Raw genomic sequence first — 144,179 nt, 5'->3', positions numbered from 1 at the left:
CCTTAAAAAATCGACACTGGTCCAAGCCTGGAACCAATGTCGCAATTGTGCAATGAAGTAACCCCTATACTGAATATATACAAAACTAAGGTTAAAAATTTGGTGACAGGGCAATGAGGTGGGTAAAAGTGAAATGTGCAAAGAATGTGAAAATTAAAAGAATGCAAAAAAGAAGAAATAAACCAGAGTTCAATAGGATTCATAGAATTCCTAGGGTTTCAGATAACTACAATCTGGTTGATTTAGAAGCATGATTATGGTATTGGTGTGTCTCTGGGAATGGATCGTGGTCCGTAGTCCAGAAATGGTAATCAGTATTGAGTGTACTAGGCTATTCTGTGAAATTTCAATGTCCTATCTGTTAAGACAAGGAAGAGAGCCCTCTTCCAAGTTACAGTTTGGTCATAGAAATTGGCGATCACAACAGCAGAAATTCCAGGTTTAAGACAGGCAGTTCAGAAACAGCAGGGTCATGTGCAGAGTACTTATCCAAGATGGACATGTAACTCCTCGTCCTCATTCAGGCCAATGGGGTTCTTGGAATCGAGGTGAATGATGTAACGTGATTCAAGGATTCGCAATTGTTTAACTCTGTCACCGCCTCTGAGATTTGGTGGTACTCTGTCAATTCCAAAAAATGAGAAACAATTAACATCATTGTTGTGATACCGCAACCAATGGCGCGCAGTGGCATAGCTCATATCACCATTCTTGATTGCCCTCATATGTTCAAGGATGCGCTTTTTGATGGGGAAGATCGTACTTCCTACCTAAAACTTCCCGCATGGGCATATAATGACATAGACACAAAAATCAGTATTGCAATTCATGAATTTACCAATGAGTTCAGTTTTCCTCGTCGGCACAGGGTATGACTTTACATTTTTGCTTGTCCCACACGCCTTGAACTTTCCACACTTGAAGAAGCCCTTCTGTTCCTTCAGCCATGTTAGTTTCTTGGGGGCCCCCAAATAGCTTCTGGCTAACATATCTTTGAGAGAGCGTGCCTTTCTGTAGGTAACTTGTGGTTGTGTGCTGACTGAGCTCCCTATCACAAGATCGTTTTTCACAATGTGCCAGTGTTTCTTTAGGGTCTCACGGACTTTGTGTGCTTCCACATTGTATGTGGTTATCATCCTGACATTGTTAGTAGATCTGGTCTCTTTTGTTTTCTTAACAAGGCTTTCTGCTCTGTCTCTAGATTTAGCTTTTTCTGTGGCTGCTTTCAGTACCTTGTCATGGTACCCTCTGGCCCTGAATCTTTTGGTCATGGATGTATGTTCTCTCTCAAAGGCTTTCTGGGAACTGCAGTTACGCTTAGCTCTAAGCAACTCCCCGTACGGGATGCTGTTCTTAAGACTGACAGGATGATGGCTGCTAGCGTGTAAAACGCTGTTCCCAGATGTGGGCTTCCTGTATAGGCTGGTGTGTAACTTTCCCGTCCTTAACCTTGACTGTTATATCCAAAAAATCAATTTCCCCCTGATCTTGCTTGTTGGTGAATCTGAGATTTATGTTGTTCCTATTCAATGAGTAGAGGAACCTATCTAGGTCTTTTTTCGGGCCCCCCCAGATCATGAAGATGTCATCTATGTAACGGGTATAGAAGGCAATGTGGTGTGTGAGATTTTCATTCTCATCTGTCCAAAGCATTTGCTCCTCCCACCACCCCATTAGTATACACGCGTAACTAGGCGCAAAGCAACTTCCCATCGCAGTGCCCACCTCCTGTTTGAACCACCTGTCATCAAATAGAAAATAGTTGTTTAGCAGACAAAATTCCAACATTTCAGTAGCATCTCAGTTTGTTGAAGAAAGAAAATGGATCTGTCCCTAAAGAAGTGTTTGCAGGCATTTATACCATCATAGTGTCTGATGCATGTGTAAAGGGAAACTATGTCTATAGTGACAAGCCAGAACTTCTCTTCCCATGTGATTCCCTCTATTTTATTGATGAAGTCTGTACTGTCTCTGCAGTAGGAGGGAGGGTTGAGAACATAAGGGAAAAGGAAAGTGTCCAAAAAGGTGGAGGTGTTTTCTAGGAGACTGCCATTGGCAGACACAATAGGTCTGCCGGATGGATTGCTGCCATCTTTGTGCACCTTGGGCAACATGTAAAAACAAGGGGCGACTGGGTGCTTGTTGTATAGAAATCTGTATTCTGCCTCGGCCAGTAGACCACCCTCCTTCCACACCCTTAACCTCTCACAATAGCTGGTTATGCTCGAGAAATATTCCTCCTTGTTGGACTTCCTGTAATTCCCAGAAAGTCCCAACTGTTTATTTGCCTCATCCTTGTACATGTTAATGTCCCAGAGGACCACATTACCCCCCTTGTCGGATGGCTTTATGATGAAGCTTGGATCTGCATTTAGCGTGCCCACGGCCTCCCTTTGTTCAGGTGTTAGGTTGTGAACATGCTTGTTAGTGCTGCCCTTCCACACATACATCAGGTCTCTGATTACAACTTCGTGGAAGGTGTCTAAACTGTCATGTGGTCTGAAGTTTGTGGTGTCACTACCTACAAGTGTCAACCCCATGCGTTCAAGCATTTCAGAATCATTCAGACCCTCAATATCCTCACCACATAATTCCATTGCACATGCCAGACTCTCCACATCCTGTATCGCTAGCACCTTTGATGCATGTGTGCTCCAACCTGCTTCATTTGCCCTTTGGTCTAAGGCACACTTTTTCTTTTGCATAAACATTTTCATGAGTTTTAGTTTACGTACAAAAAGGAAAACATCAATTCTGGTCCGGCTGTAATCGAAATTGGCCATATATATACATACCATATATATAAGATCAAGCCTCAAACCACAATTGATTTGAGAATTCTGTAAAACATTAGATGAATGAAACCCGATTTATATAGCGCTACTTAGCCCAATGGGCGTCAAGGCGCCTAAACCAAATGCTTGTAGTATCCCCAAAGTAAGCTTACTGGTAGGCCTTGATAAAACACCACATTTTTATCGCCTTCTAAAAAGGGCCAGCGAGGGTTGAGTCTTGATCTCAGTGGGGAGGGAATTCCATAGTCGGGGGCCCACAATAGAGAAGGCCCTTCCTCCCCATCTGACCCTATTGATGCGGGGAATACAAAGAAGATTCATATTGGAGGAGCGGAGGCTCCTGCTTGGGATATAGCAAGTTAGGAGGGAGCCTATGGCATCAGAACATCCTGCCGATAGGGCTCCAAAGACCAGACATAGTATTTTAAACGAGATCCTAAACTGGATCGGAAGCCAATGGAGGCTCTTCCTGGCTAGTGTGGCAGAAAAAGAATTGGGGACATCCAGAAGAAATCTTGCGGCCGCATTCTGCACAGTCTGAAGGCGTTGAATAAGGCCCTTATTGATATCTGCATACAATGCTTTGCAGTAATCCAGCCAGGAGGACACCAGCGCGACCAGATTCGATGAGTTGATGCATTTGTAGTAACTTGGTAAACCATCAATCGGTTGACTGTTTCACTTTAAGAGAGAAAATGTCACTTTAAATTTTTGGAATCCGTTCTGTGTGCATTTAATGAAATAAATGGTGACTACTAACTGTTTTGAGAAAGACCCCAGAGACAGTTGAAACGTGTTAACCAATAGCCACAATAAAGCCTACCTTGTAAAGCGAGTCAGAGCGTGCTGAGGCCTGTTGCTGAAGCGAAAAGCGGGCAAGTTGAGATATATATATGCAAAAAAGAAGAAGCAGAGACCTCTAGTTAGTTCCAAAGTTTAGGTGAAGAGCAGCTCCTATGTAGAGCACCCTACAACACCAGCAACACTCTAAATTTGTTCACCTCAAATGTCTGCTTTTCTATCAAAGTTTTTAAGCATAGGATTAGCACAGTGCTATCCACGCCAAGATCAAAAGGGACAAAGGGCCACATGCATCAATGTTTGCATTTGCGATTCCTAAATTGCGATTTTTAAGACGTCGCAATTTAGAAATCGCAAATGCTTATGCATGTAGGAATCAAAATAAATTGTGCTTCCTACACATTCCTTAAATGCGACTCGTAAATTATGAATCACAATTAAGAATTACTTCCCATGAATTCCTATGGGCCTAGAGGCCCATGGGAATCAAAGGGAATGGCATGCGCAATTTGCTAGTACTAAATAGGTACTCACAAATTGCGCATGCAATTTCAAGGGTGCCAAAAGGACACCCTGATGCACCCCTGAAATTGCATTGTTATCACATGTTGCACACACACATGCCCCATGGGCATGTAAGTGTGCAACATGGAACTTTGAAAATTTCAGTTTTGTGCATTTTTCAAAGTTCTCGCAAATTACCATCAACTTGCAATTGATGGTAATTTGTGTTTCTGTATTGCAAAATTGCAATTTTTTTTGTTAATGCATTGCATTAGGGAATCACAGATTACATAAATTGCAATTTGGGATGATGCATCCCAAATGCAAAAATACCGGTTGAAAGGGGCAGATTCTGAGAATCTGCCCCTTTGCGACCGGTATTTTCAATGATGCATGTGGCCCGAAGTATTTTGCCTTTTCTATAGCAAAGTCTTTGAGCATAGGATTAGAAAGAATGCAGGGGTATATCATCAAGCCCCGGAGATAAAAGTATTGCTGCTTTAGCGTCCATTTTCAGACGGAAAGCGGCGATAATTTTATTGCCTAATCAGCAAGGTCACGCTATCGCGTGAATCCTTGCATTATCGCCCTTTCCCCCAACGCCCATCTTTGCACCTCTAATAAGATGCAAAATGGGCGTTCCTGCCCTGACATAACTGGAGAAATGTCGCAAAGCTAAGTAAGTAGAGATTTTAGGTGCACAGACAAAATATCGACTCCAAAATATCGAATGGGCAAAATATCGAGTTAAAAATATCGACAATAATAAAATATCGATAACAAAAATATCGTTGGTCAAAATATCGAATAAAATAATAATAAAAAAAAATCGAATACAAAAATATCGACTTAAAAAAATTGACAAGACAAAATATCAATAAATAGTCAAAGTAAAAAATATTGATAATATGTAGAAAAAAGGTTAAAAAAATAAATAAATTATTAATAGTAATATAAATTGTAGTTAATGTTTAGGAGCGGGATGTTGGGTTAATAGGGGATAAGGGTGGGGAGTAATTTAATAATAATTAATTAATATATGTTTGTAAATATTTTTAATTAATAATTAATTGGTAATTAATATTAATTAGTTAATTAATTAATATAATTTTGTACATATTTTAATTAGTAATTAATTGGTAATTAAATAATATTAATTCGTTAATTACATTAATTAGAGTAATTTATTTATATATATAATTTTTAGTTATTGTTAATTAATTAATTGGGAAACAATAATATTAATTAATAAATTAAATTAATTACAGCTAATGTGCTAATATATTTACTTTATTGTTATTGTTAATTAATAATTAATTGGTAATTAAATAATGTTAATTAATTTTGGGTAAAGGAGTATTTTTAGGGTTCAGGGTCAGTTTTGGGTTTTTGGGTAAAGGGGTATTTTTAGGGTTCAGGGTCAGTTTTGGTTTTTTGGGTAAAGGGGTATTTTTAGGGTTCAGGGTCAGTTTTCAGTTTTTGGGTAAAGGGGTATTTTTAGGGTTCAGGGTCAGTTTTCAGTTTTTGGGTAAAGGGGTATTTTTAGGGTTCAGGGTCAGTTTTCAGTTTTTGGGTAAAGGGGTATTTTTAGGGTTCAGGGTCAGTTTTCAGTTTTTGGGTAAAGGGGTATTTTTAGGGTTAAGGGTCAGTTTTCAGTTCTTGGGTAAAGGGGTATTTTTTGGGTTCAGGGTCAGTTTTCAGTTTTTGGGTAAAGGGGTATTTTTAGGGTTCAGGGTCAGTTTGGGGTTTTTGGGTAAAGGGGTATTTTTAGGGTTCAGTGTCAGTTTTCCCTACTGTTGCACCCACTGGAGTGGGAATAGTAATTTTAACCCCTACGCTATCCAATGCTTTCCCTACGCTTGCACTCTTTGGAGTGGGAATAGTATTTTTTACACTTCTGGTATCGTACGGTAATATAATAGTATCTTATTTAATTATAGTATGTTACTATATATATATGTTTTAACAAATAAGATTGTAAAAAATTATTTTTATTATTTTCATTTATTATTTAATTATTATAAGTTAATTTAAGTATTTTTAAGTATATTTTAGTAATTAAATTTGAATATTAATTTAATTTAACACTGTTTTTAATAAAGTCAATATTTTTTACAACTATATTATTGTAAACGATATTTTGTACTCGATATTTTTATACTTACCTGTTTGTAGATACAAACTCGATATTTTGACTGTCGATATTTTGTCCACGATATTTTTGCAAGTCGATATTTTGTCCCTCGATATTATTTCAGTGATCCGAGATTTTATACCTAACTCCACATATATGTTCATTGATGGTGTGCGTATATATATATTTATAGCTATATTCACTGAAAAAACAAAGGTTACAGCATTGTTATAGTTAGGAATTAGCATTTAAAAAACCTTTGATATTAACTGAAAAAACCAAAGGTTACAGGGACTTTATAGTTTGGGTCAGGTTTCACTTGTACAAAACCAGTGAAATTCAGCAGTTAAAGTTAGCTGAGCTAACGATAACTCACGCCCCGCAATGCACTGCTTATGACCTCCCATATTACATCATTCATGACATGGTCAGTGACATCACTGATGGCATCACTGATGACATCATTACATCACTCATGGCATGATCAGTGACATCACTGATGACATCTCAATGACAGCACTGATGACATCATCCACAACATTACTAACGCACCTACTCACACCCCCATAGAACCTTTCATACACCCACTCCCACACAACTATTCACAAACCCAATTATGGACACATACCAGTACTTACACACCCTCTCACTGATTCATAGATCTACACACAAAACCACTCACTCACCCATGCAGCCACTCATACACCCACTCACTCACTAATACAGTCACTGACATGCCCACTCATACACCTATACAGCCATTCACACACTGAGTCAGCCACCCATAGAGCTAGTCACTCACCCATAGAGTCAATCACACAGCCACATACTTACCCATACAGTTAGACACACACTAACTTACTTATTCATACAGATACTAACACATAATCACTCACCTATACAGTCACTAAACAGGCACTTACTCACCCATACAGCCATTCACATTCGCTCACTCACCCATACAGTCACTCATATACCCCAAACTGCTGCTTGAGGGAAGAAGTCAACTATAGTCCTGAGGCCCTCAGTAAGCCAGGGGACCTCATCCCCCCACCAGCGGTGCACCTGGAAGCGCATTTGCAGAGTGGTGGAGAAAGGGGATGCAGCCTCTGACCACCTCTCAGCAATCCCACTGTGTGGGGCTTAGTGGAGGTAACAGGAGGTCTTGTTGGCCCCTAAGGATCATTAGCAGCCAAGGGCACTTCATCCCCCCATCAGCAGCACACCAGGAGGCGCGTTTGCAGAGTGGTGCAGAAAGGGGATGGGCCCTCTGTAGAGTTTCTAGGTTTTTTTTTCTTATAGCTTTGAGGCAGGTAGGCCGTGTGGCCCCTCTTCCCTGGACCATTTTGGGCCTCGGGGACCCCATCCTCAGGGCTAGAGCCTTTTTAAATTTTTTTTATAAAAAAACAAACAAAAAGAGAAGTTAGCCGTGCGCCCCCCCTCCAAGACCACTTCACTCCATGGACCTCATCTCCTGGGGCATGCCCCTTTATTATTTGTATTCATTTATTTAAATATTTATTTTTGGCCCCAGGGACCCCATCCCCCAGGGCCTGCCCATTTAAAGTGGGGGCCTCTATGGCACCCACTCATCAGTGAGACCGCAGGGGTAGACCAAAGGCCCTCATGGTCCCGGCTGGCTCCCCATCTTCTGCAGGAGCCGGCTTTTCTTTTTACACACAAGGAGCTGCTGACATGCAGCTCCCTGTCTGTGAAAAGCAAAGTGCTCAACTTTCGCCAAGCGAGAGCAGAATGCTCTTGCTTTCTGAAACCGAAGCACTTGTTTGCTATGGCATGGCGGGATCGTTCCTTAGCAAACTGCAGAGTCCTGGGGTGGGTACTCCAGGGCATTGCTGGAGCCAGGGCCCGTAGATGGGCGGGAGGAGCGCAGCCCTCCGCCTTACTTGAGTAGGGGCCTGTCCCAGGGAGGTGGCGGTCCCTGGGGCCCAAAATGGTTCCGTGATGCCCCCCACATTAAAATGTTAAAGCCCCAGGGATGTAATGGTCCCTGGGGCCGGGGAGGGGGGGTCCGTGAGGCCCCCATATTAAAATGTTAAAGACCAGCGGAAGTGGATGTCCCTGGGCAGGGGGGTCCTTAATTCCCCACCATTAGATTAGCCCCCGGAGGGTTGCAGTCCCCGGGGATGTGGGGGAGGCCATAAGGGTTTGCGGGTCCACCACAGCCACAGTTGTATATCTCAGAAATCTTTACATTTCTCAGGAACTATGGAACGGATTTACACCATTTAACAAAAATATATTTTATATATATATAGATGTATGTATTGATTATATACCCACTTGGGCAATACCCTGGATGGCGATTGAGGCTGGAGAAAATGTTTCTTCATTGTATACAAACACGTGGCGAATTTTCTTAATTTTCATTTATAATAATAATAATAAAACATTTATTAAGCGCATGGCTGCACAACTGTGTATCCCCGCGCTGATTGCTGAAAAATCTCAACCGAGAATCAAATAAAAGGAGAAGCGAGTGGGAGAATTATTGAGGGAAGAGGTGGGTTTTCAAGTTAGCTCTGAAAAGAGTTTCAGAGGGTTCCATTCTTAAATGAATCGGAAGAGCATTCCAATGTTTCACTCCAAGATAACGAAAGGAGCGGCCACCGATTTTTGCTCTGTGGATGCGGGGGAGTTTGAAAAGGGACATTCCTTTATCATGTTCTGTAAATCAGAGAACTTGGGCTGTATTATTTGTCGTTTATCTTTATTTATAATGCAGTCACCAACACTTTGCAGTCGCAACATTGTAGCTCTGTTAGTATGTTTTTGATCTCTATTACCACGTGGTATGGGAATAATATGTGTGTATCACTTTAAAAGTTTGGCGGGTTTACCTGTACTCCACCCGTGAGCAAGAGGTAGGCTTACCTCGAAACGCGTAGGGGCTGTTTGTTTTGCCAAATAAATCTTAGCACTGAATATTGAACTTGGGCCTTGACTCTGGTGTTTCATGATACGGATAATACGCCAGGAACGTGATAATAGATGTATGTATGTATGTATGTATATGTTCAGAAAGGTTCCACCAGTGCTGCCGGACTGCCCGATACTCGACGGGTGCTCCGTTCGTGAGGGTGGGCTCATTGTTAAATCTCACATAATGATTTGCCTATAACTTTGGAGCCGTTTGACAAATCTTCATGAATTTTCACAAAAAAGTGCCTTGGTGATTCATGTTGCGCATGTAATGTTTTGGGGTGATCCATTAAGCATGGGCCGAGAAAAAGGTGGGGCAAGAAAAAGTGTGATCCCCGTGTTAATTCCCACAGACTCTTTTGACATGCCTGCAGCCTGAACAGCTGAATAGAATTACACCAAATATGGCAGAAGGGTAAATTTTGTTTCACAGATCACCCTTCAGTTATTTGGTCTAAATATTTTCAGTAGTTGTTGAGACATTTAAGGAAATTCAAATTTGTATATCTACAATCACGGCTAATTTGCGACGATTTTGCGATAAATCACGAATGCACGCACCAACAGTAATGCCATGATTAGCTAGCAGCAACCTGAGCATTGAGTTGCGGCCGCCATTGTAGATCATCAAAACAGTCCCTGGTCTTTAGATGAAATTACATAAAGTGGCATAAGGGGTCAGGTTGGATGTGACCTGACCTCATGACTGGATTATAGGGGGGTTTGAGGGACCCCTGATGTGTATGATATGTCGAGAACAGTTTTTTTCCCACTCACGATATTTGCAAATTCTTGATGATGTTAGTATTCTCCCCATGTAACGTCACAATAAATTTGTGAATATACATTGCGACAAATTCACGAATATCACTGAAAAAATAAACAAGCATTTGCAATGCAATAGGTCTTACATTAGGGCAATTTTTAGTTTTTGGCATTGCAAATGATAATGTTTGTTAGATTTTGTTTTGTCAAAAATTATTCCAGCAGTACCATAACTAATAAAATTAAATCCATAAAACAATTAAAGAGTGCAGTACCACAGGCTGTTATCAGGAGTAGTTGTAAAGGAACCTGTAATAGCAACTTAAGGTACTGCTATATATACAAATCCTCTGCACATGTTTAAATGTGAATACATAAAGTTACATAAAATATCACAATGATGCTTGTCTTTATATTTTCAGATGTCTTTAATTCGAGATCTTTAAGCCTTCTTAGCCAGCACGTGTTTCGCCGATGTTACAGGGGATTACCCTGCGACTTCTTCAGGGCTGAGTTAAGCCATCCGGCAGACTGATGATTTGCACGGCGAACACGCCACGGCCTGGAGATCAGAAGGGTTCTACAGAATACTGCCGGCTGGGGCAGCTCTTTTAAAAAGAAAACTCCCTTAAATTTGGAAGCAAATTTAGCTTTCTGGACACAAGACTAACTGGTCCACCTCTCCAGGAACAGACCTTACAGGAACTGCACCCGTAATGCAATTATAAAAAAAAAGATTGCAGCTGAGTCTACCTTTCCATTTGTTTTCATTAGAAGTATGCTCAATTGCAATCTTTCTTTATATAATTACATTTAGGATGAAATATCTTATGTGGGTAATAGAGGTCTGTTTACAACTCTACAGGGACACCTAGTAACAGCCTGTGGTATTGTACCCTTTCCTTCCTTTGTGAATTTCTTTAATTACTTATGTTACTGGGGTATATTTTGACAAAAAAATCCAATAAACATTCTTATTTGCAAAACAAATAGGCACTAAACTGCCTTTAAAAATGCTTTAAGTGGCTTGAAATGTATCTGTGCAACTCTACAACTAGGAAGAAAAAACAGAAAACAAGAATGGTACCTATTAAATAATTTTAACATATAATGCAAACTGCCATTTATACTGTAAGGGCTGGTGGATTATTTTACAAAACTCCTGTAACCTCTCTTCAGGAGCCAAATGGGTCTAGGCATCTGCCAAATATCTGCAAGTCGCTGTCAAGGTTATCAAATCGATCTACACTGCTGGTGGTGTTTGATTATATATTTTTTGCTTTGTAGATACCCATGACGAAGGGAATTTATATTCCCGAAATGCATTGGGTGATGCCAATAAAGTTGTGACATGCGAAAACGTTCACTCCTCTTGTGCTTGAGTTATCATTTGCAGTATGACAGATGAATGAGTAAAATAAATCGACAGAGAAAACGTGAAAAGTTGACAGAGAACATGAATTATAATAAGGAGTACAAAGAAGAAAAAATGGCATATTTGATTTATTGAATTCATATAGTCCAGAATTTGGCTGTGCAGCCGGAATGGTTCCAAAAATGTGGTTCCTACGTGTTGAGTTTTCACTGCAAGCGCATTGGGACAGGGCGCGGACCGTGCTTGCACGCCTACATAAGCTTAAGCTGTTAAACACAATGAACATTATGATGACGAGGAAAAAGAAAAGGTGTGCATCCCACCATTCTATGATGTTTTACCAAATCGCTCTTACCTGAAAGATGGTTCAATCTTACCTGTAAGGCGCTTGGTAGGTTTTGCAGAGACGCTATGAGCCAAACTCCCAGAACCCCTAAAAATAACCTGAGCTCTGAATTAACTCTTGGGCTATTAAATAGAAATCTAGGGAGGAGGGCCGGAATCGGACACTGATGAGTTCCTGTTGTCGACCGGCGAGGCGACAAGGATGTTTCTTTTAGTTTGTGAATAATCTAAGTCCCTTTTAACTAACAGTGTTCTTAAACATACTAGTGAAGTAATTATTATCAGACTCTTACCTGCAAACCTACAGGAGTGATCCTAGCGTCCTGGTCTTCGTCGTGTGATGAGTTCTGTCCCTCAGTAAGGTTGTGAAGAGCGTTGAAGTTGCGTGAAGTCACCTGATGTTTTTCTGTATTCATAAACAAATTTTCAATATTAGTCTTTTTTCTAGTGTTCAAAAGATACCCACTCTCGTAGCTCTTTTTAACTACTTTTCAACATTCTTTGCCTTCCTAATCACTTACTTCAAATAACTGCTCAGTTGTCTTTTCTTCATCACACGAGGATCCTTAAAAGAATTGTAAAATTGCACCAAAAAATATAAAACTATCACTAATTCTTATTAATAATACACAATAGTCTAGAACACAATTCTGAATGATTCTCTACGACCTTTTCTTAAAACAAATGTCCTTTAAAAGTTTTCTTAGCATTCCAAAGGATTTCCAAAAATTGTTCTCAGTTTCGATTAATGAGTCTTCATCTGTCTTGCCCAGGGCGCCTTTTGAACAGAAGAATAAAGATTTTACTTAGCTTTCTCATTTTCTCTTTCCAGGAGCTGCGAAGAAGCGGAGAAACGCGCTGGTCAAAGAAGATTCAGGAGTCCAGGTAAGTCTCTGGAATACCGCTACCGAGGTTCCAAAGTTCCGAAAGCTAAGCGCCTTTCAGAAGCTCGGGTGTGGCTTTTATACTTCAGCCACACCCGAACCGCGCCCAGGCAATGATTGATGTCGCTCACGTTCATACGCGAGGCGACGTCTTTACCGTAGATGCTCTTTAGTTTATGCGCGTGTGAGGTATGTTAATAATTTGTTTCTTGGAGTGTACAGTTCGTCATGATAACTCTCTATTCTAATAAAAGGTACTCCAATCAAAACCGGTAACAGCCGGACAAACCCTGTTGGAATTGTGCCTACCTTTGTGAGGGTGTTGAGTTGTGTCATTATATGGTTTAGCACAAACATCTCCGTCTTCAGTTGGCAGGTAGAGGCTATATGCACCTAGTAATCATCCAATCTCCATGTCCTATTCCTAAGCAGGGGTGGGGGGTAGTGTTAAGGATTTGGGGGGAGTTGAGTCTGCAACTCACATTAGGAGATACTTGAGTAGAGCTTTTTTTAACAGAAAGTAATCTGTGTTCATGTATTGTAGTTCACCATTAGTTTAAAGTGAGCTATGTATATCTACCTCTCATGTGAGGTGTGTATCTATATTTCATGGGTCAGCAGTTTGTAGGAAAGGGTCCCATGTGCCGTGGAACATTGGTAAATGACTTTGATATCTCGTATGTGGTCAATCCGTGGAACTCGCTGTACCATTCTCAGGGTGTGGGGATGTTCAGGGTGCCAGTACTCAGATTATGGTCAACATAAAATGCATCGACATCCAACATACAATGGCGCCAATGCACAGTGGCTTCACCTGTATCCGTAGTATCATGAAGTAGTAGCCAATTCTACAAATGGGCTGAGACTGGTCTTTTGCAGGGTATTCCAAACTGCTTCCCAGTACAGCTGTAGTAGGTTGCTACATCAGAGTATAAGGGCATTGCCACATCCTAAGGTATTACACCTCCAAAAGCAGTCTTCCGGAATCAGGAGTGCTTTTGTCAGTCGATATGGTAACAGCAACAGTTATGTAGTATTTTAAAATGTGTGATTTTGTGTCCAGATTCCCTCCAATTGTAATTGGCGGTTTCCAGACGATATGTACAATTCTCATAATTGAAGTGAGTGTCTTTGCATGTTTGCCAGTACTCCCGTGTTACAAGTCTTAGGGAGGCTGAATATAGGGCATCAGCAAGCATCTGATATTGGTTAGAGAGCATTCCTCCGCTTTCCCCCAGGTCATGAAGTATGTATTGTTGATGTGGTACGTGACCAAGGCCCTATTACGAGTTCTGGGGTCTAATGGACCACCGAACCCATGGTGGCAGTCCGCAGGCCATGCCAGACTAGGTGTCCACAAGCCACATTATGATTTGACAGCCCATGCCCTGCAGGAACTGCCTTTGACGCCCCTATTACAGTAACTTTCTCAAAGGCACCACAGTGGGACTGCCAAAGAACTGCTACCAAAGTAAAAATAAGTTGTGCTCTAGCACGCAGTCTTTAATGGCTTTGGCAGTCTAGTAGCAGGGCGGCAGCATATCGGCCCCACTACAAGACCACCAAAGTCATAATAAGGCCCCAAGTCTTCTTTGTAGACAATGTAGTAGTTGCCTATACCTCTGTGTAGTATATAGGGTATATTTGCAGAAGAAATTGTGACACGAAAGAGTTAATTAGTTCAGGCAGTGTTGATGAGTGACAGTGCATGCAGAAAATCCATGTAGCACACTTAGATAGCAGATGATCTTGTGGCACTTGTTTTTGCCATTTTTAATAGGTGCAACTACCTTCCAAGATGCTCTTTTTACTTTACCAGACCGAGGCATGTGGATAGTGAGAGACATACCGTTGAGGTCGCACTGACCCTGAACGAGCCTGAGAGTAGTCTGAAGGCCCTGTGAAGATAATTGATTGGTAACAGTGAGAGCAAGAGGGGAGTGTCCCGGGTTAGCGACAATACTGGTGCAGGAAGGGAACACGATGTTGTGTAAGCCAGCTTTTAGTGTATAAAAGGAGGGGTGCAGATTCCTCAGGGAAGCTCACAGATGACATCATGCAGATCTGCTGTTGTGCCCACAGCCACTGCCTCTGTTGCACCATTCCCAAAGAGAGAGGTCGAGAGGTTGGATCTAGCTTCCCGATGCTAGGTGCTAAAGTTAAGTTATGCAGGGTGAAAGGCCACAGACACCACACCGACCACTACAGACACTGCACCCACCACCACAGACACATCCGCCATGACCACACCCAGCATCTCCACAGCACACACACCCACAAAACAGAAAAACCCACTGTCATCCATACAACACACACACCAACAAAGCAAGATTCACCCAAATGTTCACAACATACACCAGACCCACAGACACCTGCACCCGCAACAGACACATGCACAACAGACACTTCCACTCTCTCTACCTCCCATCCCCAACTCCCTCCCGACTCACCTAACCAATTTCCATGTGATAATCTTATGTTTCCCCTTGCCATGACCACTGCCTCACACAAACCTACCCCTCTGAAACACACACCTACCTGTTCCACCCCCACCCCTTCCACATCCCAATTCCCCCCTCAAAAGACAGGAGCCACCCCTACTATACCACAAGGTACTCCTAAAAAATCCAAAGACCCCCTCCCAAAACCAAGACTACAACTCCCAAACCCACACCCTCCCCTCCCAAACTCAAGCCCAACCGCTCCCTAACCCAAGAAGCATCTTTGAGGTACCTGCTCTGCCCTCTAAAATGTCCCTTCCCATGGTAGTTCCTCTCGCAGTTCAATTGGAGGCAAGCTGAGTGCCATGGCACACCTGTGCACAGAACTTTGTGGACACCATTTGGAGTGGTATTTTCCTTGTTTAAAACTAGTTGAGAGACTTATCTCATTGTGAATAAATCACACTTTTTCTTTTCACCAAGTTTGTCCTACATTAATTTTCCTTTGCATTTGTTCGATTCCTCTCAATGTTTCAATGTAAAATGTGTAGTACATATTGTTCTTTAGCTTAATGGCAGCAACTATGACATCATTTGTAAATGTCTACTATGTTAAGTATATACACTGGTTCACATTGTATGTGATGGTCATTTGAATTTGGATGCAGTCATTCAACATAGTAGTGGACACTTGCAACAACCAGTAGATGATGAGACAATATTTAAGGATATTTTACTACAGGTGTGTTTTTTTCACCTTGATTACTGATAAGTATGTGCACATATGCATTGCACCTTGTAATATATTGTGGACAATTAAATTGTATACAATACAAGGCTTGCACTACACAAGGGGAATTCTTACATGGATGATTATGTAGAGTGTTTCAAGTTTCAGACTGCCATTGATTTTCCAGGTAATCTATGAGGTGAGGGTTACATCTTGTCTAGTGCAATTTCTACATGATGTTGCATTGCACTTATCGCAATGATGTATGTTGCATATGCTTTAATTGTGAAAATATTCGGACTTATTTACACACATCTGTATGGTGAGTTTTGATTTTTGATTTGATAGCCTTTTTATGCAGGTGTCCTTTTTTTGGAATGCACCAAATTTATGAACACGATGTTGTTAGACAGGTGTGCTACTTTAAATTTGTGTCACAGTAAATAATCAACTGTTCGCCTTATGATATGGAATAAAACTCTTGGTGAAATATATCTTGGCTGTTACACTTTTTAGTCTAAATGTACTGTATTTATTACTGCGAGATAAACATTGTGCATGCTGAAAAAATAGTTTTCTAAACAATAAGTGTAGACTTGATACATATCGTTTAAAAGAAAAGGTCCAGGACCATCTTCTCGAAAACAACGGCCAAGATTCATTGCTCCTGGAGTGATCGACAGCAGGGATTAGCTCCGATGATGGTAACCCAAACTATTTTAATTTAAACAAATCCAAGCTCCAGCACACCCTTTAGGTTTTGTCAGCAGTAAAGGAAAGGGGAAGATGGGGTGACTTCAACTTGAGTTATTGATGGTGATGTTGCAGAAAAGGGCATATAAGAAACTATAGCATGTGTTTCACATCAAATGTTAATTTTGGTTCGCCTTTTAGTTCTGTGTCATAATTCTCTTTCCTCCATCGTGCAAGTGGTCTGTATAGATAAATAGTAGTGCCACATTAACCTAATCATGTGTTGTTTATGTCCATACACATTAACAAATGGTTACTAGTTAGCAACTGCTGACAACTGGGTACTCTGTAACCTTTTGTTTGATGTTTGAGAAAGGAACATCAGAAACTGAGATGAAGCCACAAAATGTGTTCAATTCTTTACAGGCATGAAATGCAGCACAAACTAATACACATAACTCAATGGGCACCAATGACCCGTTTCACAGAACCATTTATGGACCACTCCTAGGTTTATGAACAAAATGGAGGTGCTAATGCTTGCAATGTATCCGCAAAAGGATACCTGGAAGACATACATGATTTTATCACTGCACAATTGAATGTCACAACTGTGTAAAGTTGTGCATAGTAAACCCCTTGCAATGTGTGAGGAATGGCGAAACAAGAGATGGTTTGCCTCGAGAATTTGTGAACACCCACTAACTTGTAATTTCCTAATATTCACAATCATGATTCACACACTTTGAGGAGATTGATTTTAGTGAAGTGGTGGATTACGCCCTTTCTAGGAAATGAAGGGGAACAGAACAACAACAAACTTTACTGGGGAGAAGAGGAAGGTGATTCTTGAGAGGGAAAATATTTCCCAAAACTCATATATCTACGGACACACATACATATGAATGTATATTCGATTTTTTTAAATCAAACTGCATCAATTTACTACTTCTAAAAGTGTATAAAAACTACTTCTTTAGCTCACCTACTTTACATGACTGCAAGAGGACTAAAATACCAATCACATTATCAAGCGTCCCACCTTCTATAGCTATTGGACTTGTCCAAAGTGGAAAATGAAACAGGGGAGAGGATGTAGACTTGGCTAGAGCAGTCGACCTCGAAGCTGGGGAACCGGGTTCAGGTTTTGGCAACGACACTCAAAATCCAGGGATTGTGGGCAAATCACTTAATCTCCCGATGCCTAACAAAAATGAATGTGTCTATCTATAAACTAAACTGGTGCTCATGTACAGTGTTCTGATACCCAATATCTTCGGGTCTTTTTGCTCTAAATAAAACAAAAAAAATGGTGGGGCATATTATAAAGGGGGGCGATAGGCAATTTTAGCCGCTTTAGCGGCCGTTTTTGGCCGCTAATCGGTAATAATACTATTGCCCTATTAGCAAGCTGTCGCTAACAGCAGTTAGCGACAGCTTGTAGGCCATAGCAAGCGGTTTGGGACCTGCTTTGCATATCAGCGATATTTATCGCTAATGACATGCAAAGTGGGCATACCCAACCTGTTAGCGACTGAAAGCAGTCGCTAACATCGCTATCGCCTATTAGCAACACAGGCGTAGCGATGGAAATATTCGCGCTAAGCACGAATATCTCCTAAAACTAACACCTGCTCAGACCAGTTCTTAGCCATTATATCCAATGGGAGGTGGATATAATGGCTAAGACCCTGTTAGTGATAATGCATGAATATCGCTGTATTCTCAGCGATATTCACGGATTGTGCCGCTATCGCCGGGAATTTTATCGCTTTTGAGATAAACATTGCTAATAGCACGTTATCTCAGCGATAAAATCCTGTGATGCGCGGCGATAAAAAAAGTGCCGCTAACCCTACTTAGCTATAAATATCGCTATTTGTTGATAATATACCCCGGTGTTCCTTAGAACATCTCTGTTGGAGACACTACTGTGGGAGTACCATGGTACGTGGCAAAGGATAAGCCCATTAACATGGCACGTTCCCCATCTCAAGAGTGATCCCTAGAGTTTGGTTCACAGAGAGGTAGCCAAATGGTACTCACCTCTTTACTAGTGCCATTTGCGCAATTTTGGAATCTAGCGTTTGCACTTGGGCTCATCAGGGAAGCTTTCTGTGCATTGTGCCTAGCCTCAGTCTCAAAATTGGATGTTCTAATCAACAAGAGGGTTGTTAAACCCAATGAAAACATGACAAGCCAAATGTGTTACCTCAGAGATATGCAGATAAATTCATGTATGCTACAGGGGTTCTCCTGCCATTTCAAAGGCAGCAGCTAAAAGGCAGTGTACTCCATTTGAAAAACTACTTTAGAAGGTCTACTGCCAGAAACATCTACTCTTTACAATTTATCAATTACTGCATGGAGGTGGGGTGATTGGGAGAGCCAGGCACCAAGCCAAGTACCAAGTGGAAAAGAAATAGTGATAGACATGACAGAGGACCAATGAAAGTCAAGTGGGACACAATAATGTGGTACTCCAAAAAGGGTACAACCCAGGATCATTGCTTAGAAACGATTAGCAAAATCCTCCGTGGATGGTACTTCACTTTTACAAACAATGAATAAGGATAGATCAGACAGATGCTGCAGGGGATGTGGGAGCAAGCACATGATATTACATATAATTTGGAGCTATTACAAGCTCATGGGTTTTGGGGTGAAGTGCTGAAGACTATAGAGGATGTGCTTATGATACAAATTCCTTGGGATAAAGGGAATATTCTCTTGGGCTAGTTTCTTTAGGCCAATTAGGTCTTAAGCAATAGCGTAGTGATTTTCTGAAAATCATACTATTAGCAGCAAAACAGACTATCTTGTTGAACTGGGCCCTGACATTCATCCTACATCTTCATGACTAATACCATAGGCTGTGGTAGGTTCTAGGTCTGGAAATCAAATCATGCATTCCATCAACTGTGAAGAAAGAGGTTTTGCAATACTGGGGGTTACCTAAAGTACTTTGCAATGAACTGTATTGAAGTAGCATGCCCAAGAACCTTGATAGCCCTAGGGATCATTCCCAGTAAAAACAATATTCACTCAACTCACATTCAGCAAATTGCGTTCATTTCAATTTATATGTGTGCGTCCCCTAAAGGAATAAATGGCGCTAACTAGTGATTTGTGCTCCAAAATGGGTGACCAAGGGCAACAGGAGCACCAATACTTTAACTTCAGCTTGGCTTCTTCGATGAAATTGTAGAGTATATGGTGAGCCCTGGAACCAACATTTTTTACCCCGGATCCAGAACCAGAAGACCAGACTGCTTGTGCATAACAATGTTCACAAGACATGCCAGTGTACACTTGGCGCGAGCATAAAACACGGGTAATACAACATTGAGGATACAACACTGGTCTTTTGGAGGGAGGCTCACGAAAGGTTATTTTTTTTTGTTTTGAAAACTCAACAAGCATATTTTGAGTTACAAAATAGCAGTCAGTAAGTTTTTATCTTTTTTAAAATAACATGTTTGGCAAGTTTGATGTGTGCATGATTTCTGTATTGCTTCCATGTAAGTGTGTTATTCGCCAAGTATGATACAAAAAATGTGCATCATATATCGTCTATAAATACTTCTCATTTTATCGTCCACATACTTCTTCAGGGCAAACTAGCTCCAGAACTCAAAAAATATATTTAGCAAGACGCTATAATGGAAATTAAGGCAGTTATGCTTTAATCTCCTTTTCACTCTCTCGCTGACACAAATGGCTAATTGCTATTTTGTCCCAAGGGCCTATCAAGTCAAAGGGAGTGTGCTCTCATTTTGGAAAAAAAGAACAAAAGATGTTCTGTGCAGAGTTGAATATATTACATGTAACTAGGGAAAACAATTGCCTCTGGCACGGACACGCAGCACTTACACTGATTCTACAGCACTCATGTCTAAAACATCAAGTATAAAATATATCTGATAGAAAAACATCAAGAAAGACTAAAAGCATGTGTTGGGATTTCTGTGAAATGTATGCTTGTTATACACAAACTACACAAGCATTACAAATTCGAAAGTTGTAGTTATAGCTTAAATTTAGAATGTACACACCACCTTTAAATTACTATAGCTTTATTTATTTATTCTATACAAAACAAACTTTAATTACACAAAAATTATTAATTCTAAAGATATTCTTATTTCTCAAATTTGTAACTTACACAACACCTTTGAATTATTAGAACTCCCAGACCTCCATACACACTGGCCTTGGTCATGCATGATGTGAGGGTGGCTCCAGAGCCTTCCCTGTGGCTACTCCTGGGAAACATCACTTACAACGCATTTATTACAACGCACTACCATTACAACGCAACCATTACAACGCAAACCATTACAACGCATTGCGCTGGGGGGCGCTCTAGGATAGGGAATATATTTAATTTACTATCCAACACCTTCCCTACTATCCACGGGGACTGGAGTTGGAATAGTAAATTAAATAATTCACTATCCAGCGCTTAAAAGCACTATGCGTTGTAATGGTATGCGATGTAAAAACCGCGTTGTAACAGCAGGCGTTGTAATAGCCTGCGTTGTAACGACACCAATCCCTACTCCTGCATCCAGCCCATTAGGGTATTAACCCTCTCCAAGTCACTTTGACTCTGGGCACCCCTCCACAAGGCCTTTTTTTAAGAGGAGGGGGCACGTGGCACACCTCCTCAACCAACTTCAGGCCCAAGGTCCCCATCTCCCGGGGCCAAAAGATATTTGTAATAGGAGGGCATGTGCCTCCATTCCCTGAGTCACAATGGCCCGATGGACTCCAATCCTTGGGCCTTTATGGGAGGGGGCCACACAGGAACATGGATGTTCACAACAACTGCGTTGTTCACACATTCCATTACAACGCGGTCGTTACAACGACTGCGCTGTTTCTACGCGATCCATTACATCGCAAGTCGTTTCAACGACTTGCTTAGGGGGCATACTAGAATTAGGCATTTCATGCTCGATTCGCAGAAGTAGTCTGAGACAAAATAATAACTTTACGACTTTCGGTATTCACAGAAGGCATTTAGTAGTACTAAAGTTAGGATTTTGTCTCAGTTAATCTGTAGTGTAGTTCCTATATTCCCAATAGGCTGTGCATATTGGAATAATATATCCTATAGATTAGACGTAGGACTGAGGTCAACTAGGTCTCTATCGAATATATTAAACTTAATAGTGAGTACCAGCAGGCTCAGAGGTCACTAGAAACCTTCTCGAATTCACAAGAAGGGATTAGTTTCTGACAACCGCATAAACATGACAACTTTGTTTCCCAAGAATAAGAAATATATCTCTAGAGTTGTGGAAACAATAGGTAAGTATTTCACTGAGTCACTCGTGCATGCTTAATTTCTACAGAGGTGCAGAGAACAGGCGTTTTCAATAAAAAGGTTTTATTGAACAGTCTTCTTTCTCATGCAAGAAAAGTGAACTGCTACAATCGTAATGCAGACTGCAAAGTATAATGCGTACAGCGAGAACAATATTACAAAATAATACTGTAAGAGCATTGGATGGTTTCTAAGCCATATAAAAATACATACATAAATAACAATGACTAAAAATACTCAACTGGTGCTTCTAAAATACGCCTACCCCAATTAACCTAACCTAAGTCTAGCACGCTGGAAGAACTAAGTATTGTGTAGCATAGTTTTAGTTTTCTTTGCCAAGAATCCATCCAAGATTTCTCTAGGTTCTAATCAGCTCCATACCTTAGTTAGAATGAAGGAGGTCTGGTATCTCAGTCTAGGGACTCGATTTCCCAACACCCCGCAAGGGGAGCTTGGAAACACTGGAACTAGAGTCTCGCCGAGAGAAATGCAACCTCTCAATCAGTGAGTCAGCTGGAGGGTTGGCTTCCTTCGGCACTTGCTGTAGTGAGCTGCGTCGGGCAAGCAGATAGTCGAACGCTCTGAACCACCGTGTCTTGTTAGAGTAAGTGAAGGCATATTTATACCTTGAAGGTGTCTAGTTTGATGTAAAGTCAGGCATAACAACGTCAGGAAGGAACCCCTAGGGAATAGTAGTTCTTTGTAAAGTACATGAGTTCTTGGACAAATCAATATTCAAGCAAGAGAAGGTCCCTGACTGCTTAAGCCGATTTTCCAAGAAATTGTTGTGACGTTTGGTACGGGTGGAAGTAGCCATGCTTGTATTTGGTCTGCATGGGCTATGTCTAAATAAGGGATTTATTTCTATGCCTATATTTGGGCAATGTGAATTGTACCTATATAACAGCATGAATCGGGAAAATTCACTCGGACCCTAAAACACCACACAACAAATCTTAAATTAAACTTAAGACAAACTTAAGTTTAACTGAGACAAAATCCTAACTTTATGACTAAGATATTGTCTTAGTTAACTTAAGTTTGTCTTACGTTTTACTTAAGCCCAAAACTTAAGTGTAACTGAGACAAAATCCTAACTTAAGTACTCCTAAATGCCTTCTGTGAATACAGAAAGTCGTAAAGTTAGGATTTCGTCTCAGATTACTTTTGTGAATCGGGCCCAGTATAATTTATTATTCCAACACCAGCTTGTGCAACAGTAGGGAAGGTGCTGGAATAGTAAATTATACTATTCCTTAGGTTAGCACGCCCCCTGCAGCACGTTGTTGAAACAATTTGCGATGTAATGGATCGCTTGGAAATAACCGGTCTTTGTAACAACCGTGTTGTAATGGAAGAGTGTTGTGGAAACTGCGTTGTACATGCTGTTTCCCGCCACACAGTCACCCTTCACAAGCAAATAGTGGCCCTGGGGACCCCATCTCCTGGGGTCATTACTTAATTATAGGGGACGGGTGTGCACAACCCCTCCCTGATCCTTATTAGGCCCCAGGGACCCCATCCACAGGAGCCAAATTCTACTAGTAGCAGGAGGCGTACCCTCCGTGAGCCTTATTAGACCCCCAAACCAACCCCCATTCCTTTAGGTTTAATTGCATTATTAACAGGAAGGGACATTCAGTGCCCCTCCCCAAGCCTTCTTGGGTCCCATCCCCTGGGACCAGAGGTGGATGGCCCAGTGCTCACCTTTGCACACACACTAAGCCACTCCCCAGGACAGAGTGATTGAGCCAGCCACCGGGGATGGAGACCCCAAGGTTCAAGAGGCTTGGGGAGGGGGATAAACATTCCCTTTTAAGTTTACTATGACCCTATGGGGATTCGGCCCCTGTAGCCTTTTAAGGCCCGTGGAGTCCCCGTCTCCCCTTTTTTTATTTAATTCAGCCCGGTAGATGGGGCCCCAAGGCCTATTAAGACTTGTGAAGGTTTGACCACTCCCCTGTTATTAAGGTATTTTGGCACCAGGGATGGGGTCCCCAAGGCTTAAAAAGGCTCACTGAGATGCAGCAGCCATCCACCAGAATATCTACCTTGGTGTTTACGCTGATGATAAAATGAAGTAACATGTTAACACGGAAAGGTAACAAAAGACATGAGCTCAGCAGTAAACTCTTTAAGAATTTCAATACACTTTTGTCTGCAGCAGACACCGTAGTCTACTGAGCTACTTTCCTGATTTAAGAGAACCTTTGACAGGCGTGTTACACAAAATGTCCTTGCAGCAAGTTCATTCATGACATGAAATACATCTTTTTGACGTATAAATACTACTACCAATTTCCATCTATGTATGCCCCTTCCCGCGAAATATGTTTCCTAATTTTGTATATGTTCAAGGCAAGCTTAACTTTTCTAAGGTTATTTGCTGTTTATAGTTCATTGTAGAGAAGTGGGTGTTTAATTCAGTCTGGCTAATGGACTTTGAGTAATGCTTGCAACTGACTCTTCTTTCTAACATTCTTTGCCTGTGAATGAGATGGGATTCTAATTGGTAATTGAATGTGCAGTGGAATTTGGTTTTAATTAACATTTTCTGTGATTCATTTTATTTTTAGTTTTATGTTTTTATAAGCATAAAAACATAAAAAAAGACTCTCGAGACTTGCAAGGAATTAGAGCATGTTCCTAGGGAAAAAATTAATAATGTAATTGCTGCACAGAGTCCGCTAGGAAACTCTGAATAATTTAGGCCTCATCTACCTTCTTTTAGAATGTGGGCAAACACAACCCAAAGTGTCACCACCTAAAGCCGAATAAAGTATTATTATTAATATTTCAATAAAACAAATTACATTTGTTATTAAAAAAGTATTTTTAATGAAATGCAAGAGAGACTAGGCAGTCCCAGCAACACACTTTTCCGAGTATCCAGCTTAGATCTAAAACGCAAAGTAAAACCTGAACTCAGAGGCAAGAAACAAGCATTAGCAAAGCCAATGAGTCTAACCTGAAAATGTTAAATCATGCAAATGCAGGCATGCGCACATATCCAAGGACTAGTTGTACCATCTGACTCTTTTGGACCTCCTATGGGTGTGCCTTGTGTTTTTACTTCATAATCTTCCGGTGTTGGATGTCACAAGCATGAGAAGAGAAGTAAATAAAAATAGAAACACCACAAACTGGGATAAAATAAAAACAGGTCAGACATGAGGCATAAAAGAGGCAGATTGCTCAGAGACATGTCGAAAATAGTCTGCGCATGAGTATGCACATTGAAGCAAGAACTTTCGTTTTTGCTGTTACCAATCTGTTTGAGGACTCTTGATTTTACCATACCCGTCTCCAGTTTAGTACTGAAAGAGTGTGTTTAGATCAGGACTTTTTTTAGATTCTTATTGGGCGCATGAATGGAGCAAAGTTACAATATATTGATGTGAACGGGTTGAAGTAGGGGTATATGAAACGTGTATAATTTGCGTTTGCAGAATTACGCAAAATTTACTGAGAATTACAAAAAATCACACATTATTACTAGGGGATGCGAATTTCACGTCATCTTTTCCGTAAGTAAGTGACATTTTGGAAACATTACGTAAAAATATACTGTAGTTATGCAAAACAAAAAGTGCGATGTGGTGCTGTATTTTAGTGCGATATGCGTTTGTGTTTTCCCATGCATTCGCTGTAAAATTTTACAGAGAATGGCGCATTCATTGTAAATTATTCAGAGGAACTGCACATAATTATGGTAATTTGGGGTTTTTTGCGTACAAGTAATATGAAATTGCCAAAATTACGCTAATTATGACATTCTAACGTAATGGGGGCCCAGGCTTATAAACACCTGAAATGCAAATCTGTCATTTAGCACAATTTTTGATACGAGAATGAATTACATGCAAAAAGCACGAAAAGTCACTTGCTTCTAGTTGTTCTTATTGTCCTCCCGCTCCCACAACAACTCTTTTACTGTGACCAGCGATGTCATTGTGCAACTGGCATACTGGAGAAGCGTGGCTCAATGGTTAAAGCAGCAGACTCTGATGCAGAGGTCTGGCCTGGGACCAGGGTACAATTCCCGCCTCGGTGGCTCTTGGACTCAATCTCCCCGGACCTGATAATTCTCACCTCAGTGCCTAGTCTAATCATGGGTCCCTCTCTGTGACTCTGGGCAATAGCTAGCTTAATCTCTGCAACGGCCCCAGCAGCGCTTGAATGCCTGGCTTCACCTTGGGGGTGCCCAGGAGTGGACATCTCACAGGAAAGCCAGGAAGGGTTCCACAGCTGTATGAATACAGCGCTACGAGACCTCTCAGTAGAAGGGGCTATATAAATACAAACACATTTACATACTTGCATGAATTTCACATAACAAGTGTAACACGAAGTTCTCAAAATTGGATGAATTGCTCAGGTGTATCTTAAATTTCACTTGTCGGTAAGAAGAGGGATGTGTGAGAATCTATCTTTTTCCAGCGTAGGTGAAAAAATCTCACAAGAGATCTGATAACCGAAGGAAGTGAGTTGATCAGTGCTATCCTCAAGAAAACCGTGAAAAAACCTTTAGCTGCCAAGTGAGCGATATAAGATATTGTTTGTAACAAGATGGTAGGCATGGTCTCAGTATTATTGTGCATATCCATCCAGAATCTTTTAGTCTTTCACCATATTGAACAATATGGGGAAGATATGGAAGTTGATATCCATGATATAGAATAGGATCTTCCTATTGTGATGGTAGCTTACATATCTTATCATGGTAAACTGAGACAATGGTTTCCCTTAAGGAGAAGTTGCGTTCTTTGAGAGGAAGATGAGAAATTAAGCTGCAGAAAGGTATTTGCTTTGCGAGGGTGCATGAAAGTGCTTTTTACTCCATTTCAAGTTTTTAGATTTAATTACCCTTATTAAATATTTGTACCTCCCCCGTCCACCACAGCAGATTGTTTGCTTATTGAGTGGAGGGAGGCTTTCTTTTTAAAACGCTCCCTGCTTTACTCGACAGCCATTTCGCCTCCTTTTCTCCTCTGTCCATGGCAGCAGATTCTCTGCTGATTGAGTGGAGGGAGGTCTTTGGTTTGGCATGGCCTGCACTCACTTCCGCCGGGCCATTCACAAGCCGCCATCTTGGAAATGAGACGCTCTAGTCTCCTTCCAGTGAGTTCGGCTTCGAGCTACAAATAGAGAGAATGGCGCTAACGCGCAGTGTACGTGCAAAGCGGGTACACCAGCGACGCGCCAAAGGCAAGCCGTCTGCGCTTGTCCGCACCTGGATCACACCCAGCACCCGTCCCCTCGGTCCTTTTGCCCAAAACTCAGTCGGTATCATTAGGTACTCGTGTGATTCTCTACTGGCACTGAGATCATATAATAAAGGCTCTCCTGATACTAAACTTATCACTCCTGCCCAGACCCCCTCTCCCCTTTCCTGACCCGTTCATACTGGGTGCCCCAGACCTAAGACGCCAAATAACCCAGTAGACACTGGGGCAACTGTCCAGCTAAATAGGAAATGCTTTGGTCCAACACTTTCAAACATCTACTGCATGCTACTGAACACTAGGTCCCTAGTGAAACATCATCTAGATTTTTCCGACTTAGTGCAAGTACAGTGCGGAAACATGGCATTTGTAACCGAAACGTGGACAGATCTTAGCTCTGGTCCAGAAACTGTTCATCGGCTGAACAGACGATTAAAAAAAGGAGGGGGGTTGGCGGTATTTTACCGTAATCATTTTAAAACTACTTTTGAGCCACTTACCACCCCTGGTTTCCAGCCCTTAGCCTTTTCGGTGCAGCCGCTGGACCCGCAGTCTGTTAAGGAACTGCTAATCTATCGCTCATCAAGAACTGGTGTGGCTTTGGCGACAAGCTCATCATGATAATGGAATCCTCTATCACCAACAGCACATTTTTGGGTTTTAGGTGATTTCAATTTTCATCTGGAAAGTGAAACAGACCCAAATTCCGTAAAATTGATTGATGCTATGAACGTGATTGGACTATCCCTAATTACCAGAGACTCGATGCACAGGGCTGGACACATGTTAGATGGGATCTTTTCCAACTATCCTGCTATTACCCTACTCCCTTCTCTCCCTATCACCTGGTCCAATCATTAGGCAGTTCACTGGCAGATACAGACTGAGAAAACTACCATGCACAGAAATACTATCTAACAAACCCCAAGAAGAGGCTGGCACAAAATTCAGCTGGCGGAACTGAGAGACACCATTATCCCTGGACTCTGGGAACCAGCCGATAAACTAGAGCAGAGTATCAAAATGTTTTCACTTTGGCTAAACTCAGTCTGGACATAGTAGCATCAATCAATTAAAAAATCATAGCCAATAATGTATCCCAGCCCTGGTATAATGAAAATCTTAGGATATCACGGCAGGATTGCCGGAGACACGAACAAACATGGAGAAAGAAATATGAGGTGGAGAAGAAAAATATCTATAAAACTATACTAGCTAAACATAAAGAACATATCCTAGCAGCTAAAACCTCATACTACTCTGAACATATAAAAGCAGCCTGCGATTTAAACAAAACCCTTTTCTTAGTTTAAAAAAAATGTATAGTACCAGCTAACCCTAACCATGCAATAATAAATCAAACTTTCTGTGATGTGCTGGCAAAGAAAAGGTGGCTAACATTTTTTATAGGTGTGAGTAAAAATCCTAGGCCATCAAAGAACTAAGTGAACAATGAAGCCAAATCAGTGGTCAAAGGAATAATGGAAATAGCAACTTATATAAAAAACATATTTTTAATCAGTATATTAAAAATCATATAGTAAATGACCAAAAATCAGACTATATGATGAGAATAAAAGTTCATCCAACACAAACAAACATTATACAAATAAATGTATTACATAAAAATCATATTGTGTACAATTCAAATTACATTCAAAAATCACAATTAATGACTGGAGTACTAAAGAAACTTAAAAACTCGACGTGCGTTTCGGCAGTGAACCGCCTTCCTCAGGAGTCACAGATTAAGTCCTGGAAATACATTTATAAGAAAAATATGTTAGACTACTATATATACATATATATATTTATGCAAACTCACTAACAATATTAAAATACAATGCAAACGGCATTTGGAGAGGCTAACAATATTAGATTCTAGGCTCGAAAATCCTTAGTACCTAACTGGTCAGGGCTACTGATTCGTTCACTTATCGACAAAAAATTGACAGATGATATCTTGCGATTGTGCAGTACTTAACTTAGAAAGAGAAATGTCATTCAAAAACACCCTGTCCATATAAACAAGACTGATGCAGTTTATATGAGTTAACGTATATATATTTATAAAATATAAAACATTGCGTCTTGACATATATGTTGATAAAGACTGTAATGATACTTTTTAAATATGAAACATTGCGTCTTAAAATACATGTTGAAAAAACTGTAATGAAACATGGTACAGAATACATGGCAATACACTTACATCAGAAGACACTCTATCCGTGCAGTACAATAATAGAACATTTTTTATAATCTTTCAGCAAAGAGGGTAGCGGGTGAACAGGATGGGTGTGCCTTAACGGCCTCTTTAGGTAAAACCAGATTCTCCACCTTTAAGGCCCCTTCAGAAGAGCAACTCACAAAGTTATTCCCACTAATCAAATTTGGCACACCTCAAGACCCCTGTCCTCCTACAATAATAATTATGATCCCTGCACAAGTGGCATAATATCTGGGCCAAATTCTGAACAACAGATTTGCAGGGGGAACCTTCCCTACTTACTGGAAACTTGCCTCTATCCTGCCCCTGTTAAAAAAAGACCATCTGTCTCTGGATCTGAATACATACTGCCCAATTTCAAGGCATCCTGTTGCTGCCAAGCTGGCGGAGAAAGTAATGAATCTACAACTCCCTGAGTATCTAGAGGAAAACGCTTTCCTGGACGATACACAACAAGGGTTCAGAAAAAAATATATTACTGGGTCTCCTCTGGTGGTAGCTACGGAGGATATTCAGGAACTGCTGGACAGGAGAGGGACAGTGGCCCTAATTTTGTTGGATCTCTCTGCAGCGTTTGATAAGGTCAGCCACAACATCTTGGCTGACCATATGCAAAGTCTGGGTATGGAGGATACAGCACTAGTTATCCTTCAATCCTTATTGGCTAATAGACAACAATGTGACAATAGGTAACTTTTCATCTAGGCCTTTCTCCCTGCCTTGTGGAGTCCTCCAGGGATCAGCACTGAGCCCAACACTATTTAACCTTTATGTTACACCACTCGAGACAATTATTAAAAATGCTGGTTTTGTCTAACTGTCTTACGCCGATGACAACCAAATCATGGTGTCAGCAGCAAAACCTAAAAAAAATAACTCTGATATGGCATCTAGATAATGCATGAGCAATGTGAGCAAGTGGATGAACCACAATTGCCTTAAATCAAATGCTGCTAAAACTGAGGTCGACCTCTTTGGCTACAACCCCTCATTTTGGACGCCTGATTGGTGCCCACCTGAGTTGGACTCACTTCCTAAACCCTCAAACAAAGTAAAAAATGTAGGCTTCCTAGTAGATAAATACCTGAAGTTCAAGGACCAAGTAAATACAATGACATCTGTCTCATTTTGCTCCTTAAGGCTCATAAAAAAGATCGAAACGTTTTTGCCTCCCGAACTTCTGAAAGCTGTAACCATTGCACTGGTAAGTGCAAGGATCGATTACTGCAATAGTCTCTATCTTAATCTCACATCAGGTCTCTTGAAGAGGCTTCAGGCGTTGCAGAATGCTGCTGCCCGTTTCCTTTTTAAAATTCCTAAATAGGAATCGGCTGGAGGAACCATCAGGAAACTATACTGGCTGCCGGTCAGACATCGATGTAGGTTCAAGGTTCTTTGTCTGGCTTATAAATCATTGCACAGACTGGGACTAGCCCACTTCAACGAGAAACTCAAATGGTACATTCCCGTGTGGACGCTTCGCTGAGGCTCTGCCATGAACCTGACTGTTCCCTCATTTCGGAGGACCAACTGGGGCGGGAAGAGCTTTTTCAGGACAACAGCTTTGCTCTGGAACAGCCTTCCACTACCATTAAAAGCTGCTCCCTCTTTACTTATGTCCCGAAAGGTCTTAAAGACCTGGCTTTTCTTGCTGAATTAGAAGGCACCTGATCATCTGCTTGAATCGCTTTTGACATCTGATGTAGCTGTATTCGTTTTCTATAGCGCCAAGACGCCCAATGGCAGGAGTTTGCACTTTATAAATTACATTCATTCAAATGCATAGTGTATCATTCCAGGGTGGTATGATTTCAGTAAAACAATTAATAGATTTGTTTTAAAAGAGCCCAGTTTGAGACTATGGGATTTTTTCCCATAGTCTCAATAATAAGGTTTATGAGATGGTTATCATGGTTCGGTGTTTGTCAATAAGTACTATAACCGTGCAGACATTGCCTGCCCGCAATGCCTCTTGGTTGAAGCAGAGTTGCGTCACATGGTATGGAGCTGCCTGCGTCTGGGAGTATACTGGAAATCTGTGGTGCTTTCCCTAAGTTGCTACAGGGGTCGCAGTGCCCCCTCATGTTGGGAAACTGGTATCCTACATATTTATAGCAGAACTATGGATCAAAAAGTGACCTCCCTTTTCATCGCCCTGGGGCTGATAGTTGTTAAACGCCTAATCATCAAAAGATGGCAATCCCCTGAGCCTTCTGTAGTTCTAGAGTGGCAACGCTCATTGCGGGTCTGGGCCACAGCATAAAAGTGTTGTGCTGCGAAGAGAGGACGCTCTAGGGCTGAGTAAAATACCAATTGCCACACACTGGGACACGATAATGTTCGAGCTCCAGGACACAGATGGGACCCCTGATACTGGGCCAGAGATTACACGAGATTAATAGTAAATTTAACAGTTGGAGGGGTGGAGCGGTGGTCTCCCGTGACTGCCAGAACAGGCACAAATTATGAGTATGTATATGGCTGACCAGGCACAACTTCGACAAATCTTGCAGGCTGGGAAGTGAAAACACACTAATGTGCACTTGTCGTCACTCCTCTTTTAATGGGATTCAGGGAGAGAGGTGGTCCGAGCTGTGGGCGCTACCTTGTTAGTTGGAACTCACACTCCCTCTTATGTTTTTGTCCCCAACATTATTATCTGCCTCTCGTGTTATCAACTCTCACTGCGGTATGTCTACTGCCGTTCATTTGGCGAACTACGCTATCCAACTGACACCCATTTATAATACATCAGAAAATTGTATGAAACACGCATTGGGAAGCATTTGAATGTGTAAAGAGGGCAAGAGACGTTCTTTAATACTGTGAAATTACTGCATGCATGTAAAATGAATGTATTGTTCACATTATGCAGGTAGCATACGCCATACTGCAGATATTTTCGTTGTTCTCTTGTTGTAAAACTCAATAAAAGAGATTCAAACAAAAAAGTCAGGGTTCGGAGTTCGCGCTATTGAGGGTATTTTTATTTTATTTTATTTTATGCGATTTTATATAGTGAAAACTTTAACCGAAGGTGTCAGAGCGCTTTACATAAGAACCAGTTGCAAAACATAAGGATTTAGGATTACATGCGTTACATAAAAGAAACAAACAGAAAAAATTGCAAATGTACAAGATGTAAAGTCACACAAGGAAGAGATACAAACAGAAAGAAAAATTGCAAATGTACAAATAGTAAAGTCACTCAAGGAAGAGATACAAATGGATATACTCTAAGAGTCACATAGGAATGGTAGAGAGTTCAAAGTGTAGAAAAAGAGAGCGGCATGCTAGTGTCAATGCCCGGATGGCTGGCGCAAGTCGCCTATTAGTTTCCATTCTGAATAGTTTCCAAAAAAGAGACGGGCGCTGGGAGCAGGAATCACAAGAACAGAGTTTATTTCTCATGAGGAGAGCCTGTCATTTCAGACACGAAACAAGGTGCCATCGGGAGGTGCTCTAACAAGTGAGCTGAGACTCCGTCTTTTATACCTTACAAAACACTTGGCATTACAAGCAGGACATTGTGAAACAAAGAAAAGATAACCCCATAATCCTCGTGTCAATCCTACCCCACATGTGTTCACAATAGGGACCCTTGACCTGCTGATAAGAGAGGGGGCAATGACGCAGCTGAATGTTCCGCTGATTATTAGGATGTGTGCGCCTGATCGTAGCCCAGGGGGTGGGGAGACCAGGATCAATAGTGGGTCCTTTGAAGAGGAGTGACTTCATACAATAAAGTGCAGTAAATGGTATCCTCTGGCTTAGGCGATGGCCTCGGACACGTGTGGTCAGTCGGACTCGGGGGAAGGGGTCATCAAAGGAGTGACATTCATGCCGCGCGGGCAATCGAGCGCGGAGGGAGTGCTTGTCAATAGAGGGGCACTCATGGAGGGAAAGGAGGTGTTGGTCAGGCGCGGCCGTGACTCCCAAGGACAGGGTCTTGCAGAAGAAGGTTTATGACTTGCCCGTGTGAGGGAGAAGGGGAAGGGGGAGCCAGGGTGTGCACAGAGACAAAGTCGCACAGAGAGAGAGAGAGGTCTTATGACCCGTACATGAGAGAACAGGGGCAGTCAGATACAGCGGGGGGGGGGGCTATGTCAGCTGAGGCGAAGGATGCTTCTTCAAGAGGGAAATGGGGGGGGGTTTGCGTGGGTCAAGCAGAAGGGCTGCCTTTCGGGGCAGGGTCGCGCAAAGGGAGAGGGTTTCATGGTTTATGCACGAGAGAGAGTTCGAATACACGCAGAAGGGAAGCCGGTGATTCTAATCTTAGGCGGGCAAAAGGCCAGGGTGCCTAAAATGGCTGTCATGTACACAGGAGTACAGGCCTTTGCTGGCAGTGGGATGTAGTTAATGCTTTGCGGTATTCATGGTATGCGCAGGGAGAGGAGTGGGAAAAAGGGAAATGAATGCTGTTTATGTACATCAAGTTCTTCAATTTCCACAGTCGCCCCTTTTTACATTACAGCGTTCATTTTCGTAATCGATGATGGTACATATAAACAGGTGCCGTCAAAGAATTAGCATTTGTCAATACTAACATATGGCAAATAATCATGGACAGTTGAGGTGTTTGGCAGAATGCGGCACATAGGAGATTGCATTTCGTCGAGTTCCTATCATTTTCAAAGCACTACATAGCATAAATGTTTCTGACTTAAAAATTTGACCAATGAACATTTCGACCAAGCAGTTGAGGGCGGAATTCAGTTCAATATACAAGATCTCTTCGTCACAGTGTCTTTTAGCAGTGAGCCATCACTGGTAGGCTCTAGTCCGTGTACTTTCGTTGGCGCTGTTGAGCACCGGCGGTGGAGCTATAGGTCCAGCTCGGGTCTATCCTTACGCGTTGCAGGGTGCGGTCAGTCCTCTGCTGTTAGACCACAGTCCTGTTTCCTAAACAATCCGTTTAGCGGCGCCTTATGCTCGGCACCCATATTTCTGTGGCAACACCCTATTCCCAGTTGAATGCAGTTCTTCCTTTTGGCCTTCCTTTTGGCAATAAGTCACGTGGGAAAGAGGGTGTGTGTAGTTCAAATAGTCGATAGGAGAGAGAGTGGAGTTGGGTCAGAGTTCCTGGGACACACAAAAGGGACCAAGGGAGCAAAGGATAACAAGCAGGCAGGCCCATTAATCGGGCCCAAAGAAGGGGGACGGAGACTCCAGGCACACGTGGGTTAGCAGACGGAGGGCTTCAGGGCAGCCCATCAAGCTTCATTTTCCACGTTCGAAATTGCTGTCTCGTCCCGTATCTTGTTGCTCTGCGGCTCCACCTTTGGTCGAGGTCACACGTGTCTCAAGATCTGCAGCTAGGCTGTACGCCACGTCCGACCCTTCTCCTCCGGTGATCGTGAATCTTTGAATAGGTACAAAACAAGCTTTTAGAGAACTGGCAGACGAAGACATTTATGCATGTGAATTCCTCCCTTAATTCTACGCGTTTGGGAGATACGTTCATCGGTCACAGTCAGAGGCCTATTACCAAGTAGTGCATATGTCGGCATTCCTACTGAGTCCATGCCAAGTTTTATTCATCGTCCCATTTATAATTCAAGTGAGGACAAAATAATATTCCCATCACTGTGCATTTCATCATGTTCAACATTTTCGGAACATTTCCCCTCAAGGCTGGCTAACCTTTTCGAACAGGGCGGGGGCGCTATCATCGAGAGTCAGGTAAAACAAATCTTTCTCGAGGGACGACAGTTACTCATGGTCATCATGTTTATACCTGGGACAGCAGCTGGGGTCTATCAATGGGGCGGGGATGCTTCGGGCGCTCGCGCTTGGGTGCAAAGGGAGTGGGGCAATCTGGGCATTGGGGGTCAAGCTGGACGTTGGCGTTCGTCTCTGATGAACAGAAAAATAAGGTGCCATTGACATACAGTTCCCCTATAAAGGTGGGATTGGGGGACCTTAGTCGTCTTACCTGTCCTTTCTTTCTCAGCCAATTCGAGTTCATTTATTTTGCAGAAAGGAGAGGTAGTAATATGGCGAGGTACAATCATTTTAGTTTTGGTCAATTTCGCTGAACACCTTCGTGTTCAATAATTACCCAATCAGGTTGGTGCCTGTGAGGCACGATTTTACCATAAGAAGGAAGATGGAATAAGGAGACTCTCATAGAGTGAGAGTTGTCCGCAATCTAAACGAGCCATTTGGTACACGCATGACATGTAGTGAGAGAGAGAGAGAGAGAGAGAGAGAGAGAGAGAGAGAGAGAGAGAGAGAAAGGGGAGAGAGAGAGAGAGAGAGAGAGGGGGGGAGAGAGTGAGGGAGAGGGATAGAGAAAGGGAGAGACGTGTACAAAAATAGGTAATTTGGTGCGTTCACAACACAGAACAGTAGGGGGTCAGGTAACGGAGAGACGTAAACAAAGAAAGAACACAAACCCCTACAGTACACACACACACACAATCAGACGAAGGAAGACAGTACATGTATTACATACACAAGACATTCACAAAAAAGAAACATAAAACAATAGTTGGCCAACGAGATCTATATATTTTTATATCCTACTTATCTTTTACTATCCTATTTACCCACGTGCTTAGCTCTGTCTACCTTTCCCTCCCTTTTCCCTCCTTTGCCCTTTCGTTTGTTATCTCTTCGAACGTTCTTATTTGCCGATACTTACACCTCGATCAGTCGATCAGAAATTAACCTGGTTGCGCTATTTACCCATGGTTGGATCTTAAACCATTTTTCAGTTCCTTCCTTTGGTGGGAAGTACTCCGGGCTGAGGCAACGGCAAGTATTGATCGGGAGAACAGTCGGACAGCTTGGCTAGATCTATAAGAGTATGAGAAGGGGGAAGCAGTACATTTTGAACATCAGCAACATTTCTAATTCCCCAGATTGGTGCAGTCTTGGTAACCCTTACCCGTGCACTTCTCTTTCGTCCTTTCCCTACCTAGTCAAATGTCTAGTTACATTCTCTAACGGGTTATTTCGAGCCAATTTTTCGTCATACAGTACCCGTCAAGTCTCTATGTCAGTCCATCCTCCCAGTCGCTATGTTCTGAGGAGATACAGTCATGTCAAGTCTACGTCTTTTTAAGAACTTATTGTCATAAGGACCATGCTCATATTCCCTTCTTCCCTTTCTCATCGGCGGTTCGGTCATCGTCCTCCCATACTTCAGCCAAGGTTCCGACGTGACCTGCAGAAGGGAGGAGAAGAAGGGGGGGGGGGGGGGGGGTGCAGCATTCAAAACACATCAGCGCGCATAAATCCGGAAATGTTTTTACCTACCACATACTCGACCTATCTCCACGTAGTGCATTTCTTTACCATCTCGGCGTTTAAGCCCAGAGGGACCAGTAAGGTCAGATAGATAATTATTGACGATCTGCGTATCTACATGAGTTACTTGGTCGCAACCCCTTTTGTTGGGTGTAAGGGTGGCGGTCAGGTGGCATTTCTGTGATGTCGTTTTAAGTGCGTCTAAAACATTTTTCCAGCTGCCTGTGACGCATAATGTAGCTTGCTATTTTTACCTTCAGCTTTCATCATACTTATTCTTCGCTCACAGTAGAAAAAGACCCAAAACTCATTAATGCAACCGCTACAACTATGCTTTCTTTTTCAAAATACTTTTAATAAAAAAAGTGTTGATGTATAAATACAGGCCTACAACCCAGTGGACCGGCCACGGAGCATATTGGAACTGTACATAGGAAGAACAAAGTTGGTGGCAGTTCATTGCATAAAGTGCGGCAGTGCAATAAAATCGTATAAAACTTTACTACAGAGCAAGCATGATGCATGTCAAGGATTCAGTCGTATTAAATTAATTCATTATCCAGATGCTCGTTTACTGTCTAAATTACGCCAATTCATTGTTCCCATTCATAATTAGTACCCACCGTAAATCAGTTCATTGTCCAAACACATGATCAATATCGGTATTGCTTTTCTTCTATAAGCACATAATCACTATCCATCTTATCGACTTTCATTGTCCAAAAATGCATACATATCTCAGAGCATCAATATTCGAGCAATCCGGGTGAACAGGAAGTTCGAAAGTTCCGTTTCGTGTATCGGCGCCATTTTGGGCGAGGTCAGGCAGGTTCCGGTATAGTCAGAATGTCTCCAATGACTCATGGTTGGACCAGAACCTTCCGTTGGTAGTTCAAAATGTTTTTCGCAATGTGGTAACAGTCTAACAAATGGACCATCAGTCAAAGAGTGGGGAGGGCAACAACAAGTTTCCTACCGGGTCATTCTGGTGTTCCACCGGAACTGAACAAGTCTGTACTTTGGCTGTGTTTTAGCCATTTCCAAACTGAGGCTGGCGCCGGCAGGAGTGTGTCGATGTCGCGGGTCCCAATGAGGGGGGACGGGGGCACCCATGCAGAGGGGTCGGGGGCCCCCCGGCTCTGATAGAATCTTCAAGGTCGAGGAGAGACAGCATGGGGCATGTGCCCGCCCCGGGCAAAAGACCGCTTTTCGATGTGGACCCTCTTTAAGTAAGAGCGTTGGGGTGTCGCTGGAAGCCTCCACCTGGAGGGAGGTGGGGGAGGCTCGTTCGCGCCACCTCCCCCTTCCAGCGACCCCTCGCCGATCCTCGGCTCCGCCGTTTCGATATTGGCCGTGCCGGCTATTGAAGATGGGGGGGGGGGTCGGTGGCTGAGGCAAGACAGCCCCCCCCTCTTTCCGGCACGTGGCGGGACTACCTCCAACTCTCCAGGAATTTGACATGTGGCGGGACTACCTGTAACTATCCCGGCGTCGGCATGTGGCGGGACTACCTGCAATTGTCCAGGCGTCGACATGTGGCGGGACTACCTGTAAGCGCCCAGGCGTCGACATGTGGCGGGACTACATGTAAGCGCCGCCGTTCTTGTTTTTGGCTTCGGCCTTCTTCGCGGGCCGGACCAGGCGAGAGACAGAGGGGGGGGGGTGATCGGTGGCTGAGGCAAGACAGCCCCCCCCCGTGGCCTGCAGGGCAGCAGAAGAGGAGAGAAGGAGAGGCCATCACCGTTTTCTGGGCCGTCCGCCCCACAGCCTCCCCTTCCGACTGCGTCCAGGCGAGCCCCGCATGCCTCGAGGCCTCGCCTACCGGATGGGCGTATCCGCGGACCTGTGGCACTTCGGGAGTTTCCGGAATGGGGGTAGGTACCTATTGATTTGTATCTATTTCATGTGACCGTTATTTGGGCGTGGTGGGCAATGAGGCAGACATGTTTAGGGCAGGAATAGGCAACGGAACCTAGTTACCTCGTGGCTTGCCTTGGTGTCAAGCTTGTCTTCCCTCGCCATTTTTATGTTTCTTATTACGGGTTATTTCTAACGTTTCTTATTTTATTTTTAGCGAAGTTGATAACTCCTCAGTGGCCTACTGATTTCGCTCAACTCCTTTTCTTGTATTTTTATGCCATAACCTATTATAAGCTATAGCGACTAGTCCACACTTAATGAATAGGTCCTTATTAGGTGTGCCCTCCAGTGGAGCTGGATGGTTCAACTCTAATAAGCGGTCCGGGCTAAACAGGCTACCAACCAATGGGGAGAAGATAGGCATGACGGATTACAACGGGGACAAAAGTCTGCATTACCTATCTTATCACGGCGGGCAAAGACTAGGCAGAATATCTCTATTCTCCATTGTTTGGCGGCGGTGAATACCTCAAAAGAACCAATACCGAACACTTAATGTACGGTCAATCAAAACAATCAGTGGGGAGAATAAGTGGGCCCGAAAAGTTTGCGTTACCCACTCTTTCTCTACCTGCAAAGAGAGACCTTGTTCCTCCCTGTTTGCAGACAAAGAATCTCCAGACAATAATCCACGAACGGCAGTTCGGGAAACAGTGGGGGAGGAAGATAGGCACGACGGATTACAATGGGGACAAAAGTCTGCGTTACCTATCCTTCACTGCTTGCAAAGAGAGAGCCTGTTGTTTTCTCCGTTTGCAGACAGTGAATCTCCAGAGGTTTCAACAAAGCGTAATACTAGTATTATCCAAAACAATCATTTCACAATTTGTCGCATTTACGCGACCTTACCCGGACCGGACCGTGTGGGCAGTTCTTCGCCTTCCTCCTTCCAGCGCCCGATCGTTCTCTTACTCCGTGATTTTACCGCAGCAGTCCTGTGGGATTCCAGTCAGGACAGTAGGTCACTCGAGAGAGGTCCGTTCGGAATTGGTGAAGTTCATTCAATTGGCAGCCGGACGAGGGCCCTCTCAAGGCAGGTATACTCCGATCATTTAGATGTTCACCTCATCGTCTGGATCTCTCTCATTGGACCCTATGTCACTGATGGACCCCGCGTTGGGACGCCAATTGTAGAAAAAGAGAGCGGCATGCTAGTGTCAATGCCCGGATGGCTGGCGCAAGTCGCCTATTAGTTTCCATTCTGAATAGTTACCAAAAAAGAGACGGGCGCTGGGAGCAGGAATCACAAGAACAGAGTTTATTTCTCATGAGGAGAGCCTGTCATTTCAGACACGAAACAAGGTGCCATCGGGAGGTGCTCTAACAAGTGAGCTGAGACTCCGTCTTTTATACCTTACAAAACACTTGGCATTACAAGCAGGACATTGTGAAACAAAGAAAAGATAACCCCATAATCCTCGTGTCAATCCTACCCCACATGTGTTCACAATAGGGACCCTTGACCTGCTGATAAGAGAGGGGGCAATGACGCAGCTGAATGTTCCGCTGATTATTAGGATGTGTGCGCCTGATCGTAGCCCAGGGGGTGGGGAGACCAGGATCAATAGTGGGTCCTTTGAAGAGGAGTGACTTCATACAATAAAGTGCAGTAAATGGTATCCTCTGGCTTAGGCGATGGCCTCGGACACGTGTGGTCAGTCGGACTCGGGGGAAGGGGTCATCAAAGGAGTGGCATTCATGCTGCGTGGGCAATCGAGCGCGGAGGGAGTGCTTGTCAATAGAGGGGCACTCATGGAGGGAAAGGAGGTGTTGGTCAGGGGCGGCCGTGACTCCCAAGGACAGGGTCTTGCAGAAGAAGGTTTATGACTTGCCCGTGTGAGGGAGAAGGGGAAGGGGGAGCCAGGGTGTGCACAGAGACAAAGTCGCACAGAGAGAGAGAGAGGTCTTATGACCCGTACATGAGAGAACAGGGGCAGTCAGATACAGATGGGGGGGGGGGGTATGTCAGCTGAGGCGAAGGATGCTTCTTCAAGAGGGAAATGGGGGGGGTTTGCGTGGGTCAAGCAGAAGGGCTGCCTTTCGGGGCAGGGTCGCGCAAAGGGAGAGGGTTTCATGGTTTATGCACGAGAGAGAGTTCGAATACACGCAGAAGGGAAGCCGGTGATTCTAATCTTAGGCGGGCAAAAGGCCAGGGTGCCTAAAATGGCTGTCATGTACACAGGAGTACAGGCCTTTGCTGGCAGTGGGATGTAGTTAATGCTTTGCGGTATTCATGGTACGCGCAGGGAGAGGAGTGGGAAAAAGGGAAATGAATGCTGTTTATGTACATCAAGTTCTTCAATTTCCACAAAAGGTCTACTGCATAAACTAGTGATTAGAGGTATCTCTATATACATAAGGAAGGGATACGAGTGGATATACTCTAAGAGTCACATAGGAATGGTAGAGAGTACAAAGGTCTACTGCATATACTAGTGATTAGAGTTATCTCTATATACATAAGAAAGGGATATGAATGGATATACTCTAAGATTCACATAGGAATGGTAGAGAGTACAAAGGTCTACTGCATATACTAGTGATTAGAGTTATCTCTATATACATAAGGAAGGGATACGAATGGATATACTCTAAGAGTCACATAGGAATGGTAGAGAATACAAAGGTCTACTGCATATACCAGTGATTAGAGTTATCTCTATATACATAAGGAAAGGATAAGAATGGATATGCTCTAAGAGTCACATAGGAATGGTAGAGAGCACAAAGGTCTACTGCATATACTAGTGATTAGAGTTATCTCTATATACATAGGGAAGGGATACGAATGGATATACTCTAAGAGTCACATAGGAATGGTAGAGCGTACAAAGGTCTACTGCATATACTTTGCATCTTGGAGTCTGATTTTATTTGAGCTCTTAGGTTTGGTGATCATTAGAAGGAGATTCAGTATGGGGCATCTCCAATGTACAGACGTGGGATATAACCCAGTAGAGAGAGGAAATGTAGTAGTCAGTTGTCACAATAATGCAAAAGGTGAGTATCAGTTTTTCCTCACATTTTGTGGACAGTGCATTGTGATATAAAATCTCTAGTTATGTGCAAATTCACATTTAGGTGCAAAAATACAATCAATTGTAGGTGCAAAATCACGTTTAGGTGCAAAATCACATTTAGGTCCCCAAGCACCCTAAACGCAACATGGACAGGAGTATGAAGACATTTATGAGTGCAAAAGCACATGTAGGTGTAGAAGCTACTTTTAGGGGAACCAACAGAGTAAGGTAAAAAGCACCCTTTCAGTATAGTTAGTAGGATTGTGGTGTCGCTTTTAGGCGCAAAATTTCTCACTACAGGGAGAAAATGCAGTAGTAAGATGTAAGTTAATGTGTAAAATGTGTGTATCAGTATGAAAACACATTTTTAACAGCATATTGAAGTGCAAAACCACTCTCAGTACAACATTAACATTAGCGTGGAAAACGTTTAGGGGCAAAAATCTGTCTTTTGTTCAAAATCATATATAAGCCTGAAAAATCACCTTTGGTGCAAAACAGGCACTTTGCGATATCACATTTACCTACATTATCATCCTTGTGAAAACATCACCTGAAGTGTGAAAACACTTGCATTAGAAATGCTCAAATGTATGTACAAAATCATGTTTTTAGGTAAGAATGCACACTTAGACACAGAGTGTGGTGAAAAATCGCCTTTGTCTCATATCAGGAGTGTGGTATCACATTTATGGGCACATTAACTTTACACAGAGATGAAATGCTATAGTAAGATGTCACCATATATGTAAAAGGTGTACATCAGTATTGCATTAGAGTGCACAATACTCTCATTACACCATTGGTATGTCTGGAAAACATATAGGAGCACAAATCACATCGTGTCAAATTCTTTTTAGGGCGGTAATACCACCTTGGGTGCAAAGTAAGAACACTGTAGTGTTACATTATGAAGCAAAGCCTGTATTTAAGTGCAAAATCACCTCTGGGCGCAACTTGACTCAGGGAGTGAAAAATATTGAATGACCAAAAATAACATTTATATGTAAAATGTAATTCAGGTGAAAAATCACCCATGATTCGATACCAGCAGGAGTGTGTAAATATCTTTATGTGAAAAACTCAAGTTGCAAAGTTAATAGGAGGGTGTTATCACATTTAGGTGCAGAATCGGTCTGTGCAGAGAGAAATTATGCTAGTAAATTGTGAGATCAAGATTGAAAGATGAGCATCAGTTTGGCAGTATATGCGGTAGACAGTACATTGAGGTATAAAATGAAACTTATTGCGAAATCACAATAAAATGCAAATTCACACGTTTAGGAGTACACATCGCAAGTAGATAACATATTTAGGTGCAAAATCCCGTTTGGATGCAAAATCGCCTTTGGTGTACCATCAGGACTGCGAGCATGCTTAATAGCACATGTGCTTCCATTTCAGTGCATGATCATGGCTTCACTTAACTGCTGATGCACTGCAATCGAAAAGACTTTGGAGATAAATGGATTAACACACCTTAGAGCCAATAGCCAAAGTTGAGACTAAATATCTCCTCTTGCACGATCCAAAATATGAATGGCACTCTTTTTCAAGGCAATATGTAATGGTTAGGCTGACATTCTTCTGGCGTCTGATTCCAACTGTGAATGACATTTTCTTCAAGAAATGACTACATTTGGCTGATCCAAAGCCCCTCTCTAATTATTTGGTGTTAAAGACACATGAGCTCTTAAAGAAGTATGTGGGCAGTCAATTTTTTTAAAATATCCCTTTGAGCGAGTGGCATGATTGCCAAAGGTTCCACATCGCCCACTCTAGTTTGCAAATTAAACAAAGACACATTCTAAAACCATTTGTACCCAACATCAACCAAATATCCGGGGAACTAATAATATTTTGCCTCATGTGAGTCCGTCCAGGCCTTGCCTTTATTTTCTACAAGCTTTGCATAATTCGCGTGCTTTTCATGTTGACGTTTCAGTAAGCATTCCTATTTTTGGCTAAGCAGTTCTGTCGGTCTTTGACTTAAGTGTTTACTTTTGGCAAGGGGAAAGGCGTTTGTGTTTGATTCACTATCAAGTGCTTCTGACTGCATTCCACTACAACGGCCAGAGTGGTCAGTAGTGAGAGAGCGAAATTTGAATATAAAGTATATCGTAGCCATATTTAGACGTATATGTTATAAACGTAGGAATGAAATACATATCGTAATGTGAAGTTGATGACTATAACATAAAGTCAATTAAAATGAGATCATGGTATAGGAAATGTATAACTGTATTCACTTTAGAATGTATTAGATTAGAAGGCCGTATACGTAGTGGGCTAATGTAGAAGTGCTTACGAACAGTAGAACGTGCAGAGTAGAATTCATGTACGTGTGTAACTTTAAATGCAGAAACGGCAAGAGAAATGTAACATGAAGAAATGTGTAAGGAGCATACACATAACGATGTAACCAATGAGAATATAAAGTTATGTTCCATGTATAGGGTTTATATTCTAGGTATGAAATTATATTCTGTGTGAACTTTATATTCTATGTAAAATTGTATTCGTTTAGAAGAAACGTAATTGCTAAAAGCGTTCACATATAAATGTATGTTAAAGGTTATACTGTGTAGAAGAAGTTTGTAGGAATGCTAGAAGAGTTTAGGTCATTTGTGATTATAACCTGACTAACCGAGGGTTCGCAAGAGTGTGGTCCAATGTATGTAATTTAATGGGCTCACAGGAGTCGTGAATAGTCTTCACATGAAGGTGCGAGCCGAAGAGTCTAGCATTTGTTAGATTTAAGGTGACAAATGTCGAACGAAGTTTATTGCCTAAACATGAGAGGAGGCGATTGGAATCTGAGCTTTGTTTTTGAATGACCATTCACAGGATCTAGTAAGGTCAGAGAAAGAGTTGTAATGTTAAGGTCTTGTTTAAGGTTATCTGATTTTGGATGAAAGTGTCAACTAAAAGTCGCCAACGAGAAGATGAAGATGACATCTAAGGAGAAGGGTCAACCTAACGGACGACGCGAAAAGATGAAGCAATGGAAAGAGCCAGAAACTGACATCATCGGGGAAAGTCCGTGGTGGGCGTCAAGGGGCGTTCCACCCACACTGTGATTGTGTATTTTAGGGACAGCACCCCGGGGATAAGATAGCGAAGGCGAAGCGAAGAGCTCAGAGAGAGAACAGCGAGAGGCAAGTTAGAAGGGTAGATGCCTTGAGCAGATGCGCTGAGATAGATCAGAGCGCAAGGGAGCAGTAGGCCGAGGACCCTTAGAGAGCGGATGGGTAGGCAGAGAGGGTACTGCTTCTTAAACTTAAGTTACCTTTAGAGGTTAAAAGAGTTTGAACTTCTTTGGAAGTCAAACTGCTGACACCTTTTTAGGGAAGAAACTTGCGAAGTAGGGATGTCACCTAGTATAGAGTAGGGACAGATTTAACTTGATTATTTTCTCTTTCTGTAGATGACGCAAGGGAACCACTCTACATCGAAGCTTTAATTGCTGAGTTTGGAATTGATTTTGTATTCTTTGTATACTTTGAGATTTATCCTGAGAGGATTGTAATTTGCATTCAAATTTGACTTTTATATAAAAATACTTAAACTTTATCAGTTGTAAGTGGTTCTTCAGAGTGGCGTCATTTAATGGGGCGGAACTAAACCTGTGTGGGGGTGGTCTTTTACTCAATGACAGATACGAGCGGTCCAAAAATTACGAATGAGATAAACTATTAAATTGATTATAAATTGATACCAAAATCTCATTCCCCGCAGTTGGTAGCAGAGGATGGTTATCTTCTTGAGGAAGACGACCTAGGCCAGGTTTAGTTTACCCCAAGGTCCCTAGTCATCGACGACCAGAAGAAGAATCCCTGCCGAAGAAGGTGCTGACGGTGCGTCGAGAGAAAAGCAGCAGAATCGGTCGAGAGTGAGTATAAGGGTCATGCGTTGTAAGATTGCGGTGTTTTATGTTGTTCCTGTGTTGTAATGTCAAGCGGAGTTGAATGCCTGTAGTGTGATTGAGGGAAGGTTGTGAGCGCGCGCAACCGGATAAAATCTTATGTCCAGAGGGCTTAAGTGGTTCGGGTGTATCGAACACCCAGAGTAATTTGTCTACCATTTAATGGGGGTCATGAGGTACCATTGATCGCCCACAGACCGATGATAGGGGGAGCGTTTGAGTGAGTGTATGAGTAAACGCATGCTGGTCGTACGTTTACTGTGTGTAAGTAACCTATCAGTTTAGGTGAACGTCTGACCGTACGAGGAAAGACGTCTCGCCAGTTGAGGTGGCAATTACAGTTAGACTGTGGCCGTACAGTCAGAGAAAAGTGATCGCTTGGACGGAAGTAGTCATTTTTCGGCGTATGAATGAAACGCATGTGAGATCGCGAGACGAGTTGAGAAACAAAGGAAATTGCTGCAGAGAGAATAAGTGACGTCAGCGTAGAGTCGCGCTGAGATTGGTCAGTTGGCGTAGAACAGCGTTGGGATAGGCTGACTAGCGAAGAGTCGCACCGAGATTGGTGGTTGTCATCAGGACGTAAATAAGGAAGAGAATTAATAAGAGAAAAATCGTAGATCATCAAAAATGAAGTGCTTTAAGGGTTTAAGAAAGATCTTTAGGAAGAATAGAAGAAACTTATATGCCGGAGAAGAAGCTCCACCAGAAGGCACACCAGCGTATCATATGGCAGTAAATGTAGGTTTACACTCAATATTATGGATTTCCGAGTGGAATAGGCTAACAGAAGGGGAAAAGGAATTGACGTTTCCGAGATTCGGAACGTTTAAGCTAGACGTGTTGAACCAATTGAAAGCGGTAATGCTTGCAACAAGACCTCTACCGAGGCCAACACAATTCGAAGCTCTTAGTGCATGGTTTAAAGCAGCACACGCAAAAGGCGTAAAGAGGCGTCAAGAAAGAGTGAGACGATCAGTAAAGGCATTACAGGATGCTAAATGGGATGAGGAAGCTAAGAAGTGGAGAGTGCAAAAGATAGAAGCAGACAAACTGTTCACCATGATAGAAGCTACGGGAGAAAAGAAACCCCTAGAAGAGGAAGACGAGGATAGCGAAACGGAAGAAGAGCTGTTAGAGAGGTTGTTAACAGAGAGACCGCCTCCGTATAGCGGTGAATCCGCAAGTCCCATATTACAGCAAGGGGACGGAGCTAGATGGGGAGAATATAAATCGATCCCAGTAACAGAGTGGGATTCCAACAAGAGTGAGGAAATACCCCAAACTAGCTCCGAACAGAGAGTAGTGGGAAGATTCGTGGTCCAGAAGGTGCCAGAGACGCAATGTGCAAGGTCGTACCAAATGCCAGACGCTTTACAAGTACCTGTTACCATAGGCCCTATAGTGTCAATCTACAACCCAGAAGGGGTCCAGCAGGAGGAACAGGCACGATGGGACAGGGAAAGGGCAGAGATGGAGAATAGGAATACCACGATGGATCCTCAAAGACAGAGATTAGCACCAGTAAGTCGGAGTACCCCATTAGATTCCGCAACGGGTCCCTGGATAGAACAAGGGGGTCAAAGAGGATCGATGGATTTGAGGGGACCAAAACCGAAATCCTATAAGGAATTAAGGGAATATCTGAAAGAATGGGATACTGCTGAGGAGGCTAGGAATAAAAGTTTAGAAACAGGAGCTGAATGGAGAGACCAGGATAACAAGGTCCTCTCTCATTGTGGAGCTGGCGAAAGTAGCCCAGAGTGGGAGAGAGGGAGTCAAGGAAGCAGAAGAGATAATTGTCCTACCATTAGTGGCAATAGGCAAATGTGCGATGACAGGAGTGCAGGGTGTGGCGAAGTGCCCCGCGTCACCTTCAATGAGGGAGAACGGAGGACGCAGGAATATCGGAACACTTTCAGATGCACACACCATACTCCGGATGAAAATGTTCAACATTGGAATCACGGAAACATGGAGAGTCGCGAACCGTCTCGACATGCATCCGGTGATAGTGGACGAAGTCATGAGAATTTAGGGAGCCGCGAAACGTCTCGCCATACATCCGGTGATCACGAAAGAGATCGCGGGAGCATGGAGAGCCATGAAGGACCTTATCGTCTGTTAAGTGATACCAGACAGCAAGCGAGTTACAGTGGTTTAGAACAGCACGGAGGATCTTATCTTGTGTCTGGAGAAACCGAATCGAAAAGACGGAATGTAGGATTAAAGGATGGAGTATTGTTCCACCACACCCCAAGGGAAGACGGAAAGGCTTGGGATTTAGAGAGGTGGGAACAAAGAGATGGAAGAAAGATTCCTCATAACTCACCTGTGCTCAGGCGTTGGGCGCATAGTGGAGGAGAGAGAGATGCAAGAGAACAACCTAGGACTGATGTACTGAAAACCGAAATAAAAGCAAGACGCATTGATGTAATGAGTTTAAAATCAGACTTAGATGAAATAATTGACGGCACAGTGACAATCGAGAGGTTAGAGCTGTACGCTCCAGATGAGATACTGTTTTTATCCAAGGATGTTACTCGAAAGGCAAGAGCAGCTCATGAAAAGTTATCTGAACTGGCTGATAAGTACATGATAGACATATCACGAACTAAGGCTTTGCAGGCCAATCATAGGCTGAATTGCACGGACCTAGACTTAGATGAGCGCAGAACGATTGGACTGAGAGTACACATAAGGGAATTGGTCATGTGTATTAGAATTTGGAGAGATCTGGATAGATGGGAGGAAAGATGGTCCAAGAAGGGATCTGTCAGACGGAGTACACTTGTGAAGTCTCAGGATACAGACCTAATGCGAATGGAAGCTTTCCCTTTGCGAGAGATCGCGAACGGAAACTACGTGCATGTACCATGGAGTAGGGGGGATTTAGCGGCATTCACTAATTCCTTCCCGAAACTTAGAGAAAATCCCGTTGAGTGGTACAAGCAGGTAGAGAGATTCGTGAAGATCTCTAAGGTACTGTGGATTGATTTGAACACATTGTTCGATATCGTAGTACCCGGAGACTTGTGGACGGCATGCAAACTTAGTATTGAATGGCCCACTTGTGAGCCTCAGAGAGATACCCAGACAGGTGGTCCATCAGACAGAGTCATGGAAAAATACGAAAGGGTAATAACATGGCTGAAAGAGAAAGTGCCGGTGCAAGACATAGACTGGGTTAAGATAGATCGAACAACTCAGGAGCCTAAAGAGACAGTTCACGAGTTCTATGAGAGGTTACTGAAAGCATTCAAACAGTATAGTGGGTTGGACGTAATGGATCCTAAGGACATAGGGCAGTTTGTGTCAAAGTTTGTTCTCGGATTGAGACCAGACATAAGCCTAATGATTCAACAGCACTTGATCTGTTGGCAGAACAAACCTTTAGACGAAATTCTGAGGTATGCTAGATACTGTAGCGATGAGATAGACTCAAAGGCGAAGAAGCTCAAGGAAAAGTTAATGTTAGTACAGATGCAAGCAGCTGGAAAGGGTGGACAGCGACAGCAGGGAACAGGAGCGCAGGCAAAGAAACAGAATAATCAGAGCAGAGAAGAGGAAGAAAGACCGAGACCGAGAATGGATATCGCAACACTGAAAAGGACAACCAGGTGTCATCAGTGTAACGAGGTGGGACATTGGAGACGCGAGTGTCCGTACAATATTGAGACAGGGGAATTAGAACAGGAGGAGGAAGAGGTACAGAATAACGTGGTTAAGGGAGCAACAGTCCCGAAGGGAAAGTTTATCAAAGGGGGGACTCAAACTCCTCGAGCCCCGTTTCCTCAACCACCTCGAATTGCAAATGGAGGGAAAACCTACAGACAAATGCCATTGTTCGTAGGAGGAGAAGAATGCTACTACGTTGATCCTCTTACAGGGCAACGAGTGAATAGGGAAGAAGATTGCACTTTAGGAGCAGCCCTGGAAGTAGATCAGAGAGGACCATATGTAGAAGCTGAAGTAGCTGGATGTCCTACAACCTTTTTGGTGGATACGGGAGCCACTCGATCCACGTTGAGATCAGCGGTAGTCCCAGGTCTGCCGATATCAGGAGAAATGATCCAGGTGGTAGGAGTCGCAAACAAGAGGATGACGAATCCTCTGACAGAACCAGTGTCAGTAAAGATAGGGAATTACAGTGACGAACATCAGTTCGTGATCTGTGATTCTAGTCCGGTGTGTTTGCTAGGAAGAGATCTGTTGTGTAAACTGAATTGCACAATACATTGCACACCTGAAGGAGTAGAAGTACAGACCAACGATGAAGATGCCGATTTCAAAGTTGTGAACTCGCAGGAATGTGTGGAACTATATCCTACCTTAACAGTGGAGGAGCTTCCACAAGATTTGAGGGAGAAAGTGTCAGCTGAGGTGTGGGACTTTACTGGAGAAGAAATAGGCTTGATCAAAGGAGTAGAACCAGTAAAGATCTTGGTAAGACTTAATGCTGAGTACCCAAGAACACCACAATACAAGTTGACACCAGAGACGATTGCAGGAATAAAGCCTGTGATCGAATCCATGATTAAACAGGGAATACTGAAGGAGATCGTAGGTAGTCCATGTAACTCACCGATCATGGGTCTACAGAAACCTAGTGGAAAATACAGAATAGTGCAGGATCTTCGGAAGATTAATAATATTGTTGTCTCATGTTGTCCAGTGGTACCGAATCCATCAGTGATATTATTTCAGATACCGTTCCAAGCTGAATGGTTCACCGTGATAGATTTGTGTCAGGCTTTCTTTTCGATTCCTTTAGATGAAGAGAGCCAGTATCTTTTCGCTTTTAAGCTGGAAGATCGCGTTTTAACATGGTGTCGTATCCCTCAGGGGTATACAGAAAGCCCATCGATTTTTAACCAGCTTTTAAAGAGAAATCTTGAAAGTCTAGTACTGCCCAAGAACTCAGTTCTAGTCCAGTACATAGACGACCTCCTAGTTGCGTCAGAGACAGAGGAAGCTTGCAGAGAGGACACCATAACCTTGTTAAATCACTTGGCCGAGAACGGGCACAAGGTGTCACCAAGTAAATTGCAATATTGTAAGACTGAGGTGCAATACTTGGGCCACAGGATTGAAAAGGGGAAACGGAAGGTGTCTCCAGACAGAATAGAGGCGATCATGAAAATGAATGCGCCTACCACACAAAGAGAGGTCAGGATGTTTCTAGGCATGGTCGGTTATTGTCGACAGTGGATAGCCAATTTCTCACTGAAGGCAAAGCCGTTATTACAACTGACGCACAAAGGAGTGAGTGATCCGGTACCATGGGACAAAGACTGTTTGATGGCATTTTTGCAGCTGAGGGAGGACTTATGTCGTGCCCCGGCTTTAGGAATGCCTGACTATACAAAACCATTTTTGCTTTACTGCTGCGAAAGAGAGGGATGCGCTTTAGCAGTTTTAGCTCAGATCCACGGAGATGCGCGTAGGCCAGTGGCGTACTTTTCGGCTACATTAGATCCAGTAGCCGCAGCGTTGCCCGGATGTCTCAAATCCGTAGCTGCAACGGGTGTCAGCATTGAAAGATCTGAAAGCGTGGTGATGGGACATCAGTTAGTGGTGTACGTACCGCATTCTGTAGAATTGTTAATGACCAGGACTAAGACTCAGCATCTGACGAATAGCAGGCTCACACGCTACGAGCAAGTCATACTGGCTGCCGAGAATGTGACCCTAAAAAGATGCTCTGTCTTGAATCCTGCAACTTTGATGCCACTTCCGAATGAAGTGGAAGATGAAAATTGTACAGATCATGACTGCCTCGATGTGACTGAACTATGCACCAAACCGAGACCCGATATCGTAGATGAGCCATTGACTGACCCTGATGAAATATTCTTTGTTGATGGTTCATGCGTAAGAGACGATATCGGTCAGCTGAGAGCAGCTTATGCAGTTTGCACGATTACCAGAGTTATAGAAGCCGCTTGCCTGGAAGGAGTACACTCCGCACAGGTAGCTGAAATTGTGGCTTTGACTCGTGCTTGCTTAGCAGGCGACAAACTTCGAGTCACCATATACACCGATAGCCAGTATGGTTTCGGGGTAGTTCAGGATTATGGGCAGTTATGGTCTCAAAGAGGTTACATGACCTCCTCGGGTTCTCCCATTAGGAATGGAGAATTCGTGAGATTACTGTTAGATGCATTGCAAGGTCCGTCAGCCATAGCCGTTGTCAAATGTGCCGCGCACACGAAGAACGTAGACTTTGTGTCGCAGGGCAATCGCTATGCTGATGAAGTAGCGCGTTACTGCGCAGAGCAAGGATATTCTCACACTAATGTGAAAGTGGGGGGAGTACAGGAAAGAACTGAATTGACCATGTTGTTAGACACAGTGGATACGTGGGATGAATTAAGGAGTGTTCAGGAGAATGCACCAGATGTTGAGAAAAAGGGCTGGGAAACAGCGGGTTGTGAGAAAAGCGAGATGAATTTTTGGGTTTCTGCCGATGGGAGAGCAGTTTTACCAAATGAGCTTGTTAGTCCAATGGCAAGGAAATTGCATGGATCAGCACACATAGGTAGAGATGCCATGGTGAGAGTATTCAGACAAACGTGGTTTAATCCTAAGTTTAGAGTAGCGGCAGAAGCAGTATGTCAGCGATGTGCGATCTGTCAGCAACTAAACGTGGGAAAGAGAACACCAGTTACATTGAGTCATATAGGAAGGTCTGGGGGGCCTTTCAATAGAATGCAGCTTGATTTTATAGAAATGCCTCCATGCAACAGACTCAGATACGTTTTAGTGATTGTCTGCATATTTTCTAGATGGGTTGAGGCTTACCCTACACGTAGATGCGATACACTTACAGTAGCGAAACTGTTACTTAGAGAGTTAATACCGAGGTTTGGGGTGCCATCCTCTTTGGAATCGGACAGAGGAACTCATTTCAACAGCGAAATAGTGAAGATGTTGTGCTCAGCTTTGAATATTGATCAAAAGTTACACTGCAGCTATCGACCAGAAGCTTCAGGGATTGTAGAACAAATCAACAGTACAATCAAGTCCAGACTGGCTAAAGTTTGTTCATCGACATCCCTGAGTTGGCCAGACGCACTTCCAGTGGTTCTTATGAGCATACGTAGCACACCTGATAGGAAAACAGGCCTCTCTCCACATGAAGTGCTAATGGGGAGAGCTATGAGATTGCCATCGGTTCCGACTGCAGCGCTAGTGAACATCACAGACGACTTGATCTTGGACTACTGCAAGGGACTATCTGATGCCATTAATTCTGTGTCCCTCCAGGTCCAGGCTGCAGAGGTTCCATCAGCACAAGACCTGTGCCATGACCTGAGTCCTGGAGACTGGGTCCTGGTGAAAAAGCATGTCAGGAAGAACTGCTTAGACGTGCGCTGGAGAGGACCATTTCAAGTCATACTTGTCACGAACACAGCGGTGAAGTGTGGAGGCCTGCCAAACTGGATACATGCCTCACACACCCGAAGAGTGCCAACACCTCTAGAAGAAACAGCTCCTCTCTCGGATGAGAATCCAGCGGAAAACGGAGAAGCCACAGAGGGGGAATGCCAAGCTGTGGAGGTGATCGAAGAGGCTGAAACTGTGTTAGAACAAATTGACGAAGGTCAAGACACTAGCGAGACCGAAGTCGCCTCAGGAGAAGAAAGTAACTGGGAAACTGAATCGGATACCGAACAAGCTGAGAGTGACCAAGAGACTGGTCCAAGGACAAGGAGCAGAAGAACAAGGAGTGAAGAAGCCAGTTGGCCGGAGAGAAAGAAAAGGCCAAGCTCGGAAGAAAAGCAAGAAAGAACTCTTGTCCCGATCGCTGAAGAATCGGATCAGGAGGAAGAAACGACTGACTCAGGAACTGAGAGTCCACGAAGGTCGAGAAGGGTACGTGTGCCCTGCAGAAGGTACGCCACCCCAGAGTGGACTTATCTAGCAGGTGTCTTGGGGACAGAAATCTGGGAGAGTGAAGAGTGTGAAAGTAATCGATCTCGATCCATTTGTGGCAGTGGAGATATGGATGTTGACGCCTGGACTCGAGACTGAGGGGTTACTGACTTTCACACTTCCCATACCTCCATACTTGAGTCGGATTAAGGATTTAGTGTTGAACAGATTACAATTTCCAACCTTTGGTCATCAAATATCAGAGGAAGAAGACAAGATCATTCGTTTTGAATTATTGGAACTTGTTGCAAGAGCTGCAGGTCCAAGAATAATTGTTGATGCATAAAAGACTTTTGTATATAAGCTACAAAGAAGAAGATAACTTAGCGCCGAGTGGAAAGAAGAATAAAATTAGGGTTTACATTTAGAGGACGGAGAAGGGTTAGGGTTGTCTGTTGTTAAAAATAAAGAGACACTGTTGCGAAAAAGAGACTTGGTTGATAAAAAGAACTTTACAAACCGAGAAGAAAACAAGGCAAGCTAAGGACTGAACTGATAAACTTTTCGCAAGGGAAGGAGTCACGCTGTTTTGACAACATGGAGAACGGCAACCCAAACCGAAAAGCCAAATGTATAGTAGGTACACTTATAGCGATAGTGATATTTCTCATAATTACAGTAGTGACTATATCATACATAGTAGGACATGAAAACGATACAGAAATAGCAAATGTAAAATTTGTAACGACTTTGAAACCTGCTCTTGTGGGACAGAAGGAGGAGAGCAATGTTATACGTGAAAAGGCGTTACTAGCAGATGAAACTCGTAGATTACACGTAGATGAGTCACAGGGAAACTTTAGGTCAAAAGCATATGCTAAACTATTATATGAATATATCGATGCCATGGAGGCCAAAGATTGCTACGTTTGTATGCAATTGCCGGCTTCTGTAGATGAGGGCATTCGATATCATCATCTCCCATTGACTTATGGGATAACATGTAGCTTACTGCTTAGTATATTTTATGGTAGAGAAGGATTCGAGTACTACTTTTCAAATTATGATTCGGTACTGCCAGAAGTTCCGAATTATAAGCAAATGAATAAGTGGGACTATTACAAAAAGGAGGATAGACTAGCCAAATTCTTTCTTCCTTGGGATACGTTAGATACATCATATGCACGCAGAAATAATCTGACTTGCAAAGTGTCAGAGGTAGAAAAGAAGTTTATAGGACAAGTAGATGATCGATACAGAAGGCAGAAAATTTTAAAAATGTCAGGACAGTGGAAAACTGATTGGACCGAAGAAGAGAAGGCACATAAAAAGAAAGGTAGCAATGGTCCAATAGCACTGGATAGAACGCAGAAAGGAAAGTTATGTTTAACTCGAAGCAAGACATATTATGAGAGTGAATTCGTAGGTGAAGTTAGTTGCGAGCACTCTTTTAAATTAGAGTACTACACGAAAGATTTTATGAAAGGAATGCAAGCTATTCCTAATGTATATTTTGTGTGTGGGAGAAATGCCTATGTAAAACTGCCTGACAATTGGTATGGTTCGTGTTACTTGGCAATTGTCTTCCCCAAAATATATCATGCAAAGGATTTAGCGATAATAGAAAGAAAGGCTTCGACAAGAATGAAAAGGGAAGTAGGAGAAGCAGAAGTAGTAGGAGACGTATTTGGAGCGATGTTTCCTATGTTGGGTTTAGTACTTAACGATGTTAAGATCAGGAGACTAGCTACAGTCGTAGATAGATTATCTGCAAGTACTGCAAGATCATTAATGCTAATAGAAGGTGAGATGCAATCGATCAGAGCAATGGTTCTTCAGAATCGACTTGCTCTTGATGTGATATTAGCAAAAGAAGGCGGAGTTTGCAAGGCTTTGAAGGTTCAGGAATGTTGTACTTATATTCCTGATAATTCAAAACCACTAGAGAAGGTTATAAGAAACATTACACAGATTCATCAAGAAATCGAAGATTTGACAAAAATAAATGTTTGGGAAAAAGTAGGTAATGGAGTAGGAAAAGTTGGGAGTTGGTTTGCTAATCTTGGCAAGAATATTATATGGTATATAGTAAAACCTGTATTAATAGTATTAATTTGCATAATCTCATTGTTAGGATTTGTGAAACTATATAAATGGTATAGGACGAACAGGTTACAAAGATCGATGAAAGAACAAGAAAGGAAACTAGCTGTTTTACGAGATCAACAGTATAAAAGTTTGAGAGCACTTGAAATGATGAAAAGAGGAAATGATGTAACTAGTTCTGTATAAAAGGTTGTATTCAAATTGCTTTTAGTGATGACTCCTAAAAGTCATCAAAGGGGGGAACTGAGAGAGCGAAATTTGAATATAAAGTATATCGTAGCCATATTTAGACGTATATGTTATAAACGTAGGAATGAAATACATATCGTAATGTGAAGTTGATGACTATAACATAAAGTCAATTAAAATGAGATCATGGTATAGGAAATGTATAACTGTATTCACTTTAGAATGTATTAGATTAGAAGGCCGTATACGTAGTGGGCTAATGTAGAAGTGCTTACGAACAGTAGAACGTGCAGAGTAGAATTCATGTACGTGTGTAACTTTAAATGCAGAAACGGCAAGAGAAATGTAACATGAAGAAATGTGTAAGGAGCATACACATAACGATGTAACCAATGAGAATATAAAGTTATGTTCCATGTATAGGGTTTATATTCTAGGTATGAAATTATATTCTGTGTGAACTTTATATTCTATGTAAAATTGTATTCGTTTAGAAGAAACGTAATTGCTAAAAGCGTTCACATATAAATGTATGTTAAAGGTTATACTGTGTAGAAGAAGTTTGTAGGAATGCTAGAAGAGTTTAGGTCATTTGTGATTATAACCTGACTAACCGAGGGTTCGCAAGAGTGTGGTCCAATGTATGTAATTTAATGGGCTCACAGGAGTCGTGAATAGTCTTCACATGAAGGTGCGAGCCGAAGAGTCTAGCATTTGTTAGATTTAAGGTGACAAATGTCGAACGAAGTTTATTGCCTAAACATGAGAGGAGGCGATTGGAATCTGAGCTTTGTTTTTGAATGACCATTCACAGGATCTAGTAAGGTCAGAGAAAGAGTTGTAATGTTAAGGTCTTGTTTAAGGTTATCTGATTTTGGATGAAAGTGTCAACTAAAAGTCGCCAACGAGAAGATGAAGATGACATCTAAGGAGAAGGGTCAACCTAACGGACGACGCGAAAAGATGAAGCAATGGAAAGAGCCAGAAACTGACATCATCGGGGAAAGTCCGTGGTGGGCGTCAAGGGGCGTTCCACCCACACTGTGATTGTGTATTTTAGGGACAGCACCCCGGGGATAAGATAGCGAAGGCGAAGCGAAGAGCTCAGAGAGAGAACAGCGAGAGGCAAGTTAGAAGGGTAGATGCCTTGAGCAGATGCGCTGAGATAGATCAGAGCGCAAGGGAGCAGTAGGCCGAGGACCCTTAGAGAGCGGATGGGTAGGCAGAGAGGGTACTGCTTCTTAAACTTAAGTTACCTTTAGAGGTTAAAAGAGTTTGAACTTCTTTGGAAGTCAAACTGCTGACACCTTTTTAGGGAAGAAACTTGCGAAGTAGGGATGTCACCTAGTATAGAGTAGGGACAGATTTAACTTGATTATTTTCTCTTTCTGTAGATGACGCAAGGGAACCACTCTACATCGAAGCTTTAATTGCTGAGTTTGGAATTGATTTTGTATTCTTTGTATACTTTGAGATTTATCCTGAGAGGATTGTAATTTGCATTCAAATTTGACTTTTATATAAAAATACTTAAACTTTATCAGTTGTAAGTGGTTCTTCAGAGTGGCGTCATTTAATGGGGCGGAACTAAACCTGTGTGGGGGTGGTCTTTTACTCAATGACAGATACGAGCGGTCCAAAAATTACGAATGAGATAAACTATTAAATTGATTATAAATTGATACCAAAATCTCATTCCCCGCAGTAGCAAGACTAGCGAGAGAAGGGAAACTAGAATAGAGAATGCAGAATATTCAGTACATGTAATTACTACGTCATATATCAAATTGATACGTTTGCGACACTTTCACACGAGACATTTTAAAAAGGTGTTCATGAAAACCAACAGAACCGTGCACACAGTAAAAGTCAAAGAAAAAACATCCACTCTATTGCACAGTACTATCTTCTGTGCAAAACATATAGGAACCAGAACCTTGGTAGCGGCTCCTCGAGGGAGTGCTGTGGGGCCGTGGGCGGGGGAGGGGCAGGGTGGGGGTGGTAAACTACAGCATACGGCCGAAAGGAGGTAAGTAAAGAAATAAATTAACAAAACTTATTACATTGCGCACGCTGCAACGCCAAATGGCGATAAAGCGTGCGCAATGTAATTCATTTTATTTATATATTTATTTACTTAACTCCATTCGGCCATATGCCATAGTTTACTACCCCCACACTCCCCCTCCCCTGCAAAACTCCACCACCCCGCAGCACTTCCTCAACTTGGATCCGGTACTGCAGAACCTACGAAGGGATCTGTCACGTCACGTGTGCCAGAACATTCTGTGGCGCAATTACGATTCCGTATGCTTATGTAAAAGCAGTGGTGGCAGGTGATATTTAAAAACGGTGGTGAGTAAAGTTTGTGGTAGTGTGCACCATGGCAAGCGAGCGTAGCGAGCAAGGCCTAACAACCCAAGGGCCCCCCCCCCCCAACAAATTTTGTAAAAAGAGTGGAAAATGGCGCATTTTCAAGCAAATTTGAGAGAGCAAGAAGGTTAATAAAGCATTTGTGAAAGTGCAGGTATTGCACTAATAAAGAGATTTCATATAATAATATAGGTAGCTGCTTATTCAGTATAACCCCAGAGCTTCACAACAGCCTTCGAGAGAACAATGTCACAGATTTTTTAATTTAACAAACAACTAAACAGGTCACAGCTAGCAGCCTCGAAATTCTAAATGTTTACATACATCCGATAATCAAGGACTGTGAAGTGTGTTTTCGATATCATGACAGCAGCAGTTCACTAATAAAAATGCAAATAATCTCTGTGACGCCCTCCCATTTCTCATATGTGAGGTCCTGTTTTGATCTCAAAATAATGTTGCATAAAATATAAACGACGTTTCTCTGCAAAATGTCTGTAATAGCAGGATTGTGTAATAGAGCACATGAGCCATCAACCACATTAAAAATAAATCACAGGAAAACGGTAATCAATAAAATATGTTTAAGAATTATTGAAGGTCACCAGGGCAAGACTCTGCAAAACAGAGCTGACTCTTTCAGGGGGGGGGCATGATAAAATGGGGCCCTGGGCCAGAGCCCACTTTGTCCATGCCTTAAAAACGTCTCTGATTGCTTATCTCCCGGTAAGGGATAATGTTTCATTAATTTGGCTTACGTCTGGATTGAGCAAACCTATGATGTCCCTACATAAAATGGTCCTGGTTCTAATTCACAAAAAAACAATGTAAATCTTCAACCATAGTTTTACACTGATATTTGGATTGATTTATCAGTTTTTGGGGAAGTGACCAAAAAATTACAGAAGTCCTCCTGGGAAGCTGCAATTGTCACAGCCTTGTGAGACTCCACACAACTATAAGCAGTAACATAGGTATAAATATATAAGCTTTATATTTACACATGTGAAAATACTTTGCAGAAGTGTATTTGTAAATGCGAACTGTATTGTTTTTTTATGGGGAACCCCACAACTTCCCCACTAATTATTGGGTACTCCCTTCCAGGCCATTTTCTTTCTGGTTGGGGACTTGCCAATGCATTTCATAAGAGTGAAGAAAACATCTCTGCACACCACAGAGAAGCATACATGCCGAGTGCCAATGCTCTTAGCTTTAGTAACATTTCTATCTTGTAGATAGAAATATTCCTGAAGCTGAGAGCTTTGGCACTCAGAGTCATGATAATGCTTGCCACAGGGACATCTTAAGGATTTTGGGCCCTGGGCTAAACCTATTTTGAGGACCCCTAATTTATGATCTAGTTTCTGCTCTTCCAGGAACACGTCCAAATTCTAAATGTGTACACACCTAAACATTCAAGTATGGTTAAGTGTGTTTAGAATATTGTAACACTGTAGCAGCTCACTAATAAAATAAGCTCTGTGACACCCTCCCGTTTTTAGGTCGAGCATTTGAGACCTCTTGTATATACTTTAGTGTCTCCTTATTACAAATACTTATATGTGGATGTACATATGTGGATGTACTTTGTGGGCTCTGGATATCAGCCCCAAGACTTGACTGCTTCCGCATAGGGTCTTTTTTTTTTTTGTTCAACTCCCTTTATTTAACTGTCTTGATAGGAAACGACCAGCAGAGGTCAGTAAAATACCAGAATTGCTTTCTGCTGAGATATTTTCTTTTTTTTTACATTTTTCTGGCAACTGCCTCCATTTAACTTTCTTGATAGAAAACAACCAGCAGAGGTTAGTAAAATACCTCTTTTACATACCTCACTTTAGCATTCTCCAGATTCCAGTCCATAGAAATTGTCTTCCAAGAGCACCCGTAGACAATAATATTTTTTTCAAATCTTGTATTTTCAGTGCTATGACCACTAAAGGCCCTGATTTTATATTAAAAACAGAGTTTTGGACAATACCATTTCCAGCTAAAAGGCAATATTTCTCTCCACATGTACCCATCCCTGGAGTGTCACACAGTTTGGTGCTTACTTTCCCTCCATGTTAAAGAGCAGTAGATGTTTCAGCACCCAGGCTAATGTGCTGCATAGCTACATACATATAAGGTCCCAAAGGCGAGACCGATTGCATTGCAAATGCTTGTTTCCTCTGTGAAGTCCTGTTTAGATCTATAAGAAACTTTTTTTTATGGATGTTACAGGAAACAAACACAACATTTCTCTGCCAAATGTCTACAATAAACTTTAGTCACACACATAACCCATATTAAAAATAAATGTATTAAATAGTATTTCAAATATTTATTGGAGGTCATCAGGGCAAGACTCTGCACAATGGAGTTGGCTTTGTCCGGGCTGAAAGGCTTGGGGACTCTGGCATGCCAGCAGAGCCTTCTGCCTATAGCTTCAGAAACATAACATTTCTTGTAGATAGAAATGTTTCTGAATTTAGGCCCTGCTGGCACGCACCTCTGAGAAAGGGACACACTGCTGCAGTGCTTCTCGGAGGTGTGTGCCTGCAGAGACTAGCTTCAGAAACATTTCTATCTACAAGAAAAGTTATGTTTCTGAAGTTAGGCCCTACTGGCACCCACCTCCAAGCAGCATACAAGCTGCTGCAATGCTACCTGGAGGTGCGTGCCAGCAGGGCATAGCAGGCCAGGGCCTAGCTTCAGAAACATAACATTTCTTGTAGATAGAAATGTTTCTGAATTTAGGCCCTGCTGGCACGCACCTCTGAGAAGCAGACACACTGCTGCAGTGCTTCTCGGAGGTGTGTGCCAGCAGAGCCTAGCTTCAGAAACATTTCTATCTACAAGAAAAGTTATGTTTCTGAAGTTAGGCCCTACTGGCACCCACCTCCAAGCAGCATACAAGCTGCTGCAATGCTACCTGGAGGTGCGTGCCAGCAGGGCATAGCAGCCCAGGGCCTAGCTTCAGAAACATTACATTTCTAGTAGATAGAAATGTTTCTGAATCTAGGCCCTGCTGGCACGCACCTCCGAGAAGCACTGCAGCAGCGTGTACTCTTCTCGGAGGTGCGTGCCAGAAGGGCCTAAATTCATGCAACATTTCTGGCTGCGCCAGGACTGGTCTGCAATGCACTCAGCAGTCTGCACCAGTTTTTTCAAGGGCTGCTGAGGGCACCGGGCACCGGGAAATTAAGGGATTGTCCCAGATCACAAGATGTTAAACTGACGATGCCGAGACTCGAACCTGGCTCCCCTCAGGTCTTCGCTTCGGTGGCTCACAAGTTGCAACAACACCTGGCCGTCCGTCCCCCTCTGAAGTCAGGAGTTCTGCTGACGATTGTGGTGGTAATCAGGCGGCATCCTCTGTTGCCGGGACGCCTGTCACACTCACGGTTCATGATTATTCTCACTATCACTAGTAGTGTCACTGACCGTCCCTAGATCTGATTTGAATCTCACAGTCTTTCTATCTGTATGGGGGGAAGACACACACACTGTTACTAACTACCTCACCTGTCACTCCGTAATCCCGATCCTGAATCTGTGTCACTCTGTGCTCAGGCTCCCAGAGCATCCAACCAGGGTTGACGAGTCCGTCCAACGTTGGCAACTTATTTTAAGTTGCGGGAGGCAGGACTCAGAGTCCTTACATTAAGATCAGGCTCAGGGGCCGCCAGGAGACTCCATTAGGAGTGACAGTCGCTCTATATAAGACTCACTTTTCATTTCATTTTCATTTCATTTCAGAGGTCAAGGAGCTCTCCACCTCGGCTCTCTCTCTCCACTCCCCTGTGTGTGTGTAATCATGGCACTCACGCATGAAAGGGGAAGGTGGAGGGACGAGAGAGAGGCTGAGCTAGGGCAGACCAATTTCTGTACGGCTTGACAATAAAGCTGTGCAGTGAGTGGTGAATATTGCTCCCCAAGCTTGCCCAGTCCCAGGCAGCTCGGCGTTCTAGACTCTGCCTAGAGACAGGAAAGCAGCCAATCCAGGTGCTGCTAGAGCAGCACCTGGATTGGTCTGCAGGGCCGGACTGGGAACCAGAACCGGCCCTGGCAAAGTGTTCGGCCGGCCCCCCTCGCCCCCTCCGGGAGGAGAGGGGAGGGGGGAGAGGTGCGACCGCGCTCTGTGACAGGGCCGGTTTTCGGCCATTTTTGTTACAGGGCCGTTTTTGCAGCATAACGGCCCTGTAACAAAAATGGCCCCAGGGGCCCAAAACCGGCCTCCAACCATGCGGCCCACCGTGGAATTGCCCGGTGCCCTCCACGGCCAGTCCGGGCCTGTTGGTCTGGCAGCACAACTTGCCGCTCATCAGGAGACTGAGGGGATGCAACTTCAATCCCCCCGGCTCTTTAATTATACCTGCGGCACTGCTGAGGATTGCCCATTTCGGGCTGGCCAGGGTGTCAGGATCAGAATGAGCGATCTCCTCAGAAGCAGATGATAAATCCACAATTCCTCCAAACCGTTGCCATCTACAGTCAATGAGTAGAACTGCTACTGACCCCAGCTCGGGGAAAGAAGAATGGGAAGACAAACGAGAGAGACTGCAGCAGAGTAAGATCCAACTTCTGCATTTTATCTCTGGAGCCTGCAAGAAAACACAAACAATTACTTCTAACCCTAAGTTACATCTAGGAGAACGCCAAGTACTACACTCTATCCCTATTTACCTTTTTAACCAGAGGAATTTGCCTCTCTCTCAGTGGGTTGCATTAATCTAATTCAATGGAAGAATCATCTGGTCAACATACTCTTCACACACTGTACTGATTCTTCTCTTTGATTTCAAGGTGTGGACAACAGATAATAAATTAATGACTCTGTCGCAAAAAATGGTAAATAGTTTAAAGTGAATTGGTAGCTGTTGACTTCTGACTACTGAATGAAAAGTAACTTCCTAGGCAATTCTCAAGATAGGAAACATTTGCTAAATATATGTGTCTAGTCAATGTAACTATAAGTAACAACAACAACTAATTTCCAAAATACCGAAAGTATTTTTCTTTTATTTAATTTTTATTCTTTGCATATTAAATTAAACAGAATATAAAAACAGTATTCTTCTATACAAACATACAGTAAAGTTTTACAAAATTTACAGAAAATATGGTTAAAATATTATTTTTAAAAAGCAGACAATTCTGTGGCAAGATTGTTTACTTTACCCGCGTTTCGGCGTACGCCTTCGTCAGGAAAAAACACAAATCCTTAAACCAATAAAGAACATACCAAGCAAGGATTAACATATGTTGTTGTTTAACTTGTTCATCTATATTACAATATGCGTTACATCAATTTGACTGACACATACAAAGCTATATATATTTTTTTTAATTTAAGTATACCTTTTAACCTGAGGAATTTGCCTCTCTCTCAGCATGTTGCATTAATCTAATTCATTGGAAGAATCATCTTGTCAACATACTCTTCACACACTTTAGTGACTCTTCTCTTTGATTTCAAGGTGTGGATAACAGATAATAAATTAATTAATCTGTCGCACAACAATGGTAAATCTTTCGATTCAATTGGTAGCTGTTGACTCCTGGCTACTGAACAGTCTCTAAAATGATGAACCTATTGAAGGTAGATTTTGACGTGGAAAATTGTTTATTCTTTTTTGTCTCTGAAGTCTTTTATTCAAGGTAGAAATGAGTCTAAAACACTAGCTCGCCGATATGCTGAAATGCCCTGAGTCAGAGCTCTAAATATTCCACTCTCATTCTAAGCGCAATTATAGCTGACATTTGCGCACAACATTCGCGTCAAAATCCATCTTACTTGTGACAAACTGGAGAAGCCTCTCTTCACAGAAGCCTCCCTATCACCAATCTCGGATCCAACGACGCCGGAAGCTCTGAAGAATTAGGCCTTATAACTCTTGAGGGAGAATTATTTTGAGTGCTGTAGGAGAAAAAATAATGTTTGTCAAGAAATACATTAATATACTGTAAAAGAAATGTCACAGTAAGCTCTAGTCTCTGGCAAGAAACTAGAATAGCTCGAAAACCCGACAGAAAATGCTGTGAGGGAATCTTAAACAGAGCCCTCACAAAACGCTACTGTTTTTGACAGAAAACGGTTGAAGTGCGCCGCGCTTAGCTCGCGCAGGCGCATGGTTCCCGCTTCGGGTTCTCAAGTCTTAACAACTCGACCGAGAACCCAAGCAGGAAGTGAACTGCCTTTTCCAGATGTAATGACCACACAGAGCTTGACAATTCCGCAAAATGAAGCGCAAAACAGCTTTCCATGCTGGACCCAACCATCGTTAGTGTGGATATTTTCTCATTGATCGCTTCTTGGTTGATCACTCCAAACAAGCACTGGCGCAGGAAAGGTGGGTCTTGACAGTACCTCCCTCCAAAAGGCGGCCGTTCAAGGTCGGTTTCGTAGGATTTGCCTTGCCAAAAACTCGTCTGAGTCTGGGAGCATGAACATTACTGTATGGCTCCCAAGACCTTTCTTCTGGACCACAATTCTTCCAATCAATCAGATAATACAATTTGCCTTTGCTCATTTTAGAGTTTAAGATTTTATTTATTTCATATTCCTCAACTGAATCTACTAGCACTGGTTTGGGTGTAACAAGAGTGCGCAAGTTTTATGGGTTTCTTTTTAGCAAGGAGACATGGAATACTGGATGTACCTCAAGATAAGGAGAAAAGTGCAGTTTTACAGTTACTGGATTGATTAAACAATCCACAACAAAAGGACCGATAAATGTGGGATGGAACTTTCGATTTTCTTTTAGTGTCAAATTTCTAGTTGACAACCAAACCTTATCTCCTGCTTTAAAAGTGGGGGCCGCTCTCCTTCTTTTGTCTGCCTGAATCTTTTAAGAGTTTTTAGCCTTAACTAAATTTTCCTTTGCTTTTACTAGTGTATCTTGTATTTATTTCACGAACTCTGCAACTGCTGCAATTAACTTCTCTTCTTTCTCAAAGATTAAACTGGGATGCCTTCCATAGTTCAAGTAAAAATGAGTGTAACCTGAAGAAGAGTGTTTAGCATTATTATAAGCAAACTCTGCTGCCCAAACCAACTCTGACCATTCAAATATTTGGTCTCGTAAATAGAGTCTTAAATATTGCTTTAAATCCAACTTAACTCTTTCTGTTTGTCCATCAGTCTCTGGATGGAAGCTGGTGGAGTAATGGGTGCCTATTCCTAATCTCTTGGTAAACACCCTCCAAAAGTGTGAAAAAAATTGGGATCCTCGATCTGACACCAAAACCTTGGGGATTAAATGAAGTCTTACTATGTGCTGTGAGAACAACTGCGCTAACTGGGATGCTTGTGGAATGCCCTTTAATGGAATGAAGTGTGCCATTTTAGTGAACATGTCTACCATGACTAGGATTGAACTAAACCCTTGACTATATGGAAGATCTACAATTAGGTCCATGGAGACTGTGTGCCAAAGATGCGGGGTAGGCATAGGCATTATAACCGTGCAGTGCACGGTAATCAGATTTTTCTTCTAAGCATCACTCGCAGGTGGTAACATACTGCCTTATCTGGGCTTTCATCTCAGGCCACCAAAAATTTTGCCCCACCAACTCCATGGTCTTCTGTATTCCTTTATGGCCAGCAAGCAAATCATCATAACAAGACTTGAGAGCCTTTTCTTGCAATGCTTTAGTAGGAAGATATAGTCTATGATTTTGATATGGAAGACCTTCCCTGATCTCTCTTTCAGGTTATTCTTTTGTCCATTTACTCATTTCCTCCGCTGACATAGCTTTCTTGATTTCTTGTTTTAGATCTGTACTGGAGATTGTGACAATTATCTTCTCTTCAGGGATTATATTTTGTTTCTCTTCCTGAACTTCTGAAAGATTGGCATCAATTCTGGACAACGCATCTGCTTTGGCATTACTCACCCCATGTCTAAATGTGAGCCCAAAGTTAAAGTCAGCAAAAAACAATGACCAGCATAATTGCCGAGCAGTCAAAGTTCGGGCTGATTTCAGAAATTGTAAGTTCCGATGATCAGTATAAACTATGACCTTGTATTTGGCTCATAGCAATTAATGTCTCCTTCAGTAAATGCGTACTGAACTGCCAACAACTCTTTATCAGCTATTGAGTAATTACATTCTGGATGGGTATAATAAGCCACCAGATGTAATTGGCCTGTGTTAGGGTGTTGTTGAGATAATATCCCTCCAATGGCAAACATCAGAAGCATCCACCTCTACATAAAATGGCTCCTCGATACTTGGATGTAACAAAATTGAAACCTGGGTAAAAGATCTTTTCAAAAATTGGATGGCCGCTTCTGCTTCATCTGTCCAGTTGAATTGTATTCCCTTTTTTAACAGGCGAGTGATGGGACTCACCATGAGCAAGAAATATGGGATAAGCCTTCAATAAAAATGTGAAAATCCAATGAAACTCTGGATCTCCTTCACATTTTAGGGAGATTGCCAATTCTGCACTGCTTTGACTTTAGCAACATCCATGCTTACTCCTTCTGGGGACAATACGAAACCTAAAAACTCACCCTTCTTCACATGAAAAGCGCATTTCTCGAGTTTTACGTGGAGATGATTCTCAAGAAGCTTGGTTAAGATGGATTTCACATTAAAACATGTTCCTCTTCATTTTTGGAAAAATCAGGATATCATCAATGTATACTACTACTATCCTATCTAAATATTCTCTGAGCACATCATTAACTCTTTCTGTTTGTCCATCAGTCTCTGGATGGAAGCTGGTGGAGTAATGGGTGCCTATTCCTAATCTCTTGGTAAACACCCTCCAAAAGTGTGAAAAAAATTGGGATCCTCGATCTGACACCAAAACCTTGGGGATTAAATGAAGTCTTACTATGTGCTGTGAGAACAACTGCGCTAACTGGGATGCTTGTGGAATGCCCTTTAATGGAATGAAGTGTGCCATTTTAGTGAACATGTCTACCATGACTAGGATTGAACTAAACCCTTGACTATATGGAAGATCTACAATTAGGTCCATGGAGACTGTGTGCCAAAGATGCGGGGTAGGCATAGGCATTATAACCGTGCAGTGCACGGTAATCAGATTTTTCTTCTAAGCATCACTCGCAGGTGGTAACATACTGCCTTATCTGGGCTTTCATCTCAGGCCACCAAAAATTTTGCCCCACCAACTCCATGGTCTTCTGTATTCCTTTATGGCCAGCAAGCAAATCATCATAACAAGACTTGAGAGCCTTTTCTTGCAATGCTTTAGTAGGAAGATATAGTCTATGATTTTGATATGGAAGACCTTCCCTGATCTCTCTTTCAGGTTATTCTTTTGTCCATTTACTCATTTCCTCCGCTGACATAGCTTTCTTGATTTCTTGTTTTAGATCTGTACTGGAGATTGTGACAATTATCTTCTCTTCAGGGATTATATTTTGTTTCTCTTCCTGAACTTCTGAAAGATTGGCATCAATTCTGGACAACGCATCTGCTTTGGCATTACTCACCCCATGTCTAAATGTGAGCCCAAAGTTAAAGTCAGCAAAAAACAATGACCAGCATAATTGCCGAGCAGTCAAAGTTCGGGCTGATTTCAGAAATTGTAAGTTCCGATGATCAGTATAAACTATGACCTTGTATTTGGCTCATAGCAATTAATGTCTCCTTCAGTAAATGCGTACTGAACTGCCAACAACTCTTTATCAGCTATTGAGTAATTACATTCTGGATGGGTATAATAAGCCACCAGATGTAATTGGCCTGTGTTAGGGTGTTGTTGAGATAATATCCCTCCAATGGCAAACATCAGAAGCATCCACCTCTACATAAAATGGCTCCTCGATACTTGGATGTAACAAAATTGAAACCTGGGTAAAAGATCTTTTCAAAAATTGGATGGCCGCTTCTGCTTCATCTGTCCAGTTGAATTGTATTCCCTTTTTTAACAGGCGAGTGATGGGACTCACCATGAGCAAGAAATATGGGATAAGCCTTCAATAAAAATGTGAAAATCCAATGAAACTCTGGATCTCCTTCACATTTTAGGGAGATTGCCAATTCTGCACTGCTTTGACTTTAGCAACATCCATGCTTACTCCTTCTGGGGACAATACGAAACCTAAAAACTCACCCTTCTTCACATGAAAAGCGCATTTCTCGAGTTTTACGTGGAGATGATTCTCAAGAAGCTTGGTTAAGATGGATTTCACATTAAAACATGTTCCTCTTCATTTTTGGAAAAATCAGGATATCATCAATGTATACTACTACTATCCTATCTAAATATTCTCTGAGCACATCATTAACAAAATGTTGGAATGCCGCTGGGGCATTGCACAACCCGTACAACATTACTTGGTATTCGAAAAGGCCATAGCGGGTGTGAAATGCTGTCTTCCACTCATCTTCTTGAGCTATACAAATTAAATTGTACGCTTCACGTAAATCCAATTTGGTACAGCTTTTTGCATCTTTTACTTGGTCCAACAAAACAGAAATCAAGGGTAAAGGATAGCGATTTTTTATGGTCACCTGATTGAGAGCTCTATAGTCAATGCAAGTTTGTAGCTCTCCATCCTTCTTAGGGTTGAAAAATAAAGGGTATGAGACCGGAGATTGGGAGGAAAGGATAAAACCATTTGCAAGATATTGATCCAAATAGGTCTTTAGGTACTGATTTTCGGTTTCTGTTAATGCATAAATTCTGCTGCAAGGTTATGTTGCTCCAGGTTCAATCTCGATCTTACAATCATATGGACGGTGGGAGGGAAATTTTTCTGCTTCCTTTTTGTCAAGTACTGAAGTCCGTTCACAATATTCTGGAGGAATTTCCTTTGTCACCAAAGAACAAATAATGGAGGACTTAGTAGCTAATTCCTTGGCTGGTGATTCTTTAACCTCATGAATTTGTTCACAGTAACAGTTTTCCTTATAATAGGATGAATTCATTTGTACAGTTTTTTGATTCCAGTCTATACTAGGGTCGTGTTCTGTGGGCCAAGGTAGGCCTAGAATTAACTGGAATTGAGGAGCATTGATAAGATTGAAAGTGATTAATTCTGTGTGTCCATTTAAACCGGACAATCAAATCAATTCTGTCTCATGGGTGATGGGCCCAGAGGAAAGGTTGGTTCCATCCACTGCTCGAACGGCTTCTAAGACCTGTCTCTTCACGGATCTTATTCCAAGCTGTTGAGCATATTTAATATCACGAAAATTGCTTGTCGCCCCAGAGACTATAATCATCACTGAGACTCCTGGTAACTCCAAGTCTCGGACCTTAACTGTGAAGGTTACTACGAGGTGAGGTGCAGATGACTGTAATGTATTTGCAACATGTTGAGAATTTGAAGCTGACTTAAGATTCGCTTCCTCGTTCTACAGGTGGAGCCGGCCATTTACCTGTTGAGAGGTCTTTGGTTTTTTCGGACACTCTTTCACAAAATGGCCCGTTTGTCCCCAATATAAACACAATTGACTTGATCTGCGCCTTTCTTTCTCTTCCTTAGTTAAAGGACCACAAATTGACCCAATCTGCATTGGTTCATCAGAAGTTTGTGATTCCAAAGAGAGATGAATTTCTGACCTAGCTTGATCTAATCGAGGCGGGAACAGACAAATATCTGTCCTCTTTTCATGGTGCCGTTCACTAATCTGATGATTTAATTGCAAAACCAAATCGATCAATTCTGATAGCTCAGAAGGTCGTTGCGGTATTTGGGCCAAAACAACTTTTAATTCGTCCTTCAACCCACAGTATAAAATCGCTGCTATCTTGGATTCAGGCCAATTGGTTTCCACTATTAACTTGTTAAAGTGGGCAATGTATCCAACCAGATCTCTATTACCTTGTTTCAGCTCTAGTAATTTGTTGTCGGTGGCCTGAGAATACTCTCAAAAATTCAACCTTGAAGTTTTCAAAATTAAACAACACTAGGTCATTCCGGGTTACCAGAGACATTGACCATGCAGCTGCATCGCCCGTCAGATAAGACAGCATGTATGCCACCTTTGATTGATCTTCTGAAAAAATTACTGGTCTACACAAAAAAATGCAGAGAACACTGAGTTAGAAATATCTGCGCTTTCTGAGGGTCACCACCAAACCTTTCCAGAGGAGCCAAAGAAATTATTGGGGAGCTGCATGAATTACTTGGTTGAAACTTCAGAAAGAGACGGATTCCCTGAGAACACTTGAGGACCTTTTAAAACTGAACCAGAAGCCAACCCCCTACAAACTCCTCTAATTGTTGCCTAATTTGAACTGGCTCTTGACTAGTTCTCCTGACTTCCTCTCTTAAGGCCTTATTCTCTTCTACTGAGTCATTCAATTGCTTTTGCATTCCATCTAAAATGGTAGCCAAAGACTTCAAGTCTAATCCCTCTGCCATCTTGCTCAGGAGGAGATATAATTCCTATGTGAAAGAGGGTTTTTGGCACTTCAATCTGTCAGGATCAGAATGAGCGATCACTTCAGAAGCAGATGATAAATCCACAATTCCTCCAAACTGTCACCAGCTACAGTCAATGAGTAGAACTGCTACTGACCCCAGCTCGAGGGAAAGGGGAATGGGAAGACAAACAATAAAAACTGCCGCAGAGTAAGGTCCAACTTCTGCATTTCATCTCTGGAGCCTGCAAGAAAACACAAACAATTACTTCTAACCCTAAGTTACCTCTAGGAGGACGCCAAGTACTACACTCTATCTCTATTTACCTTTTTAACACCTTGGCTGCTTGAGAGATTCCTCTCCTGTGCTGGGCCCTAATAGATATGGGTGTGGTCATGACGAGCTGAGCTCGTCATGAGCACACGAGCACTGTGCCTCATGACGACCTGAGCTCGTCATGAGCACCGAAGGGGTTAACCTGAGGAATTTGCCTCTGTCTCAGCGTGTTGCATTAATCTAATTCATTGGAAGAATCATCTAGTCAACATACTCTTCACACACTGCACTGATTCTGCTCTTTGATTTCAAGGTGTGGACAACAGATACATTAATGACTCTGTCGCACAACAATGGTAAATTGTTACAAGTCAATTGGTAGCTGTTGACTCCTGGCTACTGAACAGTCTCTAAAATGATGAACCTATTGAAGGTAGAATTTGACGTGGCAAATTGTTTATTCTTTTATTTTTGTTTCTTTCGTGCAGCTGGTAATATTCCTCTTACTAAGAATTGTCTCTAAAGTCTTTTATTCAAGGTCAAAATAAGTCTAAAACAGACACTCGCCATTATGTCACATCTCTAAATATTCCACTCTCAGTCTAGGCGCAATTATAGCTGACATTCGCGCACAGCATTCGAGCCAAAATCCATCTTACTTGTGACAAACTGGAGAAGCCTCTCTTCACAGAAGCTTCCCTATCACCAATCTCGGATCCAACAATGCCGGAAGCTCTGAAGAATTAGGCCTTATAACTCTTAAGGGAGAATTATTTTGAGTGCTGAAGGATAAAAAATAATATTTGTTAAGAAATATATTAATATACTCTAAAAGAAATGTCGCGGTAAGCTATAGTCTCTGGCAAGAAACTAGAAAAGCTTGAAAACCTGACAGAAAAATGCAGTGAGGGAATCTTAAACAGAGCCCTTACAAAACGCTACTGTTTCTGACAGAAAACGGTTGAAGTGCGCTGCGCTTAGCTCGCGCAGGCGCATTGTTCCCGCTTGGGGTTCTCAAGTCTTAACAACTAGACCGAGAACCCAAGCAGGAAGTGAACTGCCTTTTCCAGACGTAATGACCACAGAGAGCTTGCCAATTCCGCGAAATTAAGCGCAAAACAGCTTTCCATGCTGGACCCAACCATCGCCAGTGTGGATATTTTCTCATTGATCGCTTCTTGGTTGATCCCTCCAAACAAGCACTGGCGCAGGCAAAGTGGGTCTTGACTCAGGGTGAGGCCCCTGGTCAACCCGACATGCGCATTAAGCAGTTGGTGTTTGCACTGACTGTCACTGCTGTGCTGCGTCATAACCCCTTCCCACCCCCTAAGTCTTCCTGGTGATCACGTGATGTGGGCCTGCGGCTGAGAGAGCTGAGCTGACTGCCGGGGCTGAGAAGATATTCCAATCACACATCACACTTAAAGCTGCCACTGCAGTCTGGGACAAAAATAACAAGGGGGGCTACGCCCAAGCGCTCACACGGAGGAGACGCCACTGCATAAAAGATTGGTTCTGCACCTAGACAAGGACACGTTACAGAACAAAAGACGAAGTGGAGCTTGATTGAATGGTAGCAATTAAAACCTCATCCATGTGTCCTTTCCTCAGATGAAGCGGCTGGTAAGGTACAGCAGGCTTAAACTTTTATGCTTTTAAATAACAAATGTATCACTTAAATATATCGAACTAGGGGCCATGTCTAAAACACATTTTTGCAGTGGAAAATCGGTCCAATTTTATAAAATGTGTTTTCATATGTACAAAACACAAATTGCAATTCGGTGACATGTTACCGAATCGTAATTTTTGTTTCAAGATTCGGTATTTGGAAGCCGCATGTTTAGAGTGTCCCTTCCGAATACAAATTTCAGAGCTGCTTATGAATGTTTTGTGACTGCATTACGGTCACAAAACATTCTTTTTTTTACCAACACCATAAGCGTGGTGGTAACCATTTGCAAATGACAAGATGTGCACAAATGTTTTTTTCAAGGAGCCACTCCCTACCCTTAAAATATGAAATTTAAAAGTTGAATTTTATTTTTTTAAACGCATTTCATTTTCCTTTAATTTGAAGGGGAAAAAAAGGTGATTTAGTAAAATGCATTCGTAGACATGGTGGTCTGCTGACCCTAGCAGGCAGGTATCCCCGTGATGGCAGCAATTCCAAATGGGACACAAACTATGAGCTATCTCATTAATATTCATGAAGTAGGCTGATTTGCGACCCACTAGGAATTGCTAAATAAAACTTAGCATGTTTCATACATTAAGAATAGTACTTTCCTAATTACAATTCGCAGAAAATCACAATTAGGTAATCGCAATTACTAACATTGGTACATATAGCCCTAGAATGTGAAACAATAATATTGTAAAAACATATTAGAATAAAGCACAAAAACAAATTGTAATATAGTGCATATAAAAGACTGTAACACACTGTTTTGGGAAGCGATAACTAAATGTATTATGTAACATATTAACCGGATAAACCCCAGCAGTGCTCCAGCAGTCGAGAAGTATATATATAATTTACGAGTGAACAAAACATGTTAGACAAACTCTCCTACAAATAACACTAAGGACATATATTCATGGGTGTTGATTCACTAAAATGCCTGGGGTAGCAGAAGTTACATCACATACATTTTTACTTTAATGATATAACAGGAAGTGACATCATATACCCCGTAATTCAGATTTTTATATCAGTCAGTCAAAAGTCTTTATTTCGGTTTTACAGTACCATAAAAGAAAGAAGGACATAGATCTTGCATGGCAATAATCAGAATAAAAGGCACTGTAGATTAAAATACTTCCTATACAGGCTTTTGATAATTTAAAAAAAGATAAAAATTAGGATAAAAAGCTTATCACAAAGATACAATATGTACATAGTGCAACTATAAGCATATTTCAATATTTAAAAGATGTGTCCTAACATCAAAATTAAGATAGCGAGCAATCCAAATATTTACAATCCAAAGTGCTACTGCGAAATACACGCCCATCTGTTCAGATCATTTGGGTTTCAATTAATTTACTTCCTTCAAGTCGATAGGGCCCTCCTTCTAATGGACCATGATTTACCCAGTAATGTTGCAGTTGCACACGCAAAAAATGGTCTTTTGCTTCTGACTTCAGAATATGTAGGGCTTCTTTATGACTATGTGTCCCTAAGTATCTACATACAGGGGTAAGCCAATTTCTTCTATGTCTGGTGTAGGCAAGGCAAGCAAAAAACACATGGCCTATTGTTTCTTTAAGGCAAGGGCAACAATTTCCTATCTTCTGGCACTTTTATTAAACAAGGAAGCTTTCTAGCCGTCTGCTAGATTTAGTATCAAAGAACAGGTCAGTTAAGCAGCTATGTCGTGTATTCATAAAGTTCTTCTGTTCTACCCAAGGCCAAAACTGTGATTTTAGTGTGTGAGTATGTGGGAGGGTGACCTTCTAGCTCCTTGGGCACACCTATGTCCGTCCGGATGGTATTTATGTAGTTGATCCACCCAATTTTATGGTTTTTGTCCAGGGCAAAAACTTCATTAAAAGCAGCTGCGTAGGACATCAGTTCTGGAGTTGTAACTAATCTGTACCAAAAAAGCAAAGGCGTAAGCACACCAGATCATTGATAGACTTGACACCCATATCGAGTTTCAAGGGAAGGAGAGGGGTGCTCTGTGGGAGTGATAGCAGACTTCTAAGAAACTTATTTTCTATTATCAAAAGGATGTTAATGTTTATAGAGCCCCACAGTTCGGCTCCACAGAGTACACTGCTTACTACCTTACAGCTATACAGCTTCAGTGCAGGGGCTACAGGCCTAGTGTCCGAGAGACAATGTTCCAGCCGCAGGGCCCCAGTTAGTTGGGAACATTTCAGGGATGCCCTCTCTAGATGTTTCTTCCATACCATACCCTCAGATAACTTGATTCCCAGATAATCAAAGGAGCTCACTCGTTCGAGCGGGACATTATCAAGAACCAAGTTAGGATTGAGCATCATCAACTTAGTTATAGTTGTGTTGATGACCAAACCCCTCTTGTCACAAAAGTTCTTAAAGCAATTTAAATGCTTCTGTAAGCCCATGGGGGTTTTAGACTCTAAGAGAGTGTCATCTGCAAACAACAAAGTAACTATTTTATGATTAGCCAGTAATGGGGCATCGGCCGGGGTAGAGCACAAGAGGTCAGCCACCTGATTTACGTATAGGGAGAAGGGGGTGGGGACCAGGACACACCCTTGGCGTACCCCCCGCCTGATTTTAAATGGCTCAGGGTTTTGGCCCTGGTTTCCCCACCTTACACAGGCAAAGTTATTCTCGTGTAACCTAATGAGTGGCTCTAAAAGTTCCAGAGGCATACCCATGTCCCGAAGGAACTGCCAAAGCAGGTCCCTGGGAACTAGATAAAAAGCTGTTTTCAAGTCAATAAAGGCAAGATATAAACTGCCTTTGCCCAACACAACTACCTTCCAATACAGCAAGATCAGGCGAAACGCCTGATCAGTCGTGCAGGTCTTCTGCCGAAAGCCCGCTTGGAGTGGAGAAAGTATGTCGTTCTCCGCCATCCAGGTCTGGATTTTAACAAGGAGCGAGCGGCAGAATACCTTCTGGGCACAATCTATCAGGCTAATAGGACGGTAGTTGGCGGGTTTCGACCTGTCCCCTTTCTTGAAAATGGGTACTACCTCTGCCCCCTTTCAGGTGTCCGTGATGCTCCCCTGCTTGAGATGTGATTGGACAATCTCATAAAATAGGTTGCCCAGTGATTCCTATCAGCGCGGGAAAGGTCTCCGGGGATGCCATCGGGCCGGAGGCTTTTGCATGAATAATGGCATCAAGTGAGCACAATATCTCCTCCTTAGTGAATGTAAGTGTACAAACAGGGAGACCCATATCATAGAGCATCTGGGAACTGTCAATGTGTGGACCGTTGGAGTATAACTCACTAAAGTGTTTATGCCATTCAGCGGCCGGAATGTTATTTGCCAAGGGAGGTGAACGTTCAAAGTTTTGTTTGGATACCAAAGACCAAAACATCCGGCTATCAGGATGCCCAATGGCCTCTCCTAACTCCTCCCATCTCCTCTCATCCCATTCTTTTTTTGCTATACACTGTGCCTGTTTGTAGTCTTTCCTAGCCTTCCGAATACTAGTAGACTCTTGATTTCTGATGGCAACAGTCAAACTCCCTCTCAGGGTCCTGCACTCTTTGTGAATCTCTCCCCAAGGGTCTTCCCTGGCATAACCTCGGTTTTTTGTTTGGAGCATGGAAAAAACAAGCCAGATGGTCAAATAATTCCTTGTGGAGAGTGCTACAACTACTCTGGTTAGATGGATCTGTGGTCACTGGTGCCAAAATCGCTAGGTGCTTTGTAAGGGCATCCTTAATCAGTTTGATCTTTAATTCATCTGCCAATACTACAGGCCATTTGAGGCGATGCTTATCGCTTGTAGGTATTAAAAATGTTGTGCTTAATGGTATTGGCGGCTCTCTGCCAATACCCCCCCAGGGATTTTGGATAGACAGGATGAGGGGGTTATGATCAAAAGTTACATTGAAATCCCCACCAACTATAAGTGGGTAACTATCAACTCTAGCTTTCAATAGATTATCCAGGGACTGGAGTGTTGGGGAGCTGCCACCTCTGGTACTCCTAACATATACATTATATATGTCAACCGTCTTGCCCTTACCATTGGTTATCCTGATCCTGAGGATATCTGGGCTGTTCGTATCCAGCTCTTTAACGACACAATTTACCGTCAGGTTTACAAATATGAGTAGCCCTCCTGACGGCCGGCCATGTTCTGATGGAATAGCTGGTCTATGAAAGGTCATAAAGCCTGGTATAAACGTGGGGGACAGGCTCCAGGTTTCTAGGAGTAAGCAGATCTCAGTCTGTGCAATCAGTTCTAGCCAGTATGGGTGGTCGAGCATTCTTCTTACACCTGCCGTATTCCATGACGTGATTCTTAACATTTGTCCACTATCTTGTGGAGTGGAAACCAAGGGAATTGTAAAAGTATTCAATTTGGGCAATGTTTGGCAATCAATAGCTGGATTTGGACAGCTGGCGACGAGTCAATGGCTAGAGCCGATGGTATAAGACATGGCATACGCTCTGGCTCTCTACATTTCACAACAAGATCAGGAAGTACACAGTCGATGGTGGTCATGGAGCTACTAATAAGTTTGCATTGGGGGCCAGAGTTAGTCACTCAACCTGGGATAATGATGAGATGGAAGGGTCCCCAATAAGCAAACGCGTGTTTCCTGCTTGGGCAGGTATTGGAGGGGTGCTTAGTCTCAGCCTAATTTTCGTGGCAGAGTTTGGATGGAATCTAATCTCCAAAGCAATCAGATCATGCACCAGATGTTCGGACGCTAGTCTTAGCTCAATCACGTCGTCTGACTTCGAGTGTCAAGAGTGCCTTTTAGCATATACAATGTCATCTCTGATTACTGACCTACAACCCCTAGTGTGCCTCAACCAGTGTATGGCTTTATTTTTTAATACATCAACATTCTCATACTTCATTTGTTGTGGATCTACTTTGGGGACATTAATCATGTAGATTGGCAATGCTAGTGGGTTGCTCTGCCTATTATATATAGATAAGGGAGGTTGGCGAGATAAGGACACCCCATTGAATCTTGTGGCCATATTCGGTGCAGACAACCCTGACATTGGCCCGTGTCCAACTCGATCCTGTGGCAAACCCATACTTGTCCTACAATGCTTGACATTTGGCCTACGTGACTCCAAAGGTGGACCTTTGAAAGCTCTTGTACTACAAGGTTGTCGATGGTCGGTAGGCAGGGACAAAGCATTGCAATCCAAATGCTTCCCAGTAGATGCTAAAGGTTCCTTACTAGGGACAGCATTGGTGGATACAGAAGATGATTGTAGTGACAGAGATGGGTTGGTGTGAGTGTGATCTAGTGTAGCCATCTAGCTGCGCATAGAGTTTGAATACTACGGTGGATAGTGCCTCAACACTATTTATTAAGGCTGCAATTTCCTTGTGAAGTTCAAGGATCAAAGGTGTAAAACCAAGATTTCCTTCTCTTTTCCTCTCCCCCTGCAATTTATTTGAACTTGAATCGTTATTTTTAATTACGTTTGTGCCTGAGTTCATACTATTGCACTCTTTGACTGGGAGTGGATCGTCAGCAAGGGTGGCAGGTTGATTACTAAGTGGAAACCCATCAGATATAACGCTGTCAGTGGGGCTTGCTTCCTCTTGGGCAGGTGAGGTGCTTTGTGCATTACTGTTCTGTTACACATTTCCGCAACTGAGATTGTTTTTTTTTTCTTACCGCTTTCTTAAATAGGTTAGGGATATTCCCATATATAACCCGTAATTCAGATTTTTATAAGGAAGACATCACCCCAATATAACACTCACACTGTCTGACACCCCATACACTCATTCTTATTCATTCTCATTCACTTGCATTCGCGCTTAATCTCACACACACTCATATTTACTGGCATTAAGGCCCAGGTATACTAAGGTTTTGTATCAATTTTATGCTGCAAACCCAGTGCGAAGGGTTAGGATGTGATACACTATCCAATGCACATCCTGATTTGCATTTGATAGTATCCCAAAGTAACTCAAAATTGAGCTATACACTGCTTTGCATTGCTTTGCATCAAGTGGGCGCCCAATGAATGGTGAATAAGCGCTTTCATACAACCACCTATGGGTTTTGATGCTCATCCCTATCTAAAAACATTGGTAGAGAGGAACGTTCCCCACTGCTCATGGCAGACATAACAAGGAAAAATATTTTCATTACCCATCATTTTTCTAACTTTGCATGTGTACAGTATTGTACAGCACACACGCAAAGTGGGCAAAGCCTTAAAGCATAGTTTTTGTACTTGAATTTACCCTTTCCAGTAAAAAGCTGTGTTTCAGAAAATGCACACACATTTGCACTATGGCGCATAATGTGTGCATTGGAGCGTGGCTGCCAACAGTGCACCAGAGCTCACCCTTTGATGCAAGACAGCACAGCATCTTTGGAGCAGCTTTGCCTTGCGTCAAATAACAGAAAATTTGAGCCTAAATTTCAAACAATCTCATTCACTACCTGTCACTGACTCTCGCTCACTTTCACTCACAGACACGTGCTTCCACATACACATGTGCTCATCTCACGTAAATACACTCTGACACGCAAGCACACACACAACAAACATTTAAAAGATTTTTATTTATTAAAGCCGTCACCAAAGTTTCCAGGCCAGATGTGTGTTTCATGTTTTGTTACACTGTATTAGTATAAAGTAAAATGTGCAGAAATATTGCATGTTGAGCCGCCCCAGTGTTCTTGGCACTGATTTTGCTGTCTCTGAGGCCAGAGGTCCCAAAGCCAGTGCCAGAGGTCTCAAGGGGCAAGTCAGGGGCCATGCAACCCCTAATTATTATTATTATTAGGGAGATTTGTAAAGCGCCTGGTGTATGCCTACAGGCGTGTACCCGCACTATAAATGTGGGGTAAGCAGTAAGCAGCCAGCACAACCGTCTACCGTCTGAATAAGTGAGTTTTCAGTTTTGTTCTAAACAAGAGTTCAGATGACTCCAAGCATAGCTCTGACGGAAGGTCATTCCATTGTTTCGCTACCAGATCTGAACGACCTTCCCCCCATACGCGCTTTCCTAATTTTAGGAATTTTCAGAAGACCTGTGCAGGAGGAGCGCAGAGACCTAGTATGGATGTCCTAAATGACATCCATGCAAATATTTGGCAACATAGACACCAAGCGAAAAAATTAGAATGCTCAGCAGCATTTGCACGCAATCCATGGTACTAAAGCCATCAATTTAACATAGCAATGCATTTTGAAAGCACACATCATACTTCACACAATCAACCAGCACATATCCAATAGAACATGTTAATCAGACTATACCACACATGACCTGGCCATTTCTACAGGGTTATCCCCAAACTTTTTGCCTTCCTCCCCTTATTTGTCTGACCTTCTTTTTGCTGGCTTTAGGATCCTGTTCTCCCTTGACAGTCTGGTGGAAAGCTGAATGCCAGATTATATGGGATGATGCCAGTTATATTATTTCTATGATTTTAAATTCACACTCTTTTGTTAGTTTGAATTTATTTACTAGTAGAGATCACCTTGCAGGGGAGCCTGCAGGTGAGCGTTAGGGGTTGCTAGATCCCAGTTACTGTTTCTCATTCTCCACCCAGTTCCTGGCTTCACCCTGTTGAGTGTGCTAAGCCACGCCACCCAGGGCATGCCTCTGACACATGACAAGTAATTTAAATCCACCAATAGTGCACCAAAGGCAAGCCCGCCTGCACCCATTCACGCCGGAATCGCACCAAGTGTGAATTCCACCGGTAAGTGCCAAGCCTCCCATTGCCTAGACATTGTTAGTCTGCCTTTGAAAGCTATAGCCACATGACCCGACTGCAAGTTTCTTCTAAAACCTCTACCTCCTGTTCAGGATCTCCCTAGTACCATGGCCGCCGCCCAGGTGGCCCATCCTGTTTGTAAATCCCTCCTGCCATGCGTTGTCAGGATTACCTACGATTTTGCATGGAGCAATATGACAGGTCCCTACACACCACCAGTCGCTCACCACACCCTTCTACGTCAAAGCGCCAGTGGTAGACTGGGGGAAGAAAACAAAATGGAAGTGTTGACCAGCGTTCTCAATTCAGGCACAGAACTCAAGGGTTACAGAGACACTCTGTAAGGAAAGGAGAAAATAACATAAGTATTTGAAAAACAGAGGAGGAGAAAATATTAATAAAGGATTTATGTTTACTAAACTACCTCAAAATTTCCCTTCTTTCACCTAATAACTGCTCTAATGGTTGGTGAATGTATTTGGCATCTTCTGTGGAAACAGAGAAATTGCGTGATAGCATTTTAGAGGCTGACGGCTAAACAACAAAAAGAAAGATACCGTAAACTATGTAAAGAAAACGACCTAAATCACCTTGAGAATAGTCTTTGGAGACAGAGTCTTCAAATATGAGATAAGCAGTCTTTAAAACTAATACCAAAACATAGAAGGATGTTCCCTTTTATTTCCAGGGGTAAAACAAAGAAGGCAACCAAAGGAGGCTGGTCTTCACAGAACAAGGCCACTCTGCAGATAAGGACAGTTCTACAGATAATGTTTATTGAGTCCAACTCGCAATGGGAGAACTGAAGTAATGTCTTTTGTTTTTTAACGTTTTTTATTTTAGGACATATTGAATAAGGTGTCCCATGCACAGCGGCAAGCCAAGATCTATCAGGGAGAATCGGAACTCACCGCCACAACCCGATTTTCAAGGGATTGCTGCTGCTGCCGGATTCAAGAATATATCAGCCCCGCAGCGCAAGATTAATTTTATTAAACGCAACTAGAATTCACCACTATTTTTATAGAGCAAGCAGCTGGATTCTAGCGGACAGCACTACCAGAACTAGTCACTGTATTAGTAATCTATATTGCCCACCTCAAATGATCTGCTGCCAGTAGAGCATAAAATAAATGTAACACTTTGTGGATGAGAGGCAACATAAAAAGGACAAAACAGATGTACATATTTAGACTGACGAAATCGGTCTTGTGTCGTTATTCTTCTTTTATTGTCAGATGTATTTATGGTATGCACAGGAATGAGATCAGCCAACGCGTTTCACCCAAAGAAAGGGCTTCTTAAGGGCAAATACTGTAGGTAAGACAAATGATTCATTGAAGGTTTTCCAAGATATGCGTAAATAGTAAAATCTTGTCCAAAAGTAAGAAACTCCCCAGCCACATCTGCGATAAGATCACAAAACTTGCGATAAGGCGCGTTAGCAGCAGAAAATTAACGCCTGCTCTGATTTGGTGTAAAGTCGGATGATAACTGGCAGCAGCCAAGGGAGCACAGACCAAAGCCAAACATGAAGAACAACAGACCCCCAGGGCAACACTGAACATGCAGCACGGAGTCCCAATAGGGCAACAACACCCACCGTCACCACCCCCAGGACCACAACCCCCCCGACCTACCACCCCCAGGACCACCACAGAGGCAGCACGGACAAGGACTGTGGACCCACAGGGACCGCACCAGCCTCACAGACTCAACACCAGAGCATGCCATTGCCTACTACAGGCTCAAAAGGACAATCATCCTCCGCATCCTGAACATCATTGCCCAACAGGCTGACAGCAGCTACACAGTGGACAACCAACATCCCACCCCACACAAAGCTGCTGGCTGTGATGCATCTGTTGGCCTCTGATACCCCCCAACTAACACCCGCCACAGTCAGAGGAGTCTCACAGCCAGCCGCAACCAAGTCCCTCACACCTGTCCGGGATGCCACCATAAGCCTGGAACCGCAGGATCTATACCTTCACCACAATGCGCAGGATCCGCTGGAAACCAAGCAAGGACCATACGCCGTAGATGGATGCACACACAGGTTGGGGGCAATCCAAAGCACACATGTCCTACTTGTGCCCCCGGGGAATGTCTGACATAATATCGACAGACAGAATATTGAAATACAAAAATATCGGAGCAAAAATATCGACATCAAAAATATCGGAATCCTATCTTCATAAAGGTAAGTACAAAAATATCGAAAAAATAATATCGTAGTACAAAAATATCGGAATCAAAAATATCGTTTTTTTAAATGTATTAATAATAATGTAAAAATAATTTTAAAATACATATAATTTTACAAATATTAAATAAAAATATTAAAACAAAATTAAAACTAATACATATACATTTAAAATAAATAAAACACTTAAGGCCCGATGTAGGTAAATCTACATTTACCACTTCATAAATACCGAATCATACCGAATCGGTATTTATGAAGTGGTAAATTAGAGGGGGGGAGATGTAGGTATTTCAGATTCGGTAAATACCGAATCTGTAAGATTCGGTATTTACCGATTCTGTAAATACCGATTCGGTATCCCCCATTGCTTCCTATGGGCCTTGAAGCCCATAGGAATCAATGGGCATTACCGAATCAGTAATTACCGATTCGGTAATTACCGATTTGTGCAAGGGTGCAGGGGGTGTCACTTTGACACCCTCCAGCACCCCAAAAAAGGCATGTGAGCCATGTGGCACACAGACATGCTCTAAGGGCATGTCTGTCTGTCACATGGCATAGGTGTGCATGCACACATGTGCATGCACACCTGGATTCGGTATTTTAGCACCCAATTGGATTGGGTGTTAAAATACCGAATCTGAAGGGCCTGTGTGACTGAAAGTAGTCCCACCTACATCCCAAATTTAAAAAATCAGTAAAATTACCGATTCGGTATTTTTGCGATTCGGTAATTTTACCGAATCGGTAAAATACCGAATCGGACAAAAAAAGGTCCCCTACATCTCAGTAGGCCAAATACCGGTCGGAAACGGCCGAAATCGGCCGTTTCCGACCGGTATTTGATACCTACATCGGGCCCCAAATAATTTAATGTAATTTTTTTTTTAATGTTATTTATTTGATTTAATGTAATATTTTTTTGTTTTTACCCTGTACGCCTGTACCCCAAAAACCCAAAACTGACCCTGAACCCTAAAAATATCCCTGTACCCCAAAAACCCAAAACTGACCCTGAACCCTAAAAATACCCCTTTACCCAAAAACTGAAAACTGACCCTGAACCCTAAAAATACCCCTTTACCCAAAAACTGAAAACTGACCCTGAACCCTAAAAATACCCCTTTACCCATGAACTGAAAACTGACCCTTATCCCTAAAAATACCCCTTTACCCAAAAACTGAAAACTGACCCTGAACCCTAAAAATACCCCTTTACCCAAAAACTGAAAACTGACCCTGAACCCTAAAAATACCCCTTTACCCAAAAACTGAAAACTGACCCTGAACCCTAAAAATACCCCTTTACCCATGAACTGAAAACTGACCCTGAACCCTAAAAATACCCCTTTACCCAAAAACTGAAAACTGACCCTGAACCCTAAAAATACTCCTTTACCCAAAATTAATTAATATTATTTAATTACCAATTAATTATTAATTAACAATAACAATAAAGTAAATATATTAGCACATTAGCTGTAATTAATTTAATTTAATAATTAATATTATTTTTCCCAATTAATTAATTAAGAATAACAAAAAATTATATATAAAAAATTACTATAATTAATGTAATTAAATAATTAATATTAATTAATTACCAACTAATTAATAATTATAAATATGTACAAAATTATATTAATTAATTAACAAATTATTATAAATTAATTACCAATTAATTATTAATTAAAATATGTACAAACATATATTAATTAATTAATTATTATTAAATTACTTCCCACCCTATTCCCCTATAAACCCATAACCCGCTACAGAACATATTTATCAATTATTCAATTAATTAAAATTAATTAAAAATTATTTCTCAATTAATTAATTAATAATTCCTACTAATTAATAATTAATTTAACATAATTAAATTACTTCCCACCCTATTCCCCTATAAACCCGCTACAGAAGTAAAGGACAATATTTAATTAAATTACATTAAAAATAAATATTAAAACATAATAAATATAATATAATATACACTAAATTTATTTAAAAATTGATATTAGTAACATCGAAGTTATTTATTTCGATATTATTGACATCGATATTTAAAACTTCGATATTACTGATATCACACTAATATCGATATTAAGACTGTCGATATTACTTACCTTCGATATTTTGTCCCATCGATATTTAAACTTTGATATTTTTGTATATCGATATTTAAAAATCGAGATTTTGTCTGTGTACCGCCCCCGGGAGACACAGCACACAATTACCGCAACAGAAAGCACATGTCTCATATCCATGTGCAGGCAACATCCGAACACCATGGAACCTATACCAATGTTGTTGCCAAATACCCAGCCAGTTTGCATGATTCCTTCATCCTCTGACAGTCCATCATCCACCAACGCTACCAGGATGGCAGCAAGGGAAATGCACAGCCCCTTTGCAAGTTCAAAATGAATACCCCACACACCTCAACTCCACAACCATGCAACTAGCAACTCTGGCAATGCACTCGTCACAAAATCACATACAACATGCAAAACAACATGCCCACCCACCAGACACGACAGAACAACTTACAATGGCAACCTGGGTAAGTCGTGAACATGAGCCATCAATGGCATGGCACCTCAGCCCCACAATAGTGGAATGTGGGGAGAGGTGGGAACCAGGCATGTGTGAAGGAGGCAAGAGAACCATGATTGGGAAAGTACACAATGGCAAGAGTCACAGCAATGAGCTGGACAGACCACAGTATGCAGAACACACCCATATCCATGGCTACATACACCGCTGGTGTATGGAGTGTAGTGGACAGTGGACGCAACCATGTCACCCCAGCCAGTGGGGGACTATGCGGAAATGTTGCCTGTTACGTCCCCCACGTAAGGGTGAGCGGAATGGGGTGGCCCGGCGTATGCCAGGCCAGCGTAGGGGTGTGGAAAAAAAGCATGTAGCTCTGGGCGTTGTCCTCTTCCGGAATGCCCAACATCTCTACCAGGGCGGAGCCTCTCACCCCGCCACGAGGCCGACGCTGTCGTCGTGAGCAGAGTTGGCTTCGATCCTGTGCGCCTGCCAAACCCCGGCCCGGTGGACCCTGAGGCCAGGCCCGCCCCTGCGCAGCCAGGCCACACTGATCACGTGCAGACAATGGCATGTGTCAAGGAGGGCCCACCACGTGCCTCCACAAGCTCCAAGCCAGAGGTCCATGACCCTGGCAGCATCCTCAGACCATCACAGTCTCCACGACAGGCCCGCTTTATTCCTTTCTCGTTGACGTACTCTACTGCTGCACCCGGCCTACACAACAGTCAAGTATGTCACACATTTGGAACTGAGACTTGATTACACTATGGTAGAGAACTTCAATTATGGCAGATTTGATCTCACTATGCTCCAATGAATGTGATGCCACCAAGTCTGTGCATAGCAGTCCATCCACAGGTGTCCGAGGGCCCACAAGGACTACTGCCCTCGTGCCACGCTGTGTTTGAGTGGTTCGCACAAGTGGGTCTGAGTCTTGATTTGTCAATTGCAGAGTATATATCATTGCAGGCAATGAGAGGTGTAGTTTAGTTCCTATATTCCCAATACGCTCTGCGCATTGGAATAACATATACTATAGTTTAGATGTAGGACTGAGGTCGACTAGGTCTCTATCGTATATATTACACTTAATTGTGAGTGCCAGCTAGCTCAGAGGTCACTAGAAACTTTCTCGAATAAACAAGAAGGGATTCGTTTCTGACAACCGCATAAACATGACAACTTTGTTTCCCAAGAATAAGAAATCAATCTCTAGAGTCGCGGAAACAATAGATAACTATTTTACTCAGTCAATCGTGCATGCTTCGTTTCAACAGAGGTGCTAAGAAAATAGAGAGACGGGCGTTTTCAATAAAAGGTATTTATTGAACAGTCTTCTTTCTCAAGCATAAAAAATTTACTGCTACAATCGTAATACTGGTTGTAAAGTACAAGGCATATAATACGAAAAGTATTATAAAGTAGTACTGTAAAAGCATGATATGGTTTCTAAGCCATAAATTGCTTAAAACATATAGTAGTTAGTCGATCTGCTCCAAACCACAGTGTGTTTGTCTGGGCAAATGTGGACATATTTATACTTTGAAGGTGCCGAGTTTGACGTATGATTGGACTTAATAACGTCACTCAAAGGTTCAGTTCTTTGAAAACTCCATGATTTCCTAGATAAATTAGTATTCAGGAGAGAGGAATGATTAAAAATTTCAACCTGCAGGGATAAGTTGTAACATTTCTGTGGCGTTAGTAGGTGTATTGAAGGCTCGTCCCACGGAAGCCGCCTCTGTGTCTTTTAGGTTAACAGTTCTCTTCGGTTTCAAGATCTTCTCCGTGCCACGGCACCTAGGCTTGAAAAGGCAAGTTTTCCCACCAGCCAGAAGCAGACAAGCCCTTCTTCTGATAGGGGTCAGGAAACTGGTTTTCCCAAATAATATGCAACTTTACATTTTTCTATAAAATTATATTCTATCTATGTCATGTTTGTCAGCAAGCACATGAAGTCGAAACCTGCATATTATGGTGAAAGGGATAAATATTTTCAGCCATAACACTTCCCATATTTGTTCACTTGGCAGATGTGCCAGGGAACTCTGCACAGGCAGCGGTCATACTCGGAAAGCAGTTAGGGTTATTAGACAAACTAAAATGTATATACTTTAAAAACAGCACATCTGGCTAGGCCTGGTAAGGATGTTGCAGCCACCGCAGAAGGGCACAAAACAGCTGTCAAGACTAAAAAGAGGCCACATTTTAAAAAAAGTGTACTTGTCCGAAATCAGATCGAATTCATTTGAACTTTTTTGGCAGCTTTTGAGATTCGGAATGGTGCAACAGTTATCGGTCCGAACTATATTTCAGAAAGATGTTAGGGCAAAAATTAAGCAATAGGATTATGGAACAATTAGGGCAGACGGGCCATCCGCCAATCTTTGGTGGAGTTCCTACATCTGCCAAATTCTCAATCAGGGCTATCGTTTTATCCTTTACATATGAAAAGTAGAAGACACGCATTTACACTGATTGTCTAAACATACAAAAACATTGGGGCAGATTTATGTCGGACTTGCGCCTCCGTTGCGTCACGCAACGGTGGCGTAAACGTGGCGCATCCCTGCAACCCATTTACAACGTGATGCATCTAGGCAGATGCGTCACGTTGTAAAGCCCTGCGCCACATGTGGGCGTTCCGGCGCAGGGTGGGCGTTCCGGGGCAGGTGCGCCTCGCAAAAGTGGCTGAGTGAAATCTACAAGATTTCACCCAGTCACTTGTAAGCCAATGCTGCGTCAAAACCCTGCGCCTGCTTGAAGCAGGCGTAAGGCTTGACGCAGCATTGGACAGATAGGGCACCCCCGAGCCTTGCTCGAAAAAAGAAAAGGTATAGTTCATTTTCTGTCCTTGTTTAACTTTATTTGCAAAACATTCTTTGCGATATGTGATGTCATGGTATATAAAGAAAAGGAGTCTGATTTAATCCACAGATATTAGTTTTGAATTAATATTGGCCAGTTCTACCATTTTTATTTTCACTTTGAAGTGTTCTAAACATTATTTTTCAAAAGAATGCACCAAAGAAAACACGCTTTTTTTCTGCAAAATGACTAGAACTTGTTCATAGAAAAAAATATTTTTAGCAGAATGGCTGTGCAGGTTGATAATGTAATTACAATACCTCATTGAAGTATAAAGCTATTCTTTTTCCTAGAAAAGATTAAACAGCCACACAAAAGAATATTTTAAGATCAGTTGTCAATCAATACAGTAGAATAGCTAGAGATTACAGTAGGCTTTTGAATACTGCAATTAAATCATGTGACATTGTATAGCATTAGCAAGGGATTGGTGATTCATTGTAGATGACAACCTTCATTTTGGGCATATTGGATTTTAAGGAACAAAGTCAAATGCAATCCGTTTAATGCCCATTGATCTGTGCAGGACGGCCATGGTAAACCTCCCCTGGGTCCAGTTTGACTGTTTTGAAGTTAAGCTGGAGTGCTAAAATGTTAAGTGTAGCGCAGCATTCAATTGTGAGCGAGCCGAACAACACGCCTTGCAAAGCTCATGCATACAAATAGAACCACAGGAGACCAGGATGGATCATAAAGAAGCACATTCTTCAAAATAAAGCAATAATCTCCTGATGGCATTCAGCAGCAGTGATGAACGGAAGAGAAACATAATACCTGCTCACACCCGCACATCAGGTTTCCTATATAAGCTCTCATATTCCTTACTGGCATAGACTTGACACACAGGATCAGCAAATGGACATTAATTAGGCGTGGCTTCGAGTAGCCACGCCTAATTAGCCGCTAGTTTCCCATTGGGTACTTCTAGTGTCAGGGGGTCAACAGCACAGAAGGAACACAACACTGAGAGAGCTCATAGGGCCATGTTTGTCTGCTGCATTGTTCATGCCTTGATCTTTCCCTAGCCCTCCAGCAAAAGCAAGTTTATTTTCAAATGGTACTGTGATGTAATTGTAATTCAAACGGTACATGATGTCACTTCCATTACCCCAGTCATGTTGGTGAATTGTTGTCTCTGTGTTATCAGTGGTTTAGACAACCAGAATTTCCTTGCATGCTGGAGCCTGGGGAGTCTGCTTTCAGGGGTGGAGTGGCTGTCTGCCAGCCCTCTTAAATGTGGTTCTCTCTTCCCTAACCTGCCTGTCAGGGGCCCCCAACTCCCTACAGCATCTGAGCTCCACCATGAAAGAGGGCCTTTTCCACAGCTGGAATTCTGAGACTCCATGAGGTACAGGTAAGAGATACAGGAGCATGGCTGGATATCCCACTGGACAAGGTGGCCCTATTCCCCCTGCCCCCTCTGGTCACTCATGCACAGCTGTGACCTTTGAGCTTTCTGCAAATATATTTACTAGGACACAATCAGCTGCAACAGGAAGAACATTCTGCTGCACTTTTCACTTCCACTTGCGGGAAAGGACAGACAAAGAGAACTAAAGGGGAAAATGAGTGGGAAGAAATGACAGTTAAGTCGAGAGCAGTAATACAGTGAGAAAGAAGGGAAGATGAGTAAGAACAAAGAGCAGTGCAAAAATAGAGAAAGGTAAGAAAAGAGATGATAATTACAGAGCTAGGAAATGGGGACAGGAAAGGAGTGAAAGGATAACACATCACAAAGAGGAAGAAAACAGCAGCCAAGAGGCACTGTTTAAAGATGAAAGTGGAGAAAGTCTACAGAGCACAGAGGGCACATTAGACAAGTGGAACAAAAAATAAAAGAGTAATAGGAAAAGGAGTACTGGCTGTGGAAATGTGTGGCTGTAGTTCACACGTTCTAATTGAAGTGGGATATATCAGTGAATCATGGCACCTGCTGACCAGATCTTTGTGTAACCTGCATGGCCACTCCTATTGAGAAAGCTCCCTCCCAACACTTCCCTGACACTGTGAGCTCTTTATTAGGCATTCTCTGTGACTGAAAGGCATACAAAAAAGGATAACAAGGAATTTATTTTCTTAAAGAATTTTAAGGGAATGGATAATGGGATATTGGAAAGCGTGTAAAGAACTGTGGGGGACAGCATTATTTTTATGGTATCAAAACGTCCCCACCAGGATAAATAAAGAGGGTGCCATTTAGCAGTTAAAGAATTTATTTTCAGTACCCAGTTTCCATACATCTTGAAATTGTGTTTGAGATAGATGGAGTAAAATGTAGACCCAAATACTTAATGTATTGAGGACACCATGCAAAATTGGAGTGGGAAAAGTCATCTTTAAAAGTGTATTTCGTTAAGGATAAAATTTCACATTTATCCTTATTTAATTTATTCCCAGAAATGCCTGCAAAGGAGTCAACTTCATGTAGGAATGCAGGGAGAGAAGATTGGGGTTGTGAAATGAATAGCAATATATTGTCAGCATATTTTGCCAGTTTGATATGAGTGTCGTTGAGGTTAAAGCCATGAACGTCCCGATTTTGACGAATTCATGATAGGAAGGGTTCTAAGGCTAGGTTAAAACGGAACGGGGACAGTGGACATCCTTGAAGAACGCCCCTACCCAAATTGAAATAAGAGAATATAGTGTCACTAGCCCACGTGGCTGCTCTTGGGTTAGAATATAGAAGTGAGATTAAGAAAAAGTAGTTTAGGTCCAAAGGCAAACCATTTAAGAGTCTGAAAAAGGTACGCCCACTCCACTCTATCAAACATTTTTTCTGCATCCAATGCAATGGCTGCTAACAAATCCTGACTGTTCCACTCCCAACAAATAAGGCAAATGGGAATGCCAGAGATTTTGAAAACATTTTTTAATCAACATTAACTAACGATATGGGCCAAACATTTTTACATTATTTCAAGTCTTTGCCCTCCTTGGGGATAAGACAAATGAGAGCTTCTGAGAAAGAGCCTCAGGATTTACCGGAGGTCAAAAAAGAGTTTAATAAAAACATGCAGTTTGGGAATAATAGAGAGGCAAAACGTGTGAAAAATTAAACAGTAAATCGCCGGGCCTGGAGCTTTATCTTTTTAAGTACTAGTAGTGCAGTATGGAGTTCCTTTTGCGAGAGGTCGGATTCTAAAATAGAGAGGTCTAATTGGGTAAAAGATGGTCGTTGGGTATCAGACAAAAACTGAGAGATATGCTGCTCTGTGAGAAGGGCTTCTGATGCCTATAGTGTTTTGCAAAAGTGAAAAAAAACATATAGGATTTTGTCGTCTTTATATTTCAATGACTGCTGTTCATCTATGATACATTCTATATTGAGTTTGTTATGTTTGACTTTCATATAATTAGCTAGTACTTTACCAGATTTATTTTGCTCACCATAAAACTTTGCACTTGATTTCAATAGAAAGTGGAACCATTATTCGTCGACTCCTTATTAAATTTAAGTTTAAAGTTACTAAGTTCTGACAAACAATCATTTGATCTTGAGGAATAAAAAGAATGCTCCAGTCTCTTTATCTTGGCTAGGAGAGATATGGTAAGTGCTTATGACTATTTACGCTTTTTGGATACATAACCAATAATAAAATCTCTAGCTGCTGCTTTGAAAGCGTCCCATATCACATGAAAGGAAAAGTCATCAGTCTGATTAAACAAAAAATACTCATTAAAAAAGAAGTAAGTGAGGAAGTGAATACTGGGTCAAAAAGAAGAGTATTGTTGAAACACCATTTACGAGGAGTGCAGGGTTTCTGTAAAATATCTAACCTCATGGTAATAGGAGCATGATCAGAAATTAAAATGGATCCAATCTCTGCTGCAATTAATGATCGTGATATATTATGTGAGATGAAAAAGTTGTCCCATCTAGATTGAGGTTGATGAACTTGAGAATAACAGGTGTAGTCCTTGGTAGTGGGGTTGCAAAGTCTCCAGGCATCAATAAAGGTATATTATTTAATAGTCTGTACGAAGAGTTTGTGGGCTTTATGCGGGGCAAATGAGACCATTGAATTACGATCTAAAAAGGGATCAAAAACTTGGTTACAGTCACCTGTAAGAATGAAATTGTCATTAATACAATTTGCAAGTTGCTGAGCTAAGGATAACCAAAAGGAGGGGTCACCAACAGTGGGTGCATATATATATTTAATAAAGAAACCGGAGCATTACCAATCAAAAGTTTAGTAAGCAGCCATCAACCGCTTTCATCGGAGCATTGTGACAGCAGTTTAACAGAAAGTGATTTACGAAATAAGGTAAGAACCCCATTTCGATTGCCATCTCCTGGTGAGAAGAAGACCTCTTCAACCCAACCTCTTTTCAATTTTATTGATTTCTCTACTGTTAAATGGGATTCCTGCAAGCAAGCTATATCTGCACCCAGTTTGGCCAAATGAGTCAAAACTCTTTGGGGCAGATTTATGAGTTCTGGCGCATCTCTGCAAATCAGCAGAACTGATGCGTCACGCAATTCCCTTCTTGCGGCACCACAGATGCGCCGCATTTACAATGCGGCGCACCATGGTGCAAGGAAGGGCAGATGCGTGATGCATCTTGTGGTGTACGGGCGGCGCATTGCTGGAGTAGCGTCGCAAGTGCGACGCTACTCCTGCAATGCACAGGGGCCGCCCATACATAATGTGGTGCGTCACTCCTCAAGCAGGCGTAAGGATTTGACGCAGCAGCCTCGTAAAACTGACTCAGTAAAATCTTGTAGATTTCACTGCATCAGTTTTACAAGGTTTTCCTACGAGGGAACGCCCACCCTGCGACAGAACGCCCACATGAAACTTGACGCAGGTTTCATGTGGCGCAGGGCTTTACAACGTGACGCATCTGCCTAGATGCGTCACATTGTAAATAGGTCACAAGGATGCGTCACATTTCCGCGCCGTTGCGTCACGCAACGGCGGCGTAAACGTGGCGCAAGTCCGTCATAAATCTGCCCCTTTGCCTTTTAATAGGAGAGTGTAAGCCCCTTACATTCCAAGAGACAATATTTAAAGACATGAGGTAAATGGGAGCGTAAGTATGAAACAACAATCCATAAAAGAAAACAAATAATAAGAAATATGCCAAGAAACAGACCAACTATCTGCAACATAGAACAATTTTGCGGTAAAGGAGTAAGGACAAGAATGAAAAAATGGGCTTACATGTGACTAATGAAATGTAAGGTAAAAAAGAACATTATACATGAGATTGAAAAATGAATGATGAGGTATGAATAAATCAAAGAAATATAAGTGGAAGAATAGAACAAGAGAAAGAAGAAAGAGTGAGTAGAAAGAGATAGTGTGCAAAGACAAGTTAGAGGCAAAAGACAAAGAGAAGATGGAAAAGAAAAAAGTTGCTGTTATAAATAGTAAACAGAGAAAAAAGGAAAAAACTAGCTAGAGTGAATTTCAAAACAAAGGAAAGGTGGGGGGTGGGGGAGGGGGGTAAAGCCACATGGAACGATGACATGTCCAGACTGCACGAGGTGAGACGGGGAAGACTTCAGGAAGAGCGACCACAAGACAAAAGGCTTAGACAATACCAAGAGGAACCTGTAAGGAGACAAAAAGTTGGTTAGAGCAATTACAAACATTATAAAAATAAGGCAATTGGTTTAACTTTATAAATATGAACCTACAAAATCAAGCATTAAATTACAATGAGTAAAACAAACCAGTGTCTAAACTGGTAAATAATCTATGAACTCCACAAAAAACTCAACAGATTAGATACATAAGGCTATATCCAGGAGTTGCTATGTGTTAGACCTGGCATCATTGACGTGGTTTCCCCCTATCTTTTTGCCTCTACCTCCTGTATTTTTGATGCTGTGCTGGATTTTGTTTTTGCTGGTTTAGATGCTTTGGACACTCTGACACTGCTGATCAGTGTCAGAGTGTAAGTGCTCCCTGTGTAAATTGTTATTATGCTTGGATATACATGATTGGCATATTTGTATCACCAAGAAGTCCCTAGTAAAGTGCACTGGGTGTGCCAGGGCTGGTGATGACAAATGCTACTAGTGGGCCTGCAGCACTGATTGTGCCACCCACATGAGTAGCCCTAAAATTGTGTCTCAGGCCTGCCACCGCAGTGCCTGTGTGCAGTCTGTGAACTGCCATGTCCTCCTGGTCAGTGTCCCCACTGACCAGGCCTTTACCTTCCCTTTCTGTGCACATTGGTCACCCCTATGGAAGGCCCAAGGTACCGCTTTGGGTAGGGTGCAGTGTATGTGAAAGGTAGAGCATGTACTTGTGCAGATGACATGCTCTGGTAGTGAATTACAGCCATTTTCGTTTTTCACTGCTGCAAGGCTATCTTGCTCCATAGGCTATCATGGGGGATGCTGGCTACTGTGGCTACCAGCATATCTTCCCATAGGAACAATATAGGACTTAAAAGTCTAGTATCCTTGAACTCAGAATTTAATAACACATCTTTTAGGAAAGGTTGTTTTTAAATCCTGTGTTTGAGAACAGCACTTTTAGAAAGTTGCTGTTCTCTTGTCTGACCTTTCTGTGTGCCTAGGCCTGTTTGTGAATTGACTGTTTGGTTTGAGAGTGACAGGGGCTGGGGATTCCCCAGGAGGCTGGCTGAGTCAGCCCTAGGCTGAATGACTGCATTTGCAACTTGAGTGGTGGGAGGAGATAGCACCTGGGCCTGAATAGGGCTTTGCCTGCCTTCCACAATGCTGGCTCCACCTCCTGCTGGGCGGCTGATGACCCGCCTCTCACTCTGAAAGGAAAGGAGAAGCCATGAAAACAAAGTGCTCAGGAACACCCAGAATTGGTTCAGTCCGGGCTCAGAGCCCTCCTGCACAAAGGGAACAAAGACTTTTAGGGGTATAAGTACAGGACCCCTGACTACAGAAAATTAGATCATCCTGGAATAAAGAAGGAACCTCTGCCAAGGAAAAGCTGAAACTGAAGAAGGAAGACTGTCCTGATGTTGCTCTGCTGGACTGACCTGCTGTTGCTTTGCTGCCAAGGAGAGGGGAAGGATTTTGCTTTGTGCTGTGTCCCCTTGCTTAAAGGAATCTCAGAGGGCCTGAGAAGAGCTGGCTCCCTGTTATGAAGTCCCAGGAACAAAAGGTCTTTACCCCCAACTTCCCTGAACTCTACTGTGAGAGTTCTGTCCTTCCTGGAGTACTTGGCCTATGTGTGGTGCCTCTAGAAGTTGTACCTGTGTTGGGTAGCTGGAAGTCAAGCTTTTAAAGACTTTCTGCAAGTTTTGTTGCATCGCACGCTTGCGGAGCGCATCCCCGACAGTGCGAGGAAATTCCCACCGCTACGAAGGCCGAGATCGTCGCAGCCCCTGTTGCCGCTGCCAGAGCCGTCGCATCCTTCGTTTGCGGGACGCACCAGACCGATGCGCGAAGATTACCAATGCTGTGAGTGTCGACGCAGAGCCTGTCGTCGCTGGGTGAGATCGCCGCACCGCTTGCTTGCGGACCCCATCACTTCGCTGCGAGTGTCATCGCAGAAGCCATCGCATCGAGGAGCTGCGAGAGCGAGATCACCGCTGGTCTGCGCATCGTCGCCCTGGAGATCGTCACAACTCCAAAGATCATCGCATCGTGCCTTTGCGAGAGAAAACTTCCTACGTAACCTACGCACCGGAATCCATAGAAGTCTGCCTTCCTCCCCATACACACCGGATTAGTCGCAACACGCCCGCTGCTGCAGCGGGGTTTTCGCATTGCCTCCCTAGGGTCTCAGGAGCAACGCATCGCTTGTTTTCCACCGCACCAGCTTCTGCTTTGGAACTTTGTCGCATTTAAAAGGTACTCTTGGCTAAACGTGACGCAACTGTGAACTTTTCACGCAACTGTGGATTGTTTTATCGCAACTGTAGGAAGTCTTTTGCAACCATATTCTTCAACTGTGTCAGTTGGATTTTTGTCGTTTTGGTCTTGTGTAGTTTAGATTAAATACCTTTATTTTTCTAAACTGTTGTGGAGTCAGTTTGTGGTGTTTTCACTGTGTTACTGTGAGTGTTGGTACAAATACTTTACACATTGCTTTTGGATAAGCCTGACTAGTTGTGCCAAGCTACCAAGGGGGTGAGCAGAGGTTATCTAAAGAGTGTTTCCTCCTTACCCTGACTAGAAGCAAGGGTCACTATTTGGACAGCTGTACCTACCTATGCCAACTAGAGACCCCCAGTTCTAACACTATGGAAAAAGAGTCATCAAGGACGTAATTTGGAAATATCCATTTTCTTCGGGCAATGTGAGTTCAGGAAACTTTTGAGTTTGATCGGGTCATCATAAGTGATGGTGTTATTGTTGAAAGTAACTTTGAACAGGCATGGATGAAATACACCAAATCGTGCACCAGAACGTAAAGCTGGTCTCATGGCCAAAAATTCCTTTCTTCTGTCAGCTGTAGACTTTGCATAGTTTATTTCCTGATGGCGAAATCCTCTTCAAAGACCGAACTGCAGCAAGTACCTTGAGAAGATCAGTATATTCAAGAAAACAGTGTATGACACCTCTGGGTTTAAGTAAGGCAGATGGTGAAGAATGGAGACGACCCAGTCTGTGAGCACGTTGAATGTTCAAGACAGTGATTTCTGGCAGATTGAGCACCTTCGGCAAGAATGATTTTAAAAAGGCTATAGGGTGGGAACCTTCTGAACCTTCCGGCAAACCATATATGCATTGGTTATTCCTCCTTTTTCTATTTTCAAAGTTTTCAATCTGCTTCTGAAAGGACACAACCTGAGATTGAAGGACTGCAACCTGAGCGCAAGCCGAGCCCAGGGAATCCACACAATGTTCAACCGCAGTAATTCTCTCCTCCGTTTATGCCCAACCATCTGTCAAAACTTGTATCTTGGAGTTTGCCTCCTTTACAAATGGGCGAAGTGTGTGTATTTATTCTAGAAGAAGATCCATTGAGACTGCCGTAGGTTACTTTGGTGGAGTAGGGGGATCTTTTTTCAACCGCTTGGTTGACATCTTGGTGGCTGTAGAAGAAGAAGTGGAGGCACTTTTAGGAGAGGAGGTCAAAGAGTCATCCATTTTGGCATGATGAGTATAAAGGTGTGAGCAAGAAATAAATGAGCGATTTGCGGGGACCACCAATGATCTTACTGTTTTCAGTCTGCCCATAAATATGATGACTAGGAATAATATCACCTCAAGTGTGAGTTAAGCAAGTGGAGCTTAAAGCACTAGTAAAACAAGCGTCACAAACTTCAGGGCTAAAAGTAATGTCAATAATGAAGCACAGCATATTGATAGCCTGTAGGAATCATCCTGAACAGTGAAACATATAATGCAGAGAGGGGTGCCGCTTCGCCAAAGAGGAGTTTGACAATTACCATTTTTCCCAAGAGGTGTTTGCTCATACCGGCGGATTTCTGCAAGGTGAGAGCCTGAAGTGCCACGGAGGACTTCCCGAAGGACTCGAAGTCCCAGGTGCCCTCTAATTGCTGACACCTGTGCCTGTGCCTGGGCCGAGCACCGCCCACCGCTCTTTGCCGCTACTTAAGACCTCATCACGTCCGCTGCGCGGAAGCGCGCAGGAGCGTCCCGGGAGAAGCCCGGGACAAGGGCGGGGCCGTCCAAAGCCGTCAGAAGCCGGAGGAGGCTGGGCTGGGCTGGGCCATATCATTGACATTTTCTCTTCATGGACAATAAGCGCTATCATAGCTTTGCAGCCTTAGGTTGCTGGGGGCTGTCATTGTGTATCAGATTCATTTAACGTTGTGATGAGTAAAAGGAAGGTTGGGGACAGGGTGGTGGGCACGCTGGATGCATTTTTAAACTAAGCCAAATCAGTTTTAATACATGAGATTCAGGCAACTGAGCGTAAACTTTCCCTCAAACCGATTCAAACTAGGGGGGGTATTTGCCCAATGCTCAGAAACCACCTAGCCAGCCCAATTCTGATGTTGATTTGATAAATGACCTTACTCCATCGAGGTTATCATGCACGTTGTCTACTACACCTAACCTGGCCTCCCCGCAGCCCCAGAGTAGTGCTGGGAGCCCTGCTATGGTAATGACTAGAGGGAAGAAGGTCTTAGGAGGCACTGCCTTAGAACCACCAGCTAAAAAAAGGAAGGGGCGTGGTACAAACAACAACAAAAATCCATTGCCAGGTATTAGCAAATCTAGCAGGGCTTTTGTCTTTGGTAAACCAGGTAATATCACCACAGCCACTACCCCCACGGTGTGCACTAACACCCAGTTGAACCTAAGTGATCTACGCTCCATATTAGGTGACCATTTAGCTGTCTTTTTAGATCCCATTATGAAAAGATTGGACTCTGTTGATGCCAGACTCTGTAAGATTGAAGATGCCCTACTACGCCGACCACAAGTGATTCCCGTCTTGCCTAATCCCCAGGCAACTGGAGGGGTGCTCCCTGTCATTGTTGGGGTAATTCATAAGGAACAGGGGGGCAACATGGCGAACGCTCAGATAATAGTGGATGGGGTTCAACCAGTAGGGAGGGTTGTGAGGGTACCAACCGCCGGTGTTAGTAACGCTAAGCCAGTGACACAGCAGCAGCCTGGTAGGGCAGAGGGGCATTGGAGGCAGGTTGAAAATAGTAACGAAGGTGGAGCCTATATGCCCCCTTATCTTCACCTCCCACCAGCGGCAACCCCATACACGGTTATTTTAGCAAATGTTCCTTCTCTCACACTGGGAACACGTGAGCACTGGTCCACACTTAAAAACAAGGCTCTTCACTATTTGAGCAAGAAGACTGGCATTGGGGATGACCTATTCCTCGAGTTTAAAATGGTTAGACGTATTAGATGGGTTGGTCATACTGATGTTTCTATGCTAGGAGATTGTGTGGTCTTGAGTTTCAGGTCACCAGCTTTGGTTCGCTGCATTTTTGAGACGGCTAATCACTCACCAATTTTTGAGGAAGGGATTAGAATCCTCCCCCTTGGTTTCTTTTACAAACAGCATAGGATGCCTAGAAACAGGGACTTTTATACACCACAGATACCCCCCAAATGGCCTGTATTCCCCATACAGACCAATAATTGCTTTGAAGTCTTAGCCTCACTTGAAGACATTGACTGACTGGGTAAGGTTGATATCGTCCAGCAGGGACTTGACAAAGGTGCTACGAAGGTGGGGGTTAAGGACCCCTTGACAGTAGGGTCCACGACTCAAATTATAATGGAGGTAAATTCCTCCCCGGGAATCCGTGTTATACCCTACCCCTCTTTACCTGAATCTAGTTTATTAACGGTTGGCCCTCCTAATGAGTGCGGTGGTCCAGACACGGCAAGCCCATCAATGATTATTTCTTCCTGGAATATAGCAGGTCTGGAATCAAAAGTCTCGTCTGCAGATTGGATTTCATATATAGAAGGTTCAGATTAATGGGCATTTCAGGAAACGTGGTCCATAGAAAGGGGCTTTCATGTTGGTTTTTAAAATTTCTTTAAGCCAGCAATAAGGGGTCCTAGGGGTAGGCCAATGGGTGGACTGACCTGTTGGGTAAGGCAAACCAAGGGGATAAGGGTGGACGAGGTTTGCATTGATAGCCCTGACATCCTTATTATAAGGGTTAGATCTGTAAGTGGACTTGATATAACTTTGTATAATGTTTATGCAAGGGGACAACCTGGTGGGAGGAGTTCGCAGGTAATCACGACTCTAGAGAACCATCTGTCACAAGAAGTGCCTAATAGCAATCTAATTGTAGCGGGAGACTTTAACACCTGTTTCGAACCAATTGACTCAGAAGATGGCAGGCTTTGTGATGAGGTTAATGCCATTTGGGGGGTGCCGCAATTGGACCTCCAGCTTATTAGAAAGTGGACAGAGGTTGCACTCCAAGTGAAAGGTTTGTGTTTGGAACGGGGTTTAAGGGCTGTCAATGGCAGGACTAATTCAGATGCCAAGGGTGTAGTGACCTTTGATAATGGTAGATCCAAAAGCAGCATTGAATATATCCTTGTAAATGTGAAGCATTGGTCCTTGGTTGTAGATATGGAAGTACAATGCCGGCCTGAAAGTGATCACAACCCTTTGGTTTTTAAACTTGATGATAGGAGTTTCTCTAGAATAGTACCAAGGGAAGCTGACACTACCCTCAATCTATTAACTATTGCTAACGACTTAAGAAGGGTTCGGTGGACTCGGGTTGTATCAGATGAAAGGAATGTGGCAGAGATTAGGGCGTTAGTTTCTGGGTCTTTAAGGAAAGTATCTGAATGTGGCTCCCAAGAGGTGCTTAACGATAATCTTCTGGTAATCCACAATGACCTTTTTGGCGGGCTGAAAAGGTTTTTTTAAACACTAAACCCGCCAGGGAAACCACTGTTTATAAGCCCAACTCGTGGTACAACAATACGTGTAGGCTAGCACATAAAGCTCTAGTGGAAGCCATTAAATCTAGGACCTATGGTACTATCAAGCAGTCTAGAGAAACATATAAACAGGCTTTAAGACATGCAAAGAGAGATTGGGATGAGGACCGTTGGCTTTGCCGATTATCGGCCTGTAAAGGTAGGAATATGACCCAATTTTGGGATCTTATTGAATGGGGGAGTGGGCAGCGGTCTATAATACCCAATAATAATGTTGAACCGCTGCAATGGGTTGCCTTCTTTAAAGCCCAATTCCAACTAGGCACGGAGAATTTAGGTTTTTTTTCAATCATTACAAGCAATGACACTCTGCAGTTCAGTGCTAGTGAGGTAGAGACAGTGTTGAAGTCAATTCCGAGTGGTAAGGCACCAGGGCCTGACTGCATTCCGGCTGACATATTTAGGCAGGATTCTGACTTATGGGTCCCCTATATTACTAATCTTATCAATTCAATAGCTGGGGGAGCTCCAATTCCTGTATCTTGGTTCGGAGCGGAAATTATTCCGATCTACAAGAAGGGTGATCACTCTGCTCCGGCCAATTACAGACCCATCAGCTTAATTGATGCAGTGCAAAAAATAGCAACACGTGGGGACCCAGACGACCTTACGAATCTCCGCCCTATATCCCTACTTGCTGCCCCGGGAAAAATGCTGGAAAAAATTATACAGCGACAATTGAGTAAATTTGTGGAAACCAATAACATCCTACATGAAACTCAATCGGGTTTCCGTCCCGGTTTCAGCACAGAAACAGCGCTCATAGAGGTAGCCGAGTCAGTGAGGTGGTCGATGGATGCAGGAGACTCAGCAATGCTGGTACTCCTGGATCTGTCGGCCGCCTTCGACACGGTGGACCACGCCAGCCTACTCAACCGGCTCGCAGAGATAGGCATTCAGGACAGAGCACTAGGGTGGATAAACTCCTACCTATCACTTAGAACGCAGAAGGTAGCACTTGGGACGTTCTCTTCCACACCCAAAATTCTTGGCTGTGGAGTCCCGCAGGGATCGGCCCTCAGCCCCCTTCTGTTCAACATCTACCTGGCTCCTCTTTTCACGTTAATTGCCAACTGGGGTGTCAAGGCAATTTCATATGCCGACGACACCCAGTTGGTATTTCCGTACTCGGAGATGACGCATGATTCTTTCTCAAATTTTAAAGGCTGTCTCCAGGATATAGCACACTGGATGAACACTAATAAATTAAAACTGAATGCCAATAAAACTGAAGTCATCTTCTTCAGCAAGGGTCCCCCCCCCGCCCCTGAACTCTGGTGGCCTACGGAGATGGGCCCGCCCCCGTCACCAAGTCACTCGGCAAAAAATCTTGGAGTGAGATGGGATGATAACATGTCCTTTTCATCCCATGTCCAACAAGTGGCCGGATGCTGTCTTAGCAAGCTGAGAAACCTCCGAAAAATCCTAAGGCTCTTACCGGAGAGTTGTAGAAAAACGGTTGTCCATGCGACTGTCACCTCACGGCTGGACTATGCCAATGGTTTATACCTGGGCCTCCCAAAATACTTGACTCACAGGCTTCAGGTAGTTCAAAATGCGGCTGCGAGACTGTTACTGCGAATTCCTTTCAAGCAGTCAGTCTCTCCGCATCTTCGAACCCTGCATTGGCTACCAGTAGCCAACAGGATAAAATTCAAAGCTTTGACGCTTGCGTTCAGATCTCTGTATGGCTCCTGCCCACAATACCTGAAAAACCGCCTTCCTAGATACTTTCAAAGCCGTGCACTACGATCCAATGACCGTGTCCAACTGGTCATCCCGCGGGCAAAAAAGGCCCGGCTAGGCGGCCGGACCTTTTCAGCCAACATCTCCGCTTTGTGGAACTCCCTGCCACAAGTTATCCAACAGGCCCCCTCCAAACCCTGCTTTAGGAAATTGCTAAAGACCTGGCTTTTCTCCCAGCCACGCTAGCTCTCCTATTTTTATGCCTAAGGTTATCAGTGATCTACTAGCGCCGGGACACCTCCTCGTGAGGTAGCTGTTCGCGCTGTATAAAAAAAATCCAGTATTATATTGGGAAGGATTCACGGTTGGATGACTGAAGATAACATCCTATCACCTCTACAGGTGGGGTTCCGGTCTCATATTGGGACCCTGGACCAAGCCTTTAGATTTGTGTTACTCTATTGGAAGGGGTATGCTTTTTGCTGCCTTCGTGGATTTAAAATCTGCCTTCGACCTCGTCCCAAGAGTAAAATTGTGGGAGGTTTTACTAAGATTAGGAATGCCTAATGAGTTAGTCTCCTTTGTGATAAGACTTCATGAATCTACTTATGCCCAAGTGCGCTGGGGCAAACCAGTTGAGGTCACAGAGAAATTCGAGGTAGGGCGCAGCGTTCGACAAGGGTCTGTGTTGGCTCCCACCCTGTTCTCTCTATTCATTAACGGGGTGGTGCAGTACTTTGATAACCACCCAACAGACGCGCCAATACTAGCTGGCCAGAAGGTGCCCTTGGTCCTGTTCGCGGAGGACACCCTTATACTATCTAAAACAAGACAGGGGTTGCAGTTGGCACTGTCTCGTTTTGAGGTGTTTTGCAACGAACATGAGCTTGTGGTTAACGTAGGGAAGACCACGTTTATGGTGCTTCACAGTTCAAAGCCCGTTACGGCACGCGTTTTTATTGGTGGAAATCTCTTGGAGCAAACCGATGTCTTCACCTACTTGGGCGTCACCTTCGGTGATAAGCTGAGTTGGAAACCTCAAGTGAAGATGCTCGCATTGAAACATGCCCAATTAGCTGGAGCATTGATTAAGGAACACAGGTTATCATTAACCAAGCCTATAGCTCCTATTGTTAAAATCTATTCAACAAAAATTATTCCGACCATCTTATATGGGGCTGAATTATGGGGCTTCTGTAATTTGACCGAATTGTCGTTAGCCCAGAAAAAATTTATGAGATCGGTTGTGGGTTTGCCTCAATCAGCCCCCCGAATTCCACTGCTCTTTGACTTAGGCTGCCATACAATTGAGGACATTGCTGGTTACAGGTCGCTAGCCTTTTGGAGGCGTCTCTGGATTACTCCAGAGCTCCAACTTTTTGCTAGGGCACTGTTCGAAGTAAGGGGACTTGATCGCTACCATAGGATCCCATGGCTGACTGGCATTAAACATCTACTTATAGATATGGGGTTGAGGGATCTCTGGGATAGCCCAGAGACGGCGGAATTTCCCTCAAAAGAATCTTATAGAGCAGCCTATTGGGAGCTAATTAAAACTCGAAGGTTTTCGTCCCTTACTAGTTCCACCTTGACTAGGAATTTTCTTGAGCTAAAAGACGAACCATATTTGGAAAGCTATTGGGATCTCATAATGAATCCCTTACATCTCAAGCTTTACCATCAGTTTAGAGTTGGGTCTTTACCGCTCAGCAGGTTTACTTGCAAATGGCACCAAGGATCAAGTAATAAGTGCCGTTTTTGTCCTGACCACAAAGAAGATTCTAATCACCTTTTATTTGTTTGTCCGGCCTATCAGCAACCAAGAAATTTGTGGCTGAAACCAGTATGTCGGATCTTGGGAACGACCTCTGCGATGGTTGTCAAAAGGATTTTGAAATCTGGTTTTAATGATGTTGCAGTAATTGGAATAGCTAAGTTCCTGAGTTGGGCATGGGTATTACGGTTGAAAATGGGGGGGTCAAAACAGTTAAATTCAAACTGCTGGGTCGCTATCTCAATTATATTGAATTGGAAATCTTATGGGTTTTATTATGATGTGTTAAAGTCTAGTGCATTGGATTTATTTAATAACTTTTTAAGAATGATTTTAACTGTAATTATAGGTATTTTTTTTTAATCTCACTGATAAAATTGAAAGACAATTTTTAGTTATTGTATTGTTTATAAAGTGTATCTATCTATAATCAATTTACTGTCTTGTCTTTTAAGATAAGCAATCGCAATAAAGACTTTTTTGAATTGAGAAAAAAAAATAATGCAAAGAAAATATCAATAAAGGAGAAGATTGTTAATTCACAAGTAAAAAAAGACTTCATGAAGCCCACTGGTGTCTGGGAAAAACAGTAGTTATCACAGGGAAAACAATACGGTAAATATATGGTGTTCTGCAAGTCAATAATATCACGTCAGTAAAGCAGAGAAGTAAACAGTCCCACAGTTAATATAGCCTGCCTGAATTTCATGGTGACAAAAAAAATGAAACATGAAATAAATAGGCAGGGTTAATGACATTAAATAGTTATCTTTTGATGTTGGTTAAAGCGCGCTGGATTCCATGTAAAATCCTTTACTGGAGGGCATAAAGAGCACAAAATGGCCGCTAGTATCACTGACAGAGAGGGTAAAGCCCCTGGTTATTGCTTGAAATAAGAAGCAATAAGTCACCTTATACAATGCTCAGTAATATAAATCTGCCTCCAGGCAACTTGCAGCGCAATTCGAAGAAATTTGGATGCGCAGTGAAGGACAAAAGTGAGGGTCTCCAGAGGAAAATAAAATCCCCTCAGGTGGCGGGCATTTAAAAAATGGTGGATGCTGCGTTACGTCTGGGAAAAGGAGAAAATCCAACCAGAAACTGGTCTCTTCCGCGTCGAAAAGCACTTCAACAGTTACTGCCTGGGTTCCAACGGCCACACTGTTATTTTCACTGTTCTTCTCAATGGTGAGGCATCGCAAATCCCTCGTCCTCTCCGCCGGCATTGGGAGTGTCAGGAAAACGCCTCCATCCTCCTTGGGCATTAGCCACGCCTCCATCCTTCTATGTTCCTTAATTGGGTGTTTTGTGTCATGGTTGTTAATTGCCCTTATATGTATGTCCCTCTAGCCTTTCTTTCAAAATCTTACTTGGGCTCCTCAATTAGATCAGGTCACATTCACGTTTAATTACATATACAGTGAATCTGATGTTGGAATTTATGAAGTTCCTGACATTGTGTACCCTTCTGGTATTAAAAAAACAAACCAATTATCGGCGCCCAACTTGCATATGTTACAGTTCCCCCTTGTAGTAGTAAAAGGCTTTATTTCGATAAAACATATCTATAAAAGCAAAACATAGTACATCAGCTTAAAAACCACAACATGTACACTATTCATTCAAGACAATTATGTAAATAAAAATATTCGTATTAAATTAGATTATAAACACACTTAAAAGGGTCTAACTATAATGACCATAATTAAACAATTTCATTAAGCCTTTTGGATCTGATGGACCAAGCCCATCTTAAAAATTTAGACAGACTACACACAAACAAAGGCTGAGTGTTTGTCATCAGAATTAGCATTGCAACAATGTAGTGTCTGGTGCCTAATTCTCTGCAGATTGGTTTAAGCCAACTTTTTCTCGGTGCTTTGTATGCCGGGCATTCGAATAAAAGATGAGCAACAGACTCAACTCTGGACGAACAAAATAAGCAAAAGGTTGAGGTTTGAAAAGGAATCTGCCACCGTGCAGTCAATTCACCAACTGGGAGGGTTTCTACCCTAAATTTGAAATACAAGGCCTGATCAAAAGGCTTTAGAATAAAATTGAGATAGGTTTCCCGAAATGCCAGGTCTTTGAACCTGAGAAACTCAACAGTAGCTCTACTTTGTTTTGAGTTGGAACAGCATTTACTGGAAACCCATCTCCAGTAGAGATTCTTGAGTACAGCATTGGGGGGAGCAGATCTAGAAGCCCAGGCATCCCCAAGCCCCAACTCTAAAAGCAAAGATTTTACATTTTTAAGCCACTTGATTTTGGACCAACCTGCCAATGACATTACTTCCGACAACCCATCCGCATAGTTGGCTAGTTCTGGGACTCGTAATAGACGGGCCCATAGTAATAGCGGACGGATTTGCGCCTGGTCTTTAATCGAGCGGTACCCCATATCAAGTAGCACAGGTAATGTCGGGGTACTCCGAGGGAGGGCCAACAGATCCTTCAAAAATGTATTTTCAGACCTGGATAGCTGGTCTACGTTATAAGTACCCCAGAGTTCTGCCCCATAGAGGGCCGCGCTCACTCCTCTCGCCTTGTATAGGTCTATAACCAGGGCAATAGTTTTAGTTGAGGAAAAAAACTATTCCTTTAGGAGTGCCCCCACTACCCTTTTGTGGCTCAACAACATCTTCTGGAAAGTTGGGTTCCATTGCATTTTGTCTGATATGCGGATACCTAGATTCGTGGGGGGGTTCAGCACCAGGTATTTTGTCTTGTCAGTATTGATTATGAGCCCTCTACAGGTACAGAAAGATTGGAAACTATCCAAAAGGCTCTGGAGGACTACAGGGGTCTTAGAGATGAGGAGGGTGTCGTCAGCGAATAGGAGAATTGGTATCCGCTTGCCCGCCAGGGAAGGAGCGTCAGATGGATTTTTCAACAAGTGCTCCACCACTCCGTTCACATAAAGGGAAAACAGAGTGGGGGCAAGGACGCAACCCTGGCGGACACCCCTATTCACTGGGATTCGTTTGGTCTTCTGACACTGGGTACCCCACCTCACTTGAGCAAAATTTTCAGTATGGAACCTTACGAATAAAGACAAGATATACGCGGGCATCCCCATTTCGGATAGTACCCCCCACAGCCGGTCCCGGGGCACCAGGTCAAAGGCAGTCTTCAGGTCGATAAAAACGAGATAAAGACTGCCTTTGCCTAGTACGACCGCCTTCCAATATAAGAGCAGTAATCTGAAGGCCTGCTCTATTGTCCCTGTGCCGGTCCTAAAACCTGCTTGATAATCCGAAAGGATTTTGTTATCATCAACTCACTGCAGCACTCTCCCAAGGACCACCTTTACAGTGACCTTCTTGGTGGAATCAATTAAACTTATTGGGCGGTAGTGGACAGGGTCGTCCCGACACTCCTTTTTGAAGATCGGGACGGCCTCTGCCCCCTTCCATGAGTCCGGGATTGCTGCACCGTTATTAATGATTCAGAAAAGGGGGTGGTGATGAACAGAGTGTCTGAATTAAGCAGACCACTCTTACCCAGTCCAAAGATCAGGGCTTGATCCATCACCGTTTTTTAGCTGACTGCACCATCCCAGCTCAGAACCTGGCTACATGCAAATTAGTCTGACCCTGGCCCAGTGCATCATGGGAACAGGGCAGACCAAACTACCAAGCCAATTCTTATACTGGGAAGGAAACAAGCTTCCGGGGACCGGTTTCTGGCATTTCAGCCGTCTTCGGCCCGGCTTGCTTGAATCCTGATGGTGCAATGAGCAAGGGACTCACATCTGAGTATACCCTTCCACGCTTATGGTGGACAAAAACGATTCAGAAAAGGGGGTGGTGATGAACAGAGTGTCTGAATTAAGCAGACCACTCTTACCCAGTCCAAAGATCAGGGCTTGATCCATCACCGTTTTTTAGCTCACTGCACCATCCCAGCTCAGAACCTGGCTACATGCAAATTAGTCTGACCCTGGCCCAGTGCATCATGGGAACAGGGCAGACCAAACTACCAAGCCAATTCTTATACTGGGAAGGAAACAAGCTTCCGGGACCGGTTTCTGGCATTTCAGCCGTCTTCGGCCCGGCTTGCTTGAATCCTGATGGTGCAATGAGCAAGGGACTCACATCTGAGTATACCCTTCCACGCTTATGGTGGACAAAAACGATTCAGAAAAGGGGGTGTGTTCATCACCACCCCCTTTTCTAAATCGTTTTTGGCCACTATAGGTGTGGCAGGGTATACTCAGACAGAGCCCCTTTCTCACTGCACCATCAGGAATCAAGCAAGCCGGGCCGAAGACGGCTGAAATGCCAGAAACCGGTCCCCGGTAGCTTGTCTCCTTTCTGGTGAAGAATTGGCTTGGTAGTTTAGTGTGCCCTGTTCCCATGATGCACTGGGCCAGGGACAGGCTGATTTGCATATAGCCAGGTTCTGAGCTGGGATGGTGCAGTGAGATAAATAACGGTGATGGATCAAGCCCTGATCTTTGGACTGGGTAAGAGTGGTCTGCTTAATTCAGACACTCTGTTCATCACCACCCCCTTTTCTGAATCGTTTTTGGCCACTATAGGTGTGGCAGGGTATACTCAGACATGAGTCCCTTTCTCACTGCACCATCAGGATTCAAGCAAGCCGGCCCGAAGACGGCTGAAATGCCAGAAACCGGTCCCCGGTAGCTTGTCTCCTTTCTGGTGAAGAATTGGCTTGGTAGTTTAGTCTGCCCTGTTCCCATGATGCACTGGGCCAGGGACAGACTGATTTGCATATAGCCAGGTTCTGAGCTGGGATGGTGCAGTGAGATAAATAACGGTGATGGATCAAGCCCTGATCTTTGGACTGGGTAAGAGTGGTCTGCTTAATTCAGACACTCTGTTCATAACCACCCCCTTTTCTGAATCGTTTTTGGCCACTATAGGTGTGGCAGGGTATACTCAGACATGTGTCCCTTTCTCACTGCACCATCAGGATTCAAGCAAGCCGGGCCGAAGACGGCTGAAATGCCAGAAACCGGTCCCCGGTAGCTTGTCTCCTTTCTGGTGAAGAATTGGCTTGGTAGTTTAGTCTGCCCTGTTCCCATGATGCACTGGGCCAGGGACAGACTGATTTGCATATAGCCAGGTTCTGAGCTGGGATGGTGCAGTGAGATAAATAACGGTGATGGATCAAGCCCTGATCTTTGGACTGGGTAAGAGTGGTCTGCTTCATTCAGACACTCTGTTCATCACCACCCCCTTTTCTGAATCGTTTTTGGCCACTATAGGTGTGGCAGGGTATACTCAGACATGAGTCCCTTTCTCACTGCACCATCAGGATTCAAGCAAGCCGGGCCGAAGACGGCTGAAATGCCAGAAACCGGTCCCCGGTAGCTTGTCTCCTTTCTGGTGAAGAATTGGCTTGGTAGTTTAGTCTGCCCTGTTCCCATGATGCACTGGGCCAGGGACAGACTGATTTGCATATAGCCAGGTTCTGAGCTGGGATGGTGCAGTGAGATAAATAACGGTGATGGATCAAGCCCTGATCTTTGGACTGGGTAAGAGTGGTCTGCTTAATTCAGACACTCTGTTCATAACCACCCACTTTTCTGAATCGTTTTTGGCCACTATAGGTGTGGCAGGGTATACTCAGACATGAGTCCCTTTCTCACTGCACCATCAGGATTCAAGCAAGCCGGGCCGAAGACGGCTGAAATGCCAGAAACCGGTCCCCGGTAGCTTGTCTCCTTTCTGGTGAAGAATTGGCTTGGTAGTTTAGTCTGCCCTGTTCCCATGATGCACTGGGCCAGGGACAGACTGATTTGCATATAGCCAGGTTCTGAGCTGGGATGGTGCAGTGAGATAAATAACGGTGATGGATCAAGCCCTGATCTTTGGACTGGGTAAGAGTGGTCTGCTTAATTCAGACACTCTGTTCATCACCACCCCCTTTTCTGAATCGCAACATTATTAATGGCATTAAGTAGAGTTGAAATAAGTCTCCCCATTCAGTGAGGTTGAGACGGAGCAAATCCCCCAGTATCCCATCTGGTCCTGCTGCTTTATGAGGTACTAAGGATTTTATCACATTTTCCACTTCCTTGGGTATGAAGGAGTGGACTACGCTCTCCCCAAAGGGGACCATTAAAGCTGGTAAGGACGGCCCCTCCCTGACATCCAAATCGGTGATATTTAAAAGCGAAAAGTGATCAAACCACGCTTGACCGGTAATGTTGCACGTGATGAGGGTGCTATCGGGCCTATTCCTAGCCCTTACTAACTTCCAGAAGCCACTAGAATCCCTCCCCGCACTGGCTTTTTTTAGATCTTGCCAGTACTGGTCCTCCCAGTCTTTCCTAGCTTCGCTGATGGACAACTTATATTCTTTCCTGGCCAGCCGGATCAACTCGGGGGACTTACGTTTGACTGCTTTCACGAGAGCAGTTTTCGTCTGCCGGCTTTTTTTGGAATACCAACCCGAATTACCCTTAGGTCTCTGGCACTCCCTTCCAAGGGGCCCCTTCTATGTATTGTAAATAATTTGCCCAAAGCAATAATAGTATTGCAAAAGAGTGCAGATAGTTCTGATGGATCCAGGGTAATAGTGTCCAGCTTAGTCACGGCCGCTGCCATAAGTGCCCCTATATTAAGGACCTTTCCCTCATCCATGACAACTTTGCACCATTTGAGGCGCCTCCTACAATTTGACAAACAGACTTCTGAGGTTGACAGTATTTTGGGGGGTTCCAGCGGACCGTTAGTATACGACCACAAAGAGTGCAACATCAAAGAGAGCGGGTTATGGTCACTGACCGCAGTGGGCAGGACTTCCATGTCATACAAAAAGCTCCAGAGCTTGAAATCCAGGAGGATGTAATATATTCTTGAAGAATGATCTACCCTATTGAACGTGTGGGCTCCAGAAGGGTCCGAGATTGTTCTGCCATTTACCGCCCTCAGTCCAAATTCCAAAGTTAAGGTGTTAAGCTGTGAGGCCCATTGGGGCCACCTCTTTATGGGCGAGATTGTTAAAGATGGTATACCCATCCTAGCATCCTGGTCGAAGATGTTTAAAATGTCCTCTGCCGCAAGGGTCTCGAATGTACAATTTAAATACCCAGCGATCAAGAAATACATACTATCGCTACACTGTCTGAGTTCGCCTTCCTTCATAGCGTTTATTGGAGAAGGCGAACCACCTTTAGTACCCCTGGCATAAATATTAAATATTTCCAAAGTACACCCTCTCCTGGGCCCCCTAACTGAAATCCCTGGAGAGTTGATTTCTTTTTGCCTAATGCGACAGCCAAGTGAAATCAAAACCTATATGAGGAGGCCTCCTGAAGGGTGACCTCTCGCTGTAGGGGGTAGAACTGCTGGTACGAAAAAAGTAGTATAACCAACCTTATGACAGGGCTCCATGCTCCAGGTCTCTTGAAATACACATATCGCAAAGGATTCGATAAGCGTATTCCAATCAGGGAGATCTAGCTGTCTGGAGATGCCCGCTATATTCCAGCTAAGAATCCTAACATCGGAATCCGCCACTGCTGACCCGACAGAGGGCTGTATATCAAGCATGCTAGTCCTGATTAGGGTCTCCAGTGGTGTACCATCAGGCTTAGAAGGCCGCCGGCTGCTCACTGAAGGAAAAGTGTCAGAAGCTTGCATATTCGTAGGAATTGGAGCATATGGCAGGGATAAACTGTCAGGAATATGCGTGAGCCCAAGTGGCACGCTATACTCACCCAGCTCACTACACCCAGAGATAAGTACTCCAAATAATGACCTTAAGTAAGGGGAGTGTGCACCATGTCAATAGCCACGACCCATCCCGTGTTCGTCTAGGTCTAAGTTAAAAGTAGGGGCCATATGATTATAATGGAAGTTAGGATAAAAGCCTCTTTCCCTCCCGCCCCGGGGCTGATAGCGTGTATTCAGGGAGTATGCTGATTGCAGTTGGAAGTAGCTTAGGTCATATGTGCCAATATCTGATCTACTATGGTCATATTGATAGTTGCAGATATACCTTGCAACCCTGGCATCCCTAAAATTAACCAAAATGCAATCTCCCAAAGTGTCTTTAGTCCTATTTCTAACCCAGCTGACCCTTCTAACATGAAGAACCTGACCATCAAGTTGGCATGGGAGAGGTCTGTTCTCATTTAACCAAAACGTAGTTTTGTTTTTGAGCTCATTGTATGATTCTTGTTTGCCGACTTTCAGCTGTGGGACCCCTGTAAGCACAACTACAAAGGGTATGCATTCTGGCGGTAAGTTAACATGAGGAAGGTTAATGTGATCATTCGTGGCCGGGACAGGCTTCTGTACAAGTACAGAAGTAGAACGTCTATGACCCCCTCTATTTCCTAGATGGTATTAGTAACCTGACTCTGCGTGGATGCACTTTGGCGGGGACTTTTTGCCCTTTGGCCATGTTCGAATTAGAGGGTGATCTAGTTGGGTTACCATTATGAGTTGAAACAACTGCTACTACAGTGTTCGCTCCCGAATTAGGTCCATGGTCTACCTCTGATGCTATTGGTGCCCTCATCTCTATAGGTGTACAATCCACCCGAGAAACTTCCTTCGCATTAGACGTGACCTCCCTGTTCTTGGAGTGAAGTTTGATTAAAGACTTGAGGGAAAAAAGTTGTCAAGAGTGGCTTGCTCAAATCTATCCAATCTCTCCGTCAAGACCTTCACCCTCTCAAGTACAGGGAGTATTCGGGATTTCATCAATTTCTCTATCTGGGCATGTGGGGGAATCTGGGGTAAAATGCCTGTGTTGGAGATTGGCTTTGGGCTTACATTCTCCAGCTCTCTTCCTCTAGTTGGCATAAGGTTTTCAGTCCTCCCAAACCCCAGAGATTTCACACTCCCCTTAGAGCCTTTTGCCTTAAACGTCTTAGAGGTTTTAGGACAACCACCCCTTAACCCACTTATGGCTCTTTTCCTTTTGGTGGGTGCTACTGTCACTCCTGTGACAGCCACTGACTCTAATTGCACCGGAGAGCCCTCGTGGATCAAGGGGATACTGGTTAGGGCTTGATCCTCGGGGGATATGGCAGGCCCCGATACAGATGAAGTGCTTGATTGTCTACGAGGTTCTAAGGCATTAAGCCTCTCCAGGCTAGCCTTTATAGAACTTGATCTTGGAAGGACAATGCCAAGAGTGGCTCCATCAGTATACTCAATGGTATTTGTAGGGGAAACCGCCAATGCCAGAGGCCCTAGGGATGAACGCTTATGGTTTAAGGGTTCGAGTGAAAGGCAGCGCTCTGTTATGGCAATTTCTTTCTCAAGCACCAAGAAAGCTCGGGTGATAAACTGGTCCAGTGCGCCACTCACACACCCACCCCCACCCGCTTACCCTTTCCTGATCGGGTTGTCATGGGCATGAGCAATACACTTTACCTCGAATAAAACTGCATAAACAAGTTCGTAGTTTAAGACACAAACAAAGCAAATCGTCCAAATACCTATCGGAAGACCTTAGGATGTGCCAAATGTTAGAGGGGCAGCCCAGCCCAGCCTTGGCCAGCCCCGGATGGCTACAGACGGCCCGCCCTTTGCCCGGGCTTCGCCCGGCTCGTAATGCGTGCGTCTCGCGATGCGCTGCCCCCAGATGCCAGCGTTTAAGAAGTGATGGTACTAGTCTGTGGGGGGGTGCGTGGTTCACCTCCAAGACATGGCCCCTGTTGCTGCTGCTGCTTTCAGTGTCCGAAACTGCACAAAGTATTTCCCGCGATGTGCGGTGAAGGTGCTGATTTTATGCACCTGGTGAGGGCGTTACGGGTGGGTGTCACTGTGCCCCGGTGCCTTCTGGGCAATGTAGTCACCCTCTGCTGCTACACGCTAAGCCCCCAGATGCGAGCGTTTACCGGGAAACGCGAGAAGTGATGGTACTAGTCTGTGGGGTGCTAGTCTGTGGGGGGATGCGTGGTTCACCTCCAAGACGTGGCCCCCACAGCTGCTGCTGCTTTCAGTGTCCGAAACTGCGCAAAGTATTTCCCGCGATGCTCGGTGAAGGTGCTGATTTTATGCACCAGGTGAGGTTGTTGCGGGAGCGTGTCACTGTGCCCTGCTGCCTTCTGGGCAATGTAGTCACCCTCTGCTGCTACACGCTGAGCCCCCAGGTGCGAGCGTTTCCCGAGAAGCGGGAAATGCGAGAAGTGATGGTACTAGTCTGTGGGGTACTAGTCTGTGGGGGGGTGCGTGGTTCACCTCCAAGATGTGGCCCCCACAGCTGCTGCTGCTTTCAGTGTCCGAAACTGCGCAAAGTATTTCACGCGATGCTCGGTGAAGGTGCTGATTTTATGCACCTGGTGAGGTTGTTGCGGGAGCGTGTCACTGTGCCCTGCTGCCTTCTGGGCAATGTAGTCACCCTCTGCTGCTACACGCTGAGCCCCCAGGTGCGAGCGTTTCCCGAGAAGTGATGGTACTAGTCTGTGGGGTACTAGTCTCTGGGGGGGTGCGTGGTTCACCTCCAAGACGTGGCCCCCGCTGCTGCTGCTGCTTTCAGTGTCCGAAACTGCACAAAGTATTTCCCGCGATGTGCGGTGAAGGTGCTGATTTTATGCACCTGGTGAGGGCGTTACGGGTGGGTGTCACTGTGCCCCGGTGCCTTCTGGGCAATGTAGTCACCCTCTGCTGCTACATGCTGAGCCCCCAGATGCGAACGTTTCCCGGGAAACGCAAGAAGTGATGGTACTAGTCTGTGGGGTACTAGTATGTGGGGGGGTGCGTGGTTCACCTCCAAGACGTGGCCCCCGCTGCTGCTGCTGCTTTCAGTGTCCGAAACTGCACAAAGTATTTCCCGCGATGCGCGGTGAAGGTGCTGATTTTATGCACCTGGTGAGTGCGTTGCAGGAGGGTGTCACTGTGCCCCGGTGCCTTCTGGGCAATGTAGTCACACTCTGCTGCTACACGCTAAGCCCCCAGATGCGAGCATTTCGCGCAAGCGCGTGAAGTGATGGGACTAGTCTGTGGGGGGGTGCGTGGTTCACCTCCAAGATGTGGCCCCCACTGCTGCTGCTGCTTTCAGTGTCCGAAACTGCACAAAGTATTTTCCGCGATGCGCAGTGAAGGTGCCGATTTTATGCACCTGGTGAGGGCATTGAGGGAGGGTGTCACTGTGCCCCGGTGCCTTCTGGGCAATGTAGTCACCCTCTGCTGCTATATGCTGAGCCCCCAGATGCGAGCGTTTCCCGCGAAGCGGGAAACGCGATAAGTGATGGTACTAGTCTGTGGGGTACTGGTCTGTGGGGGGGGTGCGTGGTTCACCTCCAAGACGTGGCCCCCACAGCTGCTGCTGCTTTCAGTGTCCGAAACTGCGCAAAGTATTTCCCGCGATGCTCGGTGAAGGTGCTGATTTTATGCACCTGGTGAGGTTGTTGCGGGAGCGTGTCACTGTGCCCTGGTGCCTTCTGGGCAATGTAGTCACCCTCTGCTGCTACACGCTGAGCCCCCAGGTGCAAGCTTTTCCTGCGAAGCGGGAAACGCGAGAAGTGAGGGTACTAGTCTTTTGGGGGTGAGTGGTTCACCTCCAAGACGTGGCCCCTGGTGCTGCTGCTGCTTTCAGTGTCCGAAACTGCTCAAAGTATTTCCCGCGATGCACGGTGAAGGTGCCGATTTTATGCACCTGGTGAGGGCATTGCGGGAGGGTGTCACTGTGCCCTGGTGCCTTCTGGGCAATGTAGTCACCCTCTGCTGCTACACGCTGAGCCCCCAGATGCGAGCGTTTCCTGCAAAGTGGGAAACGCAAGAAAGGATGGTACTAGTCTGTGGGGTACTAGTCTGTGGGGGGGTGCGTGGTTCACCTCCAAGACGTGGCCCCCACAGCTGCTGCTGCTTTCAGTGTCCGAAACTGCGCAAAGTATTTCCCGCGATGCTCGGTGAAGGTGCTGATTTTATGCACCTGGTAAGGTTGTTGCGGGAGCGTGTCACTGTGCCCTGGTGCCTTCTGGGCAATGTAGTCACCCTCTGCTGCTACACGCTGAGCCCCCAGGTGCGAGCGTTTCCCGCGAAGCAGGAAATGCGAGAAGTGATGGTACTAGTCTGTGGGGTACTAGTCTGTGGGGGGGTGCGTGGTTCACCTCCAAGACGTGGCCCCCGCTGCTGCTGCTGCTTTCAGTGTCCGAAACTGCACAAAGTATTTCCCGCAATGCGCAGTAAAGGTGCTGATTTTATGCACCTGGTGAGGGCGTTGCGGGAGGGTGTCACTGTGCCCCAGTGCCTTCTGGGCAATTTAGTCACCCTCTGCTGCTACACGCTGAGACCCCAGATGCGAGCGTTTCCCGCGAAGCGGGAAATGCGAGAAATTATGGTACTAGTCTGTGGGGTACTAGTCTGTGGGGGGTGCGTGGTTCACCTCCAAGACATGGCCCCTGCTGCTGCTGCTGCTTTCAGTGTCCGAAACTGCACAAAGTATTTCCCGCGATGCGCGGTGAAGGTGCTGATTTTATGAACCTGGTGAGGGTGTTGCGGGAGCGTGTCACTGTACCCCGATGCCGTCTGGGCAATGTAGTCACCCTCTGCTGCTACACGCTGAGCCCCCAGATTCGAGCAATTCCCGCGAACCGGGAAACACAAGAAGTGATAGTACTAGTCTGTGGGGGGGGTGCGTGGTTCACCTCCAAGACGTGGCCCCCTCTGCTGCTGCTGCTTTCAGTGTCCAAAATTGCACAAACTATTTCTCGCGATGCGCGGTGAAGGTGCCGATGTTATGCACCTGGTGAGGGCGTTGCGGGAGGGTGACACTGTGCCCTGGTGCCTTCTGGGCAATGTAGTCACCCTCTGCTGCTACACGCTGAGCCCCCAGATGCGAGCGTTTCCTGCAAAGTGGGAAACGCAAGAAAGGATGGTACTAGTCTGTGGGGTACTAGTCTGTGGGGGGGTGCGTGGTTCACCTCCAAGACGTGGCCCCCACAGCTGCTGCTGCTTTCAGTGTCCGAAACTGCGCAAAGTATTTCCCGCGATGCTCGGTGAAGGTGCTGATTTTATGCACCTGGTAAGGTTGTTGCGGGAGCGTGTCACTGTGCCCTGGTGCCTTCTGGGCAATGTAGTCACCCTCTGCTGCTACACGCTGAGCCCCCAGGTGCAAGCGTTTCCCGCGAAGCAGGAAATGCGAGAAGTGATGGTACTAGTCTGTGGGGTACTAGTCTGTGGGGGGTGCGTGGTTCACCTCCAAGACGTGGCCCCCGCTGCTGCTGCTGCTTTCAGTGTCCGAAACTGCACAAAGTATTTCCCGCAATGCGCGGTAAAGGTGCTGATTTTATGCACCTGGTGAGGTTGTTGCGGGAGCGTGTCACTGTGCCCTGGTGCCTTCTGGGCAATGTAGTCACCCTCTGCTGCTACACGCTGAGCCCCCAGGTGCAAGCTTTTCCTGCGAAGCGGGAAACGCGAGAAGTGAGGGTACTAGTCTTTTGGGGGTGCGTGGTTCACCTCCAAGACGTGGCCCCTGGTGCTGCTGCTGCTTTCAGTGTCCGAAACTGCTCAAAGTATTTCCCGCGATGCACGGTGAAGGTGCCGATTTTATGCACCTGGTGAGGGCGTTGCGGGAGGGTGTCACTGTGCCCTGGTGCCTTCTGGGCAATGTAGTCACCCTCTGCTGCTACACGCTGAGCCCCCAGATGCGAGCGTTTCCTGCAAAGTGGGAAACGCAAGAAAGGATGGTACTAGTCTGTGGGGTACTAGTCTGTGGGGGGGTGCGTGGTTCACCTCCAAGACGTGGCCCCCACAGCTGCTGCTGCTTTCAGTGTCCGAAACTGCGCAAAGTATTTCCCGCGATGCTCGGTGAAGGTGCTGATTTTATGCACCTGGTAAGGTTGTTGCGGGAGCGTGTCACTGTGCCCTGGTGCCTTCTGGGCAATGTAGTCACCCTCTGCTGCTACACGCTGAGCCCCCAGGTGCGAGCGTTTCCCGCGAAGCAGGAAATGCGAGAAGTGATGGTACTAGTCTGTGGGGTACTAGTCTGTGGGGGGGTGCGTGGTTCACCTCCAAGACGTGGCCCCCGCTGCTGCTGCTGCTTTCAGTGTCCGAAACTGCACAAAGTATTTCCCGCAATGCGCGGTAAAGGTGCTGATTTTATGCACCTGGTGAGGGCGTTGCGGGAGGGTGTCACTGTGCCCCAGTGCCTTCTGGGCAATTTAGTCACCCTCTGCTGCTACACGCTGAGACCCCAGATGCGAGCGTTTCCCGCGAAGCGGGAAATGCGAGAAATTATGGTACTAGTCTGTGGGGTACTAGTCTGTGGGGGGTGCGTGGTTCACCTCCAAGACATGGCCCCTGCTGCTGCTGCTGCTTTCAGTGTCCGAAACTGCACAAAGTATTTCCCGCGATGCGCGGTGAAGGTGCTGATTTTATGAACCTGGTGAGGGTGTTGCGGGAGCGTGTCACTGTACCCCGATGCCGTCTGGGCAATGTAGTCACCCTCTGCTGCTACACGCTGAGCCCCCAGATTCGAGCAATTCCCGCGAACCGGGAAACACAAGAAGTGATAGTACTAGTCTGTGGGGGGGGTGCGTGGTTCACCTCCAAGACGTGGCCCCCTCTGCTGCTGCTGCTTTCAGTGTCCAAAATTGCACAAAGTATTTCTCGCGATGCGCGGTGAAGGTGCCGATGTTATGCACCTGGTGAGGGCGTTGCGGGAGGGTGTCACTGTGCCCTGGTGCCTTCTGGGCAATGTAGTCACCCTCTGCTGCTACACGCTGAGCCCCCAGATGCAAGCGTTTCCTGCGAAGCGGGAAATGCATGAAGTGATGGTACTAGTCTGTGAGGGGGTGCGTGGTTCACCTCCAAGACGTGGCCCCTACTGCTGCTTCTGCTTTCAGTGTCTGAAACTGCACAAAGCATTTCCCCCTTGTATAACATCAGGCTGTGTACTGTGTAACCAAGTAGTGTAGTTGATGTCAGACTTGAGATAATTAGAACATAGCATCTGTTTAATTGTGTGTTCTCTCATATAGGTAGCACTGGGATCATATGCTATGCCTTGTTTTAGACTGTGGTCAGATTTTTAGAACTCACCAATATCTTTTGAGAATTCTATGTGCTCTACCACTATTGGCATTGTAGGATGTGATCAGGGAGACTTTCCTGTAATTTATTGTTCATTATTGCATGTTTAGATTTGTCCAAACCTAATGTTATAAATCTTAAAACTATGTCTTCCATTTTTCCTTCAAAATTTTGGCCATTTTATCTGATTCTGATGATTTTGTTCAGAAGAATACATTGGATCTGTGTGCATGTGAGATCTCTGCTAACATGTGAAATCAGATTGCAAGATTGATGGCTCGTGGAGTCACACATATAAAGTGTGATGGTCAGAACTTCCACCTGCCCTTTGTTCATAATGTAACGAACCCCAAATTTTGTGGTTTGCCATTAAGAATTTCTGTGAATTTGTGTGGGTTGGGAAACAGCGTTTACAACGCAGACAGAACTACGCAGTGCCATTACAATGCAAGCACTACAACAAACTTGTCATTACCACGCATTCCATTACAACACAAGTCATTACAACGACTTGCTTAAGGGAACTCATGGTTGGATTTTAAATCCTACACCTTCCCTACTGTTGCGCAGACTTGAGTTGGAATAGTAAAATATAATATTCCAAACTCGAACGCTTCCCTAAGACAAGTTGTTGTAACAACTTGCGTTGTAATGGAACGCGTGGTAAAGACACATTAGTTGTGTTGTAAAGGCATGCGTTGAAAAGAATGTGTTAATATGTCATACATCCCGTAGGTCCCTTCCACACATAAGAATGTAATTGATTCCAAATCCTCATTAAGATTTCCTGTTACCCAAAATTCCACAATAAATTGTAATTTGGAGAAGCACAAACATAATTCGAAGCAATTTAACAATATATTTTGCAATCTTACTTTACAAAGTAAACAAACACCCATCGGCATTTCGCTAATATGAGGTCAAGTATGTTAATACTTTTCGGCCATTTATCATATGAGAAAACAAACGTCACCCTCTTATTCTATTTGAGTCTTGGCGTGAGCAGTACGTTAACTACTGATAACAGCCTTTTAATACAACGTTACCCCTACGACGCCACCCCAGCTCCTGGCACCATCTGAACTGATGCTGAATTTATGAGTCAAAGAGAGAGAGGAATGACTGAGCTGGCAAGACTGGACTATGAATCTGCAAACTGAATTCTAAACGTCAAATTCTGCTGAGCAACACGTTTTATTGACTGCAAAAGTAGAACTAAAAAAAGTAATATTTCAGCAATTTTCTTTCGTATAAATCCGCTAGGGAGGCTTCATAAAAATATGTGACCTTGGCGAGCCTGTTCCAAACAGCTTTACTTACACCGCTGCTCTCAGTTCAATAATCCGCGAAGCTTTTGAATTTAGTGCCGAGCTATTGGGAAGCTGCCATACCTCGACTTGGTGATGGAACAGGAACATAATTATTGTTTCATGTGAAGTGTTTAAAATCAGTCTACCTTATTTCACAGCACAGTATAGTTGATCCTATTGATCCAAATCTTGCAGAGTGGATAGAAGATAGCACATTTTGATACATTTCTACGTGTGTGGTACTTTACATTTTAGGAAATCGGTAATATGTAGAAAATCACAGTCAACAGCACAATGTGGATTGCAAAATGTGAGCCACACCGGCACTCATTTTTGGTGACCGGCACTTATTCTCTCAGTCAGGACCGGCGCTAGGCATGGGTAGCTGCCCAGGGGCTCGCACTCAGCCCACCAGCATGGGGCCCCGCACTGATGCTTGTCCTGTTGTTTCCCTGCCAAAACACTAAAAGAAAGATGTCTCCTTAAAATTAGGGTCCATGGGAGGGGTCCCCTCCCTGGGCCTTTCAGGGGTGGTGTCTGGAGGCCTAGGGGAGAGAGACACTTCCTCTTGTCCCAATTGCAAGGAGACCATTCAGAGACACTGCAGGTTGTCCATTGTCCAGCATGTTATCGCCCCTACAGTATTAACTTTTAGCCCACAAGCGATTCTCACACCTATCAGGCTGAAGGTGTGAAAATTCCTTGTGGGCTGAAAGTTAATACTGTAAGGAAGCTAAAATGGTGGACAATGGGCGTCCCACAGTGTCTCTGAATGGTCTCCTTGCAAGGGGTCACTTGTGTAAATTAGAGGGGCCTTGCACATTTCCTTTTGGCCCAGGGCCTCGCAAATCCTAGAACCGGCCCTGCTCTCGGTCCCTCCTGTGAGCACAGTAGATGATCTATTGAACAGGAATCAGACCTCAGTCTCAGCCTGGAGCGTCTTTTGCCTTGTTGCCTGCTGCCGCTGCCCACACACAGGCATTCTTTTACGGCACAGGTTGGCATTTCCTTTTGTTTGACTGGTTCACACCTATACAATAAATAAAGCAGTGTTATTTTAATGCACCCTGTTTTTCCCTAAGGAAAATAGGATGCATTTAAAAAAAAAACAATTGAAACGTTTTCGATTCATTTTTTAAGGGCAGGTAGTGGTCCCTGGGACCACTGCCTGTCCTTAAAGAATATTTTCAGAGACAATCACAAAGTGGAAGAGGTTGTAATGTAGACAAAATCCCAGGTATAAATATGATGTGCTTGTGGATGCTCCAGCGTCTTGTTAAGGTAGGAAAAATCCCAGATCGTTACAAATATGTAATGTAGACAAAATCCACAAGGTCTATTGCAAAGTTGAAGAGTCGTTTATTGGAGCATCCACCTCTTGAAGAGCAGCAGTGTAACTGAGGAAGAACTGCTCTTCAGAATATGGAACAAATACACATATTCAAAAGGATACAAGCATGGCTCAGGGATGCAGGGAGAATGCACCTATGGTAACAGAACTCAAAACAGAACATCCTAACAAACATTCTACTATCACAGGGGTCCCCTTGGGACCATTTCCAAATTGCGACTGCATTACCACCCTCTTGAAGAGGGTGGTAATTTGCGAGTGTTTTCCGACCACAATTGTGGTCACAAAACATTCATACATTGGATTGCGGACGCTATTAGGAAGGGAACTCCCCTTCCTAATAGCAACTCGCAATTCCTAAATAGCGAGTCGCAAATAAATTGCGACTCGCTATTTAGGAATTGTACATGGCACAAGGCCATTTTGCATGCGCAAACGGGTCGCAAACCCGTTTGCGCAAGCAATTTAGTGTCGTACATCTGGCCTTGATTATTTTGTGAGCTCCCATCAGAATAAAAAAAGGCGGGCTTGATCAGTTCACGTACTTGCAGCACTTCAACTTTGGGCATTATATATGGCAAAGGGTGAGATAGAGTTGGAAGTTGGTGGAACCAGTGGGGGAAGTGGGTGGTGCCAGAGGTGGGAGTGTTCAGTGCCAGCGTGGAAGAGGGTAGGAGGTTCCTAAAAATGTAGTGCACCTGCACTTATTTATTTTTTTATTTTACAAATTAGTCACTGCATTATACAGTAATTAAACTCCACCTGACCCGATGTCGAATCGCCTGAGGAGGCACTGCAGGAATATGTTTAGTTAATAAAGCTGAAGCAGAAACGTTTTAAGGTAAGGGCAAAGTGGGCCCTGGCTCAGGGCCCCAGGATTTATTTTAGGGGGGGCCCTGATAGAGCCAGCTCGGTTCTGCAGAGTCTCTTACCCTGATGACTTTTAATAATTCTTAGATTGTTTTAAATACCGTTTTAATGTAATTTATTTTTAATGTAGGTGATGTGTGAAAGGTTGCTGCAGACACATTTGTTTGTTTCATGCAGCGTCTATAAAACACATTTCTCTGAGATCAAAACAAGACCTCACATATGACAAATGGGAGGAAGTCACAGATTTTGTTTCACAAAATTATTAGCAGTAATATTAATGAGCTGCTGTTGTGTTACAATATTGAAAACACCCATCACTATGTGTGAATATTGTATGTAAATACATTTAAAATTTGGACGAGGGCAACTGTGACCTGGCCAGAGAGGGCACGAAAGAGCCGAAATTGGTTCATAAATTCAAAACTAATCCAAGCAGGGGCCTCCAAAATAAATTTGGCCCAGGGCCCCCAAAATCCTTAAGATGTCCCTGAGCTGAAGGTATTAAATATTCGCACCCAAACCTTTCTTCCCCATGTACTCAATACCCGGTCTCGTAGTTCATGTTCCTGGTCACATTCCTTACCTCTCTGGTGTTTCCACTAAATGAATTCCTTTGCTCACAGTTTGGGATAGATTACATTTATTTTGCACTTCTGTTGCATCATGTACCAGTAAGAGGAGATTGAGAGGTTAATGGTCATGAATGTAAGGAAAAAGATCAAAATGTGGCTTCCACTAAAATGTGGGCTTTCACAAGACTATCTAATTACCAACTTGTTTTCAAAATAAAGCACGTTCAGTCAGGGTGGAACTCGCTAAGAGCCCTAGGTGGCAGTTAATACTTAGATACATTCATGTGCGTTCTGCTATATACACAGGAGAAGTGTGGCTCAGGGGTTAGAGGCGGCAGACGCGGAAGCTGAGATCGGCCCTGGACCAGGGTTCACTTCCCCGCCTCGGCGGGTCTTGGGCTCAAAAATTCCACGGACTCGATAATTCTCGCTCCGGTACCTTCTCGACTCACGGGTTCACACTCTGGGCAATAGCTTGCTTAATCTCCACAACGGCCCCTCGCGGCGGGATGCCTGGCTTTCACCTTGTGGATACCCTGCGGGGGTTATCTCACAGGGGAATACCAGGACGGGTTCCCTAAGCAAGCGCTTAGATACTGACCTCGGTCAGTGATTTGCGCTATATAAATACATGTACATTTTACATTTACATTTACACAACACAGACTTATGTTCCAGGCTGCGGTCGCCTATTTGCCCAGGGCCATCTTCCATTTGTGTATGGGAAAATGGACCCCTAAACAAGTGCCTGCCAGGATAAATGTGGAACTTATTTGTGCCATGGTCAACAAAAGAGGACATCCGGCTCCAACAAACACAACAGCTGCCTTCTTGTCTTCATGAAATCTGAGTGCCTTCACTGGACTGTCACTGATTTACTAATGAGATCATTAGCACAGGCTTGCCCATGCCTATTAGACGTGAACTGGCGTATATTTGCTACGCATTTGCTATGTCAACAATAGTACTACAACAAATAAAAATAGTTAATAACAATATAATTAAAAATAGAACATACCAATACCCTCACAAAGTGTCAACCCAAAGCAAGGGCGAATGGGAGAGCAAAATAGCACTATATTTCTTTTATTATCAGCCCATAAATGCACTGAGCAAAGTGAGCGTGGTGAACAAGGAAACTCTTGCAAATAATGGCAATGTATTCTGCAGCATAACTTAACAAATATATTAGCTATGAAACAATAGATTTTACTATTATTTCTGAAGGAGAACTGATGACATATTCCAAAACTCCCAGTAAATAACGTTCCTTATCCAGTCCATTATTGCCCCAGCGTGTATCGCTCCACAGTTTATTTCCAAAATGTGCCAGTGTTGGACTTGGTCCTTTATGCAGGGTCATCCTAAAACGTTTTCCTTCAACCCTCCTGATGCCTTTTAGGACTCTGCCCTCTTTATTGCTCCTAACCACTGCTACTATGTGCATGCTCTCACCTTAAAAGAAGGTGGAAATAGCTTACACCCAATAGGCATATTTAATTTACTTGTAAGTCCCTAGCAAACTGGTACTACAGGTACTTAGGGCCTTTACATTAAATGCTACTAGTGGGCTTGCAGAACCGATCGTACCACCCACTTAAATAGCCCTTTAAGCTTGTCTCAGGTCTGCCATTGCAGCCTGTGTATTTAGTTTTAAACTGACATTTCGACCTAGCAAAATATACTTTTTTCTAAGGCCCAAAATGTCCTCTTCAATACATATAAGTCACACCTAGGGTAGGCCATGGACAGCTCGTAGGGCAGGGTGCAGTATATTTAGAAAGTTGGACATTTACTTTTTAGTTTTACATGTCCTTGTACTGCAATTTGTTTTTCACTCCTACAAGGCCTTTCTCTCCCATTAGATAACTTTGGAGTTACCCTATTACATTTAATAAGCTGTAACTTCCAAATGGGAACAGGGAACCAGCTCATGTTTGGTGTCTTTGAAATTGTAATGAAAAAGTCTCTCTTGTGGTAAAGTCGGATTTTAAGTTCTAATTTTGAAAACACCACTTTTAGAAAGTTGGGGTTTTAGTCAACACAAAGGAAATCCAAGAATCAGTAGGACCAAGGGTAGTCTGTATTTCAAGGAACAACTGTCCCTAAGACAATAGATAAGGAAAAATGCTCTGGAAAAAAGAATAATATCCAGGAGTAATCCAAATGGACGTATAGTGCAAATTGTATTCTAAATTAAACATTAAAATGTAGAAGATCAAACCCACTGGGCTAATCCTAATTAACTGATGAAATCAGGAAACAAACAGGTAAGAAATATTTAGTGACCATCCATAATATACACAGTAAAGGTCACTTACTTTTTAGAGTAGAACAGTACTGCACCCGAAAAAATCATATGCACATATTTACATGATCAGAGTTTTTTCAGGTCGACGATCCGTTATAATACAGGATAATTATCAGAACAATGTTAATGTTTCATTTATAATAACATTTTTGCTACACGTCAATTTAGATTACTCCTGGATATTATTATTTTTTCCAGATCATTTTTCCTTATCCATTGTCTTTGGGACCGTTGTTCCTTGAAATATTTTTAGAAAGTTGGCATTTCCCTGCTCTAGCCATGCCTGTAGCCTGTCTCTGGGTCACATGACTTGTTGTAGCTGGCAGTTGGGCTTTGTGTATTCCTACTACACAATCATACTCAGTAGAGAGCTTAGATGAACCTGGATGGGCCATCACTGGCAGGATAGGAGGGTGGAGCTGGGCACAGCCCTGCTTACACTTGAACAGGCTGTATCCTGTCTTCACACAAAGTGCTGCATTCCCCCTGTAGTCAGTCTGGAGACATGGCAGGGGAGGCAGCAAACCTCTGCACTTCAAAGGGAAACTTCTAGAAGCTTCTCCCACTTCAAAAGAAGCACCTGGGATAAATAATGGCCCTTAGACATCAACTCTTCAGTACACTTCTGGGCCTGTGGAGAATCTGCCAGGAAGAAGGACTGCAGTGCTGCTGAAAGGACTGCCACTCCACTGGACTGCTGCTCTGCTGCACTCCTGCCTTGTTAGACTGCTGCCTTGCTGGATGGCTGACATGCTGTCTGCTGTCTTCCTGCATTAGTCAGAAAGATTGGATCTGCACCTGGACCCAGGACTCCCAGAGTGAATCCAAGGGCTAGTTTGCTGGCCTCCTGTTCTGAGCCACAGGGACATAACAGGCTCCCCAACCACTTAAACCAGCACCCAGATCCAGCTGGAGTAAGCCTCTGACCCCCAAGTGAAGCCCTCAGATCCTGGACCCTTGGTGTGGCATTAGTAGAGCTGAATTGTTATTGGGCTCTTCACAACCGTGAATGTGGCCATTGTTGCCATAACCTTGTCACTCGCAATGCCCACCAATGTGGGCTTCAGCCCGACTGCCCGTGACAACAACAGGATCTTTGCACTACAGCGATGACCGTCCACGAAACCTAGTCTACTCTTTGGGCTACATCGATGACCATCTGCGACGCTGCCCTGCTCCTCGCAGCCCCCTCCACTGTGAACAGGACTCTTTGCTCTGGACTGAGAAGGTAACTTTTTAATGGGACTAACTTGGTCCCTGTATCCAAACCACACTCCATCACGGTCGGCCTGAACTTGTGACTTTCTCCCAGGCTTGCACAACCACATAGCCACGAGTGGCACTTGGGTTTTTTGGCAATCTTTTCACTTAAATTTTTAACAGTGCAGATCTCCAGTTCTACTGATTGGATTTTTGTTATTTTGGTCCTGATTTATTTATTAAATTGTGCTCTATTCTTCAAAATTGGTGTTGAATGTTTCTTGTGTTGTGTTTTTACTTAATTACTGTTTGAAGTACTGGACATTATACATTGCCTCCAAGTTAAGCCTGGCTGCTCTATGTCAAGCTACCAGAGGGTTAAGCACAGGTTACTGCTTGTGCCTCTCCCTGATTAGGATGGTGGTTGCTGCTTGATTAGGGTTGGGTTTCACCCCCTAAAACAATAAACCAATTTCTCACAGCTAGTGTATAAAACACTGTCCCATGGCGAGTATCAACACTTCCTAAAGTACCTTCCCCAGACCAGAATCCTCAATTTCTCACATGTAAAGAACTTTCTCCAGGACAGTATTCACAATGGCCCTTCTTGTAAAGCACCATACTTGGGTCGGCATTCAAATTGTCCAATATGTAAAGCAGCATGGGCAGGCCAGCAACTGTAATGGTTCAGTAAGCAATGCACTTCCCAGATGCCAATACCCATAATACCTTGTCACGTAAATGAGAAAACACAAACCTGTATCTGCAACACACCAGTGTATAGAAGCCACTGTCTGATTGTATGCCGAATTATTGACTACATAAATATTGTGCTATCAAAACATCAAGGGGAAAAATATTGAGAAGGCAATGTGTATAAGAAAAAAACACATATATATATATATATATATATATATATATATATATATATATATATATATATATATATATATATATATATATATATATATCAAAGAACATTCTTCTTCTTCGCTTTTTCTCGACTTGAGTATGAAGAGCACCCTTGGGGACTTGATATATATATTTACCACAAATCCTCCTTTTCAAAAGGACAAAGGGTCGCACTCTTGAAGGTTTTGCAATTTTTATTTTATTTTTAGTTTCTGCTCAGGGTGAAAAGCCACAGAGCAACGCGTTTCGGTCTTCCAAGCAGACCTTGGTCACGATCAACCAATAAAGTACATGTATATATGTGTTGAAGGTACAAACATGTGGAGTTAAGTAAAGTAAAATCAAAGAGGATGATGGACAGAGTGTTGAACATTGCAAGCATTCACCCCCAGTCAACTGATCTGGGTTTAATCCATTATCATTCTTTAGCTCACTCCGCCACCCCAGTTCAGACATGGCCATATGCAAATCAATCTGACCCTGTGCCTCATGGGAACAGTCCAACCCGAATTGCCAAGCCATGTCTTCCCTGGACCGGAAACAAGCATCCTGGGACCGGTTTCTGGCTAATCAGCCGTCATCAGCCAGTCTAGCTTGAATCCAGTGGCAAAGTGAGCAAAGGGCCCACGTCTGGGCATACCCTGCCAACTTAGGGCTAACAAAGCAAAGTAAGCCGATGCTGGCCAAATATTACTTAACGTGGCAATATTGTGGCTCTCAATCTTTTGTCCTTGATATTCTGGTAGCAATCCTTTGTGAAGTTAATATTAAGGTGGAATACCTACTGCCCTCAGGTTGTGCCCTAGTACCTTAAAGTGCTAAACACTTGGGCCAAGTTATGAGCGGGTTTTCATCACTCTTGCACCACGCACCCTGGTGCAAGAGTGATGTAAACCTTTTTTTGATAAAACAATTTTTATTGGTATTTCTTCAAACACAATAACATGTACAGCATACTGAGTTATAGTACAGTTACATCACGTCTGGTTTTGGTCCCAGCCACACCAGGTTCAGCACTCTATATCATATCAAAGAACTTAATGCAGTAGCATGCATCACTTAGTGTCGTATTCATAAACAGTTGCAATATCGCAGAACTAAACTTCCCCTCCTACTTCCTTCCCCTAGTTTCCATCTGTCCATCTGGTTACAACATTTTAGAACAATGTATGAATGCACTCACAGGACTACCAGAGGTTAACAAAACTAGAGTGATTCCTATTGCACCCGGATCCTTAAACCTCCCAACCTAGAGACCTTTCACCACTCCATTCTCTAACAGACTTTCCATAGGGACTGGCAGAATTGTCATGGGGATCCTGCCTAAGAAGGCTCCATTAGAGCGTGTATCATGACTCCCTGGGAGAGCAGATTATCTGCCACCATCTCGTTCCTACGTGTCCTTCTCATGTGTGCTTCTTCTGACCCCGCCCATTCCAATAGATCTCTCCTCCAGTCCCACTGCAAGTTGGGTCTCGGGCTCAACCAGCTAATAGCAATACTTCACTTAGCTAATATGTGACCCAGCATCGTACATGTCCCACTCAGTTTCTTCTTAGCTCTATCAGAGAGTAGACCCAAGAGCCACCGCTTAACTGAACATGGGACATCCCACTTCATTATTCGCTTAATTTGGGCCAATATCCCCACTCAGTTATTCATAATAACTAGGCAATGCCACACTACATGAAAGAAGTTAACCTCAGCACTCCCAAATCTTGCGCAACAGCGGTCAGGTAGATAGCGTGCAGTCACCTAGGTAAGAGATAGGCTACATGGACATAATTGTACTGCACTAGTTTTAATGGTGCATTTATCAACACCCTTTGTGTATTTTGAGCCAGTCGTTAGGGTTTGTAGCATCGTCACTAACACACTTTCTGGCCTCCTCCCCTCACAGAGTTGCCAACCATCTATCAACTCGTAATGCTCGGCATAACTGTGTAATTAATTTACTGCCCCCTGCTAAGAAGAGCTTGGCAACCAACATCTGTGTCGGCTCAGGGGCCACAGGAAATATTGGCCACACCTGCTGGGTGGTGGGCGCTATTTCCGCATACTGAGGGAACTGGCCCAGACCAAGGCCAAATGTCTCAAATCCGTCTTGCATGGTGACAAAGCAGTACGCGGGATAAAGATCCAACACCCCCCGTCCTCCCATCAGTGGACCGCCATAGCCTGGTCTATCTATGCAAAAGGTCTTACTATCCACAAATCCAGGTCTGGCTCACATGGTGCCCTTTTTATCACCAGTTGAACCGCTCTCCCTGAGCCCGCAAATCAAACAGATCACGTGAGGCAGTGAGTCCGGAACTCTCTGCCCCCTCATCAGCAGGGTCCCAAGGTAGTAGCCGTCATACGTGCCCTTGAGGAGCGACTTTTCCCAGTTCCCTTCCTCATCCAACCAGGGTATCGCATGGTGTAGGTGAGTCGCTAGATAATAAAGCTCTAAGTCTGATACCTCCATCATGCCCCTCTCCCATTCTCTCTTAAGAGTGTCTAGTCAAACCTTACATTGCTTTCAAGGCCACTGGAGCTCCACCAGTATTGTATCTAATTCCCAAAACAACCATCAGGGGATCTCGTACATGAACATATTCCCAACACACAGAGTCAAAGGCATGTTCGATGTCTAGAAAGGCCAGCGCATATTGGTCATGTTCTAAGGTAGGGGTGTGCAGGACGGGCGTCATGCGGCATAAATTACATAATGTATTCCGTCGTGGGATAAAACCTGACTGGTCTGTATGCACCAGGTGAGTGAGATGGGGCAGCAGTCACCCCGCCAGGGTGAGGCTGAGAATTGTCTGATCTACATTTAATATGGATAGCGGACGATAAAAGGCCTCTTCTATTGGGTTGTTTCCTGGTTTTGGTATCAGTACAAAAAGGTCTTCCCTCATGGAATCGGGGTAATCCCCCTTGTTCAAAGCCTCTGCATAAATCAGCATCAATTTATCCATCAGGATCCCGTAGTAGGCTTTATAAAATTCAGCCAGGAGGCCGTCCCCCCCGGTGTCTTAGCAGTCTTCTATGAATCTACCACCCTAAGTAATTTCTATTTGGTCTGTGGAGTTCCAAGTTCCTCAGGCTCCTCCACAGAGAGTAAAGCGGTGGAAATTCTGCCAGATATTTAGGAAGTATGGCGAGTGGACGGCGTGCAGTATATACTTCTTGTAGATGGTCGGCAAAAACCTCATTTATCAACTGCTGGGTAAAAAACGCATGTCCCATTTGGGCCTTCACAGCCAGAATGGGCTGGGTGTAGGTCTCAGTCTTAATGAGCTGTGCCAGCAGACACCCCGCCCTGTCTCCCTTATGTACAATTTCATCCGACTTGAGAGCCTAACATGTTTCTTCAATCGGTCCTGCAACGTCTCTGGGCTGGTGGACAGTGCTTGGTCTAGGGCGACTAAGTCGGCTTCTTTTTGTGCCAATTCTCTCTCCAACGCCTGCTGTAGTCCAGCAGATGTTGCCATACATACTCCCCTCCTGACCACTTTCATGGCATCCACTCTACTGCTCAGCTTCCTGCACTGCCCCAGTTGTTTTCGGAATAAGTTTATATGGATTCAGTTAGTGCCCCCAGGAAAGCCTAGTCAGTCAGTGCCTCAACCTTGAGGCGCCACAACGGGATTTGAAGATCAATAAGGGCGAGTGGTCTGATATATACAGTTTCAAATAGGTTGAATCAACCACTCGCAGTACTGCATTCGATTGTCTGAAAAAATAGTCCAGTTTGCTGTACGAGCCAGTCTCTGGGGTGTAAGAGGAGTATGCCAACATCTGGGGGTGATGTACTTGCCATATATCTACCAACCCTATCATTGTTGTCATATTGGGTTTAGTGCCCTGCCTACGCAGGGACCTATGCGCCGCTAATACCGTACCAAAGTAAGCACCATCATCGATATTTGGCGCGTAAATATTAACAAGGAATAATTTGTGTGCATCTGGTGTACCCACTAGCATGAAGTACCTCCCATCGGGAAGAACCTTAACATGTGTCATCTTGAAGGGAACCCCTGGGGTAACCCAGATCAAGGTCCAACATGCATATCCAGAGTCGGATGTGGCATATACCTGACCTCTACATTGTTTCCTCAGGCATTTAATGCAGTCTCCCCATAGGTTAGTCTGCTGGAGAAAGGCTATAGCGAGCCCATATCGCTTCTTTTCTCAAGTTTAATCAAGCTTCACACAATCCGGGTTAGAGGTTTGTATTTAGTCTCGGTGTTGGTCATAGAAGTCTTGTAAAAGTGTCCAGGCCCATCCACATACTGCTACTAATCTACTTGCTTCTCTGCATTGCCAGCAGTTGGTGGGAGCTAAGAACAGAACAACAAATCACATTTTCCGCAGTGTCCCCCCAAATCCCTCCCAAAGGCACAATGTACAGGACCCCCCCCCCCCCCCCCCCGACTCAACTCTCAGCCAAAGGGGCACTGTTGTACCTGGCCCTTTTGGCAGGGTTATCCCCAAACATTTTGCTATCCTGCTATTTTTCTGACCTTCTTTTTGTTGTTTTTAGGACTCTCTGCACTTTATCCCTGATAACCAGTGCTAAACTGCATGTTCTCTCTCATTAAAATATGGTATGATTGGTTTACACCTGTTTGGCATATTTTAATTATTTTTAAATCCCTTGTAAAGTGGTACACCATATACCAGGACCCGTAAATTAAATGATACTAGTGAGCCTGCAGCGCTGCTTGCGCCACCAACTGAAGTAGCCTTTTAGACCTGTCTCAGGCCTGCCAGTGCAGTGCCTGTGTGCGCAGTTTACTACCACATTGATATAAAATTTAAAACAGCTTGCCTAGCCTTATACCCCGCTTTTACTACATATAGATCACCCCTAATGTAGGCCCTTCGTAGCTGTATAGGTAAAAGGTAGAACATGTGCCTTTATTGTGTGGCATGTCCTGGTAGTGACAACCAGTCTATTTTGTTTCCCACTGCTGTGAGGCCTACTCCTCTCGTAGGCTAGCATTGGGAATTCCCTCACATGTTTTTAAGCGGTAATTCCTAATTTCAAAGGAGTACTATTACCATGTTTGATATGTTCAGAATACTGATTACCATCTGTAGTAGCATTAAGTCTGGATCCTCTAGGGACCCGGCTCCTCCGAAAAGGTTAAAAGGGAATTTGGAATGCCTGGAGCCCTTCATAAGGCATTTGGTGGCGACTTCTTTTGGTACGTGTTGCGTCCCCGGATGCTGGAAGGAAGCCGTGGTTCTGCCGCTCCCTAAGAACCCGCACCTTGGGTTAGATCATTTAGACAACCTACGCCCTATCTCCCTTTTGCCGTACTTCACAAAGGTGGCTGAAAAAGTGGTGAATGCACAACTAACGGCCTACATTAAGAAATATGATCTTCTTCACCCCACCCAGTCCGGCTTTCGAGCCAGATACTCGACAGAATCAGCTTTGCTTTTTGCCACCGAATCCATCAGGCAACTTGTGGATGCAGGTCAAACGGCGGCCTTGATCCTGCTGGATCTAAGTGCCGCCTTTGACACTGTAGCTCATCACACGCTGGTGCAATGTCTGAAGAAAGGTGGAGTTTCTGGTAGTGCCTTGGACTGGCTAAAATCTTTCCTGTCGGTCGGTGCTTCCAGGTGAGAAATGGCGAACACTACTCCAGGGTCATCAAGCTGAACCAGGGAGTGCCGCAGGGCTCGACCCTGAGCCCAACCCTGTTTAATATCTATGTAGCTCCCGTGGCGGAGATTGCAGAGGGGTTTGGGATCAGGGTCGTATCCTATGCCGACGACACGCAGTTGGTGGTCTCCCTGACCCAGGCACCGGAGTCGGCTGCCTCCAGCTTCAGGGCATGCATGCAAGAATTGGCTGCATGGATGGCTAAGAACTGCCTGAAGCTGAATGGCGACAAGACGGAGGTGCTGGTGGTGGGTTGGGCCCCGACTGTGTGGTCATCGGCATGGTGGCCCCAGGACTTGGGGGTGACACCTATGCCCTGTGTGCAGGCAAAAAACCTGGAAGTTTGGCTGGATCCCAGTCTTTCTTTCGACTATCAAACTAGGTGGGTGGCAGGTGCCTGCTTCGGGATTCTGAAGGTCCTGCGAAAAACCTTGGATCTACTACCCGTGGCTGCTAGGAAGACTCCATGCACTGGTAACGTCGCGCCTAGATTATGGTAACATTCTTTATCTAGGCGCACCAGCCAAATGCTTGCTCCGTCTGCAGGGAGTGCAGAATGCAGCAGCCCGCCTTATCTTGAGGCGCCCGAGAAGGTCATCGGCTAGGGCAGCTCGGGCTGCGCTACACTGGCTCCCGATAAAACAAAGAGTCACTTTCAAGGCACTCTGCGTCTGCCACCGGATCTTGCAGGGAAAGCCCCCTCTGTATCTGTCTGAAATCCTGTCCCCTTATGTTCCCACACGTCAGCTGAGTTCAGGTGGGGTAGGCTTGGTGTGCGTTCCTACTATCAAAAAGGCCAGGATGGGTGGTCGGTCTTTCCGACTACTGGCGGCTAAACAACGGAATGCTCTCCCGACGGAGCTCTGGATGGAGACTCAGGAGAGATGTTTCAGGAAAAAATTAAAAACGTTTCTCTTTCCCCAAATATAGTTGGGTGAGGGCTCTGGGCTTCTGATTTCTGGCTGACTTTACCGCAGCGCGGGGAGACACTGGCATTAGTGTAACCATTGCGCTTTACAAATGGACTTATTATTATTATTATTAATGGTAGTGAGAAATCCTGCTTACTGGTTTAGTTGGATTTTACATTACTATTTTAGGAATGCCACTTTTAGGAAGTGGGAATTTCTATGTGCTTGTAACTTTATGCGCTTTGCAGCCTGACTCCAATCCACGTCTAGGGCTGAGTGACTGTTACACTTTGTGCATACTTTCCAGACAGCTATCACACAGGAAGGGTTGGGTGTGACAAGGTTACGTCTGCATTCATCTTCATACTTATAGTCTCCCTGCGCTGGAGCTCGCCTTGATCTTGCCTCCTATGGCACCCCACAATTGTTCCGTGGCACCTCATGGGGCACACAGGGCAGCTCATTGCATCACTGTTAAGTGAATCTCCAGAGAGGGGCAAGCCTCCCAATTTTAACGCTCAATATATGTGGGTGCCCAACGTTAGCCGTGGGCATCAGGCCCTCTAGTCTACAGTGTTTTCCAGGCTTTATAATTGGAACGGTGTCCTTCACTACCAGTCGGCGCTGGGTCTTTCCTCACTGAATCACACTCCCTAGGTGGTCCCGGGGGGGAACTTCCCACCGGCTACCCCATTTACACAGGGTGTCTCTGTGTCCACCACTCACTGTGGAAGTACCAGGCTGTCTCTGTGGGGCTCCCCGGGTCCCCACACCTCACCAGTCTTTAGCACCAGTCAATCCACACACTATTCAGGACAGGGTACACACTCCCATCTCTTCCAGCCTTCATAAAATTGCCCCCATAATAGTCACTGCCGCAGCCCGGCTCTCAAGGTCTGCGCGCCTCTCATGCACATTGTTGGTGACACATGCTGATTACCATGTCTGAGGTCCATGTCCCGTCTGCCACAGCTGTGCAGCCCCCAGGGTCGTTGCTTTGGCTACAGCAGTCCTCATTCTGCCCTCAGAGCTGCAGCAGCAGGCATCCCCCCAACGCAGCATTGTCCTTAGCCACCATCTTGCGATTGTTACAGGAAGCTGTCTCTGCCTGTAGAGGCTCCACTTGTGAATCTGTGCACCACCTTGGGGGGCTTGAGGGGAATTTTTGGTCTCCATCCTCAGATGCTACCGGGCACCCGCAGCAAGATCACAGGAAGGCTGGCACCTCCGTGTCCACGGTGCCTGGATCCTTGTTGATCCCCAGGGCCACGCTGTTTTTCACTCCTTAAGCTGATATCGGCCAAGTTTCCCGCACCAAAAAAGTAATACACTGGGTCGCCAGTGGCCGCATCAGCCCCCAAAAGCACAGGGGTGCAAAAACGCTTGTAGATGGGCCCCTATCAGCATCAATAAACAGGATGCAGCAGTATTTTGCTCTTCATGTTGGGAGCAACTACGAGGCACGTCTAGTCAGCCATCTTGGCTGACCAAGCCACCAGAGAGACAACCTTGCATGTGATTAATGAAGCCACACAAGAAAACTTTGCATGGGTCTGTGTGGCTCTATAAATCTTGAGTAAGGCAATGCAGAGCAAATCGCTTACTCTGCCCTGGGAAAGCATTCCATGGGCATTGCTTGGATGTTCCCACACATCTCCCATGGGTTTTGATGCATTCCCAGATTTACTGGAGCTGGTAGATCTGGGAATGCATCAAAAACATATGCCTTCTCAGGTGAGGAGTAAACATCTTTATTTCTCCTCGTTACTTCCTCTTTCTATCTGTGCTGCATTCTGCCGTATACATAGATACAGGAATATGCCTCTGGGGATTGTTTTTGTGTAGGAAGGTGCCTCTTCCTGCACAAAAACAATCCTGCATGCAATGCAGGCCCCCTTGCAACATGGTGCAAGGGGGCCTGCATTGGCGCTAGGCTGCCAAATGGGCTCCAGCCCAATGGTAAAAGTAAGGAATGCACAGTATTGCCTTAAATACAACCCATTACTGTCCTTTCCCTGTCATGCAGTACAGCACAGCAAGGTGACTTGCTGCGCTGCACTGCGTGTCATTCTTATAAATCGGTCCCTCGGTATGATATATTCACAATGTTCCAGTGTGTGAAGCATGACAGAACATCTGTGTCTGTAAAATGATTGTATGAATTACAGATGTTTATTTTTACCCAACTCAATAGTACTCTTTTTTTATTGACCTTGGTAATATAAAAGGCTGAGTGGACCTGCAAAGATGCAACCAGGGACTATTAGGCCAAACACTGATTCCTCGACCCTGCACACATGTAACTCATTCTCTATCGCCTTGTATTTGGTGTCCCAGAATGTAAAGCACTGTACTCAGGTAATTTTTGAAAAACAGGCCTCCCAGCACCAACCACTTATGCCCAACTTGCGCTTGCTGTGTGACTACTTTTGGGTCCTTTTTTGTGCATCACTTACAGCACATGCGCCATATGGGAAGCAGCACAACGTCATGAATCTTCCTTTGAGATTAAGCTAATTTCTGTCCACTGGCAGCTTTAGGCAAATGATATTGCCATTGTCAAAATATGAACAAAATGATAGACTTTAGATAAAGTAACAAAATATAAACTATCGTCTATCAGAATACAGTGGTCCTATATGATATATTACCTACTGGTGGTCGCCAGTAGGTAGTTATAGTTAGGACCTAGTTTTAATAGGTAAAGCGTTTTTTGTTTTTCCAATAATTTTAGCGCCGGTTGACGAATCTTCGCATAATTTTTAAAACTAGTGATCCGCTCCGGTCAACTCCTGTCTTGAAAGTTTCAGGGTGATTGGCCAAGTGGGGGCTGAGAAAAAAGGTGGTCCCAAAATGTGTTTTCCCCATGTTAGTTTCCATAGGAAACTTTAGACAAGGCTACAGCCCAAACTGTTGAACAGAATTACACCAAATGTGGCAAAAAGGTAGCCCTTGGTTCAGAAAGAGTCCTTTTTGTAAATGGTGTAAATCCGTTCAGTAGTTGCTGAGAAATTCAAAAATTAAAAGTCCGAAAATCAATTTCCCACAGGAAACTTTAGCCAAGGCTACAGCCCGAACTGCTGAACGGAATTACACCAAATTTGGCAAAGGTAGTGCTTGGTTCAGAAGGTGACCTTTTCTTTTAAATGGTGTAAATCCGTTCAGTAGTTGCTAAGAAATTAAAAAAATAAATGTGTCGATATCTAGGGCAGCGGTGGATTCGCAAACCCTCTGGACCACGAGCTTCACTGTGATTGGCTGCCAATACTCCAAACCAAAGTGTTGGCAGTCATCTTGAAACTCTGTAGAACCGAGTCACAAGTAAACAGTAGAAAAAATGTAAAAGAACAAGAAAAGGGGGCAGGGTAGAAACTCCCTGACCCCCTAGGCCTGCTCAGGGGGTCCCACAAGGACTCCCAGGGACAACAACAACAAACAAAACAGGTGATGGACAGAATGTGGATCAATGTCACACATTCACCCCAGTCCAAAGATCTTGTTTTTGCAATTGCCGCCCTAAGTGCGCTGGGGATGCCCAGACGTGGGTCCCAGGCACTCCACACCACTTGGAGTCAAGCTAGCCGGGCTGATGAGAGGTGTTACCTCGAAACCGGTCCGGTCCTCGGATGCTTGATTCCGTTCTGGGAAGGACATGGCTTTTGTAGTTCGGACTGGACTGTTCCCATGGGGCAACAGGGTCAGAGCTGATTTGCATATCGCCATTGTCTAACCCAGGGTGGTGTGGAGTGCAAAAAAACGATGGATTTGGGCCCAGATCTTTTGACTGGGGGAATGTGTGACATTGATCCACATTCGGTCCATCACTTGTTGTTTTTGCAATTGCCGCCCTAAGTGCGCTGGGGATGCCCAGACGTGGGTCCCAGGCACTCCACACCACTTGGAGTCAAGCTAGCCGGGCTGATGAGAGGTGTTACCTCGAAACCGGTCCGGTCCTCGGATGCTTGATTCCGTTCTGGGAAGGACATGGCTTTTGTAGTTCGGACTGGACTGTTCCCATGGGGCAACAGGGTCAGAGCTGATTTGCATATCGCCATTGTCTAACCCAGGGTGGTGTGGAGTGCAAAAAAACGATGGATTTGGGCCCAGATCTTTTGACTGGGGGAATGTGTGACATTGATCCACATTCGGTCCATCACTTGTTGTTTTTGCAATTGCCGCCCTAAGTGCGCTGGGGATGCCCAGACGTGGGTCCCAGGCACTCCACACCACTTGGAGTCAAGCTAGCCGGGCTGATGAGAGGTGTTACCTCGAAACCGGTCCGGTCCTCGGATGCTTGATTCCGTTCTGGGAAGGACATGGCTTTTGTAGTTCGGACTGGACTGTTCCCATGGGGCAACAGGGTCAGAGCTGATTTGCATATCGCCATTGTCTAACCCAGGGTGGTGTGGAGTGCAAAAAAACGATGGATTTGGGCCCAGATCTTTTGACTGGGGGAATGTGTGACATTGATCCACATTCGGTCCATCACTTGTTGTTGTTTTTGCAATTGCCGCCCTAAGTGCGCTGGGGATTCCCAGACGTGGGTCCCAGGCACTCCACACCACTTGGAGTCAAGCTAGCCGGGCTGATGAGAGGTGTTACCTCGAAACCGGTCCGGTCCTCGGATGCTTGATTCCGTTCTGGGAAGGACATGGCTTTTGTAGTTCGGACTGGACTGTTCCCATGGGGCAACAGGGTCAGAGCTGATTTGCATATCGCCATTGTCTAACCCAGGGTGGTGTGGAGTGCAAAAAAACGATGGATTTGGGCCCAGATCTTTTGACTGGGGGAATGTGTGACATTGATCCACATTCGGTCCATCACTTGTTGTTTTTGCAATTCCCAGGGACAACAAAGCAGTATTTTTTTTAATTTCAGTGGAATTCGCACTGGGGTCGCAAATTCTGCAGAAATTATTTTAAAAAATGAAGCGTGGGCTCCTGTACCTCATTTAAATGAGCCCCCCGGGTGGGCCAGGTCCCGGGGGCATTACGCAATATATAATTTATAATTGCGGGGGCCTGCGCACGCCCTCCCCCCAAAAATAAAAATAAATAAATAAAAAAGAAAGGCCGGCCCCCGGGGGATGGGGGCCCCCGGGGCCATAAATGGCCTGAGGAGGGGCCCCCCCCTCCAAATATATATATAAAAAAATATTCTACTGGCCATGCCCCGGGGGTCCCCGAGGCTGAAAATGGTGTCGGGAGGGGAGCCAGGCGGCCTCCTTCCGTTTTTTATTTTTTAATTAAGAAAATAGGTGTCAGGCCCAGGGGGATGCAGTCCCCAGGGCCCAAAAAATAGGAAAGGAAGGGGGGGGTCACACAGCCCCCCTTCCAAAAAAGAAATTTAAAAAAAGCTGGCATTGTGCCGGAGGCCCCGCCTCCTCCCAGCAACACTTCACAAACACGCCTGTGGCGCGTTTTAGGTTGGGGAATTCATTCTCCTTCAATCCTGAGGGTCCCTAGGGGCGAACTAGCCCACCAGGCACCTCTAGTATGCACCACAGGGCTGCGTTACAGCTCTCTGCAACACAGCTCTGTGGTACTTACTGGAGGTACCTGGTGGGCTATTTGGACCCCAGGGACCCTCAGGATTCAAGGGGACTTAATCCCTCAACCTAAAACACGCCAGGAGGTGCATTTGCACAGTGGTGTGGGGAGGGGGCAGGGCCTGATATGCCATGTGTGTACTTATCCAATCACTCTGCCAAAACCCAAGCACTTATAAATTCACCAATCACTTTCCTTGCAGCACTCTAATCATCAAAGTCACTACTCTTGCAATGGCCCATGCATTAACTCATGCACTGCTACAATACAATGAGCACTACCCACGCAGTCCAACCATCGGCCTGTCACTACCCAAGCACTCCTCCAATCACCCAGCAAGCACCATGTACTTTTCCAATCACTCCACCAAAACCCAAGCACTTCTAATTTCACCATGCACTCTTCTTGCATTACTCTAATCATCCAATTAGTACCCATGTACTTATGCAATGACCCAGTCACTCCCCGTGCACTCCTCCAGTCAGTCAGCCACTACTATGTACTAATCCAAACATCCTGCCACTACCTAAGCACTTATAAATTCACTCAGGCACTCTCCTTGCAGTATACTAATGTTTCAGTCAGTAGCTATGTACTCCTGCAATTACCCAGGTAGTACCCATGCACTCCAGCAATCCCCCTGTCACTACCCATGCCTCCTCCAATCACCCATCCAGCATCATGTACTTATCCAATCACTCTGCCAAAACCGAGGCAGTTAAAAAATCACCATGCACTGTCCTTGCAGCACTCTAATCATCCAGTCACTTCCCATGTACCCAGGCACTAAATCTTGGCACATACAGAGGAGTCATGCTAATCACATGGGTACCCTAACGCATAGTGTTCCTTAGTGTATGTAGGTGTTTTCACTGTATTCTATGTGTCTTTTAGCGTAGCACTTGCTCTAGGCCTGGTTACTCAGTGTCAGTTACGACCAGTATCCGTCAACAAAACGTTTGGGGCACAGGAGGACTTTCTGCTCCTTTGTTGGTTCTTTCTGCACATCTCTTGCTTCTTCCTGCACTTTTCTGTGTCTTTCTAGACTTCTGTTGCCTTTTTCTACATTTGTCTTGCTTCTTTCTGCGCTTTTCTTCCTCTTTCTTCACATTTCTTACCTTTGTAGTCATAGTTAGAAATTAGCATTTAAAAAACCTTTGAAATTCACTGGAAAAACCATAGGTTTCAGGGACGTTATAGTTAGAAATTAGCATTTAAAAAAACCTTAGAAATTCACTGAAAAAACCATAGGTTTCAGGGACGTTATTGTTAGTTGGACATTTCACTCGTACAAAACCAGAGAAATTCGGCCGTTATAGTTAGTTCAACTAACTATAACTTGCGCCCCCGCAATGCACTGCTGATGACGTACATATTACATCATTCATGACAATGTCAGTGACATCACTGATGACATCTCAAATGACATCACTGATGACATCATCCACGTGATAATCTGATGCACCTCCTCATACCCTAATATAACCTTTGATACACCCACCCTAAAATACAGACCACCATTTTCTAAGCCATAGACACACCAATACCAGTTAGTACATACCCACTCACTAATTCCTAGGTCTACACACACATCCACTCATTCACCTATACAGTCACTCATACATGCAGTCAAACATCAATACGGTATTATCATATGCACTCACATATCTATACAGACACTAACACACCGCCACTCGTCCATAGAGTTACTCACTCACCTAGTCAGTCATGCAAAGAATCAATCACACTCCCATTTACTCACCTATACCGTTATACACACACCACCTCATTTATTCCAACATATAGTAACACATACTTTCACTCTTATACAATAACTAATACAAGTACACACTGATCCATACAGCCACTCTCACAATCGCTCTCTCTCACATGTAGTCATTTATACACTCCAACACTCAGATATACTGCTTTTCACATATGCAGTTACTCACACATGTACCACTGAGGCATCAATTCACTCACCAACACATCCATAGTCCATACACACACTCACCCACCCATACAGCCCTGCACAGATGCACTCTTGAACCTGTACACCCAGTAAATCATCCGCTCACACATCTATGCACAGAGTCGCACCCCCCACCCACCCACACAGACACTCAGGCACCCAAACAGATACTCAGACAACCAATCAATAACCCTTATAGATCCTCATTTAGCTACTCACCAACCCATGCAACTGTGTACACACCAACTGACAAATTAAACTGTTTGAATGCCTGTATCAGACACTAACCCATGCATTCAGTAAGACAAATGTAATCACTCACTTATACAGTCAGTCACGCACCTAGTAAATCAATTATGTAGACACTTATACACCCATTCATTTTTTCATACACCTTGGCATATATATATATATATATATATATATATATATATATATATATATATATATATATATATATATTTTTTTTTTCACCAAAAGTTACCCAAAGGCTGGCACACTCAGGTAGGTTACGCTTCTGATAATCCAACGGCAACCCAAGGATAATTCCCCACAGTTCATTTGGTCCGACGCGTTTCAAGCATTCGCCCTTCCTCATGGACCTAGAAAAACATGACAGCAACTGTGTTAACTACTAATGCGGTCCTTCTTTTATTTCCATCGCTTTTCGCCAATGCACGTTCCAATGAACAACAATAATGCATGATGGGATTAGTAGTGTCAATTATACCCAAGTGGGTCACATGCTGCCATGAATCCATTCGACAATGTTCTTACTGGGCATAGAATCAGTCCTTTGCCTGCCGCTTTAAAACATTCAACAGAGCACCTCCTGTTCCGCCCCTGCCCTACTGGCGGTCGCCAGTAGGTAGTTATAGTTAGGATTATTTTGAATAGGGAAATCGCAACATTCTATTGGGAATAACTTTGGCGCCGGTTGATGAATCTGCCTGAAAATTTCCTCAATAATGCCTGGCGGCGCCCCGCTCCTTCCCTGAAAGTTTGGGGGGGGATTCGTCAAGCGGGGGCCGAGATAAAAGGGGGGTCCCAAAACGTGTTTTCCCCATGTTAATTTCCATAGGGCGGTCGACCTCACTTTTAGCCCGAACGGCTGAATGGATTTCCACCAAACTTGGCAAAATTGTAGGGACTGGTAGCCCGATGTGCCTTTGCTATGTCTCAAGATATGTGCTCCAGTGAATTTTGAGTAATTTAGGTTCAAAAAAATATATATATCTATAAGCGCGCCCCGGTACGCGCACCGGGACGCGCTCCAGCGCGCTACGCGAGTTCGCGCGCGGAAAGCTGATTGGCTCTCGGGTGTCTGTCAACATTCCAAACAGTCCGGAGCGGCCGCCATTTTGTGTCTCGGTAGGATCGAGACACAAGAGGTGGCAAAAACAAAGGGGGAAGTGACCATAAGGGGGCAGAGTAGACCCCCCCTGACCCCCTAGGTTTGATGTGGGGGCCATAAAAGGGCCCCGCGGGGCAAAAAAAAAAATTTTTTTTTTTTCGAATTGCGCGGGGGGAGCGCCCGGTACGCGCACCGGGGAGCGCACCGGGGAGCGTACCATGGGGAAAAAAGAATGACAGAGTTTTCAAAAAATGTAGCCTTTTTTTATAAATTGGAGGTAGTTCTAAAAAGAACGGTATTTTTTCTTCTTTTTGTAAATTGGAGGTAGTTCTAAAAAGAACGGTATTTTTTCTTCTTTTTGTTGTTTTATATTTTTTTTATGCTTTTTTGAACATTTTGTACTTTTTTTGGCTTTTATGAACTATTTTATATTTTTTTGTTATTTTTATGGGGAGAAACAAAAAACAGGGAATTGAAAACGGCTCAACTGGAGCAAAAAAAAATCAGGAAAAAATTATGGTTTTTTGGGGCAATTGTGGTTGTCACCAGCACGGTTGATGAGCTTTATGCTTTGCTCACCATAGGTGATGGTTTTACCACAAAAAATACAAGTGATCTTGTATTGCCCAAACTTTGGTTGTATGTTTGCGACCATCTCCTTTGTCTCTGGTCCCGATGGAGTGGGTTGCTTTCTTTTGGAGGTGCTGGGTGAAGATTCAGGAGGGTTTGTGGCCAGTTCTCGGACCTCTGCCACAGCATAGTTGTTGGGATGCCTGCGCTGCAAGTGGCGAATCATGGTGTTATTGCCAAATGAGTATTTCTTATTAGGGTTCCCCCTTGAAAGTTCCATGTTACAGATTAGGCAAGTCACCTTTGGCGCATTCACCTTTTTGAGGCCACTTGGGATGGAAAAAAACTCCCATACAATGTGCTGCTTTGGCCTATATGGGGTATTGTCTTCTGGCAGGAATGTCCTCCTCCCCTCTTCCTCCTCCTCCTCCTCCTCCTCTTCTTCATCTCCACCACTGTGGTGTTGTGGTGGTCCTCTTGGTGGTGGTGGTGGTGGTGGTGGTGGTGGCTGAGATGCTCCTGCTGCTGCTGCTACTGAAGCCATTTTTCAGTCCCAAAAAGTACAGAGAGGTCTTACAACAGGTCTTCTTCACTCAAAGTACAAAGTGAGAATGAGGTAAAAAGGTGATGGCTTTCATCATTAGGAAAAAAAACTGTCCTGAACCAATGAAAAGTGTTAATTTCAGGTCACATGACCAGGGTTTTCATCATTTGGAAACCAAAACTGTCCTGCACCAATAAAAAGTGTTATTTTTAGGTCACATGACCCGACGCGCTTACGCTACGCGCCCCCGGGCGCGCCCCGGGGCGCGCCCAGGGAGTGCTCCAGGACAAAAAAGTAAATAAATAAAAACTATGAACAATATACATAAAAAAAATAGTATTACATAAATATACATTATTGGATTCATTATAACAAATATTACATTTCATAGCTATAGAAATTTTATTAAAAAACCTTTGAAATTCACTGAAAAAACCAAAGGTTTCACACTAGTTATAGTTAGGAATTAGCATTTAAAAAACCTATGAAATTCACCAGTGGATTGCGGGCGCGAGAGTTACAGTACAAGTTGGGTGCAAGCTGTGTACGCGCACCCTACGCGTACCCCATGTGACCAGAAAAAAAAAGATTTGATTGGTTCATTACACTTCCTATTGTAAGTATTGAAGGACCCCACCCATTTCAATCATTCTTCTTAGACCTTCTTTGGAGGAACAACTCTCCACTGAGAAGAAACTTTTTTGATTGCATTATTTTGTGCTATTTTTTCAAAAGTGCAAAAAATGGCTTCAGGACAGCAGCCATCATCAGACTCGGACCACTCT

Source organism: Lissotriton vulgaris, chromosome 9 (assembly GCF_964263255.1).
Source record: "Lissotriton vulgaris chromosome 9, aLisVul1.2, whole genome shotgun sequence".
Classification (NCBI taxonomy): domain Eukaryota; kingdom Metazoa; phylum Chordata; class Amphibia; order Caudata; family Salamandridae; genus Lissotriton; species Lissotriton vulgaris.
This window is presented reverse-complemented; position numbering follows the sequence as displayed.